The 144,179-nt window shown below is 35.7% G+C and overlaps 1 protein-coding gene and 2 pseudogenes across 2 annotated transcripts; 2 read left to right on the top strand and 1 right to left on the bottom strand.

The window, feature by feature from the left end:
• Positions 1 to 16,740: 16,740 nt before the first annotated feature.
• On the bottom strand, positions 16,741 to 23,061 carry LOC113187880 (cyclic AMP-dependent transcription factor ATF-4 pseudogene; annotated as a pseudogene).
• Positions 23,062 to 28,081: 5,020 nt separating this feature from the next.
• Gask1b (golgi associated kinase 1B) lies at positions 28,082 to 85,989 on the top strand. 2 transcript variants are annotated; one of them, XM_026395951.2, is made up of 5 exons: positions 28,082 to 28,234; positions 29,451 to 30,594; positions 53,769 to 53,983; positions 78,625 to 78,851; positions 83,065 to 85,989. In XM_026395951.2, the coding sequence occupies exons 2-5, from the start codon at positions 29,685 to 29,687 to the stop codon at positions 83,270 to 83,272; spliced, it is 1,560 nt and encodes a 519-aa protein (XP_026251736.2). In that variant the 5' UTR covers positions 28,082 to 28,234; positions 29,451 to 29,684; the 3' UTR covers positions 83,273 to 85,989. The 2 variants fall into 2 exon arrangements, with proteins under 2 accessions (XP_026251736.2, XP_026251737.2); XM_026395952.2 differs by lacking the exon at positions 28,082 to 28,234 and adding an exon at positions 28,589 to 28,766.
• A 46,255-nt stretch (positions 85,990 to 132,244) lies between these two features.
• LOC113187881 (rRNA-processing protein FCF1 homolog pseudogene) lies at positions 132,245 to 132,864 on the top strand (annotated as a pseudogene).
• Positions 132,865 to 144,179: the final 11,315 nt, after the last annotated feature.

Raw genomic sequence — 144,179 nt, 5'->3', positions numbered from 1 at the left:
GCACCAATAAATAAATTTAAAAAAGAGTCTGTCTTTAGAAACCCGCAAAACCCCCCAAAAAAACCAAAACCCAAAAAATAACAACAAACAAAAACCTCTCATCCTGTCATACTTAAAGGTTTTACTTGATTTTACTCATTAAAATTTTTAAATCTCTTAGCCAGGCACTTACAGTCCTAGCTACTTAGGAGGCTGAGGAAGGAGGATTACTTGAGCCCTTGAGTTAGTTGAGACCAGTCTGGGCAACATTTTGAGACCCTGTATCTAAAATATGAACCAACAAAAACCTTAGAACTCTGGAGTATCATCTTAGTGAGGGTTTGCTATTGCATAAATAACCCTTAAATGCCCCCAACAAACATATGTGGCCTCTCTCACTTTGCTTGTTGTCATGACCATGTGATTTTCTTTAATTGATTTTTTAAAAATAAATGACAGCAGAATGCATTACAATTCTTATTACACATATAGAGCACAATTTTTCATATCTCTGGTTGTATATAAAGTGTGTTGACCCCCAATTCGTGTCTTCATACATGAACTTTGGATAATGATGTCCATCACATTCCACCATCCTTGCTAACCCCCTGTCCCCTCCTTTTCCATCCACCCCTCTGCCCTATCTAGAGTTCTTCTATTCCTCCCATGCTCCCCCTCCCTACCCCACTCTGAGTAAGTCACCTTATATCAGTGTAAGCATTCAGCATTTGTTTTTTGGGGATTGGCTACCTTCGCTTAGCATTATCTTCTCCAACGCCATCCATTTACCTGCAAATGCTATGATTTTATTCTCTTTTATTGCTGAGTAATATTCCATTGTGTATATATGCCACACTTTTTTTTTATCCATTTATCTACTGAAGGGCATCTATGTTAGCTCCATAGTTTAGCTATTGTGAATTGTGCTGCTATAAACATTGATGGGCTGCATTACTATAGTATGCTGATTTTAAGTCATTTGGGTATAGACCTAGGAGTGGGATGGCTGGGTTAAATGGTGGTTCCATTCCAGTTTTCCAAGGAATCACCATACTGCTTTCCATATTGGCTGCACCAATTTGCAGTCCCACCATCTATATGAGTGTATCTTTCTTCCCACATCCTCACCAACACTTATTGTTGTTTGTCTTCATAGTAGCTGCCCATTCTGACTAGAGTGAGATGATATCTTATAGTAGTTTTGATTTGCATTTCTCTAATTGATAGAGGTGATGAACATTTTTCTATAGAACCCTAAAGAAAGAAATCAAAGAAGACCTCAGAAGATGGAAAGATCTACCTTGCTCTTAGATAGGCAGGATTAATAATATCAGAATGACCATACTACCAATAGCACTATACAGTTTTAATGCACTCCCAATCAAAATCCCAATGGCATTCCTCATAGAAATAGAAAAACAATCATGAAATTCATCTGGAAAGATAACAGATCCTGAATAGCTAAAGCAATTCTTAGCAAGAAGAGTGAAGCAGGTGGCATCACTATACCAGATCTTAAACTATACTACAGAGAAATAGTAACAAAAACTGCATGGTATTGTCACCAAAACAGACTGATAGACCAATGGTACAGAATAGAGGACACAGAGACTAGCCCACATAATTATAATTATAATTATATTAGACAAAGTTGCCAAAAACATGCATTAGAGAAAAGATAGCCTCTTCAACAAATTGTGCTGGGAAAACTGAAAATCCATATGCAACAAAATGAAATTAAACCCCTATCTCTCACCATGCACAAAACTCAACTCAAAGTGGATCAACAACCTAGGAAGTAAACCAGAGACTCTAAGTCTAATAGAAGAAAAAGTAGGTCCTAATCTTCATCATGTGGGATTAGGCTCCAACTTCCTTAATAAGACTCCTATAGCACAAGAATTAAAACCTAGAAATCAATAAATGGGATGGATTCAAACTAAAAAGTTTCTTCTCAACAAAAGAAACAATCTGTGAGGTGAATAGAGAGCCTACAGAATGGGAGCAAATCTTTACCTCTCATACATCAGATAGAGCACTCCTCTCTAGGGTATATAAAGAACTCAAAAAGCTAAGCACCAACCCCCCCCCCAAAAAAAAACAAAACCACAAATTATCAATAAATGGGCCAAGGACCTGCACAGACACTTCTCAGAAGAGGATATACAACCAATTGACCATGTGATTTTCTTCAACCCTCTTCCACAGTCAATGGATTTACAAGTGAGAGTCCTATCAAGCCTGTAGTGGAAGGACAGAGAAGGGACACCAAAGATGCTGATGAGAGTGTCATTGATGAGATCCTGCAGAGGCACTAAAGGTGGAGAAATAAGTGAGGAAAGAAAGGCATCGATGGAAAAGCCTTCTACAAGAAAGCCCTCTCAATGGTGCTGATAACACTGCTCATGATGAATAATCACTGGAGCATCTACTATGTGCAGGCCTTGCAGAAAGACCATGATTGGCCTTATCTTGTTCAATTCTTAGAACCACTTAGTCAGTTACAAGCCCTTATAGATTTTATAGATGAGGATGCCAAGGTTCAAGGAGTAACATGCTCAGATCACATGGCTTATCAGTGATAGTGCTAGTTCTTAAACCAAAATCTCTGATTTCAGTGCTTGTTATTAATTCTTGATTTGCTTTCTATAATATTGTGAGATGCATGCCTTATTAAATAGAATTGAAATATACATACAAATATCTGAAGCAGGTAAAAAAAATATCATGTGTCTTTACCTGCATGTTCAGTAGTTCTCTAGGTCTGTATCATCCACTGCCCATCAAGTACATCTTGCATTTTTTTGTTTTTCATTTCTGAGTTTTCCAATTTTTACCCTGTTTCTACTATCTCTATACTTTTCAGATAAAATTCATTTTCAAACTTAACATTCTGAATTCTCCCTTTAGGATTTCATCTGGAAATATTCAATTTCATATATCAACAGTAGGAGATAGCTTTAGAGTTGCCAAATAATTGCAAGGAAAAGATCAGATCTGCTTGAAAAACTTTTCAGCTATAAGCTCTGAATATGATATGGGAAGCTTATTAGTGAAAATATATTGGAAATTCCACCCCCATGTAGGTTAGAAACTTAACACAGGCAACAAATCCAATATGAAGATACAATGTGGCTCCTTTAGTTTTATTTTATATAGTTGATTTGTTTTTTCTGTACCCCTGCTGATAAGAAGAAAAACTGTTAACTTTGGTTGAAAGCTTAGTCCACTGTGCTAATTTAAACAAAGGCTTTATTCAGTATTCAGTCTCTTTTGGCGAAAATTAAAAAAAAAAAACAAAAACACCCACAAACCACAACTAGTGCTCAGTTTATCAAATGACCTCAGAATTCCCCAGTCATCTCCCTCAGATAGTGGCTCTGTGTATGGGGGAAGGATATGTCTTAAGATTATGAACACAGATGAGTCAGAGTCTTAAGAGGCTAGATGCTATGTCTTTTGAATCCTCTACCTTTCAGGACAATGTCCCATCTAATTTCTGTCTCTGCAGCTGGCATTCTTGGCTACTTCCTGACTCTTGCCTTTTGCCCTCACCACTGCATGGAAACTGTCAAAATCACCCATGGCAGCTGTGTTACTAAAGCCAATGATTAATTCTCTGTCATTATTTATGTGACTTTTCTGCAGCATCTGTCGCAGTTGATTTCTCCCTTCTCTTTGATGTTTTTCACTCACATGGCTGCCAGGACACCACAGTCTTCTGATTTTTCTCCTAAACTCTGAAGGTTCTCCCATCTATCTCCTTGGATGGTTCTTTCTTTTATTCTTGACCTCTAAATTTTAAAGTTTGCAGACTGCTTTTCTGAAATCCAGTCTTATCTTTCTAAGAGCTTACTCAGTATCTCCACTTGGATGCTGGAGAGAAAACTGAGATGTGCCCCCAAACTTGCTTGTGCATAATTTTCCCTTTCTACTGGCAATTCCATAACCCCAGTTGTTCACATCAAGGCAAGTCCACAGTCTTTTCTCTTGCCTTAATAGGGAGAACATAGATTAGGATTTTTTTTCTTAATATTCTGCCTTTGCAGTTTATAACATTTTCCTCTTAATTCATGATGTCTACCTTTCTAAAGTATACATTATAATGTGTAAATTTTATTAAAAAAAACTAGAAACCTAGGGGCTGTAGTTGTGGCTCAGTGGTGGAGCACTAGACTAGCATGTGTGAGGCCCTGGGTTAGATTCTCAACACCGCATATAAATAAATGAATAAAGTAAAGGTCCATCTATATCTATATCTATATCTATATCTATATCTATATCTATATCTATCTATCTATCTATCTATCTATATATATATATATATATATATATATATATATATATACACACACACAAAAACAAAAACAACAACAAAACTAGAGACCTAGCCAGGCACAATGGTGCATGCCTATCATCCCAGCAGCTCGGAGACTGAGGCAGGAAGATCACAAGTTCAAGGCCGGCCTCAGCAATTTAGTGAGACTCTGTCTCAAAATAAAAAAAATTAAAAGGTCTGGGGAAGTGGTTCGGTGATTAGCACCCCTGGGTTTAATTCCATTACCAAAAAAAAAAAAAAAAATGAACAACAACAAACAAAAACAACACAAAGCCAAAGCAAACAAACAAAAAAACTAGAGACCAGAATAACTTTGGGATAAAAGTATATGCAGAATTTGAAGTTCATAGTCTAAGACCTAATTCATCAAACTCAAATTCATAAATTGTCTCATGGATTTGAGTAATAATTTCATGTAATCACATTGCCTTAGCTTTCTTTTGGCTCTTCATGTGATCTCAATTCAACATGTTTAAAACACCATCTCCTTGTAGGTGACACCATTTGCTACGTTTGGAATTTCTCTGCTTCTTGCTCTAACTTTGTGACTTTCTTGAACATCATCATTTTCATACATGACCCAACCTCACTCACCCCCACTGGATTGGTTTAAGGATGTCAACATGGTTCAGCCAATTATTTCAAAATTACAATTGATTGATCCATTAGGTGACACAATGTGGGTCAATTACAATCCTTCCTTAAATTGTCTGAACTTGGAAGCATGGAGAGTAACATACAGCTCCCCTCTGGAGACAGAACCGATGAGAAGCAAAACTCAAGAGCTATTTGTGACCACATTTCCAACTATGTGAAGGAAAGCAGTCTGCAGTGAGAGCAAATGAAACCAACATCCTGAGTGGTACAGATGAAATGCAGAGGACTAGACCATGGTGATATTTTTGTACCTGGATCTCATTTTTTTCCCAAGGCCCAGTTAGTTGGCCTTTTAGCAGATGTTAATGAAGAATCTTATGCTTTATATTGTGGAGAGCCATTGTTAACTAGCTTAAGTGGGGGGTGGTGGTGGTGGTGAACAAATTTATTTTCTTATATGGTTGGAAAGGATATCAAAATAGCTAACATAACCAAAGCAATAGCTTCAGTAACCAGGTCTCCATTTATACCTATAACTGACACTTACTTTTCTTTTTTGATCCATTCCTCATTTCTGCTTCTCTTAGCTATTAGTTCCAGTCAGAATGCATGCTCTTAGGCATGATCCTAAATGGTGACCCCTCAAAACAAAGCCTCTAGGGGATAAGTCTGTGCTAAATTTCATGTAAAATTCTAAAAATGGCTGATTGGTGTAGCTCAGCTCACACGTCAACCTCAGAACCAACCCCATGGCCAAAAGCATAGGGTACGGCAGTCATATGCTATTTCTGTGGCTATGGGTCAGTGAGACATACATGAACTAAAAACAGGAGAAGTGCAGGACTGTTACCACAAAGGATATAATACTCTGAGGATACAACACTCTAGCTACCACAACCCACTACACCACTTTTTGTTGGTTTAATTCTTTCTTGGTTTCCTTGCCTAAATTTTCTGCCTAATCCAGTTAAATTATTTTTTCTCACTTGCAATCAAAGTCCTGAAGAATACATACTTTCTTATGTGTCTTTTTTTTTTTCCATAGAGTCCTATTTCCCTGGATGTCTCTGTTTGCTGAATCACCCTAGTTAGAAATGTGAGAATCTTCCTTAATTTCTCTGCATCCCTCCCTCTCCATATCCCCAAATGTAGAAATTATTATCAAGTTTTGCCTATTCCTTCTTCTCTGTATCTAATCAGAAATTCTATGTCAGTCCAAACCTTACAATATCTCTGCAACCAACCTCATTATTCCATCTCTGCTGTCACAATGGTTGACAATGCCTTCACCATTTTTGCTTGATATGACTCCTTAATTATTTTTCCTACTTTCAGTCTTGCTTCTTTGCTATCTTCCACCCTGTGGTAAAAATAAAATGATCTTGTTATCTGCCTGAATAATATTTTTATCTTGGCATCCATTGCCTTTAGAATAAAGTTAAAGTTTGGGTGATGGGCACAAGACCCTTTGTAAATGTTTACTAAGATACTTAACTTGTCTCATAATATTCAGGTCTCAGCATCTGTTTTCATTTGTGTACCTTTTACCTTGCTGCTGTGCCATCTTTGTACTGTCCCTTTCAGTCATTGTTATCCTGACCCTATCCTCTAATCTCCTAATTAGGTGTCTTTTATTTGCTCTTATACTCCTTGTTATCCCGACTCCTTCTGCCTTTGATAGTAATCAGGTTCTCAACTGCATATTGTACATAAATCACTGTTGGAGCTTTTAAGAATCTCATGTTTTCTTGGCCCACCCCACAAACAGTATATCAGAAGCAATTTTTTAAAAAAAATGACCTCCTGGAGATTCAGAAGCAGATGGTTTGTAGAAGCAGTCATTTAGCCAACACTGTGTTTGAATATCTGCTCCTGCCTGATACCAGAGTTCTCTGATGATGGTTCTTTTCACTGCCTGGATTTCTTCCTGGAGCTACTCCTGAGAAGTCTTCTGATTGGCTGGTATGACTTTGAAGTCTCTTCAGATGTATGTCCCAGTCATCTCTGCTCTGGACCCTTGTGCTAGAATGCAGAATCACCTATTTCAATTGTTCTACAGTTATGCAGCCCCCTCCTTATTCTGCATCTTTTAATTTATTCTGTCCTTCTTGTTTTATCAGCTATCAATCCCATTCAGACTTAAATAAAATTTCCTGAATACTTCGGGTATGTCTCCAACCATAAATTGTCCTTCTCTCTTGGCAACCTTGAACTGCCATTGCTAGATGTACACTAGCACTTAAAAATTATTGTAATTGCTCTAGAGGGTTCTATACTGCAGTGAAGGGCAGACTGTGTATATCTCTTTCAACTTCATATTTTTAAAAATCTCATTGGTTGTTTGAAATTGGATATGTATAAATATTTGCACCACCGAAATAAGGAGACTCAGAGAATGTAAATTTTTTTTTTCCTGGAAGACTGTTAAACATTTATCAAGTACCACTGGCTCTAGTAGACAAGGGAACTGTGGTAGCTTTAGTGCCAGCCTGTGCAAACAGGTAAAACCCCTGCAGTTAAGCAGCGCACATCCTGAACTAACACCATCTGAAAACACAGGTGAACTGAGTCTGACAGATGACTAACTAGTGGCTCTAGACCTTAAAAAAATCCAAAACTAAGGTCCTAACTCTGCTCTAAAACTATTCTACTCTGGCAATGATCCATCTCAATTAATTCATTGAGAACTTCCACAAGTCATTTAAACAACCTGTGTGTTGACTTTCTCATCTGTAAAATGGACATGTTGATAGTCTCTATCTCACGGGGCTTTGTTGAGGATTAAATGCATTGTGACTGGTAAAGTGCTTAGAATAATGCCAGACACAATAATGCTTTCCTGAAATATTATGTATTTAAATAATTGCTGAGACCCAAACCATTACAGTCAGCCCTTCCACCATCCCTTCTCTTACACATCATCCCTAATCTACCAGGAAATCTTTTTCCTTTGACATTCAAAATATGTATCTGAATCTGACCTCACTTTACCACTTCTATCATGACCTTCCTGGATCAAGACTCTGTCATGTCAATCTGAATTAACGTGATGGCTCAAAGATGCTTTCCTTACTTTTACTCTTGTCTATCCACAATCTTTTCCTAAAATAATAAATAAAAGTGATCCTTTCTGACCACTTTTAGACTACGTCTACTCCTTAGCCAGAAACTCTCCAGTGGTTCCCCATTTCCCTAAGGGCAAAAGTCAAAATTCTTACAATGACCTTGTTTTAGTTAGCTTTCCTTTTCTGCTCTGACCAAAAAGATACGACAAGAACATTTTTAGCAGAGAAAAAGTTTATCTTGAGACTCATAGTTTCAGAGGTCTCAGTCCATAGACAGCCAACTCTATCCTCAGAGCCTGAGGTGAGGCAGAACATCATGGTGCAAGAGTGTGGCAGAGGACAGCAGGTCTGGACATGGCCACCAGAAAGCAGAGAGACAGAGCTCCACTCAATAAGGATAAAATATACACCCCTTAAACATACCTCCAGGTACTTACCTTCTCTGGCTACACCCTACCTGCCCATGGTTAGCATCCAATTAATCCATATCAGGGGATTAATGCACTGATTAGGATAAGGTTCTCATAACCCAATCATTTCACCTCTATACTCTCATGCATTGTCTTCCATATGAGTTTTTAGGGGATACCTAATATCTAAACTGTAACAGACTTAACAAAACCTGGACTCAACTCTGAGCTCTCCTCTGACATCATCTATGATATTCCTTCACTCAAGCTAGTGTAGTTCTCCTAGCCTTTCTGGAATGAATGGGTGAGGGTGCATCACAGGATTGTTACAACAAGAATATACAAGACAACAAGAACAGGCATGGGGAAAGCCACGAGGACAGGGGTGGAGGTTATGGTGTAAGTAATAAAGATCAAAAAGGAAGAGTCAAGAGACAGCGGGAACAGTTTAGGAATTTTGTTCAAATTAAAACAGGTAAGAACAAGATCCGTATCCAGCCTTTTGGAAATAGTCCTAGTATGAGGAAGACAATAAAACAGCTCCAACAAGAGCCCTACAGAGGACCTGGCAACCTTTAGCAACCTTCAGTCCTAGGGATGTGCCAAATGTGGTCTGGCTTTGTTGCAGAGGTATTCAGTGGTAGGAAGCTTGTGAATGTTTACATAGAAAAAAGGTTATTTCCAAATTTGGTGGTAGGTGAAAGCACCTCTATTAATAATATAGATCTGCTTCTCTTCTAGAAAAACAATAAGATGGCTTAAGATAATTGAAAATTTCTTGGGAACAGATGGGATGTGGTTAGGACAAAGAGCAAAACTGTGGCAGCTAAGAAAAGTGGGAGCATTAACCTTGATCTGGCTCTTGGATAGCCTTCATTTTCACTCAGAGACAGGGAAGGCAGGGACCAAGAGCAGACATATAGAGTGTCATCTTTAAAATATAGCCTTGCGCTAGGGGAGGAGCTCAGTAGTAGAGCACTTGCCTAGCATGTGCTAGGTTTGACCCCCAGCATTGGGGAAAAAAAAAAAGAGTATAGGGCTAGAAATGCAAAACAAAGAAGCAGATAATAAAAAATGAAACAAAACCAAAAACAAGTATGTTGATCATTCAGTTTAAAACATTGGACTAAAAAATCCCATAAAAATTCCACAACAATCTATGGGGTGGAATCCCAACTATTCATTCTGTAGCCTGTTTCATCTCCTGCCTCTTTCTTTTTTTCTGGTACTGTTCTCAGTTTATTGACCCTGTTCCAGTCTGTACATGTACCTGTCCAGCTTTATTTCTCATCTGCTCATTGTTTCCTTCCTGTTCCTAAGATTCAATACTCCATTTAGGATTACTTGGCAGTGGCTCTTCTATTCACTACATCTGCTTTGCTTAGGTCCATATGCTTTAGGTTCTGGTTGACAAAGTTGACTCTAAGATTATAATCTTCTCTTTTCCCATCCACTGGCCCCTGTATAACATGTGTCTGCCTCATCCTGGTTTCTTCTAGATCACATCCTTGGGTTAGTTCAGGTTACCCTCAGAGATCTACAGAGTATTCTGTGCAAGCATCTCATGATGTGATAGAAAATGCTGTCATAACATATCCAGTCACCAAATAAAATATCCTGTTGTGCTGAAAAGGCCAAACCTTAGTCTTACTATGAAAATTTGTTCTTCTTGAGATTTAAAACCAACTCCACTTAGAACTAAATTCCATGAATTTAGAACCAGTTATTGACCCTTGATGAATCAGTTCAAAAATGTCCCAATAAAGGTGATAAAAAGTTTGGTGATGGATAATTTCTACTCTGTGTGTCTGTTGCTGTTGCTTCCCTGCAGAATGTCTCACATAGCCAGTGTAGCCCCTGCACAGCTGTTGAAAGAGCAGAAACTAAGGATATAGCAACTGCAACTGTCTCCAGAGAAAATCCCTTGGGTGACAGGAGCTGCCTCATCCAGTGTTGATTGGTAAACTACTTTGTCTTTCCCTCATTAGTCCACCCGGATAAGATTTCAAGTCCCAATTTTTGTGCATGGTAAAACTGGAGGAAAAGATACTTCCTGCCACAAAATCACCATACATGGTTCTGGGAGAAGGGCTACTCATCTGTGGCTTTGTGCTTTTGAGTGGTACCAAATAAAATTATTCTCCCTCTAACCTTTCAATAACATCTACCTTGTGACTTTGCATTTTTAGTCAATTCAAGCATTAAAATATTTCTCCCCCTCTGATTAAAGCATTATTTCCAGATGGGAGCTCTGATACATTTTCTCAGACAAGCTGTCAAACCTATGCTTCATCAAGTATGCCTTCCTCCAGTAATGACTTGCATCTTTTTTGAGTAACATATCTGCAGACTTGTGAAGTACAGGTAGGAGGTAATATGTTAGTTCCTCTCATCAAACTGCATTGATGTGAGGCTCTAGAGAGGCATTGGATTCTGTTTCCATGGCAACTGCTTCACTGCTCAAGGGGAAAACAGGACAGCAATTGAAGTCTGTGTTAATGGCAGCTCTAAAAATAATCAGTAATGTGTTGAAATCAAGTGAAAGACCTAGGAAGCAATAGGTAAAAATTATAACCATGCAAGGTGGGATTGAACAATAAGGTATTGTACAAATATTATTACAAGTATACTATGCTTCAGGAATTACAGGAATGGTTGATGACAAATATATTTTCAAAGAGAATCAAGTATTCTTCTATTTTTTTCATTCATTCAGATGACTGTTGAATATGGATTACATGCCATCCATGAAGAAGGGCCTGAGAATGTAGAGCTGAGTCAGTACTGTCTCAGTCTTCCAGAATCTCATGGTTTTATTGGTGCACTATGCAAGAAAATCCACTGTGATTACTATAGACATTTTGTTTGCCTATCCAAGAGACATTCTAGCCATTCTCCATTGTTTAGCAAGTAGGAAATTAAGGATTTGTGTGGGATTGATCACACAGTAAGCTCCAGGGATTATTAAAAATCATTTCTAGCAGGTAAGTCGTATAGCAGTGAGAATGAAGACCAAGGTACAAACCTGGATGACACTCTTATCTGTAGAACTGACTTTGGCACAAAGCTCATAAACCTTTGGGGCTTGTGAAATATTTATCATCTCCTTTGCCTGAACATGAAAGAAGGAGACTACAGTGTCTGCTGCTTCAGGAAGTCACTGTGTGATCAAGATGTAAATCAGTCTAGGGATGAAGCCAGAACTTGGACAAGGGCAAAGCCAAGAAAATCACAGAGAAACATAGCAAGACTTAACTGCATGGAAACTTACTGTGCTTCTGGATGGTCTTGTGACATTAAACCAGTAAAATTGCTTTTGGTGGAGACTTGAGTTGAGATTCGGATGTTTTCTGTTGCCTGAAACAAGCAAAACAAAAAGCTTTCAACTAATAACCTTAGAATAGCTTCCTGAGTTGTGAAACTGAGAATTCAGCATAGCTGTCTAGCATAGCTCCTGATTGTCCAACTCTATATAATTGTCAGGCTGCTGATTAAATGGGCCTCTTTTAATCCAAGCTCTTTGCATAAGTAGATTTATTATGAATCTAAAAAAGGTTAAGTTCAAATGCTCTTGGTCACTCTGCATCTTTTGGTTTGGTGTGGGAGCAGCAGCTATAGTTGCAAAGTAGCTTCTGGGCTGTGCCAGCTTAAAGGTCAGTCTTAAAGGTGCAGTGGTGTCCCTAGGTTGTGAGTTGAGTGAGAGTGTATCTTTAGCACTATTTCTACATTTGACTGACCTCCAGTAACAGGTCCTGGTATACCCAACTGAGTATTTGTGCCTCGTCTTTAACCCCCAAAAGAAGGATATGAAATCCTCCTTGCTCTCCTCTTTGGGAGCTAATAACAAGGTCTCATAACTAATCTAACATCACAAATCCCAAACCTAAAAGAGTGAAGAAAATAGGTGAAACCTTGATGAGCTGGACGAACTGCTGGAGGAGCCATTTATGTGTGTTGTGTGTGTGTGTATATGTGTGTGTGTGTGTGTATGTGTGTGTGTGTTTGTGTGAGTGTATGTGTGTATGTTGGGTACAAGCATACTGAGCTATATTATAGAGCTACAATTTTCTGGGGGCTTAATCTCTGACAAAAAAGTCACCTGGTTGAGAAACTGGAGGAATTTAGAAGAAGCAAAATTCTATAATTAGTTGTGAAAGTGAAAGGAAAATTTCTAAACCTCAAAAAAATAGTAAAAAAATAGATTTCAATAAGCTATATTAAAGACTAGATTATTTTTCTGTCCTCTTTAGAAGTATTAAAAATCATTGCCATATTAAGAACTTATCAAAGAATACCTGCCAAAAATATAGGATAGATATTAGCTGTATCAGGGAGTTATTTGATAATATTAATAACAATAATTTTAAAAGTTTTTGAATTGATGTTGTTTGTAGCATTTGTCAACTTCTAAAAATGTGCAATTGATTTTTATGTCTTTTGTAGTATTCATTTTAAGATACAATTTTGTATTCTTTTAAATTTAAATATAATCTCCTAACTTGTGTAACTGTCAGACCCACAAAATCTGAATATGCCCCTTGTTTGTATGATTAGGTTATCTTTAGTCTTCTTCAGTTGAGTAGGTTTGAACTAAAACTTCTCTTTCTAGCATTTTCCTGCAGTCTTTAGGAAGTAGGAACATGATCAAGTACTTTTATATGTTTTCTTTCAATTTTCAAAACCATCTGCCTTGTTAGGTACATGGTCTGACTCCTAAAATGCAATAGGCAATGTTTTTACCCACAGCTTTATTACTGCATGCATTAGTTTCCTGGAGCTGCTATAACAACTTACCACAAGGTAAGCGGCTAACAACATTCTGTCACATTTCAGATGTCAAAAATCAAGGTGTCAGCAAGACTATGCTCCTGATGAAGGCTCTAGGGAAGAATCCTTACTTGCCTCTTCATGGTTTTTGGTGGCTCTAGCAATCTTTTGCATTCCTTGGCTTTTAGTTGCACCACTTTGATTTTACATTGCCTTCTTTCTTGTGTCTCTGTACGTTCTCTTTTTATAAGGATATCAGTCATTGGATTTTGGACCATTTCAATCCAGTATGACCTTAATTTGCAAAGGCCCTCTTTGCTAATATGGTCACATTCTGAGATTCCAGGTGGACAAGAGTTTTTAGGAGACATTATTTAAACCAATACAATACATAACAGGGATGTTAAATACTCAGATGGAGATGGAGGATTTTCACTGTTCCTATTCCATTTTGGACTCAGCCAGTTCCACATAGTAGGGCCTACACTCCACAGGGTTTCAGTTTTAAGTACAAATCTTTGCATCAGATGAAAATTTCGGAATTTCAAGGGATTAAAACTCAATTTGAGCTTATCAGGCAAAAGTGTATATTTATAGGCTTACCTTAATAGTGGAAAAGGCAGGGAAGATGGAACATAGAACTAAGGCCTTTAATCTGTATCATTTATCCTCTTCCTTTTCCCTTACTTATTTTTGAATACTGGCTTCATTTTCCTAAACTGGTTGAGATATGGCCATTATCAGTTTCTGGCTTCATGACTAGAAACTCATGGCTTCATGACTAAAGAGTGAACATTTTGAACTTAAAGGCCATAATGAGAAGCCTAATATTACAAGCTTGAATGAGGTTCCCAACCCTGGACCAATGGCTGAATAAGAGTGAGGTCTATGGTTTTTGTCATAGCCGAGTCATGTCATCTCACATCCAGGGGTGAAGTGGAATCTGTTTCCAAAATAAAGGAGGAAAAGTGTTAGGTCAACAAAAGTTAGATGGCTGCTATCAATATATTACAGTTCCTTTCTCCATTCTCTCCTTAGTCCTTCCCCTTTCAGAGCACAGGGACTGGATTAGAAATTGCATGGATCTCAAAACAAGTAATTGTTAAAGCTAACAAAAAGTGAAAGAACGGTGGTTTTGCAGTGCTCAAAAGTCTTTTGTAAATAAAAACAACAAAAAACAAAACAAAACTGAAAAAGCTGAATAAGAAAAACATTGTCACTTGAAAGTTGAGTGACCTAAATTTTAATCCTTGTTTATCTCTAAAATTATGTGATCTTGAACAAGTGACTCACCTAATACTGCTTTTTCTCACTGTCAACATGTTAGGCAATATATAAAGGTCAGCAGGAAAGCTTTAAAAATAGTTTAGGAAAATCTATCTTTGAAATGATAGAATGATCTATATCATCTGATAATGATTCTGACATAATAAAATCAAATGAGAGAAAATTTTGAAGTGAAAAGGTCATTAATTTGAATTCAAGGGTTCTGATTCTGGCTGTGCCTGGTCTGACTTTCCTTAGGTAATTTACCTGTATAACTCTCAAACTGTTCCCTCTATAAAAATCACTGAATTTTATTAGTTCATTTCCCAGAACTCATCCAGTTCTAAGATCTTTTTTTTAAAAATTACAATTATACCTCAATTGTTCAAATTTTATTTTGTTTCCATTTTACAAAATGTTCGCTTGTGGCATTTTTTGAACATTAAATATTCTTGGCCATTTTCTTTTCAAATATTATTGTTGTTCCACTTTTTCCTCTCCTTTCTTTCTGTGTCACATACAGATCTTTTCACCATGTATGATGTCTCTACTGCTCCTTTCTCTTAACATATTCTTAACTGTTCATGTGTCAATTTGGTCGTTTTTCTTTTGGGCAACTTTTCAGATTACAATTATTGTTCTAGCCGTATCTATTTTGGTTTTTAGAAAGTTAAAAATATGAGGTGTTTAGTGGTAGTGTTCTTTGTAGTTAATCTTATATTGACTTTGATGATTGTCTTGCATCATTGATATCTTTTAATGTTGGAAAATTTTTTGTCATCTGTGTTTTCAAATGTTTCTGCCATATTGTTTTTCTTGTTTCTTTTGGACATCTAATCACACATACGATTGACCTTTCAACTGTATCCAGTGCTTTTCTGCAACATCTGGTTCTATTTTTTCTCACACACAGTGCTATTTATTTTTCTCTTTGATATTTAACTTTTATATTTTCTAGGTCTTGTTTTTGATATCATAAACCTTCTATTCTGCTTTGTCAACTTTGCCAAATTTTTAATTTTAGATTTTTAAACAATTTTTCAGATTTAGAATGTCCATTTGATGATGTTTCACAAGTTCAATATCCTGTTGAAATTCTTTCACTCCTCATTTTTTGTCCATACTTTCATAATTTTTATATATTAAACATATTATTTTAAATTCTGAGTTACCTGATCATCTCTATCTCTCTGTTTAAGCTATTATTTCTATTTTATAGAATGTGAAAACTAAGAAATTTCATGAAAAATTAAATCCTTTGTAGAATACATAGTATAGTTTAAAATCTTGAAAAAGAACTCCTATCTCAACCATCATATCTCACATATAGTCAATGAGCATTATTTCTCATTTTTGTTGAAGAAAATTACCTGTATTAAAATGTACTGAAAAGAAACATCATTAAGCACCATTAAATGAAGAATAACTCTAAATCTCTTCAATCTATTTGCATTCATTAACTAGCACTCTAGGGTAAAAATAATTATGGCTTTTGTTATGGCTTTATATTCCTTTAAAATACTGACTAAAGTAAATTTCCAATTTGGGGACAGATAAGAACTAATGCCATTTAGTTTTAACAGGATTTTAATCATAAAGCTAAAGACATAAATGACATTATCACTTAAAAGTTACCCCACTTTACTTCCTGTTCATCATTGAATCAGACACTCTTACATTAATTCCAACAGAAAATCTAAGAAGTTCTTGGATCCACCTCCAAAACATATTAGGTAATACCCTGAAAAATCAGAATAATGGCAGAAGAACATCTTATTTTAACTTTTGAGATAATAACACACAAAAAAATTTCTTTTTGCTAAGTAGATCATTACTACTTTTAACTGTGGCATACTATAATATTTGAAAATTAAAATAAGCAAGAGAAAACCACAATATGCTCGAAATAAGACTGTATTGAACTTTCACAGGCACAGTTTCAAGCAAGTCTAATTAACCCTCATTATTCACTAGGACTACTTCATGTAGGGCAGCTTACAAATAAGGAAGACTTTACAAACAGCTCTCACTTCAATAGGTCTTAAGATAAACATTCTATTTTTTCAATAGTTAAATGGATACCACAAAGATACTTCTTATCATTACCACTTGAAATTTCTTGCTGTTCTTCATGATTTCTTCAACTTTTTTTTTAAATAGTGGATAAACGATTTTCTAAAAAGTCTAAATATTCTCAGTATAGCTCATCTCTTTTTTTTTTTTTAGTATAACTACAAAATAATTTATTACAACACAGCTTCAGCACGAGAGACATATGTACAAGCACAGCACTCCTGACTACCCTACTGAGGGACCCTTATTTCCCCTTTGCCTTGCGGACCTCTTCTATCAAATCTTTCAGATACTGGATCTCCTTGGCCAGAGAATCTGCCTTCTCTTTCAGAGCCTCATTCTTCTTTTCTAGCTCTTTACACTCACCAGTAAGAGCTTCCTGTTCTGCCCTCTTCTTCTGGCAGTACCCGGTAGCTGCTGTCTTGGTTTGCTCTATTTTTTTCAATTTTTTATCCATCTTCTCACCTTTTACTTTTGCTATAACCATTTTATCTCCAGGAAGGTCATAAGCTTTGGGGCAGTTAGACCCACAAGGGCTATCTGGAGATGGCAGGCTGACATTAGCAGAGCCTCTGGAGGTGGAAGGGCTATGCTGAGAAGAGCCCAGGTAGGACTCTGGGCTCATACAGATGCCACTGTCATTATCTGGGGTGGCATCTTCCTCCTTGACACACTGAGGGATCATAGTACCATAAGAAGCAGAGTTGGGCTTTCTCTCTCCTTCAGAAATATCCACTTCTCTGCCTAGCTCTAAGCTAAAGGAATGATCTTGAGTGGAAGAAAGAACCCCAGGGGGAAGGGAAAGAGGTTGAAAGAACGTGAAAGGGGCAACCTAATCTGTTTTTGTTAAACTTTCTGGGAGATGGCCAATTAGGTTCACCATCTGGGGGGGCTCCTTATTAGTCTCCTGGAGTAGGGGGGCAAAGAGATCACTGAGCTTCCTGAGCAGCGAGGTGTTGGCGGGGGACTTGATGTCCCCCTTCGACCAGTCGGGTTTGGGGGCTCAAGAGAGCCTAGGTCTCCTAGATGACTACCTGGAGGTGGCCAAGCACTTCAAACCTCATGGGTTCTCCGGTGACAAGGCGAGCTCCTCCGAATGGCTGGCTGTGGATGGGTTGGTCAATGCCTCAGTACAGCTCTCTCTACATAAAAATTGGAGTTCTCCACAAATTAATAATATACTTGGCAATCATCCTTTCCTTTCTAGTGTATAATCAAGTAAAGTTGTGCAAGTCAGAAAGGGGGGAAAGTTTTCATATTTCACATAACTTGAAATAAATTTATTTCATAGAACTGTGGGGTGCCAGCAAGATATCTTTTGAATGATACTTTCAGATGATCACTGGCATCCCACCACCTCTGCCACATCCTGGGAGATGTCAGCAACTTTCACAGGCAGCACAAAAATGAGAGCCTTTCAATAGAGGTGGCCTATGGTGCTGGTAAATGGCAGGACCCCGGGAGTCCAGTAGCTCAGTGCTGGAAGTTGGCCTGGAAGTCAAGGTGCATGCACAGGAACAGGAAGTGATGCAACAGGAAGTGACATAAATCTCTGTGGAGGCTGATGCACAAGATTCATGTGCAGGCTGAAGGGCAGTATGCTGACCTCCTGGAAGACATGGCAGATGACACATTGGTGTTTTTTTTTTTTTTTTAATTTAAAATATCCTTTCCTTTCTGTTTATTTTGGTTATTTGCTTTTGTTATTTTAAGCTTGTTTTATAATCAGTTTTCAGATTACAGCTGAGAAGATGTAAAGACTCTGATATTCCCACAAAAAAATGTTAATTTTTGTTTTTTAGTAATAAAGGGTTTCAGTGGATGACCTGATCCAGTCAAGACTTGATTTTAAGCTTTGTTATGTCTGACCTATTTCATTTTTGCTAATTATAGGATGTGATCATTTCTAGGACATGTCTTTTCCCAAGTCTCTGGGTTTAGCAAGTCTTCTCCACCTTGATTTCTATTCTTGAATTTTCCCAGTGTCCTTCAGCTGCGGAAATCATGGCATTAGCGTTTTCTGTCTGCTGTTTTCTATATATTTCTTAGAGGCTTGCTTTGTCATAGCTCAGATGTTGACTAACAATTTGAGGGTAAGCTGAGTGCAGAGATTTGGGTGCTTTCCCAAGTTCCTTTCACCTCAACAGTTTGTTCCTTAAATCTCAGCTCTGTTAGAATCCTTAACTCCAGCTCCTTTCCTTAGATGTATGGGACTGCTGCTTTCTTCTTGGGTTTTCCTCACTTTCACTACAATTTGGAAAATGCCCTGAGGAAAATTCCAAGGTCAAGGTTAATACATCTTGTATGCTTTCCTTTCTCAAGGATTCTAGCTGCTCAGTGTTACTTGGCACAAGTCTCTAATGCCTTCAGAGGATTGTTTATATGTTTTTCCAACTTTTAAAGTTATTTTTGGTAGAAGAGTTAATTCAGTATATGTTACACTCATGGATCCAGAACCCAGCATTTTATTCACTGAATTTTAATTTCAACAGTTACTTTTATCATTTCTAAATGTTATTTTTACTGAAGGAAGACAAAGTGAACATGCGAAAAGAATTAAAAAATGACATGGCACATGTTGCAAGCATCCTTTGTCTTCCTTTAAATATTGTATATGTGCATCTATAGACGAATTCTGTTTCTCTTTTTCTTTGTACAGTTTTTTTATAGTGATTTTTTATGTTCATCTCACATAAACTGATGCCAATTGTGGAAGTTTTAAATTTGAGAATCTTTCATTTTTAGGAACTTGCAAATGATTGATTAGATGCATTTTTTCCTTATTCATTATGAGTCTAGGCTTAAAATAATAGAGCTTTTGAGAATTTCAAGACTGGCACACTGAAGCAAAATTTATACATTTTAATTTTGAATTGTTTTCTCCATGGTAAACTTGAAAAGTAATAAAAATGTTTAACAACCTTAGATTCACCAAGTTTCTCCCTTATAAGCTGTACCCACAGAAATTCCAAGCCCATCTTATTAAACATTTTTGTTTATTTTTTTAAATATGGATTTTAGAAGGAAAGCTGTTAGCTCAAGTCCAACCAAATTTAAAGAATTTTTGTCTCCCCCTGCTTTTTTTTTTTTTGTACCAGGAATTGAACCCAGGAGTGTTTAACCACTGAGCCAAGTCCCCAGACACCCCTCTTCTTTTTTGCATTTTATTTAAAAACAGGTCCTCTCTAAGTTGCTGAGGGTGGCTTTGAACTCATAATCCTCCTGCCTCAGTATCCTGAGCTGCTGGGATTACATGCATGCACCCCATGTCTGACTAGATTTTTTTTTCCTTTTTGAGGAAAAGGAGAATGTCTTTTTCCCCCTAAGATCCAGTGAGCAATATGTGAAAATAAGCTTTGGTTCATTTAAAACTTATGACAGATTGATGAATGAATTATTTATCAACTAAAGTGAATTATCTACACAACTGTTTAAACCATTCCAGTACTGTCCCTTGGTAGATGACAAATTGGTTATGATTAAAATTATTGTATTTGAAGCTGTATATGGGTATGATATACTGAATTATAATGAAATAAAAGGAATTGAGACCTGAAATGGGACGTTTCTGTTAGGTATGGGCTCATTCTAAGGGTGGTAGATGGGGGGGAAGTTGGGGAATAGAATAGAGTAGAAAGTGCTAGCAGAAAGAGACCACAAATCCCTTGACTGCTAGGCCATTGTTTATCTTTTTTACTGCTTTATCCAAAGCAACTTCACAGTCTATCACACAATAGTTGCTCCAAAAATATTTTTAAAATACTTTTTTAGCTTTAGATGGACACAATACCTTTATTTTATTTATTTTTATGTGGTTCTGAGGGTTAAACCCAGTGCCTCATACAAGTGAGAGGAGCACTCTACCATTGAGCTACAACTCCAGTCCCACTCCAAAAATATTTGAACTGAAAATATTAAAGATGGACTTCAAGACATAACAACAAATACCTCTGTCTGTGATAGGCTGCCACATGTTTCTCCACAATAGGAAGAGATATTTCTAGGAGAACTGGCTAACTAAAAAGATCTAATAATTGGTTGACCTCTCCCCTTATCAATGGACTTGAACAACTGTGGATCTCTTATATTTTTGGTCATAATAAATGAATATTTATGAATCCTAACTTTCCCTTCACAGTGTTCTTTCTGATAATGACAAAGTTAACTTCTTTTTTGTATGATGAGGGCTTTCAAGTATTCATGAATTTCATGTATTCATAATAAGGGCTTTTATATATTAATTTATACAACATTCATATAAACCCTATGAGATAGGTGCTACTTAAGAATAGTACAATTAGTATTAATCAATCTAATTTACTACTGTTGTACTAAATATTTTTTGTTCTGGTAATATTGTCAGAGACCTAGGGGAAGTGTGTACAATCAGCCTGAAGAGGTCAAACCACCCCAGAGGAAATTGTCTAATTTCTAATCTACACTTAATAACTTTTTAAACAAATTCCCTGGCTTTCCATTATATTGCCAAGGATCCACTTTACTGTAGTTTCATGTACATTACCATATACCAGTTCTAAATTTCAAAAGCAAATAACCAAAGATTTACATTCAAATTAGCATGCAAAATACACTTCTGATTATCTTTTAAGTCTTTTAAGTATAGAAGAAGATGGTGAAGCAAATTCTGGATCATTTGCTGCATAAGTAATTTAGTAAGTTGACAACTATTTCATGAACCTGAAATTGTGTGCTGATCAATTAGTTTTATCTGTCAATGCCTTCTTGTGGTTTCCTTAGAGAGTATTTAGGTATCAGCAGCATCTTTGCAAGAAAATGAGGACAAGTGAATGAACAATTTCTTACACACTATCAAACACTGCAGAAAGTGTTTGATATGTAATGAGTAATTTAATTATTAGAATCACTCTGTGAACTAGATATAATCCTAATTTTTCAGATGAGAAAACTGAGCAGAATGTAGCATATTGTGACAAGCACCAAGCTAAGAATTTTTTTGTTTACAGATTCTCAATTGAATTGAATTGAATGCAAATTTATGGTCATAAAGACTACATTGTCTGGCTATTTCTATGTGGTAAGCAATTAGTGCCAAAATAAAACAAGGAGTTGCCTCTGAGCTGGTGATTACCTTAGTCACGAATGGCTTCATTCCCTAAAGAACTGAAATCCAATGTGCCTTCTTTACTAAAGCATTGGTCATTTCCTGTGGAAAACTAATTGGGGTGTGTTCTATTTAGAAAAGTGATATATTCATTCTTACAGAAATATTTAATTTTCTTCTGTTGTACTCTTTTGTATATTTTCTTCTTTTTCATTTTAGAACCTACTCTAGGCTTCTAACCAAAAGCTTTTAGGCTTATAATTTTTGGCTATGCTACAGGCTTCATGACCATGGGAACCTGGTGACTGCCCTTTGGAAAACAGTGTGATTTTACTATAAAAGGCATCTTTATGGAGGCATAACTGGTGATGGCCAGTAGAGGTTTGATTTCTTCTGGCAGTTTTCCTGAGGTAGTTCCTCCACCCAGCCACAGTGCTCCAGGTTTTTATTCCACAAGCTGTGAATTGTAGTCTATCTTAAATTTCTTCTTTCCTAAGTATCGACACACCATGAACTTGCTCTAATAAAGGGGCTTGAGTCTGTAGGGCTGGGTATGTGAGGGTGGGTGGCTGGACAGGGTATGTGATATTGACACACTGCATTTTTGTCAATCCAATGGCTGAAATGTCAGCAAAGAAATGGAACTCTCACAAACAGGGTTAGGTTTAGAACAACAATAGATAAATTGCACATGTGACTTTAAATCTTCTTCTTCTTCTTCTTCTTCTTCATCTTCATCTTCTTCTTCTTTTTAACTTCTTCTATCCTTCCTCTTTTGGCATCTTCCTGTTTTCCTTTTGGCTGGCCCCATTCTTCTTGGGTTTTCTCATTTAGGTAGCTGTTTTCACACTTTTGATCACCTGGAGGGCTTGAGACAATACAGGTTGTTGTCACCTTCAGTGTTTCCTCCAGAATTTCTAATTTAGTAGATCTGAGGTGGTGATGGAAGATTTGCACATCTTACAAATATCTAGGTGCCTGGACCCAAAGCATCAGCACTACTGATGCCTTGAGACCCACTGGTCTAGGGATTAGGCTTTATCTCTTAAAATTTTCATTCATTCATTCATTCAGTATTTATTGGGATACTACTGAGCTAAGCAGTGCCTTTTAGACATTGAATACCTTTCATGGAACCCACCTTTAGTGATTGGCATTTAATAAAATTTTAATAAATGTTAAATGGCTTTTCCATCTGTATTTCCCCAAATCTGACTAGCTTATGGATTCCAAGAACTCTTTAGTAGGGATGATTCAAATTGTGCTGACTCTTTCTCTTGCGTGAAATGAGACCTCTAGCATCTCAATAAAACATTCAATTTTATCTCAGGGATGCCAGAGCTTGTCACTAATGCGTTTATAACCCTAGTTCTAGTTCCCATGCATAAGCCTCCCTCATGGCATGTTTTCTGTCTGTGTACCTACTTCAGGGCAACTTACTACTGTACCTGCTGTTGCTGCTGCTGCCTTCTGTGGGACCATGACTTTCATGTCAGAGTGCTACCCAGCATGCTCCCAAAGTAGCACACATAACAGTGCCTGGATAGCAATGGAGGTAATAAGATGCTGCCTGACGCTGCATTCCATTTCCTCACCTGAAAATTAAAGTATGCTGCTGGTTCCTCGGTATCTCACAGAATAATAGATGAAAGTATCTTCCTCACTGTCTTTCTATATTTCGTGGTACTTGAACCTGTTAGGTCTGGGTAGGTGGGAATGGGTGGTTGGATTGGGCATGTGATATTAACCCATTCTTTATTTTCTAACCAGTTTCCCTGTTGGTTCATAAAATATGTGCATGGTTAACATACTCCAAAAAGTTATCTGATATGCCATGTAGTTTGAATCATACAGGGTGACACAAAGGAGTCTCAAAACTTCTCTTCACTTTTATGGTATTTATTTATAACTCCAAGGCATTTCTAATGTGCCAGATTTAATCTGGTACAACCAGGGGTCTGTTTTAGTCAGTTTTTTCACTTCTGTGACTAAAAGGACTCAACCAGAACAACAGAGGAGGTAAGTTTGTTTAGGGACTCATGATTTCAGAGGTCTCAGTTCATAAGTGGCTGGCTCTCTTCCCTGGGGCTCAAGACCTCATGGTGGAAGAGTATGGCAAAGGGAAGCAGCTGACATGATGATCAGACAGCAGAGAGAGAAATTTCCACTTGCCAGATACAAATATATACCCCAAAGCCATGACCCCAATGTCCCACCTCCTCCAGCCACACCCCACCTGCCTCCAGTTACTACTCAGTTAATCCCACCAGGGGATTAATTCACTGATTGGGTTAAGTCTTTCACAGCTCAATCACTTCTCCTCTGAACCTTCTTGCATTGTCTCACATATGAACTTCTGGGGGACACCTCACATCTAAACCCTAACAGGGGCCTCCCTTCCTTGAAATGTAACACGACAGCTTATTTTGTTTCATATAAACTGCACCTTAAGTGAAGAGAAAAGAGAGAATTTGCTGCTTTGTGCTAGCAAAGATCCCAAGGACTGAGACAGATTTGTCTACTGCAATACAAAGGCACAAAACACTGCTGCATGTGTTATTCTGTCTAGACCAAAAATGACCGGGGACCAGCATGTCCCCTGTGTGCAGTTTGGTGGCAAGAATGGCAGGCAGGGGTCTGAGGCCTCGGTGCCCTCTTCTGCCCACTCGCTTAGTTGTCCAGATTGTTTGGGGGTGCTGAGTGGAAGCGCAGGCCAACCACCAATCTACCTATTTTACTTTTAACTCTGTGATGGCTGTATGAATTATTCTCAGAACTATGAGAAAATGCTAACTATCCTAATGTGAATAAGTTGTGTAATTTATTAAGAGATGATGAATAACCTTAAAATACTTGTCATTTCAAATATAAGTCAAATTGTTTGTTACACTTTTTGTCTATTTATTGTTTTACCCTCTGTTCAGTTTCTGGTCATGTGGCAGAATCATCCTTACACACATTTTTAAGGAAATTTAACAGACATTCCTAGGGAGATGAGGCTAAATGGTTTATTGCAGGAGATTTCCATACTGGTAAAAGGAGCCTCAGTATTCTTTTAAGAGTAGAGAGGAAAGAACACCCACACAAGCAAATTCAGGCTCTCATCCCCTGGAGTCATTCCTACTTGGTGTTTTCTTGGTCACATATCAGAGATTAAGCTATGGCCCTCAGTGTTGCTTCATGGATTTATAGCTCTGAAATAGGTGAACTTCTAAAGTGCTTCTCCTACTGCAGATGTATGTATAGATCAACAGGAAAGATGTCCTTAGGGTGAGCAATCATGAGTCATATGAATATGCACATATTTTAATAAAACAATGCTATATGAATTCTTTTACATACAGTTTAAATACATAAACCAGGGAGTATTATTTGAAGCATTGAAAACTCCTTGGTATCATTTAAACATCTATATGACAAAAGATTATTAGGAGAAGGGCTTTTCAGTGGCAGGATAGGGCAGTTTGGTGCTATCCAGGCCATATGTTAGAATGAATAGCAGAAGTATTAGCAAATTTCATATGGCAAACAGGACAGAGATTATATTAGGCTAAAGCTGGGATAATTGTTCTAGAAAGGGGTGTGGGTTTAGAGGTCAGTAGGGTGGTGAATTAGGGTCAGGGACACAGTGGAAGTTTTTGATCAGCCTAGAACCAGGTTTCCATCTGCAGGTTTGTAATATGCATAACAAGCATGGTCCACAACAAGGGAAAACTTAGTACTCAGCTTTCCAACAATTGGAGAACTTATATATTTTTTCTCATTTTCTGAATGGCTTTCAGCAGGTGGGTAAACTTGAGCCACACAGCAAGTTTTACCCATGACAGGAGAGGGGGGAAGTGAGGTGCAGTGGGAGGGGAATATGAAGGCTTACTGTCTACCAGTCTAGGACTTTTCCCAGGCTGAAGGCAAAACAGCCTTTACCACACTTGAGTCTTAAAATTGGAAGTCTTGAAAGATTTACAGATTTCATTGCCAGTGAAACCTAAGACTTATCATTTTACTGTAAAAAGATGCTTTGGGAACAAGCTATTTTAGCTCTTAGAATAGTGAACCATCACCCTGAACATTGTAAGTTTTTAAAACTATGAATTCCTGGGGTCCACTCAGATCAATTGAATTTGAATCTCTGGGAAAGTATGTAGCCTAGGCAACCATATATTTTAAAAGTTTTCAGTGATTTTATCGTTCTTTATCTCTAAAATTTAATTTTAAAACAATCAAACTAATACGGAGTCTCCATTGCAAATAAAAGATATAGAAGATTTTATTCTCGTCTCCTCTTATAAACATAAATAAAATTCATGGAGTATAAACATTATAATATGAATACTGGTTTATCCACGAAATCTTTAAATTTTATTGAATGAAAAGATATATAAAAATATGTAAATGTGAAGAAATAGCCTATTACCACAACCCCCAGTCCTCACTCATATTGCTTCTTTGTGACTATTCATTCCTTCCTCTTAAGATGTATGAAAAACTCCCCAGGTAAGTATAATGAGCTGTACCCTTGTCTTATTATATTTATTTATTTATTTTTGTATAGGGGCACTTAACCACTGAGCCACATCCCTAGCCCTTTTCATTTTTTATTTTGAGACAGATGTGTTAAGTTGCTTAGGGTCTCGCTAAGTTAATTGTGTACTTTTGGACCCTTTTTTTTGGTAGATAATTTTTATAGAAAGTTAATCTAATCATTTTACCTCTGAACATTCCTGTATTAGCACAGGAGCTTTGGAAAGACACCTCAGATCCAAAGCGTCATATGGGTATACATATATTTATATGCCTATAACAATGACTGAAGAACCTAGAAGAAATCTAAGTGTAACTAGAAAAGTCAGGTAACCTTATCTGAGATTGCATCCAAGGGTACTGAAAGAGCTACTAGGGACTGGGGACTTAGCTCAGTAGCACAGCATTTGGTAATCACTTGTGAGGCCTTGGGTTCAATTCCCAGTAACACACACTCCAGATCAGGTTTGGGCAGTGGGAGGAGTGATAAAATTGGATGAATTCCATTCTTGTTCTCAATTCTACCAAAATACCTTGGTGTAGGGAGGGTCTTTGAGAAGTTCGATAAGGTGTGTGGATTGTGGGGGAGATAAACACTTTGCTGACTATTCCAAATGACCACTCCCTTGCCATTATCTTATTTTAATCATTACGAGAAATCCACCAGGGCTGAGTGCTATTATTCTTCTTCCCTTAAAGATACGGAGACAAAAGCTCAGACAATATAATTATATGTCCCAGGGCACCACCTATAGCAAATGAAGGAGGAAGGAGAACTTGAAGCTGGGCTTTCTCCTCTGCAGCCCATTTTCCAATCATCATATGCTTTAGCCTCCTCTGTAAGAGGAGGCAATGAATTTCTTTTTTTTTTTTTCCTAATAGAGACATTTCTGAAGGGATTCAATCAAATTTACCAACTCAGACAAATCTACTTGCTTTCTAGTCATTTCTCTACTTAAAAAGTTGCTTTAAAAATAGTTGGAGGAGACTTCTGCTTATCATCATCTGGCCTTTACCAAAGACTTTTTATTTTTTATCTTTTGTGGCGCTAAGAGTGGAACCAGGACCCCCACCCTACCAGGTAAGTGCTTCACCACTGTACTACAACCCCAGCCCCCCCCCCCTTTTTAGTTAGAGGTGGAAACAATGTCTTTATTTTATATTTATGTGGTGCTGAGGATCGAACCCAGTGCCTCACGCATGCTAGGCGAGCGCTCTACCTCTGAGCCCTTTTAATTTTAAAAGATTCAGGTCATTTCTTCTAAATATGTGAAAATTATTAGCTACTTATGAAAAGCAGCTGTACCATGGTTTCCTTTTAAGAAGTTCATATTTACTTTCTAGAAAATAATTCTGTGCTTATGGAAGTGTGTGCTTTAAGAGTTTGGGCTCATACAGAAAATGGCTCTGATACCTGCCTTCTCTTGAAGTTAGTAAAAACCTCCAGGTACTTCTAGGCTACTGTCAATATTGGAATTGTTCTTTCCCTTTTCAGTAGGAGAATTTTTAAAAAGGAAAAAGGTCTGAGTTTAAAAAAGCTGAAATAACAGTCCTGTTATAATTTGTGGTTTTTTTTTTTAACCACTTTGACATTTTCTCTTTCCTTCTCTACCTATTCCAATTCCCTAGCACTTCTTCTTCTTCTTTTTTTTTTCATTATAAAATATAGAACTTTTAAGACCTTACACCATGCTGTAATCTCTTTCCCACTTTACTTCCCAGTGTCACAACCTTTTTTTTTAGTAGGGAGAAAAAAGTCCTTGTTTCCCTTTGTGCCTTTTTGACTTCTGATTCCCTTTGCCATACAAGCAAATAGAATAAGCCAAAGTGAGAGCCCAAGGTCATCAGCTCCCCCGCCTTTGTACCAAGACTTACAAACAACCTAGGCCAATCCCTAACCTGTTTTTTTTTTTTTTAAGCCTCCAATCAGAGAGGCCCCATGACTGCTTTTTGTGAACTGCTGCACCATGTAACTGCTCACTATAAATGTCTCTCCCTATCTCTGCACTCTTATCTCACTGTTCTATTTCTCTCTCATTCATCGTAACCCTTTCTTAGCTTTTCTGATCTTCTAGGCCTTCTCTTCCCAGAACTGGGAGACAAGTGCTATTCTGCAAATGGCCAGGATGGTGAGGTAAGTGCTAGGTCCTGGAATCCTGGTGCTCCACTCTCCAGATACGTGGGATGGACAGAGGGGCAATGGCATTCTTTATTTTACAAGGTATTTATTCAGCATGGGCTGCTCCACCAAACTAAACAAACAATCCAGATACTTTTTAACCTCACAAGACTGACATTTCTGAGTCTGTTTGCAAACAGGACACTAGAGGGCTCCCAGGGGTTAAAAATAAGCGGAAAGTTGTTTGAATGAAAACTGATTCTGTACGGCATTTGTTTTTTTAGAATATAAAATTAAACTTTATTTTTCAAATCTTCTTTACCAAATCCCTGGATGTCTGAAAACGTCAGTAGCTAGTTTACAAGTATCCATTTTGCCTTGCCATTGGTGATTTTTGAGGGAGTTTTAAAGCTGAGCTGAAATGTTTGAACTGTGGAACACTCTTGACCATGAAATATGTTCTACTTACATGCCTCAGCCTTTAGAAGTTCTTTGCATTAGAGTCAGGGATTACATTCTTCCTGGAGCCAAGCTTGAGTCCAGCTGTGTAAGTAAGATTGCTTACGAGTTTCTTCTTTTCTAATAATGTGAAGAGATTGTACTAGAGATTCTTTTGTTTTCTTTCAGCTGACTTTGGTGGAAAGAAAATAAATGAAAAGTAGTTGGATTTGTGTTTGGTGTGTTTGTGTGTGACTGAATAAATGTAAGTGCTCCCGTGCTGTATAGACATTTATGGCTTTATATTATAGTAACATTTAAAATAAGATAATGGAACACATTGTGAAGAAAAATCTGTATACCATTAGATTAAGATAATATGTTCCTGAGTTTGAATGTTAATACTTTGTGCTCCTGCCTAATTAGTTAATGCATGATTTTTGAAAATAATGTAGGATAGCTATAAATTTTTAAAAGCCATCTGTCTTAAGTTATTTCTGCTGTGAAAAAAGGAAAAGCCCAGGTTGGTCAAATTTTACTGCTTTGCTTCAGAATCAAATTAAAAGACTCTAGCTACAAGTCATAAAATATTCTTGGATTTTTCGTGGCTTGTTTTCACAGCTTTAAACTGAATGTAAACCTACACATCTATTTTGCTTTCATTTTTTAAACTTCACGTATTTAGTGGTAAAATTTATGGAAGGAAAGGGTTACTTTTTTTTCTTTCCTCTTGTAGAGGAACTGAAACGGTTTGAGATGTGACTCAGTTAACTCTGTTTCCATTCATTCCCAGAATCAACTCTCATTTCTCCTTGGGGAGGTTGATAGAAGTTTAAAAGGTTTGTTGTGGCGAGTGTCAAAAACATTCTCAGCTCTATCACCAAGACTTCCCTTCCACTTCAACCCACTGGAGACCACTTAGATAACCAACCGGACACGACAGCTGAATTCAGGAAACCATGCATCGTATCAGCAGGAGCCAACTGCAGACCTTAAACTCTGTTCAACATGTGGATACAGCAGAGAAATGACCTGTCCAGACAAGCCAGGGCAACTCATAAACTGGTTCATCTGCTCCTTGTGCGTCCCGAGGGCGCGTAAACTCTGGAGCAGCCGGCGTCCCAGGACCCGGAGGAACCTTCTGCTGGGCACTGCCTGTGCCATCTACCTGGGCTTTCTGGTTAGCCAGGTGGGGCGGGCCTCAATCCAGCACGGACAAGCAGCCGACAAGAGGCCACCCCGCAGCCGCGACTCTGCAGAGGCATCCTTTCCTGAGATCCCCCTGGATGGCACCCTGGCTCCTCCTGAGTCCCAGGGCAATGGGACCACCTTACAGCCCAACGTGGTGTACATTACCCTACGCTCCAAGCGCAGTAAGCCTGCCAATATCCGTGGCACTGTGAAACCCAAGCGCAGGAAGAAATATGCAGTTGCATCTGGTATCCCTGGTCAGGAAGCATTGGTTGGACCGTCCTTTCAGACACAGGATGCTGCAAAGGCAGCTGATGCTGAAGTGCTTGGGTATGCTCAGGGAGGAAACCTGGCCAAGATTGGAGAACCATCCTGGAGGCTGGTGCGAGGCCCTGGAGTCCGAGCTGGGGTCTTAGACTTCCAGTTGCCCAAAGCCAGAGAGAGCAACATCAGGATCTACAGCGAGAGCGCCCCCTCGTGGCTGAGCAGAGAAGACATCAGCAGAATGCGCCTGTTGGCAGATGGTGCGGTGGCGGGAGTCCAGCCTGTGTCCTCAAGGAGTGGTGCCCGCCTGCTGGTGCTGGAAGGGAGCACAGCTGGCTCACTGCCTCGCTGTGGCCCTAGCCCCTGTGGCTTGCTCAAGCAACCACTGGACATGAGTGAGGTGTTTGCCTTCCACCTGGATAGGATCTTGGGGCTCAACAGGACCCTGCCGTCTGTGAGCAGGAAATCAGAGTTCATCCGAGGTAACAGATTCACATGTTTCCTTATTTGCAGCTGTTGGGGATTCGGGTTTCTTTTCCCTTTTCCCTTACTTTTTTTTTTTTTTTTTAATGATTTCTCTCCACCCACGTTTCACATTTGGACAGCAGCAGCAGCAACAGCATGTCTTTCCATACGCTTGGCATTCATTATTTTCCCAGCCTGGGAGGATATGAGAGTTCCAGAGAAATGCTGTGCTGGACATGCAAGAGTAAGCCCACACTGTGTAATCTTTGCTCTCCATTTCCCTGCTGCACTTCCCAATGGCTTATTAAATCTAATTAAAGCCAATGGCAATTTGCATGATGAGGAGAGGAAGCCAGGGTGGAGCGGTGGAGGCACAGAACTTGCTGACAGTCAGGCATGTTATTATAAGATACTGTGAAAGTAGATTTTTTCCCCCCTTTGGAAGGTTTTAAAAGTAAGAAGGAAATGAGTTATCTTTCTTCAGTAGACAGAATCTTTTCAAGAGGTCCAGAGCCAGACCATGTTAGACTCAATGGCTTGATTTTTTTTTTCTCCAATGGATTTAAACACTTTTATTTAACAAATAAAGAAAAAGAAGCAAAGACATTTGATGTTGTTCAGCATGGATACTAACTAGCCATTGGTTTCTTCAAGCTTCATGATGTGTTTTATTGAGTCTGATTTACAAGATTATCTCTACCTGGGAGACAAATGTTTTGATACATTATAGGATAGGTAGCCGATTAACTACAGTTGTAGATGAAAGTATTGATCTGTGGTCATGCCATACCACATAAAGGATATTCTCTGAATGTTGAGGTTATTCCAGGATTTGAATCCAAAATACAGCAAATCAGTGGCTTGTGTTTGAATGCAGAATCATCTCAGAAGTTCTACCTGTGAATCCAGGTTGACCTAAGAGGCTGAGAAGGGCCCCAAAGAGATTGTAAACTCAAAGGATGCTCCCTTTCTTCCTGTTAGCATTACCTTTAGCTTTTCAGGAAGGTTCCCAGGGAGCTTGGAATGGAACAAATTAAAGTTATTGGGGGTAGGTGAAAACCAAACCACTATTCCTTTAGCTTTGGGATTATAATTTAGTTTTAGAATGGATATTTCTTGACATACTAATGATTTGCTTACTGGCCTTCCTTACACTGCTTCATGGCTAAATGTTCAGGATTTACAGGTACATTTTGATATCTCAAGTTCATAAAGTGATTTCCATAATTATGTCAATGTTGCTCATATCAAATATTTAATTTAATGTTGGTAAAAGCTAAATTTTGTTGAGTGCACTATTTACTATGCTCTATGCAAATTGATTCATGTAATTCATACAATCATGGATCCCTATAATTCTCATAATGATTCTATGAGGTAAGTGTTATTGTTATTCCTGCTTAATTGATAAGAAAATTGAGACTTATTCAGACAAAATAGTTGGCCTCAATTTACACACCTAGTACATGGCTTCACTGCAATTCAAACAAGGCCAACAAACTTCAGAACATAACCTCTTAACCAGTAGACTTGGGTGACTATAATTTGTTTATCAGAGAAAACATTTGGCATTTGGTTTTTAGGGATTGGCTAACTTCACCTAATATTATATTCTTCAGCTCCATTCATTTTCCTGCAAATGCCATGATTTTATTATCTTTTAATGCTGAATAGTATTATATTGTGTATATATACCACATATCTTTTTCCATTCATCTACTGAAGGGCATTTAGGTTGGCTCCACAGTTTAGGTGTTGTGAATTGTGCTGCTATAAACATTGATATGGCTGTGTCCCTGTAGTATGCTGTTTTAAGACCTTTGGGTATAGACTGAGGAGAGGGATAGCTGGGTCAAATGGTGGTTCCATTCCCAGTTTTCCAAGGAATCTTCATACTGCTTTCCATATTGGCTGCACCAATTTGCAGTTCCACCAGCAATATGAGGATGCCTTTTTCCCCACATCCTCACCAACATTTATTGTTATTTGTATTCTTCATAGCTACCATTCTGATTGGAATGAGATGAAATCTTAAGAGTATTTTTGTTTGTATTTCTCTAATTGCTAGAGATGTTGAACATTTCTTTCATATATTTGTTGATTTTTTTTATTGATTTTATTTTTTTAAATACACGACAGCAGAATGCATTACAATCCTTATTACACATATAAAGCACAATTTTTCATATCTTTGTATATAAAGTATGTTCACGCCAATTCATGCCTTTATACATGTACTTTGGGTTTTTTTTGCATTACAATTCCTTTTATACATCTATACCACAATTTTTCATATCGCTGTTTGTATATAAAGTATGTAGACACCCAATTTGAGTCCTCATACATGAACTTTGGATAATGATGTCCATCACATTCCACCATCCTTGCTAATCCCCTGCCCCCTCCCTTTGCCTCCCACCCCTCTTCCCTATCTAGAATTCATCTAATCCTCCCATCCTCCCCCTCCATACCCCACTATGAGTCAGTCACCTTATATCAGAGAAAACATTCAGCATTTGTTTTGGCTAACTTCACTTAGAATTATCTTCTCCAGTGCCATCTATTTACCTGCAAATGCCATGATTTTATTCTCTTTTATTGCTGAGTAAAATTCCATTGTGTATATAGGTTACTTTTCTTTTATCCATTCATCCGCTGAAGGGCATCTAGGTTGACTCCACAGTTTAGCTATTGTGAATTGTGCTGCTGTAAACATTGATGTGGCTGTGTCCCTGTAGTATGCTGTTTTTAAGTCCTTTGGGAGAAGGAGGAGGAGAAGGATAGCTGAGTCAAATGGTGGTTCCATTCCCAGATTTACAAGGAATCAACATACTGCTTTCCATATTGGCTGCACCAATTTACATCTTATCCAACACTTATTGTTGTTTGTCTTCATAATAGCTGCCATTCTGACTGGAGTGAAATGACATCTTAGAGTACTTTTGATTTGCATTTCTCTGATTGCTAGAGATAATGAGCATTTTTTCATATATTTGTTGATTGATTGTATATTCTCTTCTGAGAAATGTCTGTTCAGGTCCTTGGCCCATTTACTGATTGGATTATTTGTTTTTTCAATGTTTAACTTTTTGAGTTCTTTATATACCCTAGAGATTTCTATCTGATGTGTGAGGGGTAAATATTTGCTCCTAGGATGCAGGCTCTCTGTTCACCTTACAGAGTGTTTCTTTTGCTGAGAAGAAACTTTTTAGTTTGATTCCGTCCCATTTATTGATTCTTGGTTTTAATTCTTGTGCTATAGGAGCCTTATTGAGGAAGTTGGGGCCTAATCCCACATGATGAAGATTAGGGCCTACTTTTTCTTCTATTAGACTCAGAGTCTCTGGTTTAATTCCTATGTCCTTGATCTATTTTAAGTTAAGTTTTGTGCATGGTGAGAGATAGGGGTTTAATTTCATTTTGTTGAATATGGATTTCCAGTTTTCCCAACACCATTTGTTGAAGATGCTATCTTTTCTCCAGTGCATGGTTTTGGCACCTTTGTCAAATATAAGATAATTTTAATTTTGTGGGTTAGTCTCTGTGTCCTTTATTCTGTACCATTGGTATACCAGTCTGTTTTGGTACCAATACCATGCTGTTTTTGTTACTATTGTTCTGTAGTGTAGTTTAAAATCTGGTATAGTGATGCCACCTGCTTCACTCTTCCTGCTAAGGATTGTTTTAGCTATTCTGGATGTCTTATTTTTCCATATGAATTTCACTCTTGCTTTTACTATTTCAATGAGGATTGCCATTGGGATTTTGATTGGAATTGCATTAAATCGGTGTAGTGCTTTTGGTAGTATGGTCATTTTGATAATATTAATTCTGCCTATTCAAGAGCAGAATCTTTCCATCTTCTAAGGTCTTCTTTGATTTCTCTCTTTAGAGTTCTGTAATTTTCATTGTATAGATCTTTTACCTCTTTCATTAAATTGATTCTCAAGTATCTTTTTTTTTTTGAGGTTATTGTGAATGGGGTAGTTTTCCTCTTTGCCTTGTCAGAAGATTTGTCACTGATATACAGAAATTTTGATTGATTGTATAATCTTCTTCTGAGAAGTGTCTGTTCAGTTCCTTAGCCCATTTATTGATTGGGGTTTTTTTTGGTGTTTATCTTTTTGAATTCTTTATATACCTTAGAGATTAGAGCTCTATCTGATTTGTGAGGGGTAAAAATTTGCTCCCAAAATGTAAGCTCTCTATTCATCTCATGGATTGTTTCTTTTGATGAACAGAAGCTTTTTAGTTTGAATCCATTCCATTTATTGATTCTTGATTTTAATCTTGTGCTATAAGAGTCTTATTAAGGAAGTCGGTGCCTAATTTGACACGATGGAGATTTGGGCCTACTTTTTCTTCTAATAGGTGCAGGGTCTCTGGTTTAATTCCTAGGTCTTTGATCCACTTTGAGTTTTTTTCATGGTGAGACATAGGGGTTTAATTTCATTTTGTTGCATATGTATTTCCAGCTTTCCCAGCACCTTTGTTGAAGAGGCTGTCTTTTTTCCAATGCATGTTTTTGGTGACTTTGCCTAATATAAGATAACTGTAATTACATGGGTTAGTCTCTGTGTCCTCTGTTCTGTACCATTGGTCTACCAGTGTATTTTGGTGACAATACCATGCTGTTTTTGTTACTATTGCTCTATAGTGTAGTTTAAGATCTGATATTGTGATGCCACCTGCTTCACTCTTCTTGCTAAGGATTGCTTTAGCTATTCTGTGTCTCTTACTTTTCCAGATGAATTTCATGATTGATTTTTCTATTTCTATGAGGAATGTCATTGGGATTTTGATTGGAATTGCATTAAATCTGTATGGTGCTTATGGTACTATGGTCATTTTGATAATATTAAATCTGCTTATCCAAGAACAAGGGAGATCTTTCTATCTTCTAAGGTCTTCTTTGATTTCTTTATTTAGTGTTCTGAATTTTTCGTTGTAGAGGTTTTTGGTTAGGTTGATTCCCAAGTATTTTATTGTTTTTGAGGCTACTGTAAATGGTGTTTCCCTTTCAGAGGATTTGTCACTGATGATATACAGAAATGCCTTTGCTTTATGGGTGTTGATTTCATATTCTAGTTCTTTACTGAATTCATTTCTTAATCTAGAAGTTTTCTGGTGAAATTTTTTGGATCTTCTAGGTATAGAATTATATTATTGGCAAATAGTGCTAATTTGAATTCTTCTTTTCCTTGTTCATATCCCTTTAATTTTTTTGGTCTGTCTAATTGCCCTAGCCAGTGTTTCAAGAACTATGTTAAATGGAAGAGGTGAAAGAGGATATTCCTGTCTTGTTCTAGTTTTTAGAGGGCATGATTTCAATTTTTCTCCATTTAGAATGATGGTGGCCTGGGGTTTAGCATTGATAGCTTTAACACTAGTTTTTCTAGTGTTTTGAACATGAAGAGGTGCTGTATTTTGTTGAATGATTTTTCTGCATCTATTGAGATGATTATATGATTCTCATCTTTAAGTCTGTTGATGTGATGAATTACATTTTTTATTTCCATATATTAAATAAACCTTGCATCCCTGGGAAGAACCCCACTTGATTATGGTGAACTATCATTTTGATATGTTTTTGTATCTGATTTGCCAGAATTTTATTGAGAATTTTTGCATCTATGTTCATTAGAGGTATTGGTCTGAAGCTTTCATGTGTCTTTGTGTCTTTGCATGGTTTTGGAATCAGGGTGATACTGGCCTCATAGAATGAGTTTGGAAGTGCTCCTCTTTTTGTATTTCACAAAATAATTTGAGGAATATTGGTATTAGTTCTTCACTAAAGGTCTTGTAGAACTCAGCTGTGTATCCATCTGGGCCAGGGCTTTTCTTGGTTGGTAGGCTTCTGATGGCATCTTCTATTTCACTGCTTGAAATTCATCTGTTTAAATTGTGTATATCATCTTGATTCAATTTGGGCAAATCATATGACTAGGAATTTTTTGATGTCTTCAATATTTTCTATTTTATTGGAATATGAGTTTTCAAAATAATTTCTAATTATCTTCTGTATTTTTATAGTGTCTGTTGTGATATTTCCTTTTTCGTGTATGTTAGTAATTTGAGTTTTCTCTTTCCTTCTCTTCATTAGCATGGCTAAGGCCTGTCAATTTTATTTATCTGTTTCAAAGAACCAAGTTTTTTTTAATCAATTTTTTCTTTTGATTCAATTTCATTGATTCAGCTCTGATTTTAATTATTTCCTGTCTTCTCTTAATTTTGGTGTTGGTTTGTCTTCTTTTTCTTGGGTTGAGATGTAATGTTAGGTAATTTATTTGTTGACTTTTTCTTCTTTTAAGGAATGAGCTCCATGCAATGAACTTTCCTCTTAGTACTGCCTTCATGTCCCAGAGATTTTGATATGTTGTATCAGTGTTCTCATTTCCTCTAAAAATTTTGTAATCTCCTCCTTGATATCTTTTGCAACCCATTGTTAATTTAGTAGAACATTATTGAGTCTCCAGGTGTTGGAGTACCTTCTATTTTTAATTTTTATTTTATCATTGATTTCTATTTTCATTCCATTATGACCTGATAGAATGCAGGATAGTATCTCTACATTTTTATATTTTCTAAGAGTTGCTTTGTGTATAATATATAGTCTATTTTAGAGAATGATCCATGTGCTGCTGAGAAGAAAGTGTATTCATTCATTGAAGGATAAAATATTCTATATATGTCAGTTACATCTAAGTTATTGATTATATATTGAGTTCTAGGTTGTATATTGAGTCTCTTTGTTCAGCTTTTGTTTGGATGATCTATCCAGTAGTGAAAGAGATGTGTTAAAGTCACCCATTTTTCTTGTGTTATTATTTTCTTGTGTTCTATTTGATTCTTGAACTTGAGAAGAGTTTGTTTGATGACTGTAGTTGCTCCATTGTTTGGGGAATATATATTTATAATTGTTATGTCCTGTTGGTGTATGGTTCCCTTTAGAAGTATGTAGTGTCCTTCTTTATCCCTTTTGATTAACTTTAGCTTGAAGTTTACTTTATTTGATATGAGAATGGAAACCCCTGCTTGCTTCAGCAATCCAAGTAAATGCTGTGATTTTTCCCAACCTTTCACCTTCAGTCTGTGGATGTCTTTTCCTATGAGATGAGTCTCTTGGAGGTAGCATTTTGTTGGGTCTTTTTTTTTTTTTTTTAATCCAGTGTGCTAGTCTATGTCTTTTGATTGGTGAGTTTAGGCCATTAACATTTAGGGTTATTATTGAGACATGATTTGTATTCCCAGCCATTTTTGTTTATTTTTGGTATTTAACATGACTTGGTTTCTCCTCTGATTAAGTTTTTCTTTAGTGCAATCCCTCCCTCTGCTGACTTTCATCATTGTTTTTCATTTCCTCTTCATGGAATATTTTGCCAAAGATGTTTGGTAGGGCAGGCTTTCTTGTTGTAACTTCTTTTAACTTTTGTTTATAATGAAGGTTTTTATTTCTTCATCAAATCTAAAGCTTAATTTTGCTAGATTTAAGATTCGTGGTTTGCATTTATTTTCTTTCAGAGCTTAGTATATGTTTTTCCATGATATCCTGGCTTTGAGGGTCTGAGTTGAAAAATCTGCTGAGATACGAATTGGTCTCCCCCTATATGTGATTTGATTCTTCTGTATTGCATCCTTTAAGATTCTAACCTTATTCTGTATGCTAGGTATTTTCATTATCATATACCCAGGCATAGATCTGTTGTAATTTTGTACATTTGGTGTCTTGTAAGCCTCATTTGATTTTCCAATTCATTCTTAATGTTTGGGAATTTTTCTGATATTATCTCATTGAAGAGATTGTGCATTCCTTTGGTTTGAAACTCTGTGCCTTCCTCTATCTCCATAACTCTTAGATTTTTGTCTTTTAATGCTGTCCCATAATTCTTGGATGTTCTGTTTATAGTTTCTTACTATCTTCACTGTGTGGTCAACTTTATTTTCCAGATTGTATACTTTGTCTTCATTATCTGACATTCTTTCTTTCAAGTGATCTAGTCTGTTGGTGATGCTTTCTGTTGAGTTTTTTTTTTAAATTTGGTTTATTGTTTTTCTTATTTCAAGGAATTCTGATTTTTTTCAGAGTGTGTATCTCTTTCTTGAAGTAATCTATTGCTACCTGTATTTGCTCTCTTATTTCTTTGTTGGAGTGATCAATTTTTGCCTGTATTTGTTCATTTAGGTCATTCTTTGATTCAGAGATCATTTTAATTATGAACATTCTGAACTCCTTTTCTGACATTTCATCAACTTCACTGTCCATAGATTTTGTTATTATAGTGTCCTGGTTTATTTGGGGCATTTTCCTCCTTTGTTTTTTCATGTTTCTTATGTGTCTTCCTTTCTTGCAGTGTGGATCTGAGATATTACAGTTTCTACCTTGTAATCTTGTAGTTATCCTTGCAGATTATCTGTATCACACCTCGATGCTGGGCTTCCAGACCCTGCAGGTGTCCCATGATGGATGCTACTGTAACTGAAGGTGGTGATGGCAATAGGAGAGGTAGCATGAGATAGCAGTGGAGGTGTCCCAAGATGGATGCAACATCTTTCAGAGATGGAGTTAAAAGGGTTGGCATTACACTGGTTTTGGGATGCCTGCTCCAAGATGCAGTTGTTTCTAGGTCCAGTCTGTTGTCAAAAGGTAGAGGCTATTATGTGGGAAAGTCTATGGCAATGTCTGCAGTGGCCTAAGATAAAAGTGGGTTAGGCCTAGGCTCCCAGGTTGGGGAGTGGTGATGAACCTGGACCTGTCCTGGGTCTGGGTCACACACAGGTAGGCAGAGGCAGATTTGGGCTGGGCCTGAGCTCCAGCAGGTGTCTACTGGTCAGAGAAGGTGGTCCTGTGCCGGAGCCTGAGCTCCAGCAGGTGTCTGACTGTGATGGGATGGACCTGGGCTTGCCATTCATTTTTATATTATAAAATTTTCAAAGAAGAAAAGGTGAACTTTTGGATATATCTCAAGGCTAGATACACTGATATATCCTTTGAGCTTCCTGAGGACCCATTTCTTGGATGGAAATTGGGAGAATAAAGTAGTAGCTAGGAGCCTGACTCTGGACCTGGATTGCCTGGGCTTGCATTTTCCAGCTGTATTACCTGGAAATGTCAGTTTCTCTCTTTGCTTCAGTTTCCTCAGCTTGACAAAACTGCCTACCCTGTGAGGTTGTTATTCAGCTCAGACATGGACAACACTTAGTTCTTGGCACAGAGTTAACCTTCAATAACTCTTGGTTAGGGTTGTTACTATACTAAGCACAAAAAGGACCAAGTTAATTAAATTTCTCACATAGCCTTCAAACCTCAAAGACTATTTCTTTATGTTAAAAAAAGACTGAAGCCTTTGTTTCTTGACTGCTTAATTAAGATTTTTGTTACCAATATTCCTTTTAGATTTCAGATATTTAATTCTGTGCTCTTAATTTTACAGCATCTTAGAGAATAAAAATTCAATTTGAAGAAGGGGTTTATAAATGGAGTGTTCCTCTTTCCATTCATAAAGTAATGGAAATGATGGAAATAAATCAATAAAGTCACAGTGATGTGACTCAATTTGAGTTAAATCTCCAAGATTACACGTCAAACAATATCAGACCTTCCTTAGTTTTCTTTTTGGCGTCTTCTCCCATTTATTTATTTAGAGTCATGAACTCAGGCCAGTTTCCTCAAGAACCTATGATGATTTACATACAGTTTTAAACACTCTGCACAGTATAATTCTATTAATTTAGACTGTTACTGTTAGGCAAAGTACACAAATAGACCATTATTGGTCACTATGTAGACAATCATAGGTTCTCAGTACCTCTCTCTACCCACTTTTTCCTGGACTCTTCTTGATTTGTGTCTTTTTTTCTCCTAATTTGCATAAAAGTATGATTTTTTTCCAGAGCCCTCCTACTTTTCTCTTAGTCCAAGCTTAGCTTTACTTGAGCCTCTCTGTCCACCCAAACAGGAGATCGATCTTATCTATCACCTATTTGTGGCTCATTCTATATCATCATATTGCATAATACACATTTTTTTATCATATTTGCTTGTTTAATCATCTTTTCCTTGCCACTGGTCTCCAAGTACAGAAATATTACCTGTATTCTTTATTGTTGTAATTCTGGATCCTCATGGAGAATCTGGTACATAGTAGGTGAGATAGATATATGGGTTTTTTTGGGGGGAGGGGTTACCAGGGATTGAACTCAGGGACACTCAACCAGAGCCACACACCAGCCCTGGCTTTGAACTTGCAATCTTTCTGTCTCAATCTCCCTAACTTCTGGGATTACAGGTATGTGCCACCATGACCGGTTCAATAAATATTTCAAAGAAATGCAGAAATGGATTCCAGCTCCCAATACTCAGAACAAGTACTATCATTTTTAGTCTGAAATCCAGGCTGGGATTTCTCCTAGAGCACCCATGAAAATCATTCAACATTGTGGAGGTAATGACAAATGTCCTTGGCTGCCTCCTTATAATGCTATGGTCTGTTGGCATTGTACTGTAGTATAATTTGATAATGGGCTTTCTGTAGGAGGAACAGTAGGATTTAATTTAGTATATATTTATTTGATGATCTGACTTGATGTTAAAGTATATCTTTTCATATCAGGGAGAACAGGGAGCCAGCAAATTCTATAAGTGATATGGACTAAATGTTGTTTCTGTTCTTTGGCTTTTAATGTTTATGAAAATCAATTCATGACCATTACAAAAAAGGTAGCTGGTCTAAATTGCAAAATGAACTTAACTGTTTGAGATACCTCAGTTTATCTTTCCAAAATCTTATGCAGTAGACATGTAAAATCATGTCATTTAGAGATAAGAGAATGGCAAGCAGCCTGCTCACATTCACACAATGAGTTCAAATTCTTGAATCCATCAAACACTCATTTTCTAAGTTCCAAGTTTTTCCTTTTTTTTTTAAATCAATTTGCTTCTCACAACACATCTTTTAAGGGGCCATGGAGTGTGTCTTCTTTCTCCATGATCACAGCCTGTTTGTATATCTGTTTATTAATATAGTGATCCAGATAACTAACAATGATGCACAGACACAGGATATGGGCACCCCTCTTCTCAAGGAGACAACAACCTTGGTCATAACTGAGAACTACTGAAAGCTATGATGTACAGGCACCATTCTGTTCTAAGATGTTTGTTTCTATTATCTTGTTAAATCTTCATAAAATTCTGGAAGGTGTACCTAGGTATCCTAGAGCCTGGAGGCTCTATGACAGGCAATTTGTGGAAATAGAAATTGAGGCCTGGAAGAATTGGGCACCTTGCTCAAGATCTTACAAATTGCCTGGATATTAAAGGGATGTATGTGATATAAATGGAGATATGGGAGAGAATCAAATACTACTATCTGAGTGTCTGGTTTGACCTCTGCTTCTCAGGTTAAACTTTTCTCCATTGATTCAGTCTAAAGACCAAGAATTCCTATTTCAGATGCTTCTCTACTTATCTTGGGTTATGACTTGATAAGTTTTGGAAGTTGAAAATGCACTTAATATACCTAATGTTTTAGTCAGCTTTTTTTCTTCTGTCACCAAAAGACCTGACAAAAACAACTTTAAAGGAGGAAAAGTTTTTTTTTGGGGGGGCTCATGATTTTAGAAGTCTTAGTGCATAGATGGTCAACTCCATTCCTGGGGGCCTGAGGTAAGGCAGAATGTCATGGAGGAAGGGTGTGGCAGAGGAAAGCAGCTAGGATCATGGCACCGGGAAGCAGAGAGAGCTCCTCTCACCATAGACAAAATGTATATTCCAAAGGCACACCCTAAGGGGCCCGCTTCCTCCAGTCATCTCCTACCTGTGTGCAGTTCTCACCCAGTTAATCCCTATTAACAGATTATTTCACTGATTGGGTTAAGACTTTCATAACCTAATCATTTCACGGATAAACTTTCTTTCATTTTCTCATATATGAACTTTTGGGAGACACCTTATATCTAAACCATAACACCTAACTTACTGAATAGTGTAGCTTAGCCTATCTGATCTTAAAAATGATCAGGCAGCTCACATGAGCCTAGATGGGCAAAATCATCTAACACAAAGCCTGTTTTATAATACAGGCTTAGGTACACACAGAGATGGACATTTTGTGTGCATTATGGGATATGGAAATCAACACACAGTATGCATAAATGCTGCCAATGCAGAACACTGTGGAGTATCTGCTGTCTGTCCTGGTGATTGTGTGGCAGAATGGGGTGCATTGCCACTGCCCAGAATCACAGCGGAATATACATGATGTATCATCATCCCAGGGAAAGATCAACATTCAAAATTTAAAGCACACTTTCTACTGAAATTTGTAAGCTGGATCATGGTAAGTTGGGAACTGTCAGTATACAGTCCATCTTCAGGTTTTTTTTTTTTCTTAATTGATAAAACTGATATAGGTGATCCAGTTATCACAGTGTCTCTAGCTAAGGTTAGTCTGGGGCAAGTAATTGGTTTTATGATGATGAATTCTAGATGATTCTTCTGGATATACAAATAGACATTTGAAATTGGTGGTCTAACCAGGTTCATACTGTGTACCAGATCATTTTCTAACAGGTGTTACACCAAAGATATCCTAGAAAAGAAATGTATACTTGGGGAAGGACAAGGTTGTAATTAGGTAGGGAGTGACAGCAGTGTACCACAGTACAAAAGCCAGCAATTATCACTGGTGCAGATTCTCAAGCTCTGTGTATCTGTAAGGCACATGCAATACTGAAATAAAGCATCAAGTGTCCTTTGTTTAAAAACAATTCCATATTTTTTGCAATTGGATTCAATTGTGAATCTATAAAGAATATAGTGTTATGCATCAGATAGTGACTATACTATATTTGATGTCTTTTGTCTATTATGCTCTAATAAATCTGTATAGCAGATGTTACTATTATTTTAAATATTGGAATGCTAAGGCTCAACAAAACCATGAAAATATCCCCATAACCTAGCTAACGAGCAGAGGAATGGCAACTGTATCCTACTTTTTTATACAATAACGTCTCAACCTGTTGCTTCTATTAGCCCACACCATTTCTCAAATGTAATGTGGTGTGATTATGGGATACTGACCAAAATGGCCACATTTTAGCATGGTGGATTTTGATTTTACCAGTCTGCCAAGATTTCTTTTTAACTTTTTTTTCAACTCAACAATATAACTTTGCTAATTTTCTTACTCAAGGGACTCTGAACACTGCTACAAGTAATTTTTTTTTAATGCAAGCCAGTGCTCCAATACTTAACAGATTTCTTTGTTTACCATAAACAACCATATGTATGCAAATGTGACTGAATATATCAGTTTGTTTTCTGCCTTTCTGTACTTGTACGAGTCTCAAATCATTGCAAAAGCCACCAGACATTGTGTGGTGCTGATACATTTGGATAATCTTTTTGAACAAAATAGATGAAAGTATTTGTTTAGGAGAAGACAAAGCAGACTATGTCCATGTAAAAGTCAAGAGCATGAGAAAAGAAAATCAAGTACCCTTCTGTGATCTTTGATTTAGTATCTTTGCCAAAGCTTCCTTTATCGTTTTCATAGTCACAGTAATGTGAATGAATCTCGGGGGACACCATTTGGGTAGCATTTAAGCATTGTACTATTTTTCATGCCCAGCATGGAAGATGCATTATGTATGCTTTTATTTTTAGGAGACTGCTTTATAGCCACAGAACTGTCATACTGAATTAAGGTAGCCTAGTTCCAGGAATTCTGTATGGCAGGCTGCTTTGATGACAAACTACAGGCACCCCACAAACTTCCATTTAAATTCATTGTAGATCCCAAGTCGCTCACTGTTTTCCAACTTGCATTGCCTCTTCTTATTATAGAGTAGGAAAAAGACACTGTGTATTTTTCACCGTTTTTTCAAGTCCATTTGAGCAGCATTGTGAATTCTGGCTGGAGCAGTTGCCAAGGCCGAGGGATGGGATGGCAGCTTGGCAGTTTATAGTTTCTGTCTTTCAGGTAAGGAGAGAGTCCAAAAGGGAGCAGGGAGTTTTGAGAATAACTCAGATGCCCCTACTACTTAGAAACATGCTGGCTTCCAAATCTTAGAAATCTTTGACGCATCTGCAAACTTTCTTGAAATATTTGTTTGGGGGTATATAAACATGCTTAATTTTGAAAATTGGGATTGAAAGCATATTGTATTCTTTATCAGAGAGGCCCCAAGGCTATTTCTTTAGCAATCAAATTGAGCTAGTCTGCTTAATACTTGCATTCATCAGTGAACAAAGGTCTACTGAGCATCCATTCTCAGCAGCCTCTGCCGCAGTGAAATCTTGTTTGCTCACTACATACCTTCATGGGCAAACTGCGGGAGCCAAGCAACCTTCTCTGCTGTGCTTCTGGAATTTGTCCCTTGATCTCACACATGGCTGGGAGAAGGGGCAATGAATGGTTGTCACAGTACCCACAGTGTAGAAAATATTTGTGCCTTAACTCCACACAATCTGTTTTTTCTATACATCACATTTATCTTTTATTACTTTAACATATATTTATTGAGCACCTGCTTTGTCGCAGCCACTCTTCTAGTCACCAGGATTGCATAAATGAACAGAATAGTCAAGAATCCCCACCCTCATGGAACTGACAATAATGGGTGCTTAGAGAGTTCAATGGCCTGAGGGGAATCTTACTGTCACTGATTTCAGAATTTACTCAGTACATCTTGAGCTCAAGGACATGACCTCTATCAAAGAGGACTGACTCTGCTGCAGATCTGGCTTAGTCTAAAGACCAGGAGACTGCTTTATTGCCACAGAACTGTCATACTGTGCAGTAGGACTTCCTTCCTAAGTTAATGGGCAAATATTACAGTTTCAATCCAATTCAGTTGCAATCAGTTCAGGAATAATGGCATTTACTTTTATTTGTTAGTAGAAACCACTGTAGCTTCTAATTTGTATAGTTATGTAGTTGAAGGTGTGAACTGGCAATGTAGGCTCCCTGAGTTTGAATCCTGATTCTGTCACTTCTGCTTTGTGACCAGAAGCAAGTTACTTAACTTTGTACTTTTGTTTTCTTCATTGGTATAATAGGGATGGTGATAATAACCCTACTTAGATGTGTTGTGAGAATTGAGTTAGTATGTATAAAATATTTGTAACAGGGCCTAACACAACTCATAAAGAGTTGCCTTTTATTTTCATTCAGTTCGAAGCTGATTTAGCTCTTTGTGATATGTTTCTTTAGATTTTATTAGTTTATTTATCTAAATTGATGTTTACTTGCACTAAATAAATGGGCACCAAAATGTTTTATTTAAACAAAGTTCTTGGAATAATGACTAGCAATCTCTCAGTTGTTGAGTGCTAAGCATTTTACATTCATTATCTCATTTAATTTCACAACAGTCCCATACATCAGATATTCTTGTATAGATTTCTGGTAGGAAACCTGAGGCTTGAAGATTTATATATGACCTCCAAAGGCCCACAGGTGGTGCACAGTGGGGCTGTGCTACAGACTGAGTCGGGAGGAGTCAGTAGTCTTACTCTTTTTCACTGTGCCTTACTGCTGCCTCCCATTGTCCCTCACATCCAAGAATTGTACCTGTGGCCTTTCCTTGTTAATCAGATACCCAGATTACAACCTGGTTTCCCTCATTTCTGTAGTCTAATTCCTGAATATGTCTCTGATGTCTTTAACTCTTCTCTGTCTTATGATAGTGACCTTGGGTCAGGAAGTGAGAGGCAGGAGGGATGCTCCCACCTCTTTAATTTTCCTTGTTCTAAGTCTTATAGAATTATGGATACATGGGAATGAATAGTTGAGCACAAGCTAGACTGAATGAGGACACGGAAACATCTCTACATTCCTGGATAAGTTTTTCAATTTTTTTCTCTAATCCTTCTCAATTTATTTACAGTAAGACCATTGAAGTCACAGATTTCCAGGATGTCACAACAACGAAATTTTTATTCTGGGTCAACTGGTCATTGCCAAGAACATTGTGGAGTTCTGAAAATTTTATTCATCCATTTATCAAATACTTTGAATGTTCTCTCTGGTTTCGATATTGCTCAGGACTTAGGGATGCAAAGATGACTAAGCAGTGGTGTCTGTTTTTACAGGGCTCCCAGCTTGGAAGACAAGAGACAGCTAAGCAAACCCACCATCCTAGAAGGGTATGATAAACTCCTCAATGGAGATATTTTTAGGAAGGCCTGCATGCCCAGAGAGCAAGCCAGATAATTTAACCTAGATTGTATAAATAGACTTTTGGAAGAGGTAATTGGCTCTTAAAGATCAACGTGGGTGGAGTATGAGATGTGACAGTGTAGGCAGAGGAGAGAGAATAGATTGGAAAACTTGTGAAGGAAGCATGCCTTCAAAACTGCAAATATTTCTGAAAAACTGGAAATTGAGGTTTGTGGGGATGAAGTGAGAGAAATCTATGGTAAGTGGAGAGTGAGTTATGTTTTATTTTTATGTAAGGAGCACGAACTTCATCTTGCAGATGATGAGGAATCACTGAAGGGTTTGAAGAGGGGAGTGATGTAATTGGGCTTTGCATTGTAGAAGGTTGCTCTGGTCAGGAATTCATGGCTCCTTGAAGTACAGTAATACGTACTAAATCCTGAAGGAATAAATCATTCTAATATACCCAGGACTTTGTCTGCAAAGATTGCTTGTTTCTGTATTCTGGCATAGTCATCACATTGTCACCACCCGAAGTCAAATTTGATTCCTGTTTGTTTTTGTTTTTTTTTTTTAATGGAACATTGAGACAGGAAGAGTCTGGAAGTTTCCATTTATATAGCAGAAGTCTTTTGTAGCGGATGTCCAGGTCAGGCCTAGAAAGTAGAAGTTCCTGCCCATTAGTCAAAAGTTCAGAACAAAGAAGGACACTCTGGTCAGGCATGGTGGTGCAAGCCTGTAATCCCAGCGGGCTGGGGAGGTTGACACAGGAGAATGGCAAGTTCAAAGCCAAAGGAGAATCACAAGTTCAAAGCCAGCCTCAGCCAAGGCGAGGTACTAAGCAACTAAATGAGACCCTGTCTCTAAATAAAATACAGAATAGGGGTGGCTCAGTGGTCGAGTGCCCCTGAATTCAATCCCTGGTTTCAAAATAAATAAATAAGTAAATAAATACAAGGGCACTCTGTTTTTAAGGTAGAGCTGATGGTTTAAGCATTTCACTGTTTCACTGGGTTGTCAAAAGAGCCTGCGCAGGTGGATCTGAAAGATACTTTTGTTTCATCTTGGGGAAATTAGTGCCTTTGTGGGGACCAGTAATAATACCAGGAATAGAATCAATGACTTGTGACTCCTTTCTTAACTCCACTCACCCCAAACCAACTCTCAGTTCTCTTTCAGCAAATGTTCTTCCCCTTATGAACCCTGGCTTCTGACCACATTCTTGAGACACAGCATTTCTGGATCTCTTGGTTTAATCACAAGAGCTCCATCTTTAGTTCTTCACGTTTCCTTCAAAACATTTGTTCACCTGGTGGACATCTGTGTGTACCTGTCTATTCCTATTCAACTCAAAGGCTTTGAACTTGACTGAGAGTAGGACCTTATAAGGCCACATTTTTAACACAGCTGTCTGAATTTTTTCTATCCCAAACCTGAGAACCAAACAGGCCCAGACAGGTAGCAAGGAATGCTTGTATATCCTTACAAATCTATAATACCTAATGAATAAATGAATAATACCTAATAAATAACTGAATTAACAATACACAAAATACTGAGAATATATAAAATTTCCATCTAATTTTCAAACTCACTCTTCACAAACCTTGCATTAGTCTTCTGCTCTCCCTCATACTTACTAATTTGCTTATGTTCACCAACCTCATGCCAAGAGATCTTACTCTGCTTGTTCATACTTCAGTCTAATACTTCTTTAATTGCCAAAATCCTATCATGGTTAATGTTTTAGTTAGAGATTTTTTTTTTTTTTTTTTTTTGCTACAGTGACTGAAAGACCTAATAAGAATAATAAAGAGGAGAAAAAGCTTACTATGGCTCAGGTTTGAGAGGTTCAGTCCATGGATGTTTGACTCTATAGCTCTGGGCCTGCCATGAGGCCATGAACAGAAGGTTATGGTGAAGGAGAACAGCTAAAGATGGGGCTACAGGAAGCAGAAAGAGAGAGCTCCCCTCACCAGGGACAAAATATATACCCCCAAAGGATGCCCTAGTGACCTATTTCCTGTAGACACACCCTTCTTGTCTGCAGTTATCATCTGGTTAATCCATGTCAGTGGATTAATCTACTGATGAGGGTACAGCTATTGTAATCTAATCATTTTTACCTCTGAAATTTCTTGCATTGTTTCAAAAATGAGCTTTTGGGGGACACAACATATTCAAACCATAATATAATAAACATAGTAGAAAAGGAGAGCTGATCCCTTAAGGGATCCCTTAACACTTAGATGCCTGCCACAGTATCGTGAGGGTTGATTCAATGTTAATAATTGCCTTTTCCAAAAGGAGACCTGTAGCATGAAAAATGTCCCTAAAAGCATTGTTGATAGTTGTGATGGAGCCCAACAGAATTTGTTTCCTATAGCAAAGATGCTCCTCATTTTGTCTAGTCTTTGTTTTCTTTAATGAGTTTTAGAAAGTTGTTTTCAGAGAAGGTGAACCATCTGAGCTGGAACGTCACTTCCTTTACATCTTGGTCAGGGGAAGTCTTGGAAATTGGTCCATACAATAAAAAGGACTTTTGATTTCAGAGCTCAGTAAATTTTTACTTATTTTTGCAAAGTAACAAATACTGATAGACATTTAGCCCTCTGCCCAACATGCTTAGCATTCACCTATAGTGCAACGAAACCAGTCAGCCAATGTTCAAAGTGAAGGGCATTTAATAAATCTAGACAAAGAAGATTGTGCAAAGCATTTATTCTTGGTTAATTTTCATGTTCATCTTTTCAGAAGGATGTCTTCTTTGTGCTTTTGAATAGGAACATGACTTGAGAGAACACCAGAATTCAAGGGAAATATTCAGATATCGGATAAAAGTTTTACTGGCAAGTCTCATTTTATAAGACAGCTGTGTAACCTTTAATTCACATGAACACTCACGTATCTTTTAAAACCTGCTTTCTCACCAAACTGACAGTTAGAATTTTATCTCTTCACTGTTAAAATTTCTCCAGAGAGTACAGTACTGCATCATTTTGACAAACCCGAATGTGAAGAGATGAATGGTCCTCATCCCCCAAACACTTCATGGCAAGTTGCTTTAACCAGTTACCTGTTTTCAGAGGTGATTTTTCTGTCATCAGTTTAAATCTATCAAAGTTCATTTAATTCTTTTAAAAGCCATATTTCATATAAAGTGGAGTTCTCCTCACAGTAGTGAGTACTTCTCTGAGATCCTGAGCCATTCTGACGACTACTATTCCCTGCAAGGGCCACACACTCTCACACATAGCAAGAAGACCTGGGAATGAATGTGGAAAAGAACCTCATCATCTTGAATTCAAAAGTCTGCACATTGCTGTTCTCCCCACGTTCTTCATATGCTTTGGAAATCCCCTTTCCTGAGGTGCACGGATTCCTGCCAGGCCAGGAAAGAATGTCTTTATGTGGTCGTCAGCATTCAAAATATTTTGCTGAGGGGACATGGATGGTTATAGAGAAAAACCACAGGATATTAATTGAAAAGCAATTATTCTTTCAGTTGAACATCAGCTTTGGCAGTTTGAGAACAATTTTTAATTGCTAGTACAAAAACTGTACCACTCAAAGAATCTAATGAGGGCTGGGTGTGTAGTTTAGAAATAGAATGCTTGCCTATGTGCATAAGGCCCTGGGTTTGATCTCCAGCACCCACTTTCCCCCCCCAAAAGAAATTTGCTGTTCTAAAGTAGAGAAATGGTAAAGGAACCATAGTAAACTCATGTCTAGCAGGGAATGTAGGCTAAAGATGGCCTAGGTCGTATTTTTATTTTATGAATTAAGAGTGGTTTCTGTAATTTTAAATGATTGAAACATATCAAGAAAGTAACATGACTATGACACTTGAAAACCATATGAACTTTCAGTTTCAGTATTCATAATAAAATTTTATAATTCCAAATGGTATTTTTTCTTTGCATATATTTTGTTTCTTTTCCTTGGTAGAAATGTACACTTCATGAAAGCAAAAACGTATTGACATTTATCTTATTTATGCATTTAAATTCGGGTTCTAGAACACTGATGGAGAAAATGCTCAAGAAGCAATAAAGATCAGTTGAAGACTGATGCATTATGTGACTGTATAATGTATGTATGTGGTAATAATCACCACAGAATATTTCTGGGGATGCATTTATGTTAGGTACCAGGTTGAAAGCTTTATGTATTCTTTTTTATGTTTTTCTTCTTATTTGATACATAAAACATAAAAATTATACATATTAATAATAACCATGTAGTGTTTTGATACATTTGTACATGACAAAATGTTCAAACCAGGTAAAATGTATCTATCATATCTGCCATTGTACAGCTGGTTGACTATAGGTAACAATTATATACTTCAACAAGTTAGAAAAAAAGAATTCTGAATGTTTCCACCATGAAGAAATGAAAAAAATAGTTAGAGGAGAGAATTTTAAATGCATGAACTCATTTAATTTCAACAAGTCAGTTATCAGCCCCATTTTACAGAAGAAGGGAGCAAGGGTTAGAGGGATTATATAACTCATCTGATGTGACAAATCTAAGTAACCATAATTCAAAAAGTCTGTTGGTTTCCAGAATTTGAGCTCCAATCATAAGATATTCTTTTTTCTTAAATTTCTAAAAGCTTTTTACATATTGAGGTGAAAAAGAGATAGGAAAATACTGGAGGTAAATATACACATAATAGAACCAATTACTGGGTTGTATATGGTTTTGGTTTTCTTAGCTGTACATTTTTATGTTTTTTCACATTTCCTAAAATGAGGGTATTTATGTTTAGTTACTTTTACAATAAAAACTGGATATTTCTAAAGGGAGAAAGAGCCAAGGCTTAAACTGTTTATGCAGAGCATTTCCTGTTCAGCTGAAGATCTTGTGTGAATTGCTAAGGAAACCCTGTGGTCCTGTCTGTCCTGTGTATTGATCTGTGTTGTTGAAGTTCAGTATTGGGTTTCAATTCCTTTTGAGTACTTCCTAGCCCCTAGAATAGAAAGCACTTTTTGAGTATAACTTTGGTGGAAAGACACTGATGGAACTCCTTGGTGATTATTTATTTATCTATCAGTGCTGGGGATCACAGTAGGGTTAGAGAAACATTTTTTTTTCATTGCTAAACTGTATAAAGAATGAGAAACCTTATTGAAGTCATCATAAACAAGAAAGACCATCATGGGGCACACTGAATAAATACTTTAGGCTTCAAACCAGTAATGTCATTCCCAAGGCCCTGTTTTAGCCAAATAAAGTCACAGAGATGGAGTTGAGAGGGGCAGGGCTCTACCACTGTGTCCCAGCCCCACCCCCACTCACTGGTTCTCATCTTCAGACATCCCAAGCACAAGTCTTGGAAAGCTGAGTTGTGTTTTCTATTCATATTTAGTTACAGTGATCCAGACCTGTCTGCAACCACACGCTGGGCTGATTTCACCTGGAATTTATTCTTTCTCCCTTTTCACTGGCACGGTATTTGAGGTCCACGTATTTAACATGATTTCATATAAGAAAACAATTAGGTCCCAGAAGCTCTGAATCACTTAATAAGGTACAAAGACATAGAAAGGAGAAAAAGAATCTTATAAGTGAAATTCCCTATTGATGGCTCATGTTTCTTTCTCTGTTTTCTCTTAATTGTGTGTCAATGACTGTTGGCATATTTTGTGCAATTCAAGGGATGTTTCACATGCCCTGGCCTCAATTGCAAAGTGAAGGGAGAGCAAACTTCCTTTTAAATAAAGCTGGAATGCAGGTGATTAGAATGATTAAGTGAATGCAATTAAAATTATGGAGGGTAGTATGGCCCCTAATGCAAGAATGGTTAGTGAACAAGACTGTTTCTTGTAGATAAGAATGTCAGAATAAGGCCAAAAGGTGGCGAATTAAAAGTTTCTAGCAAACAATGAATGAAGTTATAGGTTGAGAACATCTGAGGCTATTTAAAAGGGCTTTTAAAAATTCCTGGGGCATGTCTGGACATTCCAGCCATAATTTCAGACACCTCCGTTGTTCAGACCTGTTAAGTATGCTTTTTCAGTTCTTTGTAACTCAGTTTTTTTTTTTCTTCCAAGAGCATCATACTGATTTTTGAGTTATAAGCAGAGCTGTTCAACTCCATCTCTTTGTGACTTTATTTAGCAGAAATGGGGCCTTGGGAATGATGTTATTGTTTTAAGACTGAAGTGTTGTTCGGTGTGCCCCATCATGGTCTTTCTTGTTTATGATGACTTAACTGGGGCTTATCATTCTTTATACAGTTTAGCCTTGAAAGAGATTGCATCTCTTCTATGAGGAATGAGTGAGCCTGACACAATTTGACACATTTGAGAAAAAATCATCTGTGTGTATACACATGAAAAAAATGACATTTAAAAAATATACTTTATGAGATTATGTGTGGATAAATGATCCATTACCCAGAGCACCATCGGGCTTACACTATTTCTATCAGAAAAGAAAAAATAAATAAATAAAGTTTTTCCTTCTTTTTTTTTTCCTTTTCTGGAGATTATAGTGATTGGTGTGGACCATACAATTTCACTTGGAAATTTTTGACTTCTAAAAATTCTTTTTCTTCCTGACATCATAATGTGGCCTCAGAAAAATCAGACAGTTGTTATTACAAATAGAGAACAGCTCCACTCAGACATTGAATAGACAATTATAAATGTCTGGATTCTTTCCTTTTCTGTGGTGGCTGCTTTTAGATGTGGAATAAAACCACATTAGCCAGAGGACGTTGTTATTGGTGGTTAGTGACCTATTCCTGCCACATCTATAAAATCTCTTGTTTAAAAAAATTTTTTTATTGTCTAACAATAATTTTTCACTTTGTAAGTTTTGTATCAGGAAGCATCATTGCGGTATAAAAAATATTGAAATTTTAGAAGACCAAGGGACCATAAAATAGGATGAATCAATCTCTTGCATTGGACAGGTGAGAGAGTGAGGCAGTGTGAGGGAATATCCTGCCCCAAGGACAGCCACAGAGTTGATAACAGAATGCTGAAAGTGTATTTGTCCATCTGATTCCACAGATGGCAGTCCATGTCCGATCACTCTCTGGGACTCATCTTTATCTCCAGCAAGTAATGATACCCATTCTTCAGTCAAGCTCACCTGGGGAACTTATCAGCAGTTGCTGAAACAGAAATGCTGGCTGAATGGCCGGGTACCCAAACCTGAATGGGGCTGCACTGAAATCCATCACCATGAGTGGTCTAAGATGGCGCTCTTTGATTTTTTGCTACAGGTAAGTTTATCAAGCCAGCAATTGGTTATCTAAGACTGACACTTAGTTATATAAGCCTGACCCTAAGAAATTTTCAGTGCCTGGAGTTTTTATGAAGCCAGAGCTTAAGTTCTATAATGCTGTATTTGTCGAGTGTAGTATGCCCATTATGAAATCTTACATTCTTTTGGGACATAATCATAAATGTGCCTTGGTCTTTTTATGAGTTTGTGAAGAGGCAATTTACTGATCATCCTGCAATAGTCGTGCTCATCATAGCTACAATTTATAAGACTATAGGGAGTAGGCTTATCCATTTGGAAGGTGAGTAAATTGATGTTTGGTGCCATTCATTACCTCATCCAAGTTCTCGCAAGTACAGAAAGCTAGAGCTGGGATTCCCTGGGACCTGTTGGTGGTATCAGTTTATCGGCCTTCCATCATCCCACACTGTGTTTCAGCAGCCATCTAGCTTACAACCACCAATTCCTTTATTTTCTTTTCAGTATTATTTTTTGAAAATATTTTATTAATATTTGACATTGGAAAATGATAAATGTTGACCATCTATGTAACTGGGTGACTCTTCACATATAATATGTTACTTGTAACTATTCTCTGTTTCAATGAAGATTTCATGACTCTCTCTCTACTCCCTCATTTTGATTACTGTCTTTCCCTTCTCCCAGTTTTTAAAAACTGGTTTTTCTGTTGTTGTTCTGTTAATGAGTATCCCTGGAAATTTAGGACTGTAGGACATTTGCAAAACATTCTCCTTCTGATAGTTCAGTGTGTGTGTGTGTGTGTGTGTGTGTGTGTAAAAGGAAGGGATACAGAGGGCCAAAACTTAAGGAGAAAGCTAGCATAGTGCAGAGTCTAGGAAATAGGAACTTTGATGAAAGAGAGAAGGACCTCTGGAGTCAGTGTTGCAGAGTGACCCATGAGAAGTGAGCTGGGAAGCAGGTAAGGAGGCAGCCAGTGGTCACCAAATACTTCCCCCTTGAAGAGCAATTGGAGACCAGGTGTGAGGCTTAGACTGGTTTTAAATATTTCACATGAATCATCTCATGTTTTTCTATTTTATTAACATATTAGCTCGGTGATCTAGTATCTTCTCTCCTTTTTACATGTAGGGAAACTGAGGCATACGTTATTATCAAGAACTATGAAGAGTGGGGTTTTACTTGGTTTGCAGGTTAACAGCCTACCATAGCCTACCACAGCTTAATAGACGGTATCCTGGGTTGGAAACGCATGACTTTATTACTCATGACACAGTGAGTGGTATGAGCCTTATGCTTCCTTGCCCTTCTAGTTCCATGGGGGATGATGCAGAATGGTTGTGGTGAATGTTTCATATAACGTGTTTGTGTCAGTGATGAGGAATCTGAAGCAGAAATGCCACAGAGAAATACCTTTCTGTAGTTATCTAACTTGTTTTGTGTTATATAACCAGGAATTTCCTAAATAAGATCTCAGCAAGTCTAGCTAACTCTAGATTATGTATTCACCTTCATTGCATAATGATTACTAAATTATCCTTGGGTTAATGAAACAAATTGGTATGATAAAATATAATAACAATAAAATGTGGTACAAATGAAGAGACTGAGGGTTAAGTAGGTAAACAAACTGATTTTGAGGTCAGATATTTGGGGAAGAAGTTAGCATAAATGTTACAGTTCCTGAAAATGATGACTGGAGGTATAAAGGAGAAGAAGTCTATGAATCAAGTAGCAAAGTATATGGAAAGTAAAGGCCTTGAAGTTTGAAACTAATGAACATAAGAACTAACCTATAATGAATAGATAGCAAACTCTGGCTGAAATACTTTAATGACCTGTGTTTTTATTCTGGGACCCTCAATTAAATTTATCCTACTGCCTTCATAATTCTCCTTTCTATCAGAGGAAATTATTACTCAACCAATAAAATATATTTATGCAATGTTTACTATGCATAATAAGGGCCAGGGGTGTAGAACATTAACCAAAGTCAAATATGGTGATTATTCTCTCTACCACACTCCAGGGTTTTTAAAAAAGTATTTAGTTGGGAAAAGATAATATATGAATCAAATGATAGCTCCATTTAAGAATGATTGGCTGAATATAAGTTTTAATTGTCCTGAGGTCAAAAGGGGAAGAATACTTTGCCATCAAATAGCTAGTGAAGGAAGAGGAATTAGAGTAGGATCATAGGGCTCTCATAGATAGAATAGGGAAAGCAAGAGGGAGAATATAGGATTGGTGATGCCCATTTAGTATTTAAGACATTCTAAATATAACATTTGAGGTGGAGAGTTGCTTAAGGGAGCAACAGTGCTTCCTGCCTCAAAGGCTTATGATGGAACATGAAGGAAGAGACCTATTTTCACAAGATGGGTGTTTACCTGGACTGTGCAGGAATAAATTCCAGGTAATCTCATGGATAGATATGGGCATGTGAAATCACTATGATGAATTTTTAACAAAGAAAAATATTTCAAATCTCTTGAAATAATACTATTAATAATCTAATATTCATAGAACGTTTGCTATGTGCCAGGCACTCTCGTAGGCACTTAGATTCTAAACACTAAAATGATAACATATATGATCCTTCTATCCACCCTATGATATTAGTACTATCATTGTTAATATTATAAAGTTGTAGAACCTGAGGCAAAAAAGAAATAGGTAATCTGATCAGGGTTACACAGGTAATGTGCAGTAGTGGTAGAACTTTGGCTTAAGAATCGAACTCCCTTGTGCATGCATGAATATGTAAAAATGAATCCTACTATTATGTGTAATTATAATGCACCAGTAAAAAAAATTAAAAGAAAAACTAAAACAAAACAAGAATCAAGCTCCCAAGCAATGCTGCCCTTTGTTCATTTCATGGGGGAATAATACTTCATCATTGAATTTTCCAAGTCAAAAAATTTGGAATCATATAGGTAGTCCTGTGATACCCCTTCATCTATTTGGTGACCAAAATCTTGATATCTCTTAACTCCATCTTCTTTTGTTGTGGGGCAGGTCACTCAGAAAACACACCAAGTCCCAGTCTTTATTTAGCCTGCCAGCTGGTGACTGTCCCTTACAGGACCCATAACTGTCTCTGCAAGGAATGGCCCAGAGCCTGAACATTTTAGGATATTTACAGGCAAAAACCACATCTGGGTTGATGTAGCTGCAAACAAACAGGTACAGAAACTGAATTGGGCATTTAGTGAGATAATGCAATGGGTACCTTGGTATTTCCCATGGGACTTTCCAGGTTGACATAGCAGCAAGCAAGCAGAAGAGAAGTGGGTTAAAATGACCCTAGTTCAGTACAAATTAGAGAATGGTTACTAACATCTAGACAATCAATCTCTGACAAGGTACATTGCCCAAGAAAAATGGAAACCAAAGAAAACAGTTTTACAGTGTATAAGAACTGCTATTTTGTGTTGCCAAGTATGTTATGCTAGGTAACTATTAATGGATAAAGAGGTGGGGCTTTCCCAAGGAGAAACATTTCTTACATGATATGGAGTCTCAGGGTAAAATGGAGTCTGTTTGGTCATTGCCCATATAGCCTGGCCCATAACACTTTTATGTTTAGATATGCTCCTGTCTTATTTTATGTGTTGCCCTTTCTTACCTGGATGACTCCCCCCAATTCACTCAAACTGGGAGCATTTTCTAATTCCATGAGTAAGGTACGAAAGTGCCTGTTGCCCTCTTTTTTGCCAACTCAGGGAAGTGGAAGGAAAATTAATGTTTTTGTTAATCTTATGGACCAGGGGTTTGAGGTCTTGTTTATAAACTTTTAGTTTTTCATGATGAGTGAGATTGAGAATATCATTTTTCAAATACGTATTTTGTTTTCAGTGAACTGTTTGTTCAAACCATTGCCATTTTTATTTCATTCTATAACTTTTTCTTATTGTTTAACAAAAAGGTTTTATATCTTATGAAAATCAGCCTTGATAGTCCTATAGGTCTTCAGTAGTCTGCTTTTTGTCACTATAACAAATATTTGAAAAAAATCAACTTATGAAGAGATAAAGTTGATTTTGGCTGACAGTTTTACAGATTCCAGTCTATGATTGATGGGCCCTGTTGTGTTGGTCCTTTAGTGAGGCAGCACATTATGGGAGAAATGAGTGGTAGAACTTGTCTAATGGCTAAGAAGTTAAAGAGAAAGAGGAAGAGCCTGGGGTACCTAATCCCTTTGAGTTCACATACCCAGTGACTTGAAGACCTCCCACTAGGCCCCACCTTTTAAAGGTTCTACCATCTCCAAGTAGCACCACCCTGGGGACCAAGACTTTAACATATGGGCCTTTAGCCGGTATTTCAGATCCAAACTCTAGTGATGCCCCAGAAATAATTTTTCTTAATTTGTTGTTTATCTTTTGACTCATAGATTTTACTCCAAGGTGTTGCACTATTATATAAGACCACATCTTATTTGTATTTGTTTTGCCTCTATATTTAGCATTATAAAATGTTCATAGAAATATACTAATTGAAAAAGTTTATTGGAAAAATGAGTGCATCAATAGGTAATTTTTCATGATTTCATAGTACATAGTTATTATTATTTTTTTTTTACAAAATACTCTGTCTCATCACTGACACTGAAAAATTTTATTTGAATGTCAAAATATATGCTTTTTTCAATGATATTCAGGAATGTATTGGATGGATTTTGTGAACAATCTTAGACAAATTATCCCCAAAGCAAAGTAAAATCACTTCCTCTGTGATACTTGCAAGGGCTGGGGAATACAGAACCCAGTTGTTACTTTTCTGTATACAGCATTCTTTTTGTTTCACCCAATTAATGAATCTACATTCACAAAGGCTATGCATGCCATTTACTGGCTCTGTAAAATGTGAGAGACAAGTAGTCTTTTATTCTTGAAGCTTGGGGGGTATGAACTGCATAGACTAAAATTCTCCACTGTTAGGAAGACAAACAGAAGGATTCTAGAGAATGTTTGAGTTTCTAAGATTTGGTCAAATTTCTCAAGATTATATAAATTGACAGGAACAAATTTGAGATGAAGACAATTGTATTTTGATCTAAGGGACATTGTAGTATGATAATTAATGTAGACTCTGGAGCTGGTCTATAAGTTTGAATCCTGAGTCTGTGCTAGTAATTCCTTACTTGAGAAGTTGCTGTAACTTCTTTCTGCCTTGGTTTCCTCATCTGTAAAAATAGGATGGTTATAATGCATATATACAAGGTTATTGGGAGGATTAAATACTTTTTTTTTTTACACATAAAGCATTTAGAATAATGCTTGGTACATAAGGTTGCAAATAAATTTTAACATTTCTTAAACAAATTGGTCATCCAGAAATAAGAGTAGCAGTAAATAAAAATTAAATAAACTATTACTTTAATTTTTTAAATTGTAAGTCATTCCCAAATAATTTCATTTTTTTAAATTCTCTTATGGTCTTTTATACTTATATGGTAGGTCTAAGTCCATTAAGGTTTAATTATATTTGACTAGTTTGTCTTTTCCAGTAAGCTGTGAATTTCTCAAAGGTAAGGCCCTGTCTTATTCAACTTTGTAACATTTCTGTTAGCAGTAGAATGTCTGAAAATGTCACAAGTACTTAGGGCATTATTTTTTGATCAAAAAATTTACCTAGTTATATTAAAATATTAAACCCCAGATGCCAGATATGAAATATTAAAAACTGAAGAAATAAAAGTATACTTGTAATATAGGAGTAAATAATTTTTGTTAAAAGGAGAGAATTAGAATATTAGAAAATAAAAGACTGAAATGAATGGACATTGTTTTTACTATTTAATGGAGTAAGTAAAATATAAGTAAATGTACTTATATTTTCCAAGAATACATTATTGTTCAATGAGAAATCAATGGCTGTTCACAGAGGGGATAAACAAATCCATATCTTGGAAAATATTTGCTTCTACCATCAGCAAAGAGAATTACATAGTTCTTTCCACTTGAATTTAATAAACTCTTTTAGGTTCTTATTTGTTCTAGATACTGAGTAGTTTTACTTCTGGTGATAAAAATACGGATGAGACCATCTCTCTGTCTTCAAGAGTTATACAGTCTAGGTATAAGAGACAAATAATGACACACTATATCAAGCACCATAATTAAGTCTAAAATTTTGCAGAAAGAAATAAGGTGCTGTCAATTCTTGTGGAATTAGAGGTTAGAGAATGTGAACTGAGGATATGACACTTATGACACTTAGCATGAAAATGAAAGAACACATGGAAATTATGTGAGTCCAAGGGACAGAAAAAGATTTTAAGAGAGAGGGATCCTAGCAAAGGGCTAAAAGTGTGAAAAAGTTCATTGAATGGGAAAAAAATGATGTTTACAGAAACTTCCTGTTTCCAAAAGGTAATGTTGTCTCAGATGGTTGTGAGTAATAAACTTATGTTCATATATTCAGCAAGAAACCACAATATGAACTGGTATGCCTTGTCCCCTAGAGTGGTCTCTTTTCTGTTACCTCTACCTTTCTTTTAACATGGCTTGTAAAGATTATTTCCTGAATCTAATGAATTTGATTAAGGAGTGTTAATCTTTGACCTCTTCCCTTCTCCTTTGATCCTATGGGTTATTTTTTTCCATTTAATACTATGATAAAAATAAAAGTTAAGATTTCAACCAACTCTTTTTTAAATATGAGGAAACATTATTTTTTTCCTAAAAGGATATTTGTTTCTTCAGGAACATTCTATATGTTAGTTAAAGAAAAATTCTGATTATGGCCTTCTTGGTACATTATGAAATTCTCCCAAGCAACCCTCCCTTTCTCCCTTCTCTCCATGATAAGAATCTCACTTCTAGCTTTCAAAAGCCAGTGAAGAAAAACACAGCCAGGGGCTCGGTCAGCAAGAGGCATACTGCTTCAGAGTCTTGGACATTGGTATTTCAAATAGTTGGGTCAGTCTTATTGTTTCACAGAACTAGACTATTGCCAATCTAGATGACCTCCAGCTATGTACTTATTGATCAATCCAAGAAAGAAACTGCTATCATTGCTCATTTATTTCCTAGTGAACAATGAGAGATGAGGTAGTCAGATAATTTCTTGACTCCGAGTAGCGAAGAGATTCTGGATTTAGCTTTGGCAATATTGGTCAGCATGATGAAATGGCTGGGATCTGATGAGCAAAGATTGCTGAGGATCAGAGGGTTTAGAGAATGAAATATTTCTGCTTTTTATTTTTTTGTTGAGATATCTTCCCAATTTCTTTGTGTGGAGAGAATCAGAGAATCTAGTGGTTTGCTTGGTTACAGGGAGTTTTTTTTACTAAGGTAAAGGATCTGGGGACTGTGTGATTCTAGACATCACAAATGATAAACTTAAAACTTTGCAGGTGTGGCCCATGCTAAGCACTGAAATGTATTTTAATTGTTATAGAATTTTCATTGTACACAACGAACTTTGTCCTTTGTCATAAGTGAAATTGAAAATCATTTCAATATTGATGATGCTAGTTAATAAGATCAAGTTATTTCATCTAAAAAGGCCTAAGAAGACTTTTAAAATTATGACACTATCATTTCTTTCTTCTGAGTATTGCTTACAATAACTGAGCAAATTGGCCCAAAACTTTGATATTTATTGGGCACTAGAATGTGTTTCTTGCTTTTTATATTAAGTATATAGAGATAAGGAAGTGATGGAGAAGAAGTATACAGATCTACTTATGAGACGAGGAAACAGATTATTGCAGAGAAAAGGGTATAAATGAAAGGGCTACGACATGCCCAAGAAATTGTTGTTATTAGAGAAAGATTTGAACTATTTTAATTTTTAAATCCAAGATTTGTCTCACTTTTTATTTAATTACATTTTATTTCAGTAAGTTTAATATATGATACTTCATTTTTAAATGAGACATCACTTTTGAGTAAAAAGCCACAAAAGTTATTATTTCTATGCATGTATAGCTAAACAATTTCCTTTAAATAGCATTTGGTCATTTCAGCTGCTTCAAATTGATGTCTGGAAGCAAATCTGTCACCCCATCCCCTAATGATTTGCCCTCTTGACTTACCTATTTCTATTCATGGCATTTCTATTTTTAAATTTGCCAGGTATGAAAATTAGAGTCACCTTTTAATCTTCCTTTGCTTAGTGCCTCATATTCAAGTAGCAGCAGACTTTGACAGCTCCTCATAATCACCCCTGTCATATTTTCCTTTTCATTCTTATTAATGCTACTGGAATTAATAAGACTTTCATCAATACAGTCAGAATGTTGTAGGAGACTCATAATGGATCTCCTTGGCTGTAGTCTTCCTCATCTGCCATTTAATGTGCAAATCATTGCTCAATTGATCTTTCCTACTTCCCTTTTAATCACTTTGCCTTTGTCAAAACAGAATCTCCAAAGACTTCCATTTGTTTGGAAAATAATGCATTAAAATTATTATAGAGGCTTAGTGATAGAGCATGTGCTTAGCATGTGCAAGACCCTGGGTTCAATCCCGAACACCACCCCCCAAAAAAAGTGGAAAAATTAAACATAACAAGATATTATGATGAGCTCTAATGTACCTATCATCCAATTGCAACAATCATCAGCTCATTACCAGTCTTGTTTCATCTCTACCCTGTCTAATTCCTGTGCCCATGTTAATTTGGAGCAAGTCATTGACATCAGGTTATTTTATCTGAAAATATTTCAATATGTATCATTAGAGGATGAAACATATGAGTACATTATTACACATAAGCACATTATAATACCCCAAAGAAAATGTATCAACAATTCCAGTTAAATATGTACTTAGTGGTCAGATTCTTAATTATTTCATAAATGCTATATATTTCAGTTTATCTGAATCAGAATCAAATTAAGCCTACCCCTGTGATTGGCTGGTCTGTTTTTTTAATTTATAGACTCCAATTCTCTTACTTTCCCCCCATTCCATTTACTTATTGAAGAAACTAGACCTTTGTTTTGTGGAGGTCACACACTTGATTTTGCTGGTTGCACTTGTTTGGTGACTTTGTTTTATCCTCATGTACTATATTCCATTATTTTTTCCATTTACTATATTCCGATATTTTTTCCGTGTACTGTATTTTTGTCTTTATTCCATGGACATTGGTGTTAAATTTAGAAACTTGATAAGATTTGCCTTTATTTTGTCAAAACTTCATTATAGATAGTGCTTCATTCTTTTATTGAGACACAGTTAATATCCAGTTAATCATTTTCATGATATTAGCAGTGACAGATACTCACAGTGATCCATCAGTTCATTCAGGCATTGGAAAATGGTGATAGCCTCATTCTATCCTACTTCTTTACCTATTAGTTCATTTATTATTTTTCTTTGAAGATAAATTTCCCCCAATCTCCCGTTTGATTATCCAGTAGAACTGTTTATACAGAAAAAAAGACAATTGCTTTTAAGAAATGCTATAACCTGACCTTCTCACTTCCTTTCCATCCTGTCACCATTCCTTTTCACTGTGTGTGCGTGTGTGCATGTGTGTGTGTGTGTTTGTGTGTGTATTGTAGAGCATGGTCTATCTGCTGTCACATTCCTGACGTATTCTCCACTGCAGCACTACTCCTGCAAAGCTTTCTGGGACTCGCTTAACTGGATTAAGTGTCCTTCTTCTTCTGGACATCTCATATAATTTTAAAATAAGTTTATATTGTATTTAACTTATAGAGAAGTGACAGAATATTGCACATGTAATAAAGATTTGAGTTCAAATTCCAGCTTGTTTAATAGTAGAGAGTTCATAATTTTTCTGAACTTTAATTTATTATTATTATTTATTTATTTATTTTTGGTGCTGCAGATAGAACCCAGGGCCTTATTAATACTAAACTACACTCTACCACTAAGCTACAATCTATTCTTTTAGAGGGAGAATAATTCTATCTTCTTTACATATTTATTATGAAAATAATATAAAATAATGCACACAAAGTACTTAAAATGCCTGGCAGATATCAAGAACTCAACCAGTATATCTACAACTGCTCCATGTATAAAGATTTGAATTGCATATATGTATTTATATGTATATATAACTATCATAGCTATGATTTTCTGAGTCTTCAAATATGGCCAGCCCCTAATAGTAGGGATTATATTGGTATTTCTTTGAATTTTCTACAGTGTAGGGATTCCTATTACAGCAACTGGTGCTGAAAGAATCCACAAGACCACATAAGACCAGTTTCCTTGGACCTGTCATTCAGGTCAGATTGGGACAGAGACTATCATTTTTATATAGACAAAGGAACTGCAGAATACCTCCTAAAGTATTTATTAACTGTGGGGTTCTCAGCCTGCAGAATTTGCAAACTCATTTGAGATTTTATTCCTAGATTCTGTTCCAAGGTTTCTATTCCTTTTATTTAGTCATAAAAAATACCAAAGCATAAAGAGTAACAAAACAAATACCATATTTCTCCTATCCAGAATTATTCTGTCAATGTTTTTTTCATTCTTGCATTCAGAGATATAAAAATAAGTTGAAGTTCTCTTTGACTCATGTCACCCTATGCTCTTCTCCTGCATTTTCTCCCCACAAGTCATCCCTCTAATGAAATCAGTACACATCTTTCCAGTCAATTTAAAGATCATTTTGCATGCATGTATGCATGAATCCATGCATAATAAGTGGATATCTGTGTGTATTTTAAAAATTTACCTACTGTAAAGGCAATTGACTATGTATTTTTCTTCAACTTGCTGCTCCTAGGAAAATACTTAGTCTAGCCAATATCTAGTTTGGTTATGGCAGAAATAAAGGTGTGGTAGGAGGTAGATAATAGAGAAAATCTGTTCCTGAGAACATATGTCTATAAGGCAGCAGCCAAGAATTATTCTCCAGACTATAACCAGAGTCTTAATGTGACAGATACTACAGATTATATATTTCTTGGTTTTGGACATTTTAACATCATATAAAAAGCTTTGTTTGGCTTTGTAGGTGTTTAATCTGAGTAGTTTGCTTTATAATTATTTGTTCTATTTTTTCTGTTGGCATAATTCAGTACTTCTTATTTTACTTTATAAACAAAACCAGGAATTATGGACATACAGGAAATTGTTTAAGGGATTCAATTAAATTAAACACATCTGAATGGAGGGATTTCTGTGTTCTATCTGGACAATTTCCACTTAGTCTGTGGGCCTGTGTCATTATTTGAGATTTTGTAACTTGTCTTTTGAATCTGACAAAATGTCATTTTCATGCCTGGGAACCAGTGTTTCTCAGTGGGGTTCCTTCCCAGCTGTTTTCTTTATTGATCTGCACATCTAATTCCACTTTAACTGTCTACAGAACACATTCTGTTTCCACGTGGGAATACCTTTGGATTTAACCTTTCAAACAACATCTGATCTAGGAATTCTGAAATATCTCCCTTTGCAGAAGTTGACCTGTTTCCTTCTGAGTGTTAGGCCTTCTCAAAACCTTGGGGAGATTAGGAAACCAACATTAGAAATACATGGTCCTATACTTCAAAAGGCAAATGGTTTTCCTTTTTTATGGGCCTTACTGGAATCTTCTTCTCTGGTGCTCAAATTCCCTTCCAAAATATCACAGTTTGGGAAAGTAAATACAAAGGCCAATACCTATGACTCGCCCTTTTGGGCTTTGACATTATTTTTTTAGTTGAGATATGCTATTTGGGGACCATGTTCTCTCATTTCACAGATTTTAGCTATTTATTTGAGTTTTCATGCCCGGAACTTCAAAGAGAAAAGGTGGTTTAGCCCCACTGAGCTATGTTTGACATAGAGGCATAGCTTGCTATCTAACTGGTCTCTGCAATCAAAATGTACTTCTCTGGAGCCCAGCACACTTTCTTTTAAAAGCTGCCTGTGAATCAATGCATATCTCTCTTGTTAAGGAGCACACAATTCTTCAGATATTGGCTTCCACCATGGAATCCTTTAGAAGTTGTGCATTCCTTTTTAAAAACATTTTCCTAAAATTTTTAATTGACACATAATACATGTTTGTACATTTTTGGATATACAGTGTGATATTTCAAAAAATATGTAGTGATCAAGTAAGGTACATGGAATATCCATTGACCTTGAACATTTATCATTTGCTTCTACTAGCTATTTTGAAATGTATGATTAATTGTTGTCAACCATAGTTAAACCCTACTGTGGTATAGAACATTATAAGTTATTCCTCCTATGAGTCTTTACACCCTGTACCTATTAATCATCTTCTCTCCATTTTTCCTTCCCTCCGCAACACTTCCTAGCTTCTGGTAAATATTAGTCTACTCTCAATTTCTATGACACCACCTCTTTGACCTTCAGATATGAGTGCGACCAAATGGTGTTTTTCTTTTCATGTCTGACTTATTTCACTTGCTATCACATCCTCCAGCTCTATCCATATTGTGAAAAATGGAAAATGACAGAATTTAATTTTGTATGGTTGGATAATGTTCCATTATGAATGTGCACCAAATTTTCCTTATCCATTCATCAATCAGACACCTCAGTTTGTTTCACACTTGGCTATTGTGAATAGTGAGGTCATAAACATGGGAGTGCAGATTCTCTTTGACATACTGATATCATTTCCTTTGAACATATACCCACTTGTGGGATTATTAGATCATATTTTTATAAAGATTAATATATTTTTTCACTTACTGTTTACATTCATTTTCAGAGATTATTGGCATTGATTGTTCTAAAGCCTCATCTATATAAAAAGTAGACTAGGAAACTGGTCGACCTTGGTCTTTGCTCTTGTCTCTGTCAAAGGAATAATTAAAGTGGGATAATATAATATAATAAATCAAAGTGCAGCACATATTATTTAACTATATATTATTTTTGTTTATTTCCAATCTTCCACAAATATTTTAGGCTGATCAGTGCATAGTTAGTACATATTAGTCAGTAAGTCTAAATACATATAACTGTTGGAGAGATCACAGATTTGAGAATGCCTGTGGGATTCTATGTACAACCATTTGAGATTCAAAGATTGTTTAATACATTACTTAAACTAGCTTTGGAACTGGCTTTCTCACTACCTGTGCCATTAAACCATAGACTGAAACCAACCATGGGCTGAAACCAATTTCACTGGTATGTTACAGGGAAACAGGAGTTTAGTGCATTGCCCCTCTAAGTACATCTGCAAGGAAGCAAATTAAATGATGGGAAAAACTGACTTGATAGTGTTTCCACAGGAATACCTGGGAGGGCACACAGATATTCCTTAGTTTTTTTTTTTTTCGTTCTCTGTTTTCTCCTTCTATATATATTTGGCTACTTTTTAAAAAATTATGGTTCATTATTGGCTAATGAAGAAGTAGACTCAGAGTGTGAAGAGTTAACTGAGAGTTCACCCAGTGCAAAAGTGGGATAAGGATTCTGTTAGTCTCATTCTTTTCCAAATCACATTTATATTGTTTATGGACACAATTTACTAAGAGATATATGAACTTTAAGGAATCATTACTGTTGCATGGGCAAATTGAATGGGACTGTTTGTAGAAGTGTGTGTGTGTGTGTGTGTGTGTGTGTGTGTGTGTGTAAGTGTGTGTGTGTTTGCCTTTTTTGGGATTCCATGAAGTCAAAATTATTTTCATAATAATACTGAAAGCCTTTTTTATCTGTTTGTTGCACTAGTGGGTAAATCTGTTGATGTTTTAGCATGAATTAAGACAGACACTAAACTACTACTAGTCAGTACAGTCTTGTTTACCACTCTACTCACAGGGAAAAAACACATGAGCTAAATGCCAGATTCACCTAGGAGTGTCCTTTGTGAAGCAATAAAAAACATTAATATCACTAGATGTTTACCATAAGTATATATCATTTTAATATCCACAGTGATGAGAGGAATGTATGAAGCATATGTATTGCATCTCTCAGTGCAATGTTTGAATTGAAAAAAAGCACTCATGTGATTATTGGAATTTAGAGCTTATATTCCATTGTAACTTGAAATAAAAATTTTGTTTCTCTTAAATTTTCTTTGGAAAGTATAGCAATTTCCTCTTGAATATGTTAATTATGATGAAATGTAATGTTTTTTAAAATATTTTTTAAAGTTCTGTTTATTCTTAACATGCCAAATAACCCCCATAAATAAATTCTCTTTAGGAGTCCTTAATGATTTTAAAAGTGTCCTGAAGTCAAGAGTTATAAACCACTGCCCTCGGTTGACTTTTTATGAATAGGATCCCCTTTGTCTGTATAGTAAGTTCTTTGTTACTTCAAAGTAGTAACAAAGTAGTAGGTATTACATTTCTGTGATTTTAAGATTCTGCAATTTTAAGATTTTTGAGATTTGTTTGATTTGATTTTTTACAAGAGACTGTACAGGGGGAAGCATGGCTTATGGCCTAATTAGACATCTTTTAGTAGTTAGCTGTTTCAACTATGTGAGTGAGCTCCCAATAAGTGAGCCAAATAAAGCCAGTATTCATTCTTTCATTTTCTTTTTTTTAATATACCTACTAAGTTTGTTAGTTAGTTCAAATTCCTACTAAGTTTTTTCACTTTGCGAAATATGATGCTGGTCACTTGAAAGGAAACATAGAGAAACATAATTGGAGGCATTAGTCTGTAATTTCCATGAAAGCAAGAACACTGTCTGGTCTACCCAGGGAGGCAGCAGGGTAGGTCACCCGGGTGTCTGTAAAGTCCTCATTGGTCACTTGTTTCTTCCTCTAGGCAGGCTGCTTACCCTCTCTGAACTTTTTCTTCATTTGAAATATGGTTAAAAAATGATACATGCCAATTTAGATTATTTTGATGATTAGAGGCTTTATATTATGAAGTACATCAGCATTTTTCTGGAATGTCTTAGCAGGTTACCTAAAGGACTTTATTTTATAGCAACCTGTTAATTCAAGGAACATATAAACAAGTACATCTGAGAATGGGAAATTCTATGTGATATATAAAATAATTTTTGAAAAAAGTTTAAAATTTATTTTTAGTGACCAAAAACTAATCAGTGTCAGAACTAATTTGTTTATTAAGAGAACTGAGTTCCATGAAAATGCATGCATTTAAATAGTTATTAGATTTGTTATATTAGATTTTGTTAACTATAAACAGAGTTGCATTTTGCTATAATCATTCAGTTTGTCTTACTTTTGTTAATTTCCTTTTAATAAAATCCCTACTATAGGAGAAAATAAAATTGATGAAAATTCTATGTAAAACCTATGTAAAAAACTGGTATGTTTTTTAACTCACAGTAATGTCAATTTTTTAACTCACAGTAAGTTAAACAAAAGATAAGTTTTCAGGGATAATTTCCTTTCAGATATAAATGAACATGATTTTTAGCTTATTTATAAACTTATTTAATGACAAGTTAAAAATAATGTTTTACTATATTGAAAGGAAACATTTTATTATGATAAGCTTGTTTCATTCACATTTAATATTTATTTGCATAGTATAAATTCATTATAAAATCAGAATTTCATAAAATGTAAAAATTATTGTTTTAGTCTGCACACTCTTAAAATCTTTACAGGAAGGTGGATGTGCCTTTGGGAAGAGGTTATTTTCATGCAGTTCTGTTTGTTCAAATTATAGAACACGAACTTTCCTTCCTTAAAAATAGATTGCCACTTGCTTAGTGATTCTATCTAGAGTCTGTGGTATAGTGATGCTTGACTGCATCCAGATGAGGTGTGGTGTATGGGTTTAAGTACTGTGTCCACAAACCAGATCCCCAGATCCAAATATATCGTAGCATTAAAAATATTTGTACTTATCCACAAAGAAATACCACTGTGACTTGACTTGTGATTCAGTAACATGAAAGAAAGTAGAGATTCTTCCTTGAATTGGTGCATATTGATATTTATTTTTAAATGTGGAATCTAGAGATAGAGCAGCGTAATGATTGCTGTTTACAGCAGAGGCACAGGGAGCCTGTGGTTTTTGCTAGATGTATATATGGGAAGTAGATTATTTTTACTTTTCTCTTTGTTCATCAACTACTCTGCCAGTCACATTTGCATGGTGACTACTGTAACAGGCACCCGTTGTCATGGCAGCACGGAACAAAAATGATATCCATTGTTTCATGAGGTGAGCATTCCCAAGTGATCCAGGTGTAGGCGGATCTGTGGGCTTTTGCTCTGTGAAGCTCACAGAGTGGCTACATCTGTATTGACAAGCACAGGGGACTGTGGGACTTGTCCAAGGTTGCTCTTCTCTATGACCTGGTGTACTTTAAACATTCATTAGACTACCAGGATTCAGCTCCAATTCCATTAGTAACCTTGTAACCATACACTGATGTACATCCAGAAAAACTCGTGTACAAGGATTTTCCACTATGAGTGATTAGCTGATAAACAAACAAACCTATGTGGTTTTGCATCTCTACATGCCTGAGGTGGTGCTGAAGAGAGGATCGTGTTTTTGATTTTTGGCTTTGTCTTTTTGAAATAATTAGGATAACTGTTGAAAAAGTAACTATTTTCTGCATACATTCTTAACCAAATGAGATGTCCAGTGAGGTAACTTGGATTCAAAGGAGTTTTCCAGAAAACTGCTAATTAGAGAGAAGAATTTCCTTTTGTTATTTCTGTTACACCTGCCTGTTGTGTTTTTATAAGATGCTTTTTCATGCAAGGCATTATGTTGGACTCTCCTCAAGATATGAGAATTCATAATCCATGGTTGGTGAAATTAAACCCACACAAAAAAGCTAACTAAGTTAAGTGATAAGCATAGGCAGTTCCATTGATTACCCTGTTTATTTTTTTAAATGTTTTTTTGCTCCATTTGCTGGAATCTACTTTAAAAAAAAATCTATGCTTTAGATGGGCGTGGTGGTGCACACCTATAATCCCAGATGCTTGGGAGGCTGAGGCAAGATGATCATGAGGTCAAAGCCAGCCTCAGCAAAAGCGAGACACTAAGCAACTCAGTGAGACCCTGTCTTTAAATAAAATGCAAAGTAGGGGTGGGGATGTGGCTCAGTGGTTGGGTGCCCATGAGTTCTATCTCTGATGTGCCCCCCCAAAACAAACAAAAAATCTATGCCTTGGTATACCACCATCATTTTGTTAGTCTGACCCTTCCCCATAAAAGATGATGCTTTGGAAAAACTTTGTAGATAGGCAAAGATAATGTGACTTCCAACTTTCACTAGATTTTATTCAGTAAAATACACATTTATTGAATGCTTAGTATATGCTAGGTTTTGGATGAATTGTTAGATTCTACCAATTACATATTTTATCTAGTACTTAAATTTTTTAAAGTAGAACTTTCTTTCTGAAGGTGTAATTTTTTCAGGTAAATGTTTAACATAGTTTATAATGAATTTTACTTTTTAAAAATTTCCTCATCTTTTGACTGATGCATTATAGTTGTACATATTGATGGGATTTGTTAGATAGTCATATATGCACAATATTACAATATAACTTGGCCAATATGACTCCCCGACATTTCTCCTCTTCTCCCTGTGTCCCACCTCTTGGTCCCTTTCCCTACTGGTCTCCCTTTGATTTTTAGAAGATACATCCCCACCTTTGTTTTCCTTTTTCCTCTCTAGCTTTTGCCTATGAGAGAAAACATGCCACCCTTAACCTTCTGAGTTTAACTTATTTTGCTTAACCAGCCCTCTCGTTCCATCTGTTTTCCTGCAGCTGCCATAATTTCATTTTTCTTTTTGGCTGAATATCTTCCATTGTGTATATACACCAGATTTTCATTATCTATTCATCCATCGATGGACACCTAAGCTGATTCCATAGTTCGGCTGTTGGGAATTGTGCTCTGAAGGTGCAATTTTTAATAGTAAAAACAAATTGGGAAAAGAAATGTGTAGAATCTTAATATACTGACTTAGCAAACTGGAAATACACCTACTTACGTAAACTCCCATGTATATACACTCACTCAGAACTTAAGGAGGCACAGAAAAACACAGGCACAAAAAATATACAGGTTTATCTAATTTTAACCAATATAATGAAAAACGTTTCAATAATGGAAATTTGCTGTTAACAAGAATATCCTCATTTTGTTCTATCTTCATCTTCCAAGTATGTTCTCCTTTAGTTTTCATTTTTTACATTATTTTTATTTTTATTTTGAGAGAGAGAGAGAGAGAGAGAGAGAGAGAGAATTTTTAATATTTATTTTTTAGTTTTTGGTGACACAACATCTTTACCCTATTTTTATATGGTGCTAAGGATCGAACCCAGCACTCTGTGCATCACAGGTGAGCACATTACCACTTGAGCCACATCCCCAGCCCTAGTTTTCAATTTTTTAAATGTTTTCACCTGACTCCCACTCCCTTGCCTTCTCCTTTTCTTCAAATTCTACAGGAGAAAATGAGAAAACTTGCAGATACAATTATTGTTAAATTTTTCTATGGGCACAATGCTCACAATCATCTTTTGCTCTGCCTGCCTGCCTTCACGTTCCCTTACTCCTGGCACGGTTAGTCTTATGCTGTGCTGTGCAAAGTGTGAACCAAGGATGCATGCCACTTCACACCAGTCCAAGATAAGATAAATATTCAAATTGCAAGTAAGCATTCAGAAACTTCAATACCAATTTGGTAGAGCAATTTTTGTTGACTGAGTCTATTTTTTTTTTTTTTTAGTGTTTTGTATTGTTGAACATTTTATTTCTCTATTTTTTTTTGTACTAGGGATTGAACTCAGGGACACTCTACCACTGAGGCACATCACTAGCCCTATTTTGTATATTATTTAGAGACAGGGCCTCAGTGAGTTGCTTAGCTCCTTGCTTTTTACTGAGGCTGGCTTTGAACTTGTGATTCTCCTGTCTTGGTCTCCTGAGCCACTGGGATTACAGACTTGCACCACTGCACCTGGCCTCATTGCTCTAATTTTTACTGATTAATTTGTTAAAACAAATTAATAGTCCACGCGAAGAAGCATCAGTCTAACATACTATGTCTACAGATTTCTTACCTTTATGCTTTTACCTGTTTTCTAGCTAATACTTAATACTCAAATGTAAACCTGTCCTTCCTGAGTTTTTCCTTGAACACCCACACTGAAGTTCTTTGTGTTTCTACTAAACCCTGTACAACCATATTTACTGAATGTAGTATCATTTAACATTCAGTACAAATGTACTTGCTTTTTTGGCAGTATTGCCTGGGAGACTCCAACTGAGAGATATAGTCAGGATGGATAAATGCATGGACCTCAAAGTCATGTGCATCTGGGTTTGAATCCTGAGTTCTGTCCTTTAAGAGTTGAGATTTCTTGGGGAAGTCAACTAGCCGCTTTGCACCTTAGTTTCCTCGTTTATCAAATGGGACTATCTGTAGGACCTATTTCTTAAGTTTACAATGAAGATTAAAAGAAACAATACATGTGATGCTTTAAGTATATGGTTTCTGTGCATACTCAGAACTTGATATATGGCCACTATATTTTCCATTATTAATATTAATGGCACAGTTAGTATATTTCCTTTTCATTTGAGTAGTTTTTAATTGAAAGTTGTATATAAGATGCAGTTATTCATACTCATCTCAATGGTTTCTTCCTTATACCTGCTCTTTCCCTTTCCTATTTGGTGAGATTTGGCTTTCCATTCAAGGATCTTCTTGCATCTTTGTCCAGTTTTAGCCTGGTGATAACCACCTTGCTGGGATGAATGCATACATGGATGGCTGTACCATTAACCTTTTCCCACTACACCTATTCAATATTCATGCCACATTTCTTCCTGTAAACCTAGACTACTTGCCAATCTGCTGACATTTATAGTGTCCTCCAACAATATAAACTTCACCATCCTTTCAGATGGGCAGGGATGAAGCCCTGTACTTCTGCTTCAGCTCTTTGGACAAGGGGGAAGATCTATCTCCCTGCAAGTGTTAGGAGGTATATTGAAATGTCTCCTTTGGCTCTTGCTTTTTTTCATAAGTCACAAAGCCATTGAACTTTATTTTAGTTGTTGCTATTTTGGTTATGGCCACAAAGGGAAGAGCTAATAAGTTAGTTGTTTAATCACATTGTCTTGAGGAAAAAGAAGCTATAAAGAAACTAACCCAATTACTTGATTGACTGATTTTTGAAAACACAGCTAGAATAGGTGGTGTGCATATAGTTTGAAAGATATAGTTTCTGCAGATTTCTAATGGGTCTTGTTGAACCAACTCCTTAGAGCATGGGTGCCCTCATTTAGACACTACAAGAAAAACATGAATCACTTATAAGATACTTTTTTCCTATAGGCAAAACTGGGACTACCAAAGGAAAATTGGATTAAGAAAAATAAATTTCAGAAGGAAATAGATCTAAAAATATTCCACTGGGCTCCTCCACCCCAATTGGCTGGAACACCTGGATTTTTATAAGTATAATTTTAGCTAGAGAAACACTGAAAAGATATAAAATAGAAAATAATGATTTTCTGGGAAATTGTGGTTGGCAGTCTTCTTCTTCAGATGTGGAAGAGCAATTTTGCAAAAATATGTATTTGTTTTAAAGAATAAGTTGTAAATTCAAGTACTGCCATGCTGGTGATTAAAATTCACAATTGCTTAAATTTATACCCAAATTTCCTTCTTTGTAGGATAATTAACAGATAACAGAGGCACAAAGATATGAACTACAGTGCTTACTCTTGTAATAATTAAATGAAATGATTGTTTTAATGTGTGCACTAAACAAGTATATTAAAACCATATTATGGATTCATAGCTATGTAGGATGTGCTTTATTAGGCTTTAAAAAATAGGTAAGCCATCTTAAATGGAAACAGGGATATGTTCAATATATAGCCAAAACAACTGCCAACCAAAATGGCACTGAATTTAAGGAAGTGGATTATAGTTTTGTGGTGAATTCATTTCTGGTGTATTGAATAGGAATTCAGAGGAAGACTATTAAAAATTCTAAGAAGAGTTAGCATGATTTAAGAGTCAGACAAGCCTCTTGCTAGACCATGGCAATAATATAAAGACATAATTTAGTATAGTTGGAGGATAAGATAAACAAAGTAAGATTATTTGAGACCTCACAGTCTTATTCTATATCTCTCAGCGTGCGCACACACACACACACACACACACTCACACTCAACATGTGAGCATTAACATTTTGTAGAAGAGAAGTTGAGCTGAACACACAAACTCATTTTTTATGATAATGTCTGTTAGACATGAATGTCACAACAGTTGGCCAGACAAATGGTAAAATCATCACAGACTGTTGAGTGATTCAAAAGTAGATCACAGAAAGAACTTTACAACATACTGTAGGAAACAACGTAATGTTGGTGAAGCAAAAAAAAAAAAAAAAAAAAAACCACCTGACATCAGTCTTTTCCACTGCTAACTTTTAATATTTTCATGTAGTTTCAAAGTTAGAAATTTACAGCATTTATAAAATTATTAAAGGTTAGGACCTAAATGCTAAAGCTATTGTTTAACATCAATATATTTACTATACATGGCTTTTGCTAGTTTGGGCCTGAAATACTCCATAAAGACCCATGTGTTGAAGGGTTGGTCCTCAGCTTGGTACTTTTGGAAAGTGGTGAAACCTTTAGGAGATGGGCCCTAGTGGTGGGAATTTAGGTCATTGGGGTTGTGCCATTGAAGGGGATATTAGGACTCAGTTACTTCTTCTTTCTCTCTTTTGCTTCCTGGCCCTGAGGAGAGTGGTTTTGCTTTACCACATTCTCTTGCTATAATATGCCACCACAGGCTCAAAGCAGTAGGTTCAACAGACAGTGGACTAAAACCTCTAAAACTATGAACCAAAATAAACCTTTTATTTTTATAAATTGATTATTCCTGGTATTTGTCATAGTGATGAAAAATAGACTAACACAGCTTTTTTGTAGAAACAATACAAATTAGGTATGTGTCCTAGTTCTTTCTCCACCACCATTAAAACAACAATAAAGGAGATTAGGGTTCAGAGCTATTGTAAAAAATTTGGCAGATTTTGTCCTTAAGAGTTAAATTCTAAACCCATACATTTAATGTAATAGATCTTGTTGTTTTGATCAAAATTTTAAAAGATTTTTCTTCATTTACAGATGTCAAATATAATTGAACATAAACATATGGTGATGGAAAAATTCTATAAAGATTCTTTGGTAATGATTATTAATGTTTATTTAAAAAGGCAGAATTGGGTAAGAAGTTGCTTTTAGAAAAGTTATTTTTTTTATGTTCTCCCTGACCTTAAATAGTTGTCAATCAGATGCAGTCTCTTTTATAATTTGATTTCTCTCTTATTGAAAAGCCATGGTACTACGTGTAATGAATGAATCATTTGAAGATAAGAGGCTAAATAAATTTTCCTAATAGTTTTAAATTTATGCTTTTGTTTTTCATTCCATATGCTCTTCTAACCTATAGTGATTTGCTTGGGAAACCCTGGCTCACCCTGTGTAGGCTCATGTCAAACAAATGCACTTTAATCAATGGTGGTGACTTATTGTTCCCTGGAGTGGTTATTTAATTTTGCAAACTTCAAAAACTGGGCAAATGACCTTTCTCTGTTTTCTAGATGTAAATGAATTTTTTATCAAGTGCCATCCTTTGAGAACAGTAACTGTGACCTTTTGGTTAGGTTTATGGCCCTATAGATGAGCTGCTTGGAAACAATCTCTTATTACTTCTAAACAAGCAGTGTACCCTCTAAGCTTTCCAAATGCTCATTTGCTCATTGACCACCTCTGCCATATATGATAAGCTTTACTTAAGCTTTGTAGAAAATTGGGCTATAATAGCTTCTCTTCCAGTCCCTACTCTTCAAAGCATGAAATTTGATACAAAATTTATTTACATTCAGAAAACAGAGAGGAAGGTCATTTGCCCAATTTTTGCAGTTTGCTGTCGTAGCAAGGGAAAAGTAAATGACCACTTCATTTTCTTTGCAAGTATGAAGGTGAGGAGGTGCTGGCCATAGGGAACTTTGGCCTTGTTGTCCTGTCTACTCATGAGCTGTAGTAGATGTTCAATCCTTGTTTATTGAGTTTTAATGTAAGATCATTCCAAAGTAGGCTAAATTTTGGCACTCTATTTCTGTGTCACTTTCTAAGTAGATGGCCTCCCACAGGAACCAGCCCCATGGGAGCTGCAAAAACACATAAAGAGGAGAGAAGCATGGGAATTAAATATCCAAAGAATAAAAGTGTCAGTGTCTGTGTCTAGACATCTTTTGAATTATGAGCACAGATAGAATCTTTGGTCTCAAACATTCAACAGAATGTGCTAGGGGAAAATTGTGGCATTTTGGAAACAAACAGATCTGTGCCTATAGCCTAACTCTGTTACTTACTAATATTCTACCTTGGGCAGGTTACTTAACCTCTCTGAGGTTCAGTTCTTCTTATAAGATGGATGTATTGCCTTTTATTTTGGAATCTTATTATCTATGGGTACTTCAATAATAGCAGAGTTTCAACTTTTTTTCCAGGTTTGCTTTAGTCAGACTTCCAATACTGTAACAAATACCTGAAACTTATAAGAGAAAACGTTTATTTGGACTCACAGGTTTGGAAGTTTTAGTCTATAGCCAGTTGGTCTTTTGCTTTTGGGGTTATGGTAAAGCAGTACATCATGGATATTGCATGGTGAGAAAGGGTCTGGAGTTCCAATATCCCCTTTAAGGATCCACCCTTATTGACCTAAGACCTCCAATAGGCCCATCTCCTAAAGGTTCTACCTCCTCCCAATAGTGCCATGCTGGGGACTAAGTCATTGACACATGAGTCTTTGAGGCAACTCAGAGTCCAAACTACAGCAGGTGTCTCCTAGATGCTTGCATCAGGGCTGGAAGGTATACAACATTTTCATTAATCTTCCTACCAACTATGCAATGCAGATTGTACCATTTCCATTATACAATGATTAAATGGAGAGATAGTGTATAGAGGAATCTGTACAAGATTGTGGAGCTAAGTGTGAGAGCAGAGAATTGATTTTAAATTTACTTAATTTGTAGATTTAGGCTTTATTTTACCCTGATTCATAAAGATTTATTTTTCTTTTCATTCCCTAAATGGAATTACACAGTTTTCTAATTAATCTGTTTACCCTCTTCTGAAAGGTGGCAGTCCTGTTACCCATAACGAACTCCAAGTATCTCAATAGTTTTCATTATTGCTCACTTATTCAGAATCTACCACCACATAGGTAATGGTTTTAGTTTTCACTATTGATCTAAGATCTTTTCAATAGGTTTCTTCTAAATTATTTCAGATTAGCTACTGAAATACTGAAGTCCAATGCAATTTAGGTCAGTGAGATTTTGAATAATCCTACCTGAGAAAGAAAGCAAGATGTTACCTCCTGGATAAGTAAAAAGTACAATAGTGTCTTGTCTTTTCTGAATAGTCAAAATCCTGCTGGCCATAAGTCTACATGTGATGTCAGTGGGAACTTTGAATACTCAGGGTGGAGATGCCTAACTTGGATGATCTGACTCTGGAGCTATTAGCAGAAGCTGGAAATGCTTACAGCCATGGATGAGTCAGAAGGCTGTGAACCCTGGACTTATTCTGACAGTTGTCTTTAATTGAAGGATTCTGACAAGTCAGCTATTCAGACAGCACCAGCTCTATGGAAATCTTCTGACTTTCCCAAGTTTTATTTTATTTCTTACTCAGCTTCTTGGATTTTGTTTCTGTTTTCCATTTTCAGATTTATAATCGCTTAGATACAAATTGTTGTGGATTCAGACCACGCAAGGAAGATGCCTGTGTACAGAATGGATTGAGGCCAAATTGTGATGACCAAAATTCTGCGACTCTAGCACACATTATCCAGCGAAAGCATGACCCGAGGCATTTGGTCTTTATAGACAATAAGGGTTTCTTCGACAGAAGTGAAGATAACTTAAACTTCAAATTGTTAGAAGGCATCAAAGAGTAAGTTTGTTGTGGGAATAACATCCTCTGGATGTGGCATTTATGTTAAGTAAGTGGTAAGGTTAGGAGAAAACTCACACCATATGTCTGATAGCTTTAACCCTTGAAAGGAACTGTGAATGTGAATCTGCGAGTGGTGAACTGGAGAAAGGACGGATGTCTAGAGTGCATTGGGGCATCAATTAACAACCTGCACGGGTGTGTTCCTTGTTCCTCATTATGAAAATCCACATGGGTTAAGTTGGAAGACCGCAGGATGCTTGGAATAAGAAATGGCCAAAGAGGAATAAGCAGGTGGCAGAGGCTGTGTTATTAGGGCATGCAATAGGACATGGTGGCAACTAACAGATATGTAGATATTTCGATGGCAGGATGTCCAGATTCATAATAAACTCAAGTGGCTTTTATGAAGGCTGTGTAAAATTAAAGCCAATCTGGTGTGTAAGGTACAATATCCAAGGGACAGCTGGATATTTAAGTTTAGGTAGGAAGCTTTTTTGGGGGTGGGGGGAGTTGGTACCAGGGATTAAACCCAGGGGTGTTTAACCACTGAGCAACCTCCCCAGTCCTTTTTATTTTTGATTTTGAGACAGGGTCTTGCTAAGTTGCTCAGGGCCTTGCTAAATTGCTAATGCTGGCTTTGATCAGGTAGGACGGTTTTGGGGACACTTGAAAATCCTTTAAATAGACAAAGATTTTGGAGGAAAGTGTTTGACATCTAAAAGGGAGGGCTGATGAGAACCAGATAAGGGAACGAGTATAGCTATACTCAGGAATGACCAAGAATTTAGGGGAGACCTCAAAAATCTGGTGACATTTGGCAGGACTTAGAAAGAATGCAGGGTAGAGTGGGGACAAATGTGGAACTAGAGAAAATGAATTTTGCTTTGCAGAAGTTAAAGTTAAAATACAATAGGAAGGTGGGTATAAGCAAAACATATAATACACACGTGTGAAAATGTCACAATAAAACCCATTATTTTCTACAATTATTATGCACTATTCATTGTAAGTAACAACATGATGGGCGCTTATGGAATACTTGATCTTACATTTATTTGAAAACAAGGAATGTACACACTTAATAGTGGCAGGAACCAGCTATAAAGTTTGAGCTATTCAACCCTAGCATGGAAACTGACTATATTTCAAGGTGATGAGAGATTTCAAAGAGAACCATCTTCTCTTTGCTTCCTACCTTGGTCTAAAATCAGATTGACTAGGACACTGAGGTAAGTTGGAGACTTACAAATACAATGATACTTTAGTACAATAGTAATTCTGTGAAGTTAAGTGACTGCTGGAAAGCATACCGGCAAGTCTAAAATTGAGTTAAGCCTGTCAAAGTGGCACATGACTGAATCTCAGCTATTCTAGATGCGGAGGCAGGAGGATATTAAGTTTGAGGCCAGCCTGGGTCTCAGTGAGATATCACCTAAAAAAAAAAAATGAATATAGTTGAAGTTAAAACTCAGTTCTTCCAAATCCAAGCCCAATATTTTTTTCTTGTAATAATATGTGGTGTTCATGCTTGGTTACTATTACTTTTCTCAATAAAGGTTAAATGGAGCTCACTGATAGAGAGCTTGCCTACCATACATGAGACCCTGGGTTCAATCACCAGCACTGCAGAAAACAAAAGCCGAAATAAAACAAAACAAAAACACCTAAAGTTTCTTGTTTGTAATACTCTGAAGCATATTTTGATTATTCTTCCTGAACTCTAATACTTAGGTAATGTGGATTTTATATACTTTAAAGATTAAAAGATTTTATATACTTCAAAGATTAAAAAGTGAGTTTTGTGAGACCAATTTCATGAGGTTTTGCCATGTTACCTATCCTATTGACTATTGATACTTGTTCTTCAAGTTATTTTATTTTTTATTTTTATTTTTTTGCACCAGGATATGAACCCAGGGGCACTTAACCACGGAACCACATTCCCAGCCTTTTTAAAATTTTATATTTGGAAACAGGGTCTTGCTAATTTGGCTAGGACCTTGCTAAGTTGCTGAGGTTGGCTTTGAACTTGTGATCCTCCTGCCTCAGCATCCTGAGCTTCTGGGATCACAGGCATGGGACACCTTGCCCAGCTTCATGTTCTGTTTTTGTATTGAAGGTAGAATATATGACAGATTCTATTTTTTGAGTGTCTAAACTAAGGAAATTTTATGTGTAGGAAAATTTACATTCCTAAGACATCACTTACTTAATTGATATTTCAGGACCTGAAATTTCTTCTCAGAATTAAAAGTTCCTGCAGAATATACTCCATCCACTTTAAACATTCATGTAGATATAATAGTCTTATTTGTTTTTTCAGAGAAAATTTAACTTCAAGTATATTGTGAGGAGCATTGGGTTTAAAGCTAAATCTTGGAAATATAATTCACACATTGAGAAGTTAAATGAAGACTTCACTAATTCCAGATTTATGCATTGAATATTCCTGTTAATCAGTGTAATGCAAAGACCAGTGATATTTTTTGTTTTCCTTTATGAAGAGGATTAGTCACTAAAGAGACTTATGGTTTTAACAGTTTCATCTCATATATTCTGCCACAACTAAATTAGTTGAAGGGTTATAGAACATATAAATGGATCATTAATACTTCATAGAGTAAAAAGGCTACTCAATTAATATTGTAGCCCACTAGATCATATAATAAATGTCTCAGGAAACTCAGAGCATCTTGTAAGCATTATGTCATTCATTCCACATGTCTCAGAATTATTAAACATCCTTAGCTCTGGGGCCTTTGGTTTTCAGGTAGGATCAGAATGGCTAGAGCCCATAGATCCCTTGAATTCATATATCCCATGTGCCATTCCTCCTGTGACTCATCAAAAAGAGATGGCCGGGCATGGTAGTGTATGCCTGAAATCCCAGCGCCTGAGGCAGGAGTATCGCCAATTCAAAGTCAGCCCCAGCAACTTAGTAAGAAAAGGAAAGGGCTGAGGATGTGGCTCAGTGGTTAAGTGCCCTGAGTTCAATCTCTGGTATTAAAAAAAAAAAATGGAAGAGGTGCTTAGAAGGTCTGAAATTTCTGGCCGTGTGTACTCTTTAAGCGAGTAAGTATTCTTGCTATAGTTTTAAAGGTACAACTGAATTTATTTTAAAATTAGTATTAACCCTAATATTTTATAATACTTCTATCAACATTTTAGTGAAAGCTGGGAAAGACCAAATGGTATTTTGTACCCTCTTAAGGTAATGCAACAAAGACCCTTCCAAGCTGGCCTTAGGTTTACCCAGAGAGATGTCTTATGCAGTGACTTGGCTCTAAAACTTGTGTCACTAAATTTATTTGAAAAAACATTTGTGCAAGTCAGCTTTCCATGACGGTAGCAAATACCAGAGATAATCAATTTATTAAAATGAAAATTTTCTTTTGGTATATAGTTTTGTAGCTTTCAGTCGATAACCAATTGGCTCTGTTGTTTTGGGTCTGTGGTAGCCCAGTATATCATGGTGGGAGTGCATGGAAGAGTAGTCCCATCTACCTCGTGGCTAAGAATCTGAAGAGAGAGGAAAAGGAAGCGGGAAGGACCCCACTATCTCCTTCAAGGTAGCAATCTAAAACCTCCCACTAGGCCCACCTTTTAAAGGTTTTACTGTCTCCCAATAGTACTACCCTGAGGACCAAGCTCTTAACATATGGGTCTCTTAGGGGACATTCTAGATCAAAACTGTGTCCAACGTTAACAATCCACTAAATATAATGCTCCCAGAAATCCCAAATGTATGTAGTAAAATGATAAATTTTCCTCTCTCAGTTGTATAACTTCTACTCTTTGAGAACACTTTACTGAAACTGTCAGCACTTTGCTTCTCACATTTTCATACATAAAATCCCACCTTGTCACTTGTGAGGATGCTGATGAAATGGAGCTCAAGACTGAAGAAAGTATTTTTGCTTGTCTCAAGGAAACCTAATTCTGTGCCACTCTTTGCCTACATACAAATGACCTTAAATAAAACATTAGTATGTCAGGTTCTCAATGGGTTAGGAAATTCAGTTCATTCGAAACGCATGCTTCTACTATATTATTATTAAGAGAAGTGTCATCTTGGCAGTGACAAAAATGTTTTGGTTCTCAAGGTATCATTTAATTACGTGATCTATGCGGGATGAATGGCAGGGCAGTTGGGAAAGGACTCATATTTCTAAGCAATTACTAAGGATGAAATATCACGTTGTCTTTTCAGGTTTCCAGAATCTGCAGTTTCTGTTCTGAAGAGCCAGCATTTACGGCAGAAACTCCTTCAGTCTCTGTTTCTTGATAAGGTTTACTGGGAAAGTCAAGGTGGTAGACAAGGAATCGAAAAGCTTATTGATGTAATAGAACAGAGAGCCAAAATTCTTATCACTTACATCAATGCACATGGGGTCAAAGTGCTACCTATGAATGAATGACATAAGGGTCTTCTGTCGACACTGCTGGATGTGTTTATGCATTTTTGTTTGTTTTGAAATCAAGTACATCAACCTCAAGTCCTCCTAGGAATGAGACAGTATATCTGAATATAAAAACATAAAATTAATTTAACCTGAGCACTATATGCAGACGTTAAAATGGTTTAAAAATGCATACAGCTCAAAAATATTCATTTATATTTTTGTCTAACATGGCATGTGTGTCTCAACATCTGGCTATGGGAGAGTTCTAATTATTATTCCAACTAATTTGGAAAAGCATTTGTCATGTCACTTAATAGAGCAGTATAAACCAGAAATACTGACTCCTTTAATAAAATATATTTTATGCCATTTGACTTATCTGACCAGCTACGAATGGGAATGGTTCTTGAGGTTATTCTGTCTCTGATAGATGACAATCCTGGCACTGCCCAGAGGCAATCTACATTGGGAAATTGAGGCACATGATCTGTGAAAGCAGAGGAGGCTATAAATGTATTCTAAATAGAATTGATGGATGAATTCCAAAACCACCAGTATATTTTCTATAGTATCAGTAATCAGCCATCTTTGAGCAGTAAGAATAACATTCTATTGATTTTTTAAAAAACTTACTTTGTTGTCAGTATGGAAACATCCATATCTGACAGTGTTATATGTTGGTTAGCTTTGCTTTCTCAGTTTTGACCCAATTTATGTTTAGTGTTTTAGAAATTAAACAATTCTAAAGTCTGATGTTACCTATTTGAAAATACACTTAGTATTTTTTCAATGAATACTTTAAAAAACTTTGTCATTTTACCAAGGACATAATTTCTGTATATTTTATTAATAATAATGGTTTTGTTCTATGTAATTATATTTAATCTGATTTAATTGATGTTGCCCAGATAGTGACAATAGGTCTAAATACAGAGTGAGTTTAAATTTATTGTCTATTTTATTTCAATATGAGAAGTATAAGCAAAATAAATTAAAACTTTACTCTGATCAGTTCTTCTCAATGAGAACACATAACCACAACTAAAACAATGAACTTGGACAATGTTAACCCACAAATAATTACCCCAAACTTCCTCTGTGAACTCTGTAATGAGTTTGGAAGGACTTTGACATAATTGTATCCATCTGTTGGGTCTTCATGTTCCTGGAAGTTACCCAAGATCATCTTGTATCATAGGTACTCATAAAGAGGCTTCAAATCTAGAACAAATCATCATTTCCCTCCCACTCTCCCCATCCTGCTCCTTACGTAAAATTTGATTTACTGACTGGGATATAGTTCAGTGGTACAGCCCTTGCCTTGGGTTCTATCCCACAATGTCAAAAACAAACAAACAAACAAACAAACAAACAAACAAAATCAGAAAACAAAGCCAAAAAAAAAAGCAAATAAAACTAATACTAAAAGTTGGTTTATGGGGTATTTCTTTCCCCAAATATTTCAATATACAAATTATGAATGTTTACAATAAATTCTATTGTCTCTTTTCTCAGTTCTGTTATTCTAACATACAGGACGTTTTTCTGTATTCTCATCAAAGATAACTCAATATCATTGTGAATTAAAACCATTAAAGATATTAGATTATAGGCTGGATTTTAAAAGAAGAACATATGTTTAGATTTTAATTTATAAAAATCTATAGAGTAAATTATCAAAATAGGATGTTAAGCACAAAGAGAAGATGGACAAAGGGAGAGGGATCATTTGATTACCAATTTATAACTTGTTTAGGCTCATCTTCAATAGTACACTTAGCATCCTTATTTGCTGTATCTGTCCTCTGAAAGTTGATCTTGGATAATTCTTCTCTGATTTTCCCCATACAGCAGAGGGAGTACCTCTCTCTGTTCCCACAAATTCATAGTACTTGTTGGTCCATTGAGTTCTTACTCTGTCTGTTCTGACCCTGCTGTCTATAAATCTTCTCTCATAAATCATTCTCTTAATAGAAGAATTAGCCTAACACAAGTTTGGAGACATTGATGTGAAATAACTTTTTTTTTCAAGTTGTCTTATACCTAGTCTTATCAAAGTGAAATATCTGCAAATAGGGTTTTTAAAAATATAATTTACCATCTTAACCTAAATTTGTGATATTGATGGTATGAATTCCAAGCTCCTTAGAAGCTATCTTTAATGTGGTCTCAAGCTACACTGCTGCTTTCCTCCCATATGTGAACCAGACTGTATTTGCCTTTAGTTATTCCAAAATATCTAATACAAAATGAAAGGTCCAAGAACACATTTATTTTAGCAACATTAGAATTTTAACAGTGTATTGTGCTTTATAATCAGTGAATAATTCATGATGTATTATTTTTGAATAATGGATAGCTAAAGGCTAAGCTGTTAATTCTAATAGGTAACTTTCTTCTTTAATTGAAACAATGAGAACACTTTGTGCATTTCAGATGCACTCAGATTATGCTGTAATTTGGTTCTCATAAGCAATTATATGGTTTATTTATAACACTATAACAAATTTAAAATAGAATAATTTACCATGGAAGACATGCAAAAACTTACTCTGTATGACATTTCTTTAAACTGATGATAAGAAAGTAAATATGTAGCTTAAAAATCTGTAATAAAACATTAGATAGTAAATATGTGTGCTATTTTTGGTAAGTGGGTTCATTTTCTTTTCTGTAGATGGGTTAATTTTCAAAAGCTGAATATAGAAGAATCTTTGTTACCTTTATCCATGAATAAAGAAATGATTGAACAATCAAGACCTGTACTGAATAATATTTGTGTGTGGATATATTTGATATCATCATTAATGATCATTATACTTTCTCTTGGTGTGTGTGTGTGTGTGTGTGTGTGTGTGTGTGTGTATACTGAGGCATAATATGGCAAAGGGACTTTCCCCAATTTATACAGATGTTGACCTAGAATCTACAGTGCTGGAAATGACATAGAAAGTTAGAACACCAAAACTTTCTCAGAGATTTCATTATCTACCAAGACAAAATAAAAAAAAATCTAACTTCAAGCATAAGGGTATTACAAATACACACTCATAAGTAGTGATAAATTTAGGCTATATTTTTGGGAACCTGCTGAGAATGAAATAAATAAGGAAGCTACCCATTCTTTGAAACTTGTGAAAATCATATTGCCCAGTTGACTGAACATCTCCCACGTGTTATGCTCTGTGCTAGACAGTACAGATGTTCAAATGAACCAGGAAAGTTTTAATACAGTAACCATCAGATAAGACCTGTAATTAGGTTTTAAGTTACACTCTTAGTGGCAAAAGTATAGGAAAGCAATTCTTTTGAGGAATGTCCAGGAATAGAAATCGCTTAAGTCAGGTTTTAGTCACTGTTGGCAGACTGCATAGCTCTGGGTCTAAGGTAAGGAAGAATATCATGGTGGAAGGGCATGGTAGAGGAAAACAATTCAGAACATGACAACCAAAATGCAGAGAGAGAGAGAGGTGGAAGCCTCCACGACCCCAACTTTATAACTTTGCATTCCTATAGAACCAACTACTAGGTTGATATTAAGATCTGTTATCATATTGAGCTATATCCAAGTCTCCTAGGACTATGACTCAGTAGCCTCTAAGTACCTGGGCAATCAAGCACAGTGAAATAATTTCCTGGGTCTCTGTGTAGGGTGTTCAAATTCTTAAAGGAATTTTTACTTTTATACTCTTGAGCCTGAGATGGATAAGGTCTCACCAATTCCTCAGGTGCCTTCAAGCCATCTTTCCTATTGTTTCTTGGTAAAGTACTTAGCATTTTTATTGACTGTAATTTCTTCAACAACCACAGCTATTTAGCTCAAGTTTTACTTGCATTTTTTTCTGATCAAACTTCAAGTTTTTCAAATCCTTTTACTCTGCTTGTTTGCTCCTGATTATCACAGTAAACTTGACTAGGAGCTGCCAGCAATATACATGTCATGATCTGAATGCTGTACTGCCCTGAAATTTCCTCTGCCAGGTCAATTAGTTCATCACCTTTAAATTCAGTCACACAGAAAGTCTCAGGAAATGGGAAGAAATGTAGACAAAATTCTTTACCAGAATGAAACTTAAATGGCCTTTAGTCCAATTTCCAATAGATTCCTCTTTCTTATCTGAAACTTCATGAGCCCAGTCTTTACTATCCACAGTCCTACCGGCATTGACATTCAGGTTTTTGAACCCCCACTTGAATCACACATTAAGCTTTCCTTATAACAATCTAAAACTTTTACAGCTTACATCTCTAAACTTGTCACAATTCATATCTCCACAAATCAGGTCCCAAGGTTTTTGAACCACATGGTCAGGTTAGTCATAGCAATGGTCCCACTCCTGGTACCAATTTCTGTTTTAGTCTGTTTCTCATTACTGAGACCAAGAGATATGACAAGAACAATTTAGAGGTGGATAAGTTTATTTTGTCTTGTGGTTTCAGAGGTTCAGTGCATGGTCAGTTGACTCCACAGTTCTGGGCCTAAGGTGAGGAAGTACATCAAGGTGGAAGGGTGTGGAGGAGTAAAGCAACTCAGAACTTAGTAATGAGGAAGCAGATTTAGAGAAAGGAAGAGAGAGCTCTGTTTGCCAAGGATAAAATATTAACCCCCCTGTGATCTACTTCTTCCAGTCAAATCCTACCTGCCTTGGGTTACCACCCAGTTAATTCATATCAGTGGATTAATCCATCAATTAAGTTGTACCTTTCATAATCTGATCATTTCACCTCAAAATTCTTGTATTGTCTCACATTTGAGATTTGTGGGGACACCTCATATCTAAACCACAACAGAAATTATAAGACTAAAGGTTTTTTTTCTTTTGTACTCAGATTAGGAGTTTCATTGTATCTGTAGTCTATTTTTTACTACTATTATTCAAAGTGATAATTCCAAGTCATTTGGTGGCTGAACAAATTGACCTAATCACTTTAATATCTTGTGTGCATCTCTGTGTTCCAGTATGATAGGAATGGGAGACAAAAGTAGATATTTGTAATGAATACCATGATTAGTCAAAAATGTGTTAACTTAAGTTCTGTGTTGTACCAGTGGCACTAAACTTTTTATGAGCTCTGATTCACTTTGAGAAGCTGATTAAAAGTAGAGCCTGTCTATATAATTCTCCATATAATTTCAAGGATTCCTCAGATTTGTGGATATCCATTTATGGAAATCTTTCTTCCAGGATCTTTGGTTTCCCAGGTTAAGCACACTTGCTTTCCAGTGTGGTTAAGAGGATGGGAAATTTCATTATGCACTATAGAAAAATTTTTGCTTAATATATTTTGTTTCTATACCAAGCTGGAAACTTAAGTTTGGGCAAATAATATTTAATTAAAATACCTTATTCACAGTAGAATTTGAAGGATCATTCACTTTATTGATACTTAAACATTTGCAGCCCATGCTATTAGTGCCCAAACTACTTCCATTTATTCAATATGTAATCCTTTCAGATTTATTTTTGATTAATGCTTTAAGTTATTAAAAATTATCAGCTGACTTATTTGCTCTGATTTATATATTGGTTTAGAGTGTGGGAGAAGTTAATGTATAGTATTAAAAGAAGTTATTTCATTTACTGCTTGGAGTTTACTGAGTATTACCATAAAGTTCCCACTTTTTATAAAACAATTTCCTAAATAAATTCATGAACTTTTGCCAATGGTTTACTACCTTGACATTTATGCAAAGAAGTATATGTAACCCTTTCTTACTGTGGCCTTTTTAAAAACAAAACAAAAAAACAAAACCTTCACTCTTAAAGGAGTTGAGTGTCTATACTCATTTCACCTTTTGCCCCCTTTCCCATTTACACACAGCTGTCTTATGTCAAAATATGGCATCTTCCCTACTTTTTAAGCTCTTTAGTCTCCTGGGATAGGGCCCTGCTGTAAGAAAAGTCTGATTCAGAGTTGTTGGCAGACTTTTGTTTCAGAATCTAAAAATGCACATGGTCATTGAATGAAGTCACATAAATTCTTTCTTGCAACACCATTGCATGTGGTTACATTAGTGTAATTCTTTTTTTTTCTTTATGGAAGGACACCTTTTTACCCTAATGATTTAAACATGTATTTAGTTTGTGGATAAAAATATGCACAATTATGGGCACATTAAGAAAGCCCTATGTATCTTGTTTCTAAAAAAGTAATCTGTATTTCTTAACAGCACTTGTCAAGATTTTCTAAAGCTTTTGTGACAGAGCTAAAAAATAAAGAAAACCTCCCTTGTCAGTGGCTGTAATCACATACTGCAGAATAGCTAGCTGTGCTATATTTCAAAAGGCAAAATGGGCTTCAGAGACTGGGACCAGTCACTAAATGAGACTGAAACAGCTGTGATTTTGTTGAATGTGCCAACAGTTTCTTTAGCTCCAGGACACCAGACATTACTTCCTTTATAAAGTACCCTATGTTATTGGCTCAACTTCTGTTTCGGGGAATAAGAGATTATGTTCTGTATCCTCAGTTTGGGCCCCCAGGACTATTAAAAATTGAGGTCAGTGCTGTTTTTTTGAAACTTGATAGTACTTTAGAAAAACTAGATCATGATCCAGATATCCTTTCTAACTTTGTGAGAATATGTTCTGATTCAGCTTGCAAATTTAGTTTTTTTAAGACAACAATGGAATAATTTATAGTTTCTCTTAGATGGATTCAATAGTCCTGTGTTTGAATCAGGTAACAAATCACCCTTAAAGTGTAAGACATTCCCAAGAGTTTTGATGACTATTGTGACAATGCTTATTTGTAGCTAGTAGTGTGTCATTTCTTTGTCTTACTGTATCATTTCCTTTGTTGGTTGCAACACCAAAATTATTATCTCAAATACAGGAAATGTATAGTATTAATTTATGGAGGAGGAATATGACAGCATGCAAAGTGACAAATTCATATTAAAGACAAAATTCCTAATTAAACCTTTAGCACAGTAGAGATATTTTGGATCAGATAATTCTTTGTCATGGGCAGTTCTTGTGCATTGCAGGATGTTTAGTGGCATCTCTGCCATTTACCCATTAGATGCCAGTAGACACAACCTGTCTAGATGTGACAAATGAAACAGTCTCTAGACCATGCAGAATATCACCCGGAAGGCAAAATCATCCCCCAGTGAGAACTCAGTGTGATAGTTTAGATATGAGTTGTTCCCCAAAAGCATAAGTGTGAGGCAATGCAAGAGAGTTCAGAATGAATGAATTATAAGAGTCTCAACCCAATTACAGTGCCTTAATCCACTGGTATGGACTAATTGGAGGTAGCTGTACACAGGTACGGTGTGACTAGAGGAGATAGGTTGCTGGGTGTATGCTTTGGGGACATATATTTTTGCCCTGGTGAATGAACACTCTCTGTTTCATGATTGCCATGTTCTAAGACGCTTTCCTCCTCCACATTCTTCTGCCATGATGTTGTGCCTCACCTGGAGCCCAGAGAAATGGTGTTGGCTGTCTGTTGACAGAGAACTCTGAAACCATGACTCCCAAATAAACTTTGCCTCCTCTAACCTTGTTCTTGTAAGTTCTTGTGGTCATAGAAGGAAAAAAAAAATGAAAACAAACCAAAAAAAAAAAAAAAAACCCAAGCCTAATGAAAACACCTGGCCCATTGAGTCCCCCAAAAAAGGTTAACTTTCTGCTTGCTTTCTTTCCCCTTACATTTAGTTTATGCAGATTTTCTCTGTCGTATTCCTTTCATTAGGATTTATTGTCACATTGAGGGACAGCAGCAAAAGCCCTGGGAAACCTGATGGTTTAAGAAAATGGATCATTGGGAAAGGTCAACTAAGGAGCATTTTGGACTCTGAAAAAAGATTTTTAGTTGAGGAATAAATGTGGGAGCACATAATAAAATAAATGACAGGGGGTAAAATTTTTGAATAGATTATAGTTGCTGATAAGAATGCTTGAAAATCTGTGCTTTATCATCCTCCATCCCAGGGCCCAGCACCTGCCTTTTTTGAGAATATGCCTTAAACATAAAAAAAGCTATACTTTCGTCAGGGTCTCAACAACCTTGTGGAAACCTCTGATGAAAAAGGATCAAAGAAGTGGAGGGTATTTCTCTACTATCCAGAGAGTAAGAGAGTAGCAAAATATAGCAAAATAGAACTGTTCTGCCATGATATAGTTAACAGCTGATGGGCCCTGCAGAATCACACTAATTAATGAAAAGGAAGGATGGATGAGTAGCCATAACAGGTTTTAAGTCAGTTTTCTGTCACTGTAATGAAATACTTAGGCAATTAACTTACAAAGAGAAAAGGTTTATTTTGGATCCTAGTTATGAAGTTTCCAGTTCAAGATTGAGTGGTCCCATAACTTTGGGCCTCAGGCAGGGGAGACTCATCATGGTGGCAGAATGTGTCAGAGAAGAACTACTTATACCCTGAGAGAATAAGAGGAAGAGAAGATGAAGAAGAGACTGGAGTCTCACAAACCTCCCCAAAGGCATGTAACTTAAGAGGTCCCATTAAGCCTCACCTTCTCAAGGTTTCATCACCTCACTCTAGCATCAATAGCATATTCTAGGGACCAAGTCTTTAATACATGGTCCTTTGGGTGGACACTTATCCAAACTATAACAGTAAGTTAAATAATTCTGCAGTAACAAAATGAAATCACATCTCAGTGGCTTAAAACAACAAAGTAGATATCTCATGGTACATGTTCATCATAGGTTAACAGGAAAGATTTGTTCTTTTGTGAACACCCAGCTATCCAAGCCTATGGAACAGCCTGGCTGTTTCTATCTCTGTGCCTGAACTCAAATACCGTCTGAAGGCACTTCCACCCACTAGACAGAAGGAGCCTTGAAAGAAGCAAAATAAACTAGAAATATCTTGTGCATAACATTAGTAATTATATCATCAGGTGGAAGTTACAGGTGGTGTCTCAGATTATATTTGAGAGAAATGTAACTTAAACTTGTGTTTTCCCTATAGATTTTTTCTTGCAGGAGTCCTCTACCCTCACTACTAATCTTACTTCTGTCCTGGCTTCCAGACCATAGTTGATAGGGTCAGTGATACACATGTGACTTAAGCTGGGCAAATCAGGTTTTTATTCATCCTTGTTTCCTGTTATAATTGAATGAATCAAAACTGGGCAGCTGACTTGGAAGTGGACCTATGGAATATGTCACTCAGAATTTTAGAACTGGAAGATAAGAAAAATAAACTAGAACTGAAGACTAAAGTAATAATATACAAAATTCCCATGGTCTAAGCCATGTTTTTTCTCTATGTGGGTTTGTGGAAGTTAATTGTCGAGATGGAGTGAAAGAAGAAATACAGAAACAGAAAACCATGGAGGATATGTTGAGAAAGACAGATATACCATGTGGCTTTTGATTTCTTTGTACAGTTGAATTGGAAGTGTTTTCCAATTCTCAGTTTCCAGAAATGACTAAGTCCTCTTTCACAATTCACCTTTTTTTGTATCAAATTTATCTAGGTTGATTGTTTTTCTTATGTTTGCAGTGAATATAAAAATCTATCACTAGTTCCCAAAGCATTTACATTTTTTTAAATTTCCTTCCATGACAAATAGAGAAGTTTGTGCTCTTAAATTTTCTCCCTCCACTTCCCCTTCTACATAATCATTATCATTCTTCCATTGTTAGTATTCTTAATATTGACCTTTTGTTTTTAACTTTGCCATAGGTATTTTAATTTTATTGGAACAGGTTTCCTGCCTACGATCAATTATAGCTTCTTCATTTCTAAATATTTTGTTTTTCTTCATTTATCTCATTGTTGACTGACTTTGTCATCAAGTGATTTTTACAAACATACTAATGAGTACCATATTTACTGAGCCTTGCTCATTTGGGAATATCATTTGGTTATCTTTCTGTATGTAAACAATAGTTTAGCTGGTACAAAGTTTGGAGTCCATATTTTTATTCTGTAGCCATTGTAACACTGTCATCTGGTATAGAACACTTCAGATAAAGATTTCAGAGTTTGGGGTTGGTGGTGTAGCTTAATGGAAGAGTGCTTACCTGGCATGCATGAAGCCCTGGGCCAGTTCCTAACACTGACACACACATGTGTGGTCACACACACTCACAATTTTCAGAGGTCATCCTCATTTCCTCCACTCTAACATTTCACATGATTTGCTTTTCCAATTTTGACCCTCATTGAATTCTTTCTTTATTTTCAAATTTTAACAAATTCAAAAGACATGTCTAAAAATTGGTAATTTGGCATTTAATTTACCATACTTATGTTTACCTCGGTTAAGAAATATTATATAATATATACTTGAACATATTCAGCTCTATTTTTTTCTATTTTCAGAAGAAGAGAAATTTATCATGTATGTATAGAATCTGCCTCCAAATAAATTGTGTTTTCCTTATTTACTTACTATTCTATATTTCTTTCTTTACAACCTCTACTGTTTTCTCAAATATCATTTTTATATTTCTGACTCTGTTTCCTCAGCATCTATTCTACTTCTTATTCTAATTAAATTTAGTTTCTCTAATTATTTTCCTGTACTTAAGGTTTCTTTTTGTTCTCCTCACTCAGCTTTCATTTTTCAATGCTTTTTAAACTTTTTTTTTAGAGCTTCGTAGTTATACATCACAGTTGGGTTCATCCCAATAAACGCATGCATGAAAATCAATTACATTTCATGATTTCCCCCTTTTCCTTTTTTATTGATTTTTCATTTCTTTTTAAAACCAACTTTTCAGAGGATTTTTCAAAATTTATTTGAGACCATAAGAAATAATTTAAAATTATCCCTGAAATTATGAAAATTAAATTTAAATTAACAAAATTAAAAACTAAATTCCTCAGTCACTCTAACAACATTTCACATGTTCAGTCGCCACATGTTTGATGGCTACTGTCTTATCTTGTCACAGAGTACAGACACAGAACGTCTTTATGTGGTAGAAAAGTCTCTTGACCAACTCTTGCTCTGGAACTCAGAATCTCTGCATTTTTGTGTTGGAGAAGAGTATGCAATTTCAGGACATATCTGCAGTTACTGTTTCCCTGTTTTCTTTTTCTTTCTTCCTACTTACTAGGTAGCATACCTAGTTTTCAGAATTATAGGAGAGAATATCTCTGCAGATACCCAACACCATGTGGTGTATAACTATTCTCAATCAGCCTTCTTCCCATGCTCCTCTATGCTGCAGAACTGGATTCCTACTGTTCCTAGTTCCATCCATTGTTAGCCTCTGGTCAGTGAAGGACATTTCGTAAGTACTTAGAACCCTATCCCTATTTTCAAAGAAATCTACTCAGGGCTTTAGTGTATGGGGAATATGAATATACTTTTTTGTCTGCCTCCAGTTAGCAGGAATTTTATTATAATTAGCTGATAATGTATTTTGCTGACAGCCATTTTGTAATGTAATAAGTACATCATTCTTTCCCATAGTTTTGTCCTTGTATTCATTTCAATGATTTCTACCAAATGATGTTACACTTTTTTTTTCCTGTCTTGTTTTATTGAGTTGCTATTATGAATTCTTCAGGAAGCCAGGCAGGTGATAAATGTAGTGTTGGAGTCAATTGGAGTGTGTGTTGTGGAAAATGGGTAGGAAAGACATGGGGAAGTATTTTAGGAAGGCTAAAAATTACTTAGCCATGAAATTAATCAAGGAATGAGGTAGGATTTGTCTAATTTTGAAGTGTTTTTCGTGTAATTGTGTATCATTGCATATTTTATGATTCAGAAGAAATTTACTAAATTCTAAGAAAAATATTACTAGAGGAGGCATATTCTTGAAACATTATATAAAACAGATTGTTTCAGGCTTTAGATATATTTTCTTCAGTTATGGCTAAGTCTCTAAAAAGCGTATCTCAAGGAGGTGACCTGAGAACAAATCATTGAAAAAGTTTAAGAAGGACCTAGACACACACACACACACACACACACACACACACCCCAAATTCAAATGAGGAGTTAAATTATTTGTTTTTCCTTTTTAAAAAAATAATAAATAAGTTAATATCTTTCCACAGTTGAGTATAAACCAAATTACTGTATTGAAATTGGAGATTTGAATTCAGGTTGAGATGCCCCACAGCCTCAGAAAAGATTCTGAAAAGATTTCTACCTCAGGATTGTGTGGCCCAAGTAGCTCTCAGCTAACTCAAAAGAGTTTACTTGCTAATTGATTTCTCTAGGGCTTTATCACTTCATTTGTATAACAAATGTTTACTGAGTGCCAACTATGTGTCAGGATTGCTTTAGGTCCTGTGGTTTGTCAGGGAGCAAGCAGTAAGAGAATTTATCTTTAGCCACTTCTTTTCTTCAGGTTAATGTCTGTGTATCTGTGGGATAACAGAAATCAGGAGCATTTGCCAAAAATCATGCAAACACAAGACCACGTTTATTATATAGAGTTCCCTCACCGTTCTTTAAATATTCTTGTTTTAAACAAGAAATATTAATTTTTAGACATCTTTATGTATAAAATCAAAATTTCTCAAACATTATAAAATATCTATAGTGGCTCTGGCCAACACATTTTATTATCAGGAATTGTGTGTTTTGTACAGTTTTACATTCTGGTTTTCTTCCCATTTTATCTTTGGTAAGAAAAACTACCCTATAAATCATGATAAAGACTACAGAAAGAAAGAGTTTGGATTTTTGCCCATCTTGGTAGCAAACTTTCAAATCAAGGAAATGTTCTCAAAATCAATATTTAAATAGCAAAATGTTCTTCCCTGAATGAAACGGATGACATTTTTTGAAGAGGAAGACTAATGGAAACTAGAGAACAACGTTCAGGAAGCCATCCTCTTTGAATTGGCGTCCTTTTCTGGCAACATAATCCCCTTCAAGGGCCTTCACATCCCAGATCTCTTTCTCCATTACTCGCAATCCTCTTTTCTTTCCACTTCATTTTTAAGTGCATTGCAAAACTGCTACTTCCATTTTATTTTTTTTTTCTAGAAGCTTCTTTAATGCAATTTTTAACTACCTTTTGAAGCAACTTTTTGACAATGTCTCATCATTTCATTTCTGTAAAATTGCTTGCTTTCCGCCCCCCACCCTCTTTTCAATAAATGCGGTGTTTTCTTCTCTTTACTGGAACACGGAGGGATATAGCCTTTAATAGTTTGACCATTCTCATGTTTTCCCCACTTCCCTTCATATTCTGGAAAAACTTTCATCCTGTATTAGTGCTCTCAAACAAATGTATAACTTTTGTTTTTACTTCTGAGGCAAATGACAGCCATGCCCTTACTGAACACCTCCAGTATCTTTCAACCCTTTAAGAGTTTCTTGTATAAACATTGGATGTCATTTAATCAGAGAGAGAGAGAGAGAGAGAGAGAGAGAGAGAGAGAGAGAGAGAGAGAGGAGAAAATAATAGAAACCTGGACATAATTGGAAACCTAGTTATTTGGGCTCATCTTGCATATATTTTTTATTCACATTCTAAAAATGATTGCATATGCACTCTAGACAGTTGTGGCATGGAAAAATGTGGTATACACCCTACCTTAATAATATCAGATACTCATATCAGGGAGGCATAGTATGATGTATGATGCACTCCAAAAATATTATTTACTTTAAAAAATATATTTATAGCTTTACATATTTTGGGGTTACAAGGTGATGATGTGGTTTTTAAATACTATGCTGAATGATCTTATTAGGTCAACTAACCTATCAATCAGCTCAAACTTTAATCTTCACAATTACTGTCTGACAAATGAAAAAAAAAAGAAAGAAAATAGAAGCACGGAGAAGTTAATAATTTGCCTAAAAACAAACAGACAGAAAGTGACCAAACTGATTTGAAGTCAGATCCAAATCTGCTTGACTTCATCCCTTATGCTTATGATGATGAGGATACGTAAGTTTCCCAAGTGCTTTCTCTACCCCGTCACACTGGCTTCCCTGAAAGAAATTGTGTTTCTTACACATTGTAAGATAAAATGAAGCCAGGTGTTTCAGTGAATAAATAGACATCTGATAGAGTCATCTGCAATGTCACACGATTGGCTCTAATCAAGTATGTGAGATGATGATCTTCAAGGTTCCTCAATACCAATACCGGATATTTAAAAGGATTATCATATTAGGCCATGTATTTGGGCTTCATAATTCATAGGAGATGAAGAGAGTTTCAACTCTCAATTGCAATCCCAATCCATTTGTCATGATGCTGAGTTACGCAGAACTAGGGCGCATGTAAAATAAATACCTCTTTCTGTTCCAAGCCTCAATGAGCATTTTTCTTGATGCATTTGGATTCCTCGGGTAAGAAAATCACAATGTAAAGCCGTTCTTTACATTTGAGGTTGTGAGTTTGAACAAAGGGCTGTGGGACTGCTATGGTGTGAAAGCTGGCAAAGTTCACAGAACAAAGGCAGGCAAAGCCCCCTTAAAATCACAGCATTCCACTTCATTTTACTTTGTGTTGTTATATTGAAAGTTGAATTTGCTAGTTTGCAAGTAGATATAATGGCCAGTAGAGCTTTGGTCAACTGATTAGTTAGTGTGTTTTAAAGCAAGCTATTGGCCAAAACAAAGAACAGATTTAAACTCATAAAACATCAGCGCTGTAAAGGGAAAGAATTCTCACTTTCATATATGTATGTATATATATAAATATATATATATATATATATATATATATATATATAAAAGCATATATATATATGCTTATTCTCATGATCAAAAAAGTGATACTTTATAAAATTTGATATTGCTGCTTTGATTGGAATTTTTACTTTTTACTTTTTGGTATTGTCTTTGTTACAAGTTGTAGGAGTGATACCACCCTTAAAAATAGCATTTCATTCTTGATACACATTCAGCTACCAATATCTACTTGCATTCGTATTTAAAATTTCAGAAATTTTATATTAAAATATTTAGGGAAGATTTGGAGGAAAAAATACATAAATCTCCTTTTGTAGGCAAGCAGAATTTTTAAAGAATACTGGGATTCCCATACAAACATTGCATTATGAGCAGAAAGTAGTATGAAAGCTTAATGTTGACAGGCTTTCTGTGTTTACTTTGTGACACACAGAGCAATATGAAAACCATGTCTGTAATCCAGTTCTCTGTGGGGAGACAAGATTCTTTTTCAGAATACTATGTTCATTTCTACAAAGCCACTTTACAGGCATTAATATTTGGAAGAGAAAGCTCCATATATTCTGTCTGACCAGACATGTCCTTGTATAGTAACTGATTTATTCTTATTAATGTTCTTTCCAATGTCATCCAAAAAAGATTTGACACACCTGGTTTCCAGCTAGAAGTAGCAAAACATTTAAGCTATAAAAATGTTAATGATGATCACTGAAGACCTAAATTCTGGACAATGGAAAGAAAAGAAACTAAGAAATAAAATGATTATTCTGAAGAAATTTGGTACTGGATATAGGAACTCATAAAACATACAGGAAAAAATTGAGCACATCACTCAGGACTAGAACAATAAATATGATGAACATCTGGGGAGAAAATGTCTCCCATATTTCAGTTACACAAAAGTTTCACCAATTTTAACATTTCTTTTGGATATAGAACAAAATTATATTATGTATTTATATAATAAGACATAAATTTTAATGCATTATATAATATATACTATTAAACATGCACATTTTGTGTTTATATATTAAATATACTTATATATGCCTAATATATATATGCATATATATTTAAGTGTATATGTATATAAAAATGTATATAATACATATGTATATGTATTTATATATGTCTACATTTTAACATATATTAATTATTTAGTTATTGCATGTAGCTTATTCCATATTATATGTTTAATTCTTTCTACCTAAAACTTGAAGTCCTTATAAATTCAATTTAATATTGAAACTTTTTGGCTATTAATTACTTATATTAAATTTCTGGAGGCTATTAGCCAATTTTTTCAACAAATATTTACTGAACATCTGCCATCTTTCAGTCCCCCCAAAACAGATATAGTTCTTGATTTTTTTGAAGCTTCCACTTGAGTTAGAATATGTATAATCAAATAGAAAATTACAGTTGAGTATCATGAGAGATAACAAGAAGGAATGCTACACATGGGAAAGAGGGCATATTTAAATTGAGCTCTGAAGCCTGAGAAGTAATTGCCCTGAGACGTGGAAGAAGAGCATTGTAGGAAGAAGAAATGGCTGAGGGAGAGTCCTGGGGGACGAAAACGTTTCCATGTCTTTCAAAAAACATCAGAAGGCTGATTTTTGAAAGCATCATGAGTGAAAGAGTGTCACAAAAGGTAGTTTAAGGAATTGGGGGGACCCAGGTCATGACACCCTGCTAAGGAATTTGAATTTTGTTAAACATTCAATGAAAGGAGTACTCTGAGAGCAGTGTTGAGGATGATCTGGTGATGGTGAGATTGGAAAGAAGGGAGACAGCCTAGAAGAGCATTCAGTGAGAGATGACAGACTGGGACAGAGAAAGTAGAGTAGATAAATGGGGTCATACTTAGTGGGTATTATCAATCAGTCTGGACTATCAAGAATTCAAGGGTGACCACCAATTTTGTGACCTGAACAACTGTTTCATAATGGTGCCATTAAGTGAGATGGGAAAGAGGAGGTGAAAAATGGGTTTGTGACACGGAACATCTGCCATCACATGACAATACGCATTCAAAGGGATATGTCAAAAATAAATGAGCAGTGTAGGGTGGGCAGCATCTCTCAGCCTTGCACTATTAACATTTTGATAAAAGATAAATCTTTGAGCTGGATGCTGGTCGCAGGCCTTGTAGGATATTTACCTACCCACTAGGACAAACCAAAATAGCTCTAGACGTTGCTAAATAACCTCTGAAGAGTACAACTACCAGCCATTGAGAACCACTGGTTTAGGACTATAATTCAGGAGTTGAAGATACATGAAATTTAAAATCCATGGGAGTAGAAAAATCAACCCATGGAGTTTGATTTACTTTAAATGATGTACTAAATAAATGCAGAATTGCTTCGTCTTTAAAATACTTGATAATATATAATAATATTAAAAACTTAACAGAGAGCAAAGTAAAGAAAGATAATCCCTAGACAAATAGGATAATAATGTTTTTAAAAAGGAGTGGAGTTTAAATTAATAATCATGAAGCAGACACTGCTGTACCTTTGATAGAGGAGATGGAGAGGTAACTACACATAGAAATATGGGGGTTGAATTTCAATATCTATACTGCACAAGGAAAATATTCAGAACTCCTCATGAAAAAATTCTTCAATAAAGACTGAACCATAGAAATTTTAAGCTTCAATGACAGGGAGCATTAAATATCTGCCCTTTCATGTAGAGTTTTTAATTTATTAAGTTATTTTATTTTAAAATTTTTCTTAATTTTTATATTTGTTTTTGTACTCTCTCTATTGCCTTCCCACTTACTTCTTTCCCCCAAATCACTTTTTCTCTTTTCTCCTGCTGCTAGCCAACTTCTTTAGACTCCTCTTTCATGCTTCCTAAGATTTAATAACTCTATATCCTCACCTCCTACCTCCTTAACATCTCATCCTAAACCCCTCCCCAGTTCTCTCTTTGTCCACATCAGACACCTTAGACCCTTTTGCAAACCTACTGTTTATATGGTAGATAATAATTAAATTCACCATTTCTATATATTGTGACAAAGCTGTAAATGTCTTAATTGGAGCTATTTGGTTTAAGGCTGTGTATTGTTTGTATTGGGCACTTTTAATATTGATCTCCCCCTTATTAGAAACCTTCAGGGACACTATAAGCCTATAGGGTAAAAAATGTAGCACCTTGGATCCGCAGTGCTAGAAGGGAAGACACATGAACAATATGAAAAATACAAGGAAAGAAAATGCCCCAAACAAACCAAGATACTACATTATTAGAATCCATGGCCAGCACAGCAAAAGAAATTACAGAGAAGGAGTTCAGGATGTACATAATTAAGGTGTTCTGTGAATTAAAGGATGATATAAGAGAGCAAATACAGGCAGCAAAAGATCATTTTGATAAAGAGCTACATAAGCAAATATAGGAAGCCAAAGATTACTTCAATAAAAAATAGAGGTTCCTCAACTATCCCCCCTCTCCTCCCCTCCCATCTTCTCTCTCTACCCCATCTACTGTAATTCATTTCTCTCCTTGTTTATTTTCCCATTCCCCTCACAACCTCTTATATGTAATTTTGTATAACAATGAAGGTCTCCTTCCATTTCCATGCAATATCCCTTTTCTCTCCCTTTCCCTCCCACCTCATGTCTCTGTTTAATGTTAATCTTTTCCTCCTGCTCTTCCTCCCTGCTCTGTTCTTAGTTGCTCTCATTATATCAAAGAAGACATTTGGAATTTGTTTTTTAGGGATTGGCTAGCTTCACTTAGCATAATCTGCTCTAGTGCCATCCATTTCCCTGCAAATTCCATGATTTTGTCATTTTTTAGTGCTGCGTAATACTCCATGGTGTATAAATGCCACATTTTTTTTTATCCATTCATCTATTGAAGGGCATCTGGGTTGGTTCCACAGTCTAGCTATTGTGAATTGTGCTGCTATGAACATCAATGTGGCAGTATCCCTGTAGTACACTCTTTTAAGGTCTTCAGGGAAGAGTCCGAGAAGGGCAATAGCTGGGTCAAATGGTGGTTCCATTCCCACCTTTCCCAGGAATCTCCATACTGCTTTCCAAATTGGCCGCACCAATTTGCAGTCCCACCAGCAATGTACAAGAGTACCCTTTTCCCCACATCCTCGCCAGCACTTGTTGTTGTTTGACTTCATAATGGCTGCCAATCTTACTGGAGTGAGATGGTATTTTAGGGTGGTTTTGATTTGCATTTCTCTGACTGCTAGAGATGGTGAGCATTTTTTCATGTACTTGTTGATTGATTGTATGTCCTCCTCTGAGAAGTGTCTGTTCAGGTCCTTGGCCCATTTGTTGATTGGGTTATTTGTTAACTTATTGTCTAATTTTTTGAGTTCTTTGTATACTCTTGATATTAGGGCTCTATCTGAAGTGTGAGAAGTAAAAATTTGTTCCCATGATGTAGGCTCCCTATTTACCTCTCTTATTGTTTCTCTTGCTGAGAAAAAACTTTTTAGTTTAAGTAAGTCCCATTTGTTGATTCTTGTTATTAACTCTTGTGCTATGGGTGTATTTGGGGTAAAAATGGGAGTTCATAACCCACTTGAATCTAATGTATGAAATATGATATATCAAGAGCTTTGTAATGTTTTGAACAACCAATAAAAAAAATAGAGGTTCAGAAAACAAACAAACAAATAGAAATCCTTGAAATGAAAGAAATACTAAACCAAATTAAAAACTCAATAGAAAGCACCACCAACAGATTAGATGGATCACTTGGAAGACAAACTTCAGAAAATGAAGAGGATATATGTAAACATACATAATCTTGAAAATAAAGTTGACTACAAGTGAAGATGTAAGAAACCACGAGCAGAACATTCAAGAATTATGGGATAACATGAAAAGACAAAATTTAAGAGTTCGTGGGATAGAGGAAGTCATAGAGTTCCAAACCAAAGGAATGAACAATCTACTCAAAAAAATAATATCAGAAAATTTCTCAATCTTAGAGAATGAATTGGAAAATAAAATAAGAGAGGCTTACAGGTTCAATTGTACAAAATCACAACAGATCTACAGTAAGGCACATTATAATGAAAATGCCTACCGTATAGAATATAGAGATAATTTTAATAACCACAAGAGAAAGGAATCAGATTACATATAGAGGGAAACCAATTAGGAATTCTACAGATTTCTCAATTCAGACCCTGAAATCTAGAAGATCCTGGAACAAAATATACCGAGCTCTGAAAGAAAATGGTGCCAACCAAGAATTATATACAGTAAAATTAAGTATTAGATTTGATGACAAAATAAAAACCTTCCATGATAAACAAATTTAAAAGAATTTATAATTAAAAAGCCTGCAATATAGAACATCCATGGCAAATATTTCATGAGGAGGAAATGAAAAACAACAAAGAGAATCAGCAAAGGGAGATATTACAATAAAGGAAAAACCAACCAAGTCAAGTGAAATACCAAAAATAAACCAAAATGGCAGGGAATACAAATCATGTCTCAATAATAATCCCAAATGTTATACAGCCTAACCTCATCAATCAAAAGACATAGACTGGCAGATTGGATTTAAAAACAAAAACAAACAAACAACAACAACAACAACAACAAAACATCCAACAATATGCTGCCTTCAAGAGACTCAACTCTTAGGAAAAGACATCCACAGACCAAAGGTAAAAGTTTGGGAAAAAACACACCACTCACATGGAATGGGGAAACAAACAGGGGTTTCTATCCTCTTATCAAATAAAGTAGACTTCAAGCCAAAGTTAATCAAAAGGGATAAAGAAGGATATTACAGACTGCTTCAGGGAACCATACATCAACAAGACATAACAATTATAAATATATATGCCCCAAACAATGGAGCATCTACATTCATCAAACAAACTCTTCTTGAGTTCAAGAGTCAAATAGACCACAACAAAATAATTCTGGGTGACTTTAATACACCTCTTTCACCACTGGATAGATATTCAAAATAAAAGCTAAACAAAGAAACTATAGAACCCAATAATACAATCAATAACATAGACTTAACTGACATATATAGAATATTCATGCATCAACAAATGAATACACTTTCTTTTCAGCAGCACATGGAGGCTTCTCTAAAATAGATCATATATTATGCCACAAAGCAACTCTTAGGAAATATAAAAAAGTAGAAATAGTACCCTGAATTCTTTCAGATCATAATGGAATGAAATTAGAAATCAATGATAAAATAATAAATAAAATACACTCCAATACCTGGAGACTAAATAATATGCTACTGAATGAATGATGGATTGCAGAAGACATCAAGAAGGAGATTAAAAAATTCTTAGAGATAAATGAGAACGCTGATACAACATATCAAAATCTCTGGGACACTCTGAAGGCAGCTCTAAGAGGAAAGTTCATTGCATTGAGTTCATTCCTTAAAAGAAAAAAAAAAGTCAATAAATAAATGACTTAACATTACATCTCAAAGCCCTAGAAAAAGAAGGACAAATCAACATAAAAAAATCAGTAGAAAACAGGAAATAATTAAAATCAAAGCTGAACTCAATAAAATTGAAACAAAAGAAACAATTGAAAAAATTGACAAAACAGAGAGTTGGTTCTTTGAAAACATAAATAAAATTGATAAACCCTTAACCATGCTAACAAAGAGAAGGAGAGAGAAAACTCAAGTTACTAAAATCTGTGATGAAAAAAGATATATCACAACAGACACTGCAGAAACATAGAAGATAATTAGAAATTATTTTGAAAAGTTGTACTCCAATAAAATAGAAAATATCAAAGACATCATAAATTTCTAGAATCATATGATTTACCCAAACTGAAGCAAGACAATAAACATCAGTTAAACAGATCAATTTCAAGTAATGAAATAGAAGGCACTATCAGAAGTCTACCAACCAAGAAAAGGCCAGGCTGGATACACAGCTGAGTTCTATAAGACCTTCAAAGAAGAACTAATACCAATACTTCCCAAATTATTCCAAGAAAAAGAGGGAACACTTCCAAACTCATTATACGAGGTCAATATCACCCTGATTCCAAAACCAGGCAAAGACACATCAAAAAAAGAAAACTTCACACCAATATCTCTAATGAATATAGATGCAAAATTTATTAATGAAATTCTGGAAAATCAAATAAAAAAACATATCAAAAAGATTGTGTACTATGATAAAGTGGGGTTTATTCCAGGGATGCAAGGATGGTTTAACATATGGAAATCAATAAATGTAATTCATCACCTAAACAGACTTAAAGATAAGAATCATATGATCATCTCAATAGATGCAGAAAAAGCATTCAACAAATACATCACCCCTTCACGTTCAAAACACTAGAAAAACTAGGGATAATAGGAACACATCTCAACATTATAAAAGCTATCTATGCTAAGCCCAAGGCCAACATCATTCTAAATGAATAAAAATTGAAAGCATTCCTTCTAAAAATTGGAACAAGACAGGGATGCCCTCTTTCACCCCTTCTGTTTAACATAGTTCTTGAAACTTAAGCCAGAACAATTAGACAAAAGAAATAAAAGAGATACGGATAGGAAAAGAAGAATATAAGGATTCTGCCTGTGGAAATGTACAGGACAGCATTTCTCTGGTAAGCAAACTCCTGGGGGGTAATAGGCACCCTGTTCTCCACACTTGGAATATTTTGCAGTTTTCCCCAGTAACTCGTAAGGTAACAAATATATGTAGATGCTAGCTACTATGGCAATGCCCTGCATGAGGAGGCTATGTGCTAGTCTTATGAGCCTCAAACTTGATCTCAGGCACTCAGCTCCTGGGAATTCTCTTGTTAGACAACCACAATGTTTCACAAAGCTCTGCTGAGCCTGAACCTGTCCAATAACAGTAACTTTATACAATGAACTTTCTTGAGGGCTACACAAAGCTCCTAACATAGCACATTGCAACTATAGTATGTAACTGAGAAATAAGTGGCATAATGTTGCTAACTCTGTAACCTGCCTAATGACACAGTGAACAATAACGTACTATTGATGCCAGAGACCTAGTATAACCTATTGATATAAATAAGGCTGGCAGCTTGGACAAGGGCTTTCTGACTTTCTGCTCTTCTGTCATACTGCTATTCTGCCACTTTGTCACTGAACCTTGCTTCTGTCTCCTTTTGATTTTTTTTTTAAATAGAAGAACTTAAACTATCACTATTTGCTAACAGCATGATTCTATACCTAGAGGATCCAAAAAATTCCACCAGAAAGCTTCTAAAACTAATAAATGAATTTAGCAAAGTAGCAAGATTTAAAACCAACACCCATAAATCAAAGGCATTTCTGTACATCAGTGACAAATCCTCTAAAAGATAACTGAGAAAACTACCGCATTTACAATAGTCTCAAAAAAAATTCAGGAATTAACTTAGTGAAAGAGTTGAAAGATCTCTACAATGCAAACTACAGAATACTAAAGAAAGAAGTTAAAAAGACCTTAGAAGATGGAAAGATCTCCCTTGTTCTTGGATAGGCAGAATTAATATTGTCAAAAAAAAAAACATACTACCAAAAGCACTGTACAAATTTAATACAATTCCAATCAAAATTCAAATGACATTATTCATAGAAATTCAGAAAGAAATCATGAAATTCATTTGGGAAAATAAGAGACCCAGAATAGCTAAAGCAATCCTTAGCAAGAAGAGTGAAGCAGGTGGCATCACTATACCAGAATTTAAACTATACTACAGAGCAATGGTTAACAAAAACAGCATATTATTGTCACCAAAATAGACTTGTAGACTAATGGTACAGAATAGAGAATACAGAGACAAATTCACATAAATACAGTCATCTCATACAAGAAAAGGTGCCAAAATCTTACACTGGAGAAAGATAGCCTCTTGAACAAATGGTGCTGGGAAAACAGGAAATCCATGTGCAGCCAAATGAAATTAAGCCCCTGTTGCTCATCATGCACAAAACTCAACTCAAAGTGGACCAAGGATTGAGGAATTAAACCAGAAACCCTACGCCTAATAGAAGAAAAAATAGTCCCAAATCTTCATCATGTTGGATTAGGCCCTGACTTCCTTAACAAGACTCCTATAGTGCAAGAAATAAACTCAAGCATCAATAAATGGGATGGATTCAAACCGAAAAGCTTCTTCTCAGAAAAAGAAACAATCAGTGAGGTGAGCAGAGAGCCTATGGAAAATGGGAGCAAATTTTTACCACAGACACATCAGATAGAGCACTAATCTCTAGGATTACAAAGAGCTCAAAAAATGTAATACTAAAAAGAGAAATAACCCAATCAATAAGTGGGCCAAGGAATTGAACAGACACTTCTCAGAAGTTGACATACAATCAATAACAAATATATGAAAAGATGTTCAACATCTGTAACAAATAGGGAAATGCAAAACAAAACTACTCTAAGATTTCATCTCACTCCAGTCAGAATGGCTGCTACTAAGAATACAAACAACAGTAAGTGTTGGCGAGGATGGGAGAAAAAAAGGCACATTCGTACATTGTTGGTGGGATTGCAAATTGGTGCAACCAATCTGGAAAGCATATGGAGATTCCTTGGAAAACTTGGAATGTAACTACCATTTGACCCAGCTATTCCACTCCTTGGTCTATACCCAAAGGATGCCGGGGTCCAGCTGCAGCAAAATAGCTGGGGGGGTGACGAATAACTTGTGTACGTTGATACAGCAGGAATGGGAGCCGTTTATTGTAGGGCAACAGAGCTATTTACACATTTTGCACAGCTTATCTTAATTAGCATAAACTAGATACATCAATCAACCAATAAGGAATCTCCACACTTAATGGCTCACTTTTGTTACTTCTCAAACCACTCCCTCTGACATTTTGCCAGGCACCATCCAGACTTGTTTACGAACTCTAACATTTTTCTGGCAAAATACCAGGTGTTATTTTTGACTTATTTACAGACCTTAACAAAAGGACTTAAAAATAACATACTACAGTGACACAGCTGTGTTTATTGCAGCACAATTCACAATAACTAAATTGTGGAACCAATCTAGATGCCCTTCAATAGATGAATGGATAAAGAACACACACACACACACACACACACACACACACACAGAGGAATATTCAGCATTATAAGAGAATAAAATCATTTGCATTTGCAGATAAATGGATGAAGTTGGAGAATATCATGTTAACTGAAGTAGCCAATCCTAAAAGCTCAAAGGCCAAATGTTTTCTCTGATATGTGAATGCTGAAAAATAATGGGGGTGGAAGGGAGCATGGGAGGAATGGAAGAACTTTGGCTAGGGCAAAAGGGAGGGGGAAGGGAGGGAGCACAGGGGTAGAAAAGATGGTAGAATGAGATGGACATCATTACCCTAAGTACATGTATGAAGACACAAATGGTGTGAATATACTTTGTGTACAACCAGAGAAATGAAAGATTGTGCTATATATGTGTGTTATGAATTGAAATGCATTTGGCTGTCATGTATAACAAATTAGAATAAAGAAATAAATTTTAAAAATAAAAAATAAATATAAGCAATGTGAATTTATAATTTTCCTAATGAGCCTTTCTAACCTGGAATTTAATTCTGAAGGATTAATGAATCTCCTAAAGAGACTAACATGCCAATATTGCAGTTTATTCTATGGAAGTGCATCCTATTTGACCAAAAGAAAGCAAAAATTTGAAAAAAATTCTCTTTTAATTTTTGTTTTTCAAAATAGAAACTCTTGGGATGAAGCCTGACTCGGAGGTATTCCTATAACCCCAGTTATAAGGGAAGCTGAGACAGGAGGATCCTTTGAGCCCAGGAGTTCAAGGTACTTTGGGCAACATAGCAAGTTCTAACTAGGTGATCCCTACAATCCAAAATGGTAAATTTGGGACAAAAATTACTTTATTAAATTCTTCCTTATGGAAGATTTCACTGCTTTTAAAAAATGAGCTTGCCCTTTCATCAGGAGTAAGAATGAAGAAGTAACGCAGTGACTATTTCTTACCTCTATTCCCAGGTTCTGTGGGCTGGTAGCAACCTCTGGTCCCCACTGAGATTGGGTCTGAAAACTGGAAACCCTGGAAATGGATCTAGGTATTTTTTTTTTTTTGTGTGTGTGTGTGTGTGTGTGTGTGTGGTGCTAGGGATTGAACCCAGGGCCTCATGCATGCTAAGCAGATGCTCAACCACCAAGCTACAGTTTTAGTCCATAATCTGGATATTTCAAAACCAAGTTAACATGATCAGTGTCAGATTCGCATAAATAAATAAGCCCTTCGAAGTGCTAAAATCACTCTTCATTCACATGCTTCAGTTGATCAGGAAGCATTTGTTTATCATTTTTTATGAATCATTACATTTCCAAATGCTTCTACAAAATTACTTTTATTAAAACCAATTAACCACTTGCTAGATTTTAGTTTTGATCCCAGATAACCTTTATATTATACTCATCTTTTTTCTTTTGCTGAAGATTAACCTATTCCATAAATCCAGATATAAGGGAGAAATATCAAAACAATTTGTAAAAGTGCAGCTTTTGAGTGCCATTTCCTCTCATATGCTTTTGTGCAGATGAAACAAACTTTATCATCCCTTTCAGAGATTTCTTTCCTAACAGCAGACGTATCCCACTTACTTCCAATCCTTTGACATTGGATGAATTTCTCATTACTTGATCTCACTGATCTTGTTCATCTCTCATTTTCTGTATTTTTTTTTGTCTGTAGTTTACTGGATTTTTTTTCAGATAGCTCTGACCTTGGAGTGTTTTATATTCCTCAGGATAAGAGTGCAGACAAGCATCTGCTTCTGCCGTTGCTAATGCCAAGGTTATTTGTCAAGAACAGAACACAGGTTTCTCAACATTTTGCAAATAAATGACTCTTAATAAAAACATTTCATGGGAATGAGAATATTTTTCAGTTAAAAAAATACAGAAAACATATTCACTCTTTGTGGGTATGAAAGATATTCATACATTATATATTTGTTTGTTGGATGAGAACAAAATCTTTATCTCTCACCTGTCTGCATTAGATCTTATAAAAATTTCACAATGGTGTCTGAAACAACAATAACATTCATCATTCAGTTTAGTAGCACAAATGTCTGTAGGAAGTAAGCAACACTTTTTCTTTTCATATGTCTTCATTTTAATGCACTTCCCAAATTCATGCACCTCCAGGGTTACTTATACTTTATCATTGATATAAGTAACATAGTGTGAGACTTGTTTCAGGAGGATAGATAGGGAGGTAACCCCTGTCTGGAGGTGAAAAGAAAAAGACATTATGTGCATCAGTTTTAATGCTTAAAACTCCACTTCTCATATTTAAGAAAATCTATGGCTACATTTGTTTCTCATATAGATGGTGAGATTGAAGGGGCTTGGATCAAATGCTTTGCATGTATGATCCCATTACATCTGCATGAAAACACCTGTTAGAAAGGTATTATTTGTTTTTTATATACAAGAAAGTTAAAGAAGGTTTATAAAGGTTAATTTGTTCAAGGTTATATGTTTAATAAATTGGAATATCTGACCTTGAATCCAGGAAGTCTAACTGCAGAGCTCTTCCTTTGAATGTTATATTGTTTTGTGTCTCTTGGAAGCTTATGTCAAGTGAAAATAAAACTTTTTGACAATTTCTAGAAAAAAATGCTACCACATTTTATATTGAAGATAGAAGTCATGGGCTCCAAGATACTTTATACAAAATGATGATATTTTTCAAACTGATTGGTGTAATTATTCTCATCAAAATTCATGTGTAGCAATATCCTTAGGTTTTATTTGGTGTCATAACTAAATTAAAATGTGATTAACTGTACTGCTTTATCTCTAATGGGACTAAATTTTTATTTGCCCTTGGTAGTTTCTTAGTCCTTCCTTTCACTGACTACAGACAACTATCTTAATAAATAAAAATATTTATCAATGCAAAACTTTATAGTTTTTTTCCTGTTTTGAAAAGAAGGAGTTGAGGCAAAATTGATCTCTTTTCTTTTAAAAGGTTATTCCACCAAATACAAAGCAATGTGGTGCTTGAGATTTTGATCATACAGAAAATGGAAATTGGAGACAGGTTGAATGAATTGTAGGGAATAAGGTGTAATTTATATAAAAAAAATCAGTCTGAATTTTTATAGCTCAGTTTCAAGGACATAAATCATTATTTGATTAAGACTATGATTGCTCTGTATGTAGCTGTCTTTTTTATATTCAAAGCTAGGCATTAGCAGGTGTCCAAGCAAACCCTTCAGTGCTTTTTGGGCAAATTGAAATGCTGAAAACTAGGAGAGTTGCCTGAAGAAATTTGAATTTGAGATGGTTGAGCAGCTGCACAGAATCTGAGAGAGATTTTGGCTTTCACTTATAAGCTTATTTATTAGGTAAAGAGGAAACGTTTCTTGTTTTATAATGTACATTGAGTCCTTTGAATGATATAAAAAGGGGGCATTTTCTCTCCCGGAGACAAAATTGGAAATCCTCTCTTCTGATTAGGGATTGGAAGCAAAAATCAAAACAAAACTGCACCATGTATCTTTTTTTGTGAGTTATGCAGGCATCATGGTGGATACAGAAATAAGTATAAGTTAGGTACAATGGTATGTGAGAAGATCTGAAGCTGTCACTAACTGGGGGTTAACATGGGTCATAGTTTCATCCTCCAGGCAGAGTGAGATGATTGCTTTGGTCTGTCTCTTCTAATAATCGGTATTGGTGTTGAGCTCTTAGGAGGCCATAGAATAGCTGCAAATTGATTGACAAATCAGATGTAGGAGTACCTGAGGCCTGCTAGCCAATACAAGGGAAAAAGGAATACAGGCCTTATTTAGTTGGTGAAGAAAATAAAAATGCTACTGAGGAAGAGAGGATTCTACATTTCATATATTAATGGCCAATTCTTGAGCTGAACATTTCCATGATCTCTATCAGGGCTTTTATGCGTTAGCCATAGAATTCTAAAAGTATCCAGATAATCAGATCTAAATAGAAACCTAACTTCAATGGTTCTTAACATAATTTATAAATTATTCTACAGCGATAGGTTGGAGTCATGGGTTAAATTCTGTCCCCTTCAAAAAGATAATTCTGTCCCTTTCAAAAGGATGTGTTGAAATACATACTCCTGACACCTGTGAATGTGATCCTGAATAAGGTCTGCATAAATTTAATTGATTTAATTTGAGTTATTGAGATGGACCTTAATCCAAAATGACTGGTGTTAAGAAGTGGGACATTTGGATATAGATACAGACAAATGGGGAAATGAGTAAAGATGGAATCAGACACTGGAGTGATCTGTTTCCAAACAAAAGGGTACTGAAGATTGATGACCATCACCAGAAGCTAGGAGAGATACTTGGAAAAAAAATCTCCCGCAGAAACAATCAATACTGCTGACACCTTGATGTCAGACTTCTAGCCTCTAGGACTGTGAAAGAATAAAATTCTATTGTTTTAAGCAACCCAGTTTGTAGTTACTTGTTATGGCAGTCCTAGGAAACTAATGCAAATAGGAAACTTCCTATGAGTCATGTTGTCTCATGTGATGGACCAAAAACATATCTTAGTAACAGAAATGAGCTCAGGTACTTAGCTAAAGCTGAGCATGATGACTGTGAGCTTAATGTTCCCACTGACTGCTAGGAGGGGTGTCCTCTTATTTCCCCTGTATTTAGAAACAGGTCAAAAGTCCCCACAATGTCCATAGCTTATGAAATTTGCAAGACCCTCTGGTTTCTACTCTCATAGTGAAAAATATTAAAAGGGTTAATTATTTCAATATTAAAAGATATAAATCATGCCTATGATATTGTATTCGAGTATATATGTATAGATGTATCTGTGAAGTTAAATAATGACAAATCTCAAGGAGTTTTATTAAGGCTTAGTAGTTTTCCTACCAACCATAAGACATCATATTTCTCTTACACCAATATGTCATGGCAATTATATGATATGTCTTCCATGTTCACTTTTCCCAATCATACTGGGGGAATTATTGGGAGATCAAATATATCTAAATTAGTTAAAAAGTGCAAAATGAATAACAACTAATTGGTCGACCAGGTGTATGATTATGAGCTGGCACTGTGTCGGGTACTTGAAAGAACTAAACAATGCTAAGGCATAGTCTCTGTCTTCCAGGTATTGAAAATGGGATAGAAAGCAGGGATCAAGAGTGTTAGACCTGGAGTCTGGCTTCCCTGACTTTAGTCTTACCTTCACTCATACTCTTTCTAAAATGCTGGATAAATTACTCTCGCTATGCTTTATTTTTTTTTTCATTTATGAATAAGGACCAGGTACAAAGTTTTACTTGAATAAGAATAAGAGATTTTGAAGTCTATTGCATAGTAAATAATAACATTGCATATAATAACTAAAAGTAAATTTGAATGTCTTACTATAAAAAATGAAAAATAAGTAAGATCGTGGCAGTATTAGTTAGCATGATTTAATCAGTATACCTTGCATTAAAAATATCAAATCATCACATTTTATTCCTTATAATTTACCAAAGTAATATAAATTTTTAAAATAAAACAATGATAGTAACTACCTCTTAAAACAAAGGAACCATTTATGCTTGTATTAATCAAATCTCTACAGAGAAACAGAACTCATAGAAAATATTTATATATATATAGATTATAGCATAAATACATGTATATATGTGTATATATTAGGAGAGATACAGTGATTGTTATAAACTATAGTTTTATATGTATGAATATACTATTTGTTCATTAACTCATTTTAAGGCATTGGCCTACACTATTATGTCAACTAACAAATCCAAATCTGCAGAATGAGTTGGCAGGCCAGAGACCCAGGAATAGTTAATACTACAATTGGCAGGTGAAGTCCATAGGCAGTTTGTTGTAGAGCCAGGAAAAACCAACACCACAGATAAAGTCCAAAGAAGGTCTATTGTAGAATTCTCTCTTACTTGGGAGAGGCTCATTCTTTTTGTTCTTTTCAGGCCTTCAGTGGACTGGATGAGGCCCACTGATTCGATGTAGGACAAACTTGTTTTACTTAAAAGTGTACTCCCTAAATGTTAACATAACCCGCCCCCCCCAAAAAAAAATTCCCACAAAAATTCCCAGAGTAATATTTGACAAACCATCTGGGGACTCTGTGATCCAATCAAGTTGACACATGCAATACAAAAAAAATTTCAATATTAAGTGAAATGTTTGACTTAGGGTAATTCATAAATATTGTGTATTATTATGTTACTGGTAATGATTACTTATAAAATTGGTTTGAGAAACAGTACAAACCCTTATGAAAAATAATTAGAGGTGACTCGTGGGAGCAGAGGCTAAAAAACTTACTGTACCACTCTGGAATAGATAGACCTTGTTACCTGCTGGTCTTTGTTATTTCAATCTTGGTAAGTGGGAAAGAACTAATATCATGAGCAAGAGAGGAAGGCTTACCAGTGAGTAGTGTAGAGAAAGCAGTCTTTCCAATTCATATTTTTTTTTAAATAACTGGATAGAAAGAAAACCTGGAAAATTTCTTTTCTTAAAACTTTTCATTTGACAGTGGTTTTAAAAGGATTTCCCTGAATGTCATTCTCATTGTGTAAAAGTAAACAGAACAGTAATATTTAAGCCACCCAATGTCAGCTGTGGTAGGCAGAATAATGACCCCCCCCTAAAGATATCTACATCCTAATCCTTAGATACACTGAACACGTTACCTTATATGGCAAAAGGGACTTTGCAGATGTGATTAAATCAAGGATCTGACATGGATATAGCATCTTGGATCATCTAAGTGAACAAAATCTGATCACATAGGTGCTTAAAAGCAGAACATTTTTTCCCTACTATGGTCAGAGGGAGATGTGACTACAGAAAACCGTCATGCAAAGATGCTGGAATGGAAGATGGAATAGGGTGGTCATGGGCCAAGGAATGTGGGTGGCTTTTAGAAGCTGGAAGAAGCAAGAAAATGGCTTCTCTCCTAAAGCTTCCAGAAAGGAATGCATCTCTGTTGTCATCTTGATTTTCGCCCACTGAGACCTGTGTCAGACTTCTGACCTGCATAACTATAAATAACAAATCTGCATTGTTCCAAGCCTCTAAATTTGTGGGTAATTTGTAACAGCAGCAATAGCAAGCAGCTATTGCACATTATCAAAACGAGGTAAGGAGAGGAACATGTTCATCTCTTTTCTGCCCTATTTTCTTTTTCTTTTGTTCCTCTAGTTGTTTTTTTTTAAAGCATAGGAAAAAAAAATTCTTTTCTGCCTAGGATATAACAACAGACACTGAAAATATCCCCTGTCTGACAAAAGTGAAATAGTCAAAACAAACCAGCCAATAAAAACTGTTTTCAAGACACTGACATAGAAGGACAGTGATCCCTAAAGGAAACAAAGTGAATTTAGTCTTTTCTTAGTTTACAACCCCCAGGTTGCAGTACAGGATGGGGAGCCCAGGTAAGGCCCAATGGACTCCTTGGGTTGAGGAATTAGAACTGAGGGTCTGGAGAGGTTGAAGAGGTTAGAATCCTCAGGACAGGGTACACGAAAGAGAAGAGAGCTGCAGAAGGTTAGACCCCTGGAGATCTGGAGATGGCTCCCTGGAGTGTTTAGACCATGTGTTGTGAAATAATTATCTAAGACTAAGGAAATGGTTATCTGAAAGATTTGAGAGAAGAATGCCTGACACTCACACAGAGTTGCAAATAGCTCCACCAGTCAGGCTACAAAAACTCACAATTTAAGGAAGAATTTGCCTGAGAAATAGGAAATTATTATCCATAGAGGTAGTACAAGAAAAGAAAGGCCAAGGAAGCTTACATTATTTTCATGTAATTTAAGTGTATCCCAGAATAAAGCATCAAACAAGGGAGTCTGCCCTTAAAGGGGATGGTGGAATCCTGGTCTCTTCTTTTATCTCTTTTGCATCCTGGCCATGAAGTGAACAGTTTTTCTCCATCCTATGCTCCCACCATGATGTGTGCCTCACCATGGGCCTAAAATCAATGGACCAACCAATCCTGGTTGGAAACCTCTAAAACCACAGGACCTAATAAAACTTTTGTCTTTGTAAATTTATTGTTTCAGGAATTTTGTTGCAGTAAGAGAAAGTGATTAAAATGAAAGTATAAAGTCAGCAAGGGTATAGAAAATATCTATTTTTTTTAAATTTTTCAATATCTATTTTTCAATTTGACTTATTTGACATTTAAATCATATTCTATGCAACATCAGAAGACCATGTGCATGGAATATTTACCAAGAGAAACCATGTTCTCAGTCATAAAGCTAGTCTCATCATACGTAAATGATTCAAGTAAATAAAGTATTTTTTCTGATTTAAATTATCATGACTAGAAAGAAAGACAGCTACAAAACCCCCAAATACGGAGAAAAAAGCAACCAAAGAACACATATACAAATAAACCCATGGATCAAAGAAGAAATCGAAATGGAAATTAGAAGGTATTTTGAACTGAATAAAAGTGAAAACATTAAATATCAAAATGTGAGTGATGTCTTTAAACAGTATTTAAAGACACAGTGTTCTCAAGTCTGCCTGAAGAAATTTTTAAAAACAGAACAATTTTCAGCTCAAAGAAGCTGAATACAAGAATGAAGACCCATGTGAATATCAATGAAATAAAAATCAATGAGAGAGAAATTAAATAACCCCAAAATAAAAAATATAAAAGAGAAATTAAATAACCCCCAAAGAAGATCAACTCTAGCTATCCTGACTAGGTAATAAAGAGAAGAAAAAGGAGAAGTAGAAGAAGGAGGGGGGGGGGGAAGAAGAGGAGGAGAAGACCAAAAAAGAAGGATGTTTACAGTTTACACTTACCAGCTTATTCAATATTGTGGAAAGTTCTGGCTGGTATTTGGGGGAAAAAAATGCAAACTGAAAATAAAGTAAAATTGTCTTTATTTGCAGGTAGGGTCAGTCTATGTAGGAAATTTGATGGAATCGACAAAAAAACTTTACTAGAAATAAAAAGTGTGAGGAGAGTGTAGAAAGTAAGTTCAGTAATCAAAAAAAATGATTGTATTTTTATGGTAACAATAAATAATCAGAAATTGACATAAGGAGTACCACTTGCAATAGCATCAACACATAAAAATGCTTAAGCATAAATCCGACAAAAGATATGAAAGATCCATTTACTGATACCTATAAAATGTTGATGAAGAAATTAAAGATTACCTAAATAAATGACGAAATATATCTTCAAATGCCAGTTCTCAAATTCATGAACAAATTAAATGTAATTTCTATCAAAATCTCAGGTATGTTTGCAGAAACTGACAATCTGATTTTAAAACTCATAGGAGACAAACAACCTAGAATAGTCAAAATAAGTTTGAGAAAAAACAAGTTTAGGGTAATATAACCTGGGTTAAATACTTCTCAAGAAAACATGCAAATTGAATAGTGTGGTATTGCCATAAAGAGAGATAAATATATCAATGGAAAAAAAGAGAGTCTGGAACCAGACCAACACATATGTGGACAATGGATTTTTAACAAAGGTGAAATAACAATTCCATGTGGAAAAGATAATCTTTTCAACAGTTAGTGATGGAACAACTGTATATCTCTAGTGTGAAAAGCAAAGCAAAACAAAACAACAGTTTGATCTATATTACATCCCATCATATGCAAAATTAAAAGAAACCTAAACATCAAGAGTAAAGTCATAATAATTATTGATATAAACACAGCAAAAATCTTTATGACCCGACCCTGCATTAGTAAAAGAAATCTTAGATAGCCAAAAGCACAAGAGAAAGTTAATGAATTTTATTAATTTTATTAATAAATTAATAAATTAGACTTTGTCATAATTTAAAAATATGTTCTTGAATAGATTGTTTTGAAGAATGAAAGAACTATCAGTATACTGTGAGAAAATAGAAGAATTTACCCACAATATGTAAAGAACCTTCAAAACTCAATAATTATTTAAAAAATTCCAAACCAATAAAAATATTCAAAAGATCTGAAGAGACACTCCACAAAAAAAGATTTATAAGTGGTAAGTAAGCATATGAAAAGATGTTCACTCATTAATTATGAGGCAAGTGTAGGTTAAGACCACATGACAGATGTTACTCCAGACGTTGTAAAAATGACTAGAATTTCAGACTTATCATACCAAGTCTGGGCAAGCATGTGGAACAAGGAACTGGGATACCCATACATTGATGGTAGGTATGTCAAATGATTGTTCCAATTTGGAAAACAGTTTGGATGAATCTTTAAAAGATAAATAGACAACTACCATCTTTCCATTCCTACGCACTAACCCAAGATAATTACTCAAAGATTTGTAATCCTATTTATCTGTGATAACCAGAAGCTGAAAAAAAATCCAAATGTCTCCCAATATGTAAAGGGATAAAGTAGTGGTGTTATATCCATACAATGTAATACTACTGAGCAATAAAAAGAAATGAAATGCTGAAAAGAATTAAAATGGATGAATTTTAAAATAATTATGTTTAGGGAAAGAAGCCAGACAAAAAAGAAATTATATACTTTATAATTGTGTTTACAAGTAAATCTAGAAAATGCATACTAATCTAGAGTAACACGGACCCACGTTTACTGGAACAGGGAAATGGGAGACGGAAATTACACATTTGTGAATGATGACTATAAACATGATGCTGACCATAGAGATGAGATTTACTAGTGTGTACATGTGTTACTCATTATAGCCTGTGAGGAATAAGTGCCTAGAAGTGTATACATGGAAATCCCACCAAATGTGATGCAAACTAAATGCTTGCAAGTATTAAACATTAATACCGTGTCTGAATTGAATTATTTTCTATATCAGAGGTTTTTTTTTTATTTTCAACTTACTTGCTCACAATTAGAAACTTCATTTTCATTGTTAGTGGTTTTGTTTTGCATCCTCTGCCTTTCATGAGTTTTTTTGTTGGCATATTTTTTCACTCTTATTCTAACAATAAATCCTAATTCAGTGGGAGTCTACTTCTTTTACTATCACCAGATTTCTTTGTTAATAAAAGCAATGGGTACTCTAATGGTCTCCAGATTTAAAGATCAACCTAATTAGTATCTTTAGGATGAAGAAAATTATCACAAAACAGATGAACAGAACAACCCTGCTTTAAACAAACTCTTATTAAGGAGGTTTTATATATAGTCAATCAGATTTTATATTAAGAAATCTAACAACTAACATGTAATAAATAATAACAGAATTGGACTCACTCTTTCATTAATAAAAATAGTTAGGTACTAGGAGACTCTTGATTGTATTGCACAGTATAGAATAAAGACAGTAAACTATTTCTTAATCCTAGTTCTTAGATTTATTCATTATTTGTGGCTAATGAAAGAACAAACTAATCTACTAAATTCTATCTGCTAATAGATAGCACAACTTGGACTCCATTAAGGATATGTAAAATATTTTAGTCTTCTTAAATTATTCAGAGATGTTAGAGTTGGGAGAGAGGTGGATTATGGGAGCAAGGAGAATTATCAAGTGAAACTCAGATAATCCATTCTTCATATTCTGTTTTTGCTTTCAAATATGGAAAGGAGATAGAAACTAGAGAAATCCAGAATAAGACAGCATAATTGTAGTAATTCATCCACTTAGGAAGGCCTGTGTTAGTGACACAAAATAGTGTAGCAATTTCCTTTCCATTAAATGAAAGAGAAGAGAAATGGAAAGAGTAGTACTTAATACAGATGAAGAGTGGCTAGAGTCAAATAGCATTTCATCAGTGCCCTGTAATCAGACCTTTCATTCCTCATGTGTAGTCAAACATATAAAAAAAGGAAATGTTCATGTAAATTTAGTTTCACGAACTGTTTTGTAGTTTGTAGGGCATGTCTACTGAATAATTAAGTGGCACAGCAGTTCTCTTTGGTTGGACTCAATCTCAGCGGCTGACATTAGATGTATGAAGGGAAAGGGGTAGAGTCCACTATTGTTATCAACATCGTGGACACTTGAGGTAATGTGGAAGTGCTATTTTTAGATAGAAACTCATGAATGTTCCAGTGTTTGTGGTTGACTGCTTTAGAATATTGTGATTTATCATTTCCTGGTTGCTAATAAAATTTCTTTTCTTTTAGAATTGCTTGTGGCTATTATATTCTAGGCGGTAACCACTATTTCTAGACAGTTTTGTTTATTATGCGGGTGAAGAAACTATAAAAAGTGTTTCCATTTTGGGCTTTCCTTGTCACCATGGAAACCATCCCTGAGTTAAGCGTTTGTGAGTGAATTTCAGTCTTTGAGGAAACACAAACTTTGAGCGAAATAAATACCTTCGTGACCCACATATTTCTTTATGTGTGAACATTTCAGAGTATTTCCCTGCCCCGCAAGATTCAGTGTGCATTTTAGTTCGTTTTTGTTTCTTTAGTTCCAGATGAGCTTTTTAGTTTTGTTTTAGCTAGCACACTCGCTCTTGGCAAACTCTTTTCTCTCTCAGGCAGTTACATAGTGATGCAGAGTGGCTGTCACAGCCTGTTGCCGAAGTGATCATTCTTGATCTAACATATTATTTGCTGCAGAGCGTTGCAAAGAGACAAACATCCTTCTAGCACCACATCTGGCCAAGGTGCTTGTTTATTTTTAAAACAATTTCTTAGAACCAAATTAATTTTCCTTTCATTTTATGTACTGCAAATTTTAGAAGAAGCTAAACTGGTAGAACATTTTTATATAAGAAGTGTAACCAAAGTATTTGAATAAGGTATCTAAAAATATTAACTTCTTCAATTCCTGCTACTTGTTTTTATTAACGGATTTTTAAACATCTGTGCTTACTATATATGCATTTAGAATTTTATACAGGAATATAGGTGGTTCTAATATTTTTGGCAATAGTATAATAATTGCCATGCTCTAGCACTAACCTTAGAAGATAATAACTTATTATTTAAATAAAAATCTAAACAATATTCCTGTAGAGCTCTAGCAATACAGACTGCAATAGATGAAAATTTGTGTCAAATACGCCATTGTTAAACTGATAATTGCTCAATGATTCTGAGAAAAAATGTAGGTGACGAATTAATAGTTTATATTTTTAGGAAATGTTTAACTTATTTAAAGAAAAACATCACTTTATATTTGGGTTTTCAACAGAATTATTTTTAACCAATTAATATATTGATAATAAGCAAATCTTATTCACTTTGAAGCAACTTCAATGGTCAGTCTATTTAGCAACTTTTCTCCAATTTTTTTTGAATTACGTGTTACTAGACAAGAAGGAATTGTACTTTTGAATGTTTTATAATTCAGATATTTTTAACAGTTTTACTGAGGTATGATCATAACAATATTCACCTATTTAAATCAGTTTTTTGAAGAGACATCCACACTCCCATGTTCAATGCAGCACTATTCACAATAACCAAGAAATGGTAACAACCTAAATTTCCATGAATACACGAGTGGATTAAAAAAAATGTGCTCATCTTCACAATGGAATATCATTTGGCATAAAAAGAATGAAATTCTATCATGTATGACAATGTGAATGGAACTGGAAATCATGTTAAGTAAAACAGACCAGGCTCAGAAAGAAAAGTATGATATGTTCTCACTCACATAAGAATTCTAAAAAAGCTGATCTCATAGAAGTTGAGGGTAGAATGGTGGTTACCAGAGGCCGGGGAGAGTAGAATGTAGGGAGGGATAGGAAAAAATTCAATCAACAGGAACTAAATTAGATGGGAGCCAGAAATTCGGGTGTGGTGCTGCACAATAGGGTGACTATACATAATTACAATATACTGTACAGTTAAATATCTAGAAGAAGGGATTTTGAATATGTTCACCCTGAATGACAGACTTTGGAGAAGATGGACGTGTTTATCCTGATTAAAACATTATGTAATGTATACATATATTGAAAAATCACATGGGGACCCATAAATATGTGCAATGTTAATGTGTTGATTAAAAATGTTAAAAGAAAAATAAAGTGTGCAATGCAGTGGTTTTTTAGTAGATTCATAGATTGGAGTAACCAAATAATTTCAGAAAGATTTCATCACTCCAACAGGAAGCCATATACTCCTTAGAAGTCACTCAAAATTCTTCCTTACTCCAGACCTAAGCAATCATTAATCTACTTATTGTCTATATAAATTTACCTCTTCTGAAATTTTATATAAAAGGAATCATGCAATAGGTAGTTTTTTTGTGACTGGTTTCTTTCATGTAACATAATGCTTTTAATGTTCTCCATATTGTGTTAGGTATTCACATTCACTTTTTTTAATTGCTGAAAAAATTCCGTCGTGTGAATATGCAATATTTCACTCTTTTTTATTGCTGAAAAATATTGCATTGTGTGAATATACCCATTTTATTTATTTATTTAATGATTGATAGACATTTGAAATATTATTATTATCATCATTTTTGAAGAATAACACTATGAAAATCTTACAAAAGTTTTTTTTAATTAAATTTAATTTTTTTGTCTGTTTGTTTGTTACTGGGGATTGAACTCAGAGGCACTCAACCACTAGGCCACATCCCCAGCCCTATTTTGTATTTTATTTAGAGTCAGGGTCTCACTGAATTGCTTAGTGCCTCACTGTTGCTGAGGCTGGCTTTGAACTCATGATCCTCCTATCTCAACCTCCTGAGCCTCTAGTTACATAAATTTTTGTAAGGATATGTTTTCACTTTTCTTGGGTATATGCCTAGCAGTGGAATTGTTTGGTCTTATTGTAACTCAATGTTTATCCTTCTGAGGGACTGCTAAAATGTCTTCCAAAATGGCTACACCATTTTACACCCCTACCAACAATAGATGAGGTTTAAGTTTCTTCACATCCTTAGAAATGCTTGTCATATCTATTTATTTTTTTTGATTATGGCCATCCTAATTCGGGGGGAAGGGTTTTGATGTGCACCTTCCTATAACTCAGGAAGTTGGCATCTTGACAGTTTATATATCCCTTTGGAGAATGTCAATTCAGAGTCTTGCCTACTTTTTTAATTGGGTTGTCATTTATGATTAAGTTACAGTTAAAAAAACAAAAACAAACCTCTTTTTAATTTGGTGAGGGTAGCCTCTCCAAAGCTATTTTGTAATTGATAAGGTTTAACTGATTTAAAAAATGATTTATACCCTTATGCAGAACATGTTCTACTTAAGTTTAACATACAAAATGACTTTATATAGAAGTATCAACAATAATTTTATACTTGATTATTATTATAGCATAACACAACTTCATTAACTCATACTTTAAAAATAATGCTATATTCTCTGTTAGCTCTTCTTTGAAAGACAATGTTTTCTAGGAAGAAATAGGCAGAGAATATTTTAGAAAGCAAAAACTGCTTATTGGTCGAAAAATTATATGATATTATGAAAATTTTTACAGTGCCAAGAAGAACTTGTAGTTAGACAGTGACAGTATTGTTTGAGGAAGGTCAGTTTTTTGGTGACACTAACTTTTTCCTACTCTGCTTTGGAAACTTTCCCCTGAACATCTGTGTAGGAAGATTAACAATGTCAACACCAGCTCAAAAATTTGAAGTTGGCTGAATGTCACAGTAGGAAATAAAATATTTCCTGTATTTTAACATACTGACTATGTAGAAACCTGGAAATACATGCATGATTTTCCACATGGAAACTTCTGTAGAGGGGTAAGGTAAATTAAACTATGTATAAAAATATTAAGAACATCACTTAGAAGAAAGCTTGCAATCTCAGTATGTGTTTTAAGACTATTCTCAAAGTATCTTCAAGAACAATAGTAGTCGTTATTTGAAAAAAAAAAGCATTATTTTCTTGTCATTTTCTCATTTACACATCTCTTTTGATTTAGATTACTATGTTTAAAAAATCCATCATCACAGATTAATGTACTTTTTTAAAATATCATGTTTAATGGAAACATTTTTCTTATAACCTCTAAGTTTTCTGAGAGTAGAGATCTGTGCTACAGATCCTGGAACCTGTCATAAAATAAGTACTTAATACGTGCATATTGGATACATTAATTAAATGTAAAATGAGTGTTTCATTTTTTTGCCTTAGGAAATCTTTTTAGATATAGCAAAGGACTCCGGGGTCTATGAGAATAACTGATGAAATAAACTCTGAACCCTTACCTACTTATTTTTCTGGCAGACTTGCAGCTTTTGGAGTAGCCATCTGTGAGACTTCCATCATCCAAGCCCTCAGACCCTGTGAATCACAAGGAGACCCCACATGCTTACTAACTTGCAGCTTCTCTGCATTCATATTCAGTCCTTTGGAGTCTCCTTGGGAAAGAAAAGGAGGAGAAAACACATTTGCATTCTTTATCCAACCATTTAAAAAACAAACAAGCACTGATTACCACAGGAAAGATTGTGGCCCATGGTAAACCATTTGTCCTGTACGTCATTTCTTCAGGATGCTGAAAATATATATATATAATTTTTTTTTTTTTTTAACAAATGCCAAATGAGCCCTTCAGCAAACCTGTGTAACACTGACTGCACAAGCCAACGTGGAGAAATACTAAAAATTGAAAGCATTTGGCTGGCATCTAATCAATTATTTCAACAATTTTCTTCTGCTTGGAAGAATGTAAGAAATCTGAGGCATGAGTTGGTATTTTCAGAATCCTAGTTATGATAAGCCTCTTTCAATGTAAGGCTCAATTAGGAAATTAAAATTATGTAGAAAGAAACAAGCATGACCACAGACCTCAATTCATCTCAATCATGAACAAATAACATTTCTTTCTCCCTAGTGGTACAGAAAGGCTGTGGGTAAGATAATTAAATTTTAAGAAGATTGAGGAAGTAAAATCTGGAAGAGATTTTTGGGTAAGAGAAAGGACCTTAGAGATGTATGTAATCTAGTGATTACACAACTGTTCCTATTCTGCAGAAGAGGAAATTTAAACACAGAAAAGCCCATTTCACAAGAACATACAGGAGGTACCAGGCAATAAATCTAAAAACAGATTACAGCAACAATGAACTACAGTACATCTATCAAGGAGAAATAACCATTTACTAAACAGCGACCACAAACATGTGGTTGAAAGAAGGGTTTTGCTCAAACACTGCCCATGTTTCTTGAGACAGAATTATCAGCAAATTTTCAGGGATTTCAAGTCAGTCAGTGATTAGAAACAGAGATTAAGATTGAGGATAAAGGCTTCACGTTTGTCCACAGCAGCAAGAAGTGATAGATGTTCTGTCAGGGAAAATAAAATGACTCTTTATCCTTGATTGATCAATTTTTAACATCCTGACAAATTGGTTTTGTTTTATATTCTCTCTGTCTCTCTCTGTCTCTCTCTCTCTCTCTCTCTCTCTCTCACACACACACACACACACACACACACACACATACACACAGTGTTATAGTTAACTGAATCATTTGGTAATATTGGTAATACTTAATGTTACCATATGTGTACCCTAAGAAAAAGAATGTTCTCTTCTAAACCACAATATAGTTGGTAAATTCAGGAAAGTTAATGGTTTGGTCTAATCTACATTTTATCCTGTTGTGGCTCAGTGGCAGTGAGCTTGCCCAAGACATAACTCATACTAGTTTCTGATTTATTCTCTCTTTGTTTTTGAGAAAAACTAATTTTTCCTTAAATAAGCTTGCTTTGTAAAAATCCATGAAACATAATAAAACACAGAGCCAATTTTGAAGTAAAAGTATCTTAGCAAATTTTGAAAAATTTTTTTTCTTTCCTGTATCTTGTTTTGTCCCCTTTGTTCCCAACCCTTAGAAAGCCTCATAACATAAAGCAACCTTAATTTTCCAAGGACATGATGCTGTTAGCAGTGAGGAATCAAAGAAAGGTTCCAAATAGATAATTACTACTATCAAATCTAAGATTTAGGAAGCGGACTGTGGACAGTTGTGTGAAGAAGATAATAAAAGAGGGAGACAAGAGGTTGGGAGACAAAGTTATAAGGTCATTGTGATTTTTCAGGTAAGGTGTTAAAATCTGAATTAAGGTCATGGTAGGAGAGGTAGAAAAGAGAGACAGGTTTGTGATCTGAATATGGGTAGTGAATAAGAGGAAGGCGTCAAAGATGCTACTGAGTCTTTTTTTTTTTAGTAGAATTGTTTTTATTCAGGAAACAAACAAACAAACAACAACAACAAAAGCATTTTCCAGGCACATACAAGAGGGACAGGGGTAGGGACAGGGTAGTCCATGGAGCCTCAGCCTTCAGCCCATGTGGTTTTGGAAGTCATAAAGGGAGTCATAAAGGGAGTGAGAGTGTCCCCCATGCCAAATAAAAATGGTTAGATGTGGGAAGGAGAGACATGCAAAAGCTGAGGGAGAAGTGAGAGAAAGAGACAGATGAGGTTAATACTGGGAACTGGGAGCTAGTGAGTTTTATAGCCTTGGAAAAGATTGCTGTCATTACCTGAACAAGGAAACAAGGAAGTAGTAATGGTGGTGATGTTTGGGGAAAAGATGAATGGTTGGATTGTGAATCTGTTTGGTTTAGGGTATTGAAGTCCCATCCATGTGGAGATGTTCAAGGCACAGAATAATAATGTATAACAATGTAGGAAAAATACAAAATTGTTCTTAGGAGTGGTTGTTGAGGTTTGCTTGATAGTTGCATTTTTAATGCATCTTCTCCCCTTTGGACCTACAATGAGCAGGTGTGACTGTTCAATAATTGTGACTTCATGGTTAAACCAGGAGGTCAAGGTAAAGCACCCTGGTCTTAGTTTTCTATTCCATACACTGGTATAGAATTACTTAAAAATCCAGTCTTTATAAAGGAAATATTCTGTATCTCAATGGCATTTTGTAGTATTGCATCTAGGTGTCTGCAATTGAATTGTTTCATTTTCTCCTTATAAGACCTGAATATACCTGAGAATATAATATGTGAGATTGAACAAATATCTAACTCCTAGCCCCCCCCCTTTTTTTCCTGTGGAAACACACATTTTTATGGAAATATGCCAAGCCTCTATTATTACTCAAATTCTTTCCAAGGAGAGTAGATTTTATTTTTCTCTACTTATAGTTTCCTTTTGTACATGGAAAGGAAATGCTTTCTTTGTTTCTAGCAAACAGGCATGGATGGGAAATGGAAACCGTGTTTCACTGGGAGAGAGGACAGCTTTGGTGAGATTCCCAAGTGCCTTAATTTTGCTTCCCTCCCTTCTCTACAGTCACTTTTGGTATCATGAGTTCCGAATTTGCACCTTATCAATACCTGGCTAGGCCATGAGTCTGTAAGGAGAAGCACAACACAGGATGTGGCAGAGAGAAGAAAAAGCAAATTAGAAATGGGATGACAGTCTTCTTCTTTAGATCAATTGATGGAGACACTGTGTGACAGCCTTGGCATCCTCTCTTTGCCAACAGTGCAGAGGAGGTGCTAGAACCTGGAAGCCCTTTGCTCCTTCATTCACCTTGAGATGTGAGGATACCTGAGGAATGATGTCTGGGCTTCACCACCTTGTTGCTATTTGTTGTTCTCACTGTATAGTCTGACTTGGACTTTATGGATGACAAGCTGTGAGGCACCAGCATAGTTCATCATGATTATAACTTTTTACATTTTATTAAAACTTATTTTTTTACTTTTTAAAAATTTATATATGACAGCAGAATGCATTACAATTCTTATTACACATATAGAGCACAATTTTTCATATCTTTGGATGTATACAAAGTATATTCACACCAATTCATGTCTGCATACATGTACTTTGGATAATAATGTCCATCACATTCCACCATCATTTATAACCCCATGCCCCCTCCTTTCCCTTCCAATACCTCTGCCCTATCTAGAATTCATCTATTCCTCCCATGTTCCCTCTCCCTATCCCACTATGAATCAGCCTCCTTATATCAAAGAAAATATTCAGTATTTATTTTGGGGGGATTGGCTGACTTCATTAGCATTATCTTCTCTAACTCCATCTATTTACCTGCAAATGCCATGATTTTATTCTCTTTAATTACTGAGTAATATTCCACTGTGTATATATGCCACATTTTTTTATCCATTCATCTACTGAAAGACATCTAGGTTGATTCCACAGTGTAGCTATTGTGAATTGTACTTCTATGAACATTTATGTGGCTGTGTTCCTGTAATATGTTGTTTTTAAGTCCTTTGGGTATAGACTGAGGAGAGGGAGAGCTGGGTCAAATGGTGGTTCCAGTCCCAATTTTCCAAGGAATCTCCATACTGCTTTCCATATTGGCTGCATCAATTTGCAGTCCCACTAGCAGTGTATGAGTGTACTTTTCTCCCCACATCCTTACCAGCACTTATTGTTTGTCTTCATAATAGCTATTCTTATTCCATACCAACCATTACATTAACATGGTGCTGGTCAATTATCTTCCTTATTCTCATCTAAAAAGGGCTAATTATTTTCTAGACTTTCATAGGAGAAACATATATTTTAAATGTAATAAAACCCATCTTTCCAGTGACATGGGAACCTTGATTATATTCATTTGTATGTATGTTATTGTGTGTGTTTTCATGTTTTTATTTTTATTAGATTTGCCTATTTTACTTCTTGAATATCCTTTGAACATTCCCACCTCTGGGTCGTCTTTTGTTTCTCCATTGTACTTCTTCTCCATAGTTCTCTGTTGTAATTTACCCAACTTTTACCATCTAGCTACATGTTTCTTAATTTTGAAGATTCAACTGAAACATATTTTGCTTTATACCCTCACACCTTTTTATCATGGATACCTTTTTATTTTATTTTTATTAATATATATTTTAAATTTATATGCAATAATTGTACATATTTATAGGGGAGAGTGTAGAATTTTAATTCATGCATCTATTGTGTAATTATCAGATCAAGGTTTATCAGACATATTGCTTTGTGTTAGAAATCTTAAAATTCTATTAGCTATTAAAAAATAGTCACTTAATTCTTGTCAACCACATTTTTCCTTCTGTGTTATAAAATATTAGAAGTTATTCTTCCTATCCAACTGCACTCCTGTTAGAGTCTGTAAACAAGTCAGGATGGTGCCTGGCATTTTGCCAGGGGGAGTGGTTTGTGAGGTGGCGCCAGCGAGCCATTAAGTGTGGAGATTCCTTATTGGTTCACTGCTGTATCTAGTTTATGTTAATTAAGATAAGCTGTGTGGAAAGTATATATACCCCTCTGGTCCTACAATAAACGGCTCCCAGTCCTGCTGTATCAATCTACACAAGTTGCTCGTCACCCCCCAGTTATTTTGCTGCAGCCGGACTGCGGCACACTCTCATACACATTAACCATCTTCTCTCTTTTCTTTCCTCCCTACACACTTCCTAGATTCTGGTAATCACGTGGTCATATTTTGTGACTCAGAAATTATCTACTTTTTGCTGTCTATGCTATATATTTGACGACTATACTACTTTGTATTGTAAGTTTTTCTGTTCTGCTGTCCAGGCCTTGAATTTCTAAAATAAATGTTGTCAATAGGGTAATAAGCAAGCTCATGAGCTTTGAAGCTAGACTTAGATTTGAATCTCAACTCATCTGCTTAGCAACTGCAAAATCTGAAAGTTTTAAAAATCTATTTTCAACTTAGTTTCCTCACCAGTAATGTGAGCATAATCACAGTAACATAAGACTGTCACAAAAATTAAATGAAATAATATAGGAAAAAGATGTAGATCAATGATTGAAAAATGGACCTAATATTTGCCCCAAATCCTTCATTTGAACACATTTTTAAAATAATTTGAAAATTCCATAAGCAAATCAATAAAACTGTGATACAGTATTTGGAAATGAATGACCACATGCCAACGTGGTGATAACTTGCTTAAAAAGTACTGGGACATTTTTCTACGTAAGACTATTCCAAAGTAGAAAAATTTTTCATGGAGGACTAATAATGGCATTAATAAACATCATTCCTTCTTTCAGGATTATCCCAGATCACTCTTAATTGTTAGAAATAAATTCCCAGACAATGGCAAAGTGCCTTGCCTTTTCTCAAGACTAAACAAATCAGGTTAATGGGGTGTATGTATTGATGCCATTTGTCTTTGCTCACTAGCCAGTAAGAGCTGCAAATGAGTTTAACTTTTTCCCCACTGTGAACTCAAAGCTCTATCTGCTTCAGAGAGAAAATTCTCACTAAATGACTTTATAGAGAATTCAGGAAACTGTCTCCTGACTTCTCCAGGTATATGGAGATGAGAACAGCAGATCTCTGCCCTCCAGCTTACTGCCATGGGAAAGCCTCATTATTTTTACCCTAGTTTTTAAGAACCAGGCTCTATTTATGCTGCCCTTAAAATTGTTATTAGATAAATTGCTTCAAAAGTCCTTTCCTTGTCTATGATTTTATCATTTCCACTCCTGGTATTGATAACTGTGTCTCAGTCCAGTGTTTCTGAATTGCACCACCTCCTCCACACTGGAGGATGACTCGATTTGCTATGTTTAGATGCACATTCATAGAGTGCATTGTGGTGTGCACATCTGAGGACTATTAATTGTAATGGAGTTTAATAGACTGTATATCCAATAGAAAGGAAAGGACATTTAGGTTCTAATTTAAGATCCATCATTAACTAATTTTCTGATTTTGTATGCATCATTTAGCCCCCCTGGAGCCAATCTCTATCTGCAAAACAGATATATGACTACCTATTTTAACTACTTCAGAGAATTTGAAAGAATAAAACATGTTAATAGTGGTGAAGTCATTTGGAAATATCATGTTATGTAAATACAACTGCTAAATCAATTTTTTTGCAGTGATCTGGAATAGACAAAAGTCCCCAATAAAATGTACTGAGCCAGATAATTATTCCTATACTTAAAAGATCTTTCCAGACAAAATATTAATCTATATATTATCTCAATATATCCTAAACTGATCAGGTAAGTTCATTTGCCACACAGGGCACAACAAAAACTTTTATAACTGCACAATTTTGAGAAAAATGATTGCTATTTCTTATGAAGAATGAAAACACAAGAGTGAAGAAATAAAAGTAGAACTAAAATAAGATGCATTCATATCTGTTATGTACCACTAACAATCCTATTACCTAAACAATTTCTGTACACCCCTTGTGATTTCAAAAGCTAACACAGAATTAAAAAGACCTCCAGAAGAGCATCCAAAATGCATAAAGCTAACATTGAATTTTTGCTTATTTATTTGCTTTTGTTGTTGTTATTTGCCTTTTTTTTTAAACTAGGTCAATGAAAAATGAAATAAGGCTAGATTTAAGGTTCTTTCTCATTTATAACTTTTTAACAACTTTATCTTTCCCTGAAAAACTTAAATAGGCTACGAGAAACACAAACAAAAACAATGTATAATGTTTTCTGCATTTATTGTTAATCTTTCAAAGCATGTTTTTCGTTTAATCATGCCTTTAAGAATCAACAGTTAAAATCCATTTAACTAATTTTTATGAAATTAAATCTAATTCAGTGGCTTATTTAGCAGATATACCTTTAACCATGTCGAAATGTTGCCTTCACTCAACTTCTCTCCAGCTAAGCAAGATGGCAGAGTGGATCTAGGCATCGACCTTTGACTTCTCTACAGTCCAGAAATGAAACAGTGAACGAAGAGCTGACTGTTTGTTGTGACTGAGGGATGACAGTGTGAACACTCTACAACTCAATATTGGACAGCTTGAGACTTGGAGACTTGGTTACCAGCACAGAAAATAAAAACACTTATTTTTTTTTTTTTTTTTTTTAACCCAGACCCTAATCAGAGAGGGTTTAGGAGAGAGGTTTACCAAAGAGGGAAAGAAGGAGAGGAACATCCCATAATGTTACTTCCTTAAAAAAAGTTTTGAAGAAGAGCAAAGCACACCAAGTTTAAAACAAAAGAAGGGCAGCACAGATTACACAGTTTAGCACAAATTGTAGGCTGAACACCGTGTGGGGCAAGGTTGCCATTTTGAGTCCACAACTGGCCAACCTCACTGAAGGCAATTAAATCCATACAGCTTCTCCTCACCTAAAGACTGTAATAGAAAAAGCTGGAGGGAATGCCTCTGAAATGGGTTGTCTCAGTAATACATCTAGAAAAAAATTGTAAAGCAATTATTGCTAGTTGAGGGTTACTTAACCATGCCCCCCAACAACTCCCCACCTCCTGCCCCAGAATGCTAACCCTAACCAAGCTCTTCACATAGTCTTCACAGGAGCTCAGGCAAAGAAGGATCAATAGACATCCTACCTCCATCATGGGGATTGGTAAAACCCTAGTGATCTTCAGTAGTCAAGGTGGAGGACTCTGTGCTACAGATTGCCCACAAAGAGCCTGCACACATAGGATCCACAGTTACAGCCAGCCATCAGGTGTTAGGATAGCATCTCTGATCAGGAAGAAATGGGTGTGAGGCGTGAACATGGGGAAGTAAAAGAAAGCAAGGAAGTATGTGACCATGAAGTGAATGCTTAGTTTCAGAGATGAGAGGCTTAAAGAAAAGGATGGATTAAAACCTAAAAATAAACAAAAGAAAGATCCCAGTGCACTGAAGGAAAGAGAAGTCCCCCAACACCCTTCCTGTTTATTCTTCCAATATAATACACACCTGGGCCCACCTTATCATATCCTGGTTGTTACCAGCTTTATCCATTTTTCCATTAAAGCCAAACTGGACTTAATGCAGTTGTTGATAGACTGTCTGTATGCCAAGTGTATCCCTTGTGTAACTGATTGGTAATGACTGAAATTGAGAAATTGGGGCAAAAGTATTGCGTGGCTTTAAGGATTGCAAAGAATCCACAATTTGAGCAATGATCATGAACACAAAAGGAACCAATGCAGAGGACTGCTTAGTACAAAGAGTAACTCAGGACAAGTTGACTGTGACCCAACTGTGACCTTAAACGAAGAATCTGGAAGATCCCTGGAGTTCCTATCATGCACATTTTTAACTATAGATACAATATTGAGTGTATGCCAGATGATTGTGGAACCCTCGGTTCTGATCTTACAAGACAAAGTTCCTCTACTTTCCTTTGACCAACTTTCTCTGTTGCTAGCTCAGTAAACATGCTATAGCATATAGAATAATTCATATAATGTGAATTATTTGCTCTATTATGAGCTGAGTATGTTTAAATATATTCATTTCTTCATGCTTTTTGAAAATGATATTTTGTCTCATTTAAAAGTTTGCTGCAATTTTTACATAAATAAGATGCTTAAAAAAAGAAGAAAAAAAAAAGGTAGCACCTCTACAAAGAAGCGAAGCAGAGTGAAGAGAGAGCACTCAGTGATTCACAACCATGAGCCATAAGAGCTCAGATGAAGGTGGGCAAATTTCCATTCTACTCCAGTCACAGAAATGGTAGCTTATTGATTCATGTTAGCCAGGGTAGACATTTCTGCATTCCAGACCAGGCACAGAGAGCCTGCATTCATAGGCCCCACAGTTTTAGTCAAAAAGCTCTATGACACTATATAGAAGCCCTTGCAGAGGGAAGTGTGTACTCAGTGACAACCCTGGGTGCTTCACCCTGCACTCCCAACATCCAACAGAAACAGCAAGCAGATACTGCACTCTTCAAACTTGCAAACTTGGGCCTCTGGGTTGACAGCAAAATACTGGCTGGTGAGAAACCAGGAAAACAACCAGAGATACTAGTAGCTCCTGTGTTCTAGCACCTCTAGGAGGGTCTATACCTGTAAGTGCCAGAGTTATCAGAAAATTGAGTTGTCAACTCAATTTTCATTCAGACACATGGACCCACAGAGGGCAGTTCTTGAGAATAACCCAAATAGCCAGAGGAAGACCCTGTGAAATAGCTGTGGACTTCACAAAGGGGCTTACAGAGAAGCATCCCACAGACCAGTCACCACCCAGTGTACCCAGACACAAGGCCACCAACCTGCAACCTGCACTCCAGAGGTGGCAGCAGCGCCTAAACACCCCACAGACCATCCAGTGATACATCAAACATATTAAAATATACCTGTTTCAGAACGTCATGCCTCTTATACTCTGAAATATACACAAGAAGCCAACACTGGATTAGACAGTGCAGGATACATGGAGCTTTACTTCAGGAAGGCATACAAGACTGTACCCTGTAACAGATTATTTCCTATGTATATTTCAGAGTATGAGAGGCATTGCAGCCCTCAACCCATTTATATTTCTCCTAATATTTTGAAGCATTGACTGGAATCATTCTATCTTCATTTTACTAACTTGGTTTAACACTTGCTCTTCTCAGTCTTTTTCCTCTTGTATAACCTGCTCTTGCCTTAAATCTTCCCTTCATCTCTTTTGCTTCTTTTTATCTTTGTTTGTATTATTATTTTTATATTTTTATATTTATTTTTCCTTTGCCCATTTTTTCTCTCTCTCTCTCCTGTAACCATTACATAGTATAATAGTAACTTTACTTTCTTTAATAATTAATTTCTCAACCTGTTCAAGAATATTACAATTTTATGCCCACATTACAATAACTGATCATTTTCAATAAGAGTTTTCCCTAAGGTTAATTAGTACATGGCTCTGCCTCTGAAGTGATTGTAGTTAATAGAATTTAGCATCTCCTCTCAAAGTGCTGCTGATATTAGATGATACACATTGAGGGGAAATGTGGGTATTTGGATATTTACCCAGACTTGGACACTTAAGAGAAAGAAGCCCATTAAATATACCCTTACATAAAAATAAAAGAGATTATCATCCTGTAGATTGGTAGACAAACAATATAAAAAAGCAAGGGAACAAACCACCACAAATAGTCCACAACATTTCAAGAACTGCTTCCATTGACACCATAGTAGAGGACACAGTTAAAGAATGTAGAAAGTTCAAGTTAAAATGTTCAATGAACTAAAAGAAGATGTAATAAATGAACTGGGAAAAAATACAGGTATGAAAGATCATTTCAATAAAAAGAGGGATTCTGAAGAAGACCTAAGCAGAAATCCTAGAAATAAAACATTCAATAAATAAAATTAAAAATTCAATTGAAAGCACCATCAGTATATTAGGCCACATAGAAGACAGATCCTTAGGCCACAAAGATAAAGTATATAATCTTGATAATTAAGTCAACAATAAAGAAAAGATAATAAGATATCATGACCAGAGTATTCAATAAATATGGAACAACATTAAAAGACAAAATATAAGAACTATTGGTACAGAAAAATGTACCAAAATAAAAACTAAAGGAGTATACAACATTTCCAATGAAAAAATATCAGCAAGTTGTCCAAACCTTAGCAATGAGATGAAAACCCAAATACAAGTGGCATTTAGAACCTCAATAGGCAAGATCAAAAAAGATCCTAAGACACATAATAACTAAAATCCTAATTTACAAAATTAGAATAGAATTTTTAAAGTTGCAAGGGAAAAAAGGCAGGTCACATTTAGAGGTAAAACAATTAAAATTTCTGGTTTCTCAGACTAGAGTCTAAAAGCCAAGAGGTCTTGGAAGAATATATACCAAACCCTGAAAGAAAATGAATAACAACCAAGAGTCTATATCCAGCAAAAAATATCCTACAGATTGAAGATGGAATGAAAACCTTCCTTGATAAACAGAAACTAAAAAAATTCATAACCCTAAGCCAGACCTTCAAAATATAGTAAATGAAGTACTTCATACAGAAGAAATGAAAAATAAAAATAAAATCCAACATAGGGACGAATTGCATTAGCCGAATAGTCAACTGAAGGAAAATCAGTTCTGCATTATGCATTATGAATAAATAAATCAAAAATTCTGCATTATGCATTATGAATAAATAAATCAAAATGCAGGACATAAAACCATTTCCCTGTGGTAACACTGAATACAAATGGTCTAAAGTCTCCAACCAAAATAAATAGATTGGCAGAATGGATTTAAAAATATCCAATTATATGTTGTTTACAAAAGACTCAACATACAGGCAAAGACATCCACAGACTGAAAGTGAAAGAATGGAATCAGTCCAGGTGCCAGTCAACAGATGAATGGATCAAGAAAATGTGTTAAATTTACACAATAGAATTTTACTCAGCCACAAAGAAGAATGAAATTATGTCATTTGCTGGTAAATGAATGGAACTGGAGAATATCATGCTAAGTGAAATAAGCCAGACTTAGAAGGTCAAGAGTCAAATTTTTTGTTTAATATTTGAAAACTAGAACAAAATAAGTAGATAGAAAAAAAAAGGTGAGGGATTCCATGAAATTAAAATAGAGATTGGAGTACAAGAAGAGGATAGAGGGGGAGGGAAGAAGAATAGAAAAAGGGAAAACCTGCACAATGAAATCAATCAAATTATGCCATGCACATGTATGAATGTACCATAGTGAATTTCACCTTTATGCATATCTATAAAGCACCAATTAAAAACAATAAATAAATAGAATGAAGGCCTATAGAAGAGAGGAAGTGGAGTGGGGAAGGGAGAAGGGAAGGAAAAGAGTGAGTACTAGGAACTGCAATGGAATTAATGATATTCCATGCATGTATTATTGGGTCAAAATGAGATCCATGGGGGCTGAGGTTATGGCTCAGTGGTAGAGCATGTGCCTTGCATGCTCAGCACCACATAAAAATAAATGAAGATATTGTGTCCATCTACAACTAAAAATATTAAAAATGAGATCCACTATTATGTATAATTATAATGTACAAATAAAAACAAATTATTTTTCTTCACTTTTTTATCATATATTTATACTTCCTATTATAATGTTCTAATGAGATTCTATAAAATATTTTCTTTGTGAAATATTCATAAAAGATCAGAAAATATAACATAAAATTTAAACAAATTAACCTGCCAATTCTATTATTTAATACTAATAAGTATCCTATGGGAGGATTCAAATATAGGAGTAAAATGGTAAACCAAAAAATATCAGATGAGTAATTTTGTCCCCATAAATCAAGGGTATACTGGTCACAACAGACAAACTGGTGAGATTTGGGGCTTAGGAATAATTTTTTTCTTCAAAAACAGATTTACTAAGCAAATAAATATATCAAATTAAGCAAGTTAGGTAAGTGACCACAGATTGTATTTTCTATAAATAAAGTTTTATTGGAACTCACACAGGCCCATTTAATCTCTTATCTGTAATTGATGCAGTAGAGTAGCAGAACTGAATAGTGACAATGACCATGTGTTCTACAATATTTACCCTTTATGGAAAAAGCCTGGTGACTTACGAAGCTGATAGCACAGTTAAAAATGACACAACAAAATAACTTATCTCATCTTCTTTTTGTGCAGAATAAAACTCAATAATAATTTATCTCATCTTGTCTGTTGAAGTTTTATTTTTATCAATTTTATTATATTCCCAAAATGAGAAAAACATCATTTTAACTTATCAACCTAAAACTATGGGAGTATTTCTTTTAAAAAATATTTCCAAAGTTAAGCAATTGTCTCCCTAAATTCTAGCAATGCCATGAAACATCATTACTAATTATATTATATGTTAGCAAATTGCTTTCTCAATTATTAAGAAAGGAAATAGTTGAATATTTTAATTAATATTTTAGAAGCAAAAAGAAAAAAAATCAGCTAATTTCTTTTAGCTAAAATTTCTAATCATTTTGAATTAGCCAGAATTGGGAAAATATAAACCTACAATGGAGTTGATCTCAAACTTTGGTTTCTTATTGTTTCCTCATCTTATGTGCTTCCTTAACAGGACAGTGTGAATATAAATGTCCTTTACAAAACCATGGCCTGATTACAATGTCCAATTCCTGAGTAAAGGCCATCTTTGATGACTCTTCTAATTATAGATTCTGCTCTAGAAATACTGACCATATAGGGCTTGGGATGTGGCTCAAGTGGTAGCGCACTTGCCTGGCATGAGTGAGACACTGGGTTCGATCCTCAGCACCACATAAAAATAAAATAAAGATATGGTGTCTAAAACTAAAAAATAAATATATAAAAATATATTGACCATACATACATGAAATTTTTGTGAGATTGTAGCAAGAGAGAAACAGTCCGGATCAGTTAAGTAAAGTATATCAAGAAGCTCAGGAAAAAAAATATTTGTCATCAATTTAGTGGTTTGGAGCTTTTTGAGTGCAAGTTGATGGAAGTTTGAGAGTAATAGAGAGAAATGAGTAATGACTTATCAGGAACAATTTAAGTGAATGGTCTTGAGGTTAAAATGAATATATGAATGAAAGCTCTTCAAGGAGAGACAGTAATTGGAACTGGTTCTTATATTTGTAAACTTCCCAGCATATCTGCAACTCAATACATCTGGCATTGTCATGGCTAATCCTTTGAGTCCCTTAGCATCTAGGGACCCTTAAGTACTTAAAAATGGAAAAGGTATTTGCCATTCTGCTAATTATTTTGAATTCTAAATGAAATCCTGACTTGGCAAAGGCATAGCTTTACTTTCAGGGATTGTAATGAAGTTAACATCATAAAAATACAGAGTTGTAGGCATAAAGTGTCCTGAATTTGAATATAAATGAAATTGAAATAAAGCTTAGCGCCAGGCATGGTGGCGCAGGCCTGTAATCACAGAGGCTCTGAAGGCTGGGGCAGGAGGACTATGAGTTCAAAGCCAGCCTCAACAAAAGGGAAGCATTAAGCAATTCAGTGAGACCCTGTCTCTAACTAAAATACAAAATAAGTCTAGGGATGTGGCTCAGTGGTAGAGTGCCCTTGAGTTCAATCCCTGGTCACCTTTTACAAAATATTGCAATATTTATATTTTTTACTGTTGTCAATAATTTAGCCTAAGTCAGGCATGGTGGACAGGACTGTAATCCCAGTAGCTCAGGAGGCTAAGGCCAGAGAATTGCAAGTTCAAAAGCAGCCTCAGCAACTTAGTGAGGCCCTAAGAACTTATGAGACCCTGCCTCTAAACAAAAATATGAAAAAAAAAGGGCTGGGGATGTGGTTCAGTGGTTAAGCATCCCTGGGTTCAATCCCTGGCACTAAAAAAAGAAATTTTATCCTAGATAGGCTCATTATAGAGATTATAAAGTAGACATTTTATTATTGGTGTACGTTTCCTTTTACAATGCATTTTACTTATTACTTTGAATTGATTATGCAAAAAGTACAAAATATACATAGTTTAGGACTTTTAATGTGTGTTAATTATATATGTACATCTTCAGTGGCTCAAATAAACAGCCTTTATTCTTCCCTGTGTCACATTATTCTTTCAGACTATGTAAGTCTCATCTATTGTTCTATTTTATTGTCCCTTTCTTTATCCTTGATTTCCAAGTCCATTTCCTTCTTACTCCTCCTTCACCACAGGTATCACTCTATTGCACACAGTATTTTTCATACATACATAGGTATAATTATGTATATGCATTTGTAAACTATAAAATAAGCTTGTGTGTTTTAAACTTATATTCATGATACTATGCTAGTGCTCTATTCCATATTCTCCATATTCCATGATTGCTGTTTCTCTATTGGTACATTGTATTTTTAACACGTCTATTTGTCTTTTCTGATATATTTCCTAGAGAAGGGTACATAGGATGCTTCCAGCTTTTATGATCAAATTAATGCTACAATAAACACATTCATAACATTCTTGTATAAATCTGTGCATGAGTGTCTATGTTCAAGGGCAATATTGCTGGAACATCACCTCTGCCAGGATTATGTCCACCTGACACTGATGGGATGCCTATTGTTTCACGTACTTGACAACGTTTCTTATCACATATTTTGCATAGGTTTTATAAAGTGTTAGTTATTTTAAATTGCATTTCCTGATGATTATGGTAATTTAAAACATCTTCTCATGCTTTTTAATTTATAAATTTTCCCTTCCTGTTGACATTTATTGGCTATTTTAACCAGAGATCCAAATATTTTTCAAATATGTAAGATATTTACATTTCTTAAATATCTAAAATATGTACTTATATTTTAGATAACATTAGATTGCTGGGTTTTTTTTTCCTGTGCAATTTCCCCCCTAATGTTTCTTTCAAACTTCCTTTGTAGAGTAAACCGTCCCATTTTAATATATGCATATCCATCAATATTTCATCTTGTGCTACAATACCTTCTCATGCCTTCTATTTTTAATTTAATCCTAGGATATTACATTTTACATTTTCTTATGCTCATTGTATGAAAGTTTCACTTGTATGAGGTGCAAGGAATAGAGTCCAAATTTATTTTCTCCATAAATCTCCAGTTTTTGTTTATTTTGTGGCTCCATGTATAATGATAATGGCCTCTTCAGCTCTGTCAGTTTTGGGTGTTCTTATTTTTTTCCATTTTCTAATTTTACATTTTGTAATCAGACCTACCACATAATTTTGTTATATGCCTATGTTGTATGTCTTATTACCCAGCTACAGGATTCCATTTTCTTTCTCACTTTACTATCAGTAGGTCTGGATATTATTTATACCTATTTTTCTTTTTCTTCATCAGTTTGTCTAAAGACTTATCAATTGTACTGAATTTTTTAAAAAGTATTAGCCTTTATTTCCCCTTCCTTTCTTCCTCTCTCTCCTTTCATTCCTTTGTTTTTTCTTTTATTTTTGGTGGAATTGGGGATCACACCCAGGGCTTCACACAGGCTAGGTGAGTGCTCTATGGCTGAGCTACATCTCCATTTCTTATTTCAGTTTTTAATATATTTGATTTATTTTCTACTACTTACTATTTTTCTTTCATAAATTTCTTTGGAGTTTAATTTATTTTTCTCTTTTCAGTTTCTTAAGGTGAAAGCTTAAATTAAATATTTGGCACATTATTCTATTGCAATTTAAGTACTTAATGTTTTTATAGCCATTTTTCCATTAATTCTTTGGACAAACATTTCTCCCCACATTTATTTATCTGAAAAAGTCTTTCACCTTAATTGTCTCATTTTTTTTTCCAGGTATACATGATAATAGAGTGTATTTTGACATACATACATGGAGTATAACTCCTTCTAATTTGGATCACATTCTTGTAGTTGTACATGATGTGGAGTTTCATTAGTCATGCATTCATATATGCATAGGAAAGTTATGTCCGATTCATTCTACTGTCCTTCTTACTCCGGTCTGTCCTCCCTTTCCTTCATTTTCCTTTGTCTAATCCAATGAACTTCTATTCCCCCTCTGTCCGAACTGTGTGTTAGCATCCACATATCAGACATAACATTCAATATTTGGACTTTTGAGATTGGCTTATTTCACTTAGCATGATAATCTCCAGTTCCAACCATTTACTGACAAATGCAATCATTTTATTCTTCTTTATGGCTGAGTAATATACCATTTAGTATATATACCACATTTCCTTTATCCATCCATCTGTTGAAGGGCAACTAGTTTGGCTCCATAACTTAGCCACTGTGAATTGAGCTGCTATACACATTGATGTGGCTACATCACTGTAGTATGCTGATTTTAACTGCTGTGGGTATATACTGAGGTGTGGGATAACTGGGTCAAATGGTGGTTCTACTCCAAGTTATCTAATGAATCTCCACACTGCTTTCCAGAGTGGTTGCACTGATTTGCACTCCAACTGGTAATATATGAGTGTACCTCTTTCCCCCACTTCTTTGCCAATGTTTATTGTAACTTGTATTCTTAATAATTGCCATCCTGACTAGAATGAGATAAGATCACGGTATAGTTTTAATTTGTATTTTTCCAATTACTAGAGATGTTGAACATTTTTTCATATATTTGTTGACCATTCATGTTTTTTTCTGTGAAGTACCTGTTTGGTTTCTTTGCCCATTTATTGACTGGGTTATTTGTTTTTTAGTGTTCAGCTTTTTGAGTTCTTTATATAACCTGGAGATTTATGCTCTATCTGAGATGCAAGTGCCAAAGATTTTCTCCCATTTTGTAGGGTCTCTCTTAATGCTCTTGATTTTTACTTTGTTGTGAAGAAGTTTTTAGTTTGATACCATCCTATTTATTGATTCTTGATTTTACTTCTTGTGCTTTAGGAGTCTTGTTGAGGAATTCAGTTCCCGAGCTGACATGATAAAGATTTGGGCCTACTTTGGCTTCTAGTAGGCATAGGGTCTTTGGTCTAATGGATAGGTCCTTGATCCAATTTGGACTGAGTTTTGTGCAGGATGAGAGATAAGAGTGCAATTTAATTTTGCTACATATGGATTTTCAGTTTTCCTAGCATCATTTGTTGAAGAGGCTATCTTTTATCCAGTCTAGTTTATGGTGCCTTTGTTTAGTATGAGATGATTGTTTTTATATAGGCTTGTCTCTGTGTCTTCTACTCTGCAAAATTGGTCATCATGTCTGTTTTGGTGCCAATACTAGGCTGTTTTTGTTACTAGATCTCTGTAGTATAATTTAAGGTCTGGTATTGTGATGCTTACTGTTTCACTTTTCTCACTAAGGATTGTTTTATCTATTCTGGGCCTTTTGTATTTCCAAATGAATTTCATGACTGCTTTTTCTATTTTTATGAACAATGTCATTGGAATTTTAATAGGAATTGCATTAAATCTGTATAGGGCTTTTGGTAGTGTAGCCATTTTACCAATATTAATTCTGCCTATCCAAGAACATGGGAGATATTTCCATCTTCTAAGGTCTTCTTCAGTTTCCTTTTCTTAGTGTTCTGTAATTTTCATTGCAGAAGTCTTTTCACGTCTTTTGCTTGATTGATTCCCAAGTATTTCATTTTTTTTTTGCCAGTTATTGTGAATGAGATAGTTTTCCTCATTTTTTGTTCAGTCATTTTAATTGTTGAAAGATGTTTTCCTGGTTTGAGAAGGTTTTCCCTCATATTTTTCTTTTATAATTTTAAATATGTCATTAACTGTCCTCTCACATGCTTGGTTTCTGTAGAGAAGGCTACCATAATTTTTGTCTTCATTTCTCTGTGTGGGATGTGCCTTTTTTTCCTTTGAATGTCTTCAAAATTTCCCTCTTTCAGGAGCTTGAGGTGAATATGTCTAGGTGATATGGTGTTGTTTTTTTTTTTGAATATTGATTTGCATAGCAAAGGAGATGATTAGGAGCATAAAGAGAGGGCCTACAAAATGGGAGAAAAAAATTTCCAGCTGGTCCTCTAACAGAGGATTGTACAGATATAAGGTACTGAAACTTTAGCACCAAAGAAAAAAATCAAAACAAAAAATACAGAAGTATAACAACCTAGTCAATAAGTGGGCAAGGGCTGGGGTTGTGGCTCAGCAGTAGAGCACTTGCCTAGCATGTGTGAGGCCCTGGGTTTGATCATCAGCACCATAAATAAATAAATAAAATAAAGATATTGCGCCCAACTACAACTAAAAAAATATTTATTTAAAAATATAAATGGGCAAAAGAACTAAATAGGTCTTTCTTAAAAGAAGAAATACAAATGGCTAACAAATATGTGAAAAGATGTCAAACATGTTTGGAAATCATGGAAATGCAAATCAAAACTATAAGATTTCAACTCACTCTGGTTAGAATGGCAATCATTAAGAATAAAAATAATGCAGGGTGTGGTGGTGCTTGCCTGTAATTTCAGTGGCTCAGGAGGCTGAGGCAGGAGGATGGCAAGTTTAAAGTCAGCCTCAGCAAAAGGGAGGCACTGAGCAACTCAGCGAAACCTGGTTTCTAAGTAGAATACAAAATAGGAATGGGGATATGGCACAGTAGCAGAGTGCCCCTGAGTTTAATCTCCAGTACCCCCCCATAAAAAATACAATTAATAATAAATGCTCACCAGGATTTGCAAAAATGGTACATTCATACGTTGTTGGTAGGACCGTAAATTTGTACAACCACTTGGAAAATAGCATAGAGATTCCTCAAGAGTCCTGAACTGGAAACACCATATGACCCAGCTATGTAATTTCTTGGTATTTAACCCCAAAGAACTAAAATTGGCATACTATAGTGATATGGACACATCAATGTTCACCGGAGCACAATTTATGATAGCCACATTATGAAACAAGCCCAAGAGCCAATCAAAAGATGAATGGATTAAGAAAATGTAATGCAAACACACACACACACACACACACACACACACACACACACACGTACACACACACATACGAGTTTTACTCAATCATAAAGAAGGATAAAATTATGGCATTTGCCAGTAAATGAATGGAACTGGAGAGCAAAGTGAAATAAGACAGACTCAGAAAATCAAGGGTTAATTATTCTCTCTCGTATGTGAAACCTAAAGCAAACTAAGTGGAAAAAAGCAGGGTTAGAATCATGAGCATAGAGGGAAGAACAGTGGAGTGAAGGATGGAGATTGAGGGAGGGGAGGAAATGTAGAATGAATCTGACAAAATTACATTGTGTACACGTGTAAATATACCACAGTAAATTCCACCTTTATATGTATAAAGCACTAA

This window comes from Urocitellus parryii, chromosome 10 (assembly GCF_045843805.1).
Source record: "Urocitellus parryii isolate mUroPar1 chromosome 10, mUroPar1.hap1, whole genome shotgun sequence".
In the NCBI taxonomy this organism is placed as follows: domain Eukaryota; kingdom Metazoa; phylum Chordata; class Mammalia; order Rodentia; family Sciuridae; genus Urocitellus; species Urocitellus parryii.
The sequence above is the reverse complement of the archived record's forward strand: the minus strand, read 5'-3'. Positions and strand labels throughout refer to the sequence as shown.

Excerpts from the sequence above, each read along its gene's own strand:
- Gask1b (XM_026395951.2), top strand. The coding sequence starts at position 29,685 with ATGACCTGTCCAGACAAGCCAGGGCAACTCATAAACTGGTTCATCTGC. Across the intron at positions 53,984-78,624 it reads TCTTTGATTTTTTGCTACAG|ATTTATAATCGCTTAGATAC; the intron begins GTAAGTTTATCA and ends TTCCATTTTCAG. Across the intron at positions 78,852-83,064 it reads TTGTTAGAAGGCATCAAAGA|GTTTCCAGAATCTGCAGTTT; the intron begins GTAAGTTTGTTG and ends TTGTCTTTTCAG.